The sequence below is a fragment of the Odontesthes bonariensis genome, chromosome 10, assembly GCF_027942865.1.
Source record: "Odontesthes bonariensis isolate fOdoBon6 chromosome 10, fOdoBon6.hap1, whole genome shotgun sequence".
NCBI lineage: Eukaryota > Metazoa > Chordata > Actinopteri > Atheriniformes > Atherinopsidae > Odontesthes > Odontesthes bonariensis.
This window is the reverse complement of record NC_134515.1, coordinates 2,608,073-2,725,595: the sequence shown is the minus strand read 5'-3', so window position 1 is coordinate 2,725,595 and position 117,523 is coordinate 2,608,073. Positions and strand designations below refer to the sequence as shown.

The 117,523-nt window shown below is 43.6% G+C and overlaps 3 protein-coding genes across 6 annotated transcripts; all 3 read left to right on the top strand.

The window, feature by feature from the left end:
- The first annotated feature begins 5,597 nt into the window (after window positions 1–5,597).
- Window positions 5,598–31,558, top strand: LOC142390476 (deoxyribonuclease gamma-like). 2 transcript variants are annotated; one of them, XM_075475936.1, is made up of 10 exons: window positions 5,598–5,716; window positions 14,774–14,937; window positions 15,249–15,337; window positions 18,001–18,012; window positions 23,385–23,471; window positions 24,709–24,806; window positions 24,889–25,001; window positions 27,655–27,812; window positions 27,893–27,989; window positions 31,021–31,558. In XM_075475936.1, exons 2-10 carry the CDS (start codon window positions 14,782–14,784, stop codon window positions 31,150–31,152), a joined length of 942 nt encoding a protein of 313 aa, XP_075332051.1. In that variant the 5' UTR covers window positions 5,598–5,716; window positions 14,774–14,781; the 3' UTR covers window positions 31,153–31,558. The 2 variants fall into 2 exon arrangements, with proteins under 2 accessions (XP_075332051.1, XP_075332052.1); XM_075475937.1 differs by lacking the exon at window positions 18,001–18,012.
- A 1,878-nt stretch (window positions 31,559–33,436) lies between these two features.
- hm13 (histocompatibility (minor) 13) lies at window positions 33,437–58,051 on the top strand. Of its 3 annotated transcripts, XM_075475933.1 has the most exons (12): window positions 33,437–33,823; window positions 36,824–36,859; window positions 44,047–44,145; window positions 46,809–46,891; window positions 46,962–47,050; window positions 49,033–49,118; window positions 49,578–49,703; window positions 49,919–49,976; window positions 51,102–51,222; window positions 51,310–51,412; window positions 51,528–51,613; window positions 56,439–58,051. In XM_075475933.1, the coding sequence occupies exons 1-12, from the start codon at window positions 33,605–33,607 to the stop codon at window positions 56,506–56,508; spliced, it is 1,176 nt and encodes a 391-aa protein (XP_075332048.1). In that variant the 5' UTR covers window positions 33,437–33,604; the 3' UTR covers window positions 56,509–58,051. The 3 variants fall into 3 exon arrangements, with proteins under 3 accessions (XP_075332048.1, XP_075332050.1, XP_075332049.1); XM_075475935.1 differs by lacking the exons at window positions 36,824–36,859; window positions 56,439–58,051 and adding an exon at window positions 54,277–54,521; XM_075475934.1 differs by lacking the exon at window positions 36,824–36,859 and having other exon boundaries at window positions 33,438–33,823.
- Window positions 58,052–58,577: 526 nt separating this feature from the next.
- mrgbp (MRG/MORF4L binding protein) lies at window positions 58,578–70,662 on the top strand. The gene is made up of 5 exons (XM_075475932.1): window positions 58,578–58,797; window positions 64,143–64,264; window positions 64,351–64,432; window positions 64,530–64,604; window positions 68,436–70,662. Exons 1-5 carry the CDS (start codon window positions 58,656–58,658, stop codon window positions 68,675–68,677), a joined length of 663 nt encoding a protein of 220 aa, XP_075332047.1. The 5' UTR covers window positions 58,578–58,655; the 3' UTR covers window positions 68,678–70,662.
- Window positions 70,663–117,523: the final 46,861 nt, after the last annotated feature.

Genomic DNA, 117,523 nt, shown 5'->3' with positions numbered 1-117,523 from the left:
CTGAGTTAACTAAGAGCTGAGTTAGCAGAGAGCAGAGCTAACTAAGAGCTGAGTTAGCTTAGAGCTAAGTTAAATAAGAGCTGAGTTAACTAAGAGCTGAGTTAGCAGAGAGCAGAGCTAACTAAGAGCTGAGTTAGCAGAGAGCAGAGTTAACTGAGAGCTGAGTTAACTAAGAGCTGAGTTAACTAAGAGCTGAGTTAGCTGAGAGCTGAGTTAAATAAGAGCTGAGTTAACTAAGAGCTGAGTTAACTAAGAGCTGAGTTAGCAGAGAGCAGAGTTAACTGAGAGCTGAGTTAGCAGAGAGCTGAGTTAGCTGAGAGCTAAGTTAACTAAGAGCTGAGTAAGCTGAGAGCTGAGTTAAATAAGAGCTGAGTTAACTAAGAGCTGAGTTAACTAAGAGCTGAGTTAGCTGAGAGCTGAGTTAGCTGAGAGCTGAGTTAGGTGAGAGCTGAGTTAGCTAAGAGCTAAGTTAGCTGAGAGCTGAGTTAGCTGAGAGCTGAGTTAGCTAAGAGCTAAGTTAACTAAGAGCTGAGTTAGCTGAGAGCTGAGTTAGCTGAGAGCTAAGTTAACTAAGAGCTGAGTTAGCTGAGAGCTGAGTTAGGTGAGAGCTGAGTTAGCTAAGAGCTGAGTTAGCTGAGAGCTGAGTTAGCTAAGAGCTGAGTTAGCTGAGAGCTGAGTTAGCTGAGAGCTGAGTTAGCTAAGAGCTAAGTTAACTAAGAGCTGAGTTAGCTGAGAGCTGAGTTAGCTAAGAGCTAAGTTAACTAAGAGCTGAGTTAGCTGAGAGCTGAGTTAGCTGAGAGCTGAGTTAGCTAAGAGCTAAGTTAACTAAGAGCTGAGTTAGCTGAGAGCTGAGTTAGCTGAGAGCTGAGTTAACTGAGAACTGAGTTAGCTGAGAGCTGAGTTAGGTGAGAGCTGAGTTAGCTGAGAGCTGAGTTAGCTCAGAGCTAAGTTAGCTGAGAGCTGAGTTAGCTGAGAGTTGAGTTAGCTAAGAGCTAAGTTAACTAAGAGCTGAGTTAGCTGAGAGCTGTTAACTGAGAACTGAGTTAGCTGAGAGCTGAGTTAGGTGAGAGCTGAGTTAGCTAAGAGCTGATTTATCTAAGAGCTGAGTTAACTAAGAGCTGAGTTAACCAGGAGCTGAGTTAGCTGAGAGCTAAGTTAACTAAGAGCTGAGTAAGCTGAGTTAGCTGAGTTAAATAAGAGCTGAGTTAACTAAGAGCTGAGTTAACTAAGAGCTGAGTTAACTGAGAGCTGAGTTAGCTGAGAGCTGAGTTAGCTAAGAGCTGAGTTAACTAATAGCTGAGTTAGCTGAGAGCTGAGTTAGCTGATAGCTGAGTTAGGTGAGAGCTGAGTTAGCTAAGAGCTGAGTTAGCTGAGAGCTGAGTTAGCTAAGAGCTGAGTTAGCTGACTCAGCTGAGTAAGCTGAGAGCTGAGTTAGCTGAGAGCTGAGTTAGCTAAGAGCTAAGTTAACTAAGAGCTGAGTTAGCTGAGAGCTGAGTTAGGTGAGAGCTGAGTTAGCTGAGAGCTGAGTTAGCTAAGAGCTAAGTTAACTAAGAGCTGAGTTAGCTGAGAAATGAGTTAGCTAAGAGCTAAGTTAACTAAGAGCTGTGTTAGTTGAGAGCTGAGTTAGCTCCGAGCTTAGTTAACTAAGAGCTGAGTTAGCTGAGAGCTGAGTTAGCTGAGAGATGAGTTAGCTAAGAGCTAAGTTAACTAAGAGCTAAGTTAGCTGAGAGCTGATTTATCTAAGAGCTGAGTTAGCTAAGAGCTGAGTTAACTAAGAGCTGAGTTAACCAAGAGCTGAGTTAGCTAAGAGCTACGTTAACTGAGAGCTGAGTTAACTGAGAGCTGAGTTAGCTGAGAGCTGAGTTAGCTAAGAGCTAAGTTAACTAAGAGCTGAGTTAGCTGAGAGCTGAGTTAGCTGAGAGTTGAGTTAACTGAGAGCTGAGTTAGCTGAGAGCTGAGTTAGGTGAGAGCTGAGTTAGCTGAGAGCTGAGTTAGCTCAGAGCTAAGTTAGCTGAGAGCTGAGTTAGCTGAGAGCTGAGTTAGCTAAGAGCTAAGTTAACTAAGAGCTGAGTTAGCTGAGAGCTGAGTTAACTGAGAACTGAGTTAGCTGAGAGCTGAGTTAGGTGAGAGCTGAGTTAGCTAAGAGCTGATTTATCTAAGAGCTGAGTTAACTAAGAGCTGAGTTAACTAAGAGCTGAATTAACCAAGAGCTGAGTTAGCTAAGAGCTAAGTTAACTGAGAGCTGAGTTAGCTAAGAGCTGAGTTAGCTAAGAGCTAAGTTAACTAAGAGCTGAGTTAGCTAAGAGCTGAGTTAACTAAGAGCTGAGTTAACTAAGAGCTGAGTTAGCTAAGAGCTGAGTTAACTAAGAGCTGAGTTAACTAAGAGCTAAGTTAGCTGAGAGCTGAGTTAGGTGAGAGCTAAATTAACTAAGAGCTGAGTTAGTTGAGAGCTAAGTTAGCTGAGAGCTTAGTTAGCTGAGAGCTAAGTTAGCTAAGAGCTGAGTTAACTGAGAGCTGAGTTAACTGAGAGCTGAGTTAGCTAAGAGCTAAGTAACTGCAAGACATTTAGGAGTAGAAGATACATGAGTGAGATATTAGATGCGTCAGAAATACAGAGTTGTATAGACTGAACACAACAGATGGGCAGACGAAAGGTTTCACTTCCCTCACAGTCCCAGAGCGACACGGAAACAAAACTGCATTTCTTATGAAATGTGGCTGAGCAGCACTTAGTGAAGTCTCAGGGTTAAAGAAAGCAGCCAGATGTGTGGAGGCCTTACAAAGCGGGTCTGAATCTCTGGTTTTAGAGCCAGGACCAGAACTCACGGCTCCTGCAGCTTCTGTTCATGGCGGAGTCTCTTTCTGTGGAACATCTGCAGGAAGAAGAGAAACCTGTGAGAGGAGGAGTTAAAGAATAGAAAATATAACGAGAAGGCAGTGGCTTCGGCGACCAAAAAGAGGAACAACAGGAGGAGAAAGAAGAATAATTGATGTGAGAAAAGGAAGAATCAGCATGAAGAGGGTAACCAGAAGAATCATCTTTAGCTTCAGTTCCTTTCATAGCTGTCCTCATCTTTTCTACAGGGCTGGGCGAGTTAACTCGTTAATTATCTAACCCCGATAAGTAGTTTATCGCGCAGTAACGCAAAAATACTAAATAAAAAATTTTTGGGGGCTTTTGTGACTTTAATAGATAGGAAAGTTCAGAGAGACAGGAAGCAGGGGGCAGAGAGAGGGGGAACAACACGCAGCACAGGGCTGTCCGATGCGGGACTCGAACCAGGGCCAGCTGCAGCGAGGAATTTTTATTTTGTAAAAGTCTGTTGCTCACAGGCTTTTATTTTGTAAAAGTCTGTTGGTCACAGGCTTTTATTTTGTAAAAGTCTGCTGCTCACAGGCTTCTATTTTGTAAAAGTCTGTTGCTCACAGGCTTTTATTTTGTTAAAGTATGTTGCTCACAGGCTTTTATTTTGTAAAAGTCTGTTGCTCACAGGCTTTTATTTTGTAAAAGTCTATTGCTCACATGCTTTTATTATTGTAAAAGTCTGTTGCTCACAGGCTTTTATTTTGTAAAAGTCTGTCGCTCAGAGGCTTTTATTTTGTAAAAGTCTGTCGCTCACAGGCTTTTATTTTGTAAAAGTCTGTCGCTCAGAGGCTTTTATTTTGTAAAAGTCTGTCGCTCACAGGCTTTTATTTTGTAAAAGTCTGTCACTCAGAGGCTTTTATTTTGTAAAAGTCTGCTGTTCACAGGCTTTTATTTTGTAAAAGTCTGTTGGTCACAGGCTTTTATTTTGTAAAAGTCTGTTGCTGTCTGCTGTGGAACAGGAAAAGAAAGTAATCGGCGGATCCACCAAACATGGAGAAGGGTACGGAACTTTTACTCGGCCATTTTCATTTTAAAGTTCTTCCAGACGGCGGAGTCGACAGAACCAAAGTCATCTGTAAACACTGCCAAGTTGAATTGTCTTCTCAGCGTAGTAGTTCCAGTCTAAAATATCACTTAAAGGCAAAACACACAACTGATAGCAGCAAGTCATTCAAGGAAACAGACAGTGGAGCGAGGCTTCTACATAAAAACTACAGAAAGATGCTGATGTTAAAAGTGTGTTTGCACAACAAATGTTATGGCACTTTCATTCATATGGCAGCACATTTAAAATAAAGCTAAATGCTAAAAGCTATACACTACTTTTGGATTCATTTTTGGATTCTGCGTACAAATGCGATTAATCAGGGAAATCATGCGATTAATTAGATTAAACATTTTAATCGTTGCTCGGCCCTGGTTTCCTACATTCCCTCTTTGTCCTTCTTTCTGTCCTGTTGTAGTTGCTGCATTTCTTTCACTGCAGCCGGCCTGAGGGAAGGTTGTCGTGGTCTCCAGAGGCCGACGCTGCCTCGGTTCACTCAGTCCCCGGCAGCGGGGGTCTCTCTCTCTGGCTGGAGTCACTGCAGGACACCAAAATGGCCACATTTCAAAGTGAGATACATTCTTTAAAGTTCACACAGAACAGACAACTTAGCAAAGAAGCCATTTTAAACTGGATCTTTAGGGTCTTTGTTCCCAGCAGCCTGTCACAGAGACACATCATTTGTTCCCATTTCTTTAGCTGCATCTGTGAAGAACAGCAAAGATAACAGGTTTTTTTTTTAAGACATATATTTATTGTTTTTCATTTTAATATAACAACATCCAACAATTTAAACATCCAAAACATATGGCAGTAAAGAAAATAATAATTAAATGATTAAAAAGATTCAATAAACCGCAGTAATTAGTCAGCAAATTACTGTACAATCAATATGAAATAATGAAAATAAGAAAATAAACACATATATAAATAATAACAATAATAATAATAATGATGATAAATAAGAAAATAAACACATATTAAATAATAATAATAATAATAATAATGATGATGATAAATAAGAAAATAAACACATATATAAAATAATAATAATAATAATAATGATGATGATAAATAAGAAAATAAACACATATATAAAATAATAATAATAATAATAATAATGATGATAAATAAGAAAATAAACACATATAAAATAATAATAATAATAATAATAATGATGATGATAAATAAGAAAATAAACACATATATAAAATAATAATAATAATAATAATAATGATGATAAATAAGAAAATAAACACATATATAAATAATAACAATAATAATGATGTTAAATAAGAAAATAAACACATATATAAAATAATAATACATTTAAAAAAGTATTCAAAATATAGGTTACACCTTGCACTCCCAACAACAAATTAAATCATTTTCATTTTCTCATTCTCCCTCCCTCAACAGTTCCAGAAATATCCTCCAAATATCATAAAATTCAGAAGCCCTCTTTCTAACAATATTGGTCAGTTTCTCAAGAGCCAAACTCGAGCAGCATTATGGGATGTATTTACCTCTTTGTGCTTAACGCCTGCTTCCATCCAAGCTTCACCGAATGTGTTCGTCTCCACCTGAGAGGTTAAAGAGGCGAACTGTCCCTTTAACCTGTCAGGAATCTGTGCCATTACTCCCATGGGCCCTGAATGCACCTTTCCAGGAGGGTGTGGTCAAAGTGACACAACCAGGAAGAAGAAGAGACACTGTAAGGTTGGGAGCCTCCACCCAGCAGGTGAAACTTTTCAGCAGCAGAGACGACACACGGTTACGGTTCGACCCCCAGCTCACCTGAACAGGTAAGATATAAATATATATATATAAATATATATATATATATAAGCCTTCTTCCTTCTGTGGTGTGAGTTAGTGTGAGTTAGTGTGAGTTAGTGTGAGTGTTTTACAGACTTCTTCTTTCTGTGGTGCGTTTGCAGAGTTTGGGAATCATCCTTTAATTTCACAGGGACTTTTATTCTGATTTGTGTGGCTCAGACTGGTGGAAATAAATTTAAACAGTGAGTTAGTTGTTGGTTGACTCCTGCAGAAAGGCTTTAATAAGCCCCCCCCTACAGGGTATTATATCCGTTAGAGGGTCCGGCCTCTGTTCCTGGGGAAGGAATCAAACCAAATGTCCTCACAAAGCAGCCAGAAGCACCACTCTGTGGCCTCTGAAGGCTTTTTAGACCAAACATTTCTGCTGGTGTCGCCTGCACAGATGTGTTTTCAGCAGCTTTCTGCACCAAAGACGCATCTAAACACTTTGATTTAAAGGAGGTTAAACCCATGAGTGATGAATCAGAACCAAACGGGCTCCACTAATGGGTTTGAAGTGAATGAACCAGGCTGCAGCCTTTGCTTTGGGTGGCGATCCTCAGACCGTTTCACTGCTTTTGGACCGAAAACAAAGTTTCAGTGCAATCTGTTGGTGTCCTGAGCTAGGAAATAGTTTTTGAATTGGCTCTATATGAACAAATTGGATTATTTTATGAATAATTATGATTACAATGAATTGAATTCCAACTGGCTTGAATTGGACTTTATTATTTAAGTGCCTTGAGATGACATTTGTTGTATTTATTGGGACCTTTTCTGCTTTGAGGCGTTTTACAGCTGGAAATAAAAGAGGAAACTGCCTCAGTGTGACATGTATTTACATCAGAAGTATGGGGGGGGGGTCACACCCCCTCCACCCCCTGCGTTAGTGTTGGGACCTCCCTTATGAGAGAAAACAGTCGGTTAGTCCCCAGGACTTCCTGGTTAAATGAGTAAATGACACAAATCTCAGAGTTACACAACCTGTCAAACATTAATCGTCCTAAAAAAAGACTTAATTTAACTATAAAGAGTAAACTATGAACCAAAATGAGCTCCTCAGAGAACCTCGTGTTACAGCTTTGCATGAAACGGTCCCATATTTAGAGTTTGGGGATCTGAGGGTGACCCGAATCATCGAGCCCGTCCTGACCGCTGCTTCATCCTTACAGTTAGAAACCTGGTTAAGTGATAAAAATCAGGTGGTTAACTGCATGAAGAGGCCTCTCCCGGTTCACTGGCTGCAGAGTTCCCATGATGGGACTTTTCTTTGCCTGAGACGGGGCTGACATCAGCAAACAGGACCAAAGAATGGATTAAAGAATGCTAAATAAAAGCGTGACGACAGGTTGATTCATCAGCCGATGTTCAGGGTTAAAGCCTGAATAACCATCTGGGATTAAAAAAGCACTCAGACTCTGGCTGAACAGTAATATCTGAAATCAGCTGGATACTTTCTAACTGCTCTGGGGCCCAAACGGCTCGTTTTTATTCATTTTTTTTACACTTATTCATCCAATAATTTCAGTTTTCAGGTTTTAGTCCCGATTTACTTAGAATTTGGATGTTTTTGTGATGGAAGGAGAGGGAAACGGCCCTTTTGTTCTGATCCTTGTGACTCACGTCAGTTGGATGGTTACACGTTTCAGAGAGCAGGTAAACATGTCTTCAGGGGGCGTGGCTTCAGCGAACAGGTTCTGCGTCCTTGCTGTCTTTCTGCCTGCGGCCTGTTCAGGTCTGGGCACGCTCAGATCCGTCAAACCGGTCAGCTCTGCTGTCACATGATCTCGCCTCGCTCACACTGAAGTCGGTTTGCCTTTTTAACAAAAAGACAAAGTTAATGTTTGCCTTCACACGTTTCTTATAAACAAAAAGACCAGGTCTGAACCTCTGGTTTTAGAGCCAGGACCAGGTCTGAACCTCTGGTTTTAGAGCCAGGACCAGGTCTGAACCTCTGGTTTTAGAGCCAGGACCAGGTCTGAATCTCTGGTTTTAGAGCCAGGACCAGGTCTGAATCTCTGGTTTTAGAGCCAGGACCAGGTCTGAATCTCTGGTTTTAGAGCCAGGACCAGGTCTGAATCTCTGGTTTTAGAGCCAGGACCAGGTCTGAATCTCTGGTTTTAGAGCCAGGACCAGGTCTGAACCTCTGGTTTTAGAGCCAGGACCAGGTCTGAACCTCTGGTTTTAGAGCCAGGACCAGGTCTGAACCTCTGGTTTTAGAGCCAGGACCAGGTCTGAATCTCTGGTTTTAGAGCCAGGACCAGGTCTGAATCTCTGGTTTTAGAGCCAGGACCAGGTCTGAACCTCTGGTTTTAGAGCCAGGACCAGGTCTGAACCTCTGGTTTTAGAGCCAGGACCAGGTCTGAACCTCTGGTTTTAGAGCCAGGACCAGGTCTGAACCTCTGGTTTTAGAGCCAGGACCAGGTCTGAGAACCTCTGGTTTTAGAACCAGGACCAGGTCTGAACCTCTGGTTTTAGAGCCAGGACCAGTTCTGAACCTCTGGTTTTAGAGCCAGGACCAGGTCTGAACATCTGGTTTTAGAGCCAGGACCAGGTCTGAACCTCTGGTTTTAGAGCCAGGACCAGGTCTGAACCTCTGGTTTTAGAGCCAGGACCAGGTCTTAACTTCTGGTTTTAGAGCCAGGACCAGGTCTGAACCTCTGGTTTTAGAGCCAGGACCAGGTCTGAGAACCTCTGGTTTTAGAGCCAGGACCAGGTCTGAGAACCTCTGGTTTTAGAGCCAGGACCAGGTCTGAGAACCTCTGGTTTTAGAGCCAGGACCAGGTCTGAATCTCTGGTTTTAGAGCCAGGACCAGGTCTGAACCTCTGGTTTTAGAGCCAGGACCAGGTCTGAATCTCTGGTTTTAGAGCCAGGACCAGGTCTGAACCTCTGGTTTTAGAGCCAGGACCAGGTCTGAACCTCTGGTTTTAGAGCCAGGACCAGGTCTGAGAACCTCTGGTTTTAGAGCCAGGACCAGGTCTGAACCTCTGGTTTTAGAGCCAGGACCAGGTCTGAACCTCTGGTTTTAGAGCCAGGACCAGGTCTGAATCTCTGGTTTTAGAGCCAGGACCAGGTCTGAATCTCTGGTTTTAGAGCCAGGACCAGGTCTGAACCTCTGGTTTTAGAGCCAGGACCAGGTCTGAACCTCTGGTTTTAGAGCCAGGACCAGGTCTGAACCTCTGGTTTTAGAGCCAGGACCAGGTCTGAACCTCTGGTTTTAGAGCCAGGACCAGGTCTGAGAACCTCTGGTTTTAGAACCAGGACCAGGTCTGAACCTCTGGTTTTAGAGCCAGGACCAGTTCTGAACCTCTGGTTTTAGAGCCAGGACCAGGTCTGAACATCTGGTTTTAGAGCCAGGACCAGGTCTGAACCTCTGGTTTTAGAGCCAGGACCAGGTCTGAACCTCTGGTTTTAGAGCCAGGACCAGGTCTTAACTTCTGGTTTTAGAGCCAGGACCAGGTCTGAACCTCTGGTTTTAGAGCCAGGACCAGGTCTGAGAACCTCTGGTTTTAGAGCCAGGACCAGGTCTGAGAACCTCTGGTTTTAGAGCCAGGACCAGGTCTGAGAACCTCTGGTTTTAGAGCCAGGACCAGGTCTGAATCTCTGGTTTTAGAGCCAGGACCAGGTCTGAACCTCTGGTTTTAGAGCCAGGACCAGGTCTGAATCTCTGGTTTTAGAGCCAGGACCAGGTCTGAACCTCTGGTTTTAGAGCCAGGACCAGGTCTGAACCTCTGGTTTTAGAGCCAGGACCAGGTCTGAGAACCTCTGGTTTTAGAGCCAGGACCAGGTCTGAATCTCTGGTTTTAGAGCCAGGACCAGGTCTGAACCTCTGGTTTTAGAGCCAGGACCAGGTCTGAACCTCTGGTTTTAGAGCCAGGACCAGGTCTGAATCTCTGGTTTTAGAGCCAGGACCAGGTCTGAACCTCTGGTTTTAGAGCCAGGACCAGGTCTGAACCTCTGGTTTTAGAGCCAGGACCAGGTCTGAACCTCTGGTTTTAGAGCCAGGACCAGGTCTGAGAACCTCTGGTTTTAGAGCCAGGACCAGGTCTGAACCTCTGGTTTTAGAGCCAGGACCAGGTCTGAACCTCTGGTTTTAGAGCCAGGACCAGGTCTGAACCTCTGGTTTTAGAGCCAGGACCAGGTCTGACCCTCTGGTTTTAGAGCCAGGACCAGGTCTGAACCTCTGGTTTTAGAGCCAGGACCAGGTCTGAATCTCTGGTTTTAGAGCCAGGACCAGGTCTGAACCTCTGGTTTTAGAGCCAGGACCAGGTCTGAACCTCTGGTTTTAGAGCCAGGACCAGTTCTGAACCTCTGGTTTTAGAGCCAGGACCAGGTCTGAACCTCTGGTTTTAGAGCCAGGACCAGGTCTTAACTTCTGGTTTTAGAGCCAGGACCAGGTCTGAATCTCTGGTTTTAGAGCCAGGACCAGGTCTGAACCTCTGGTTTTAGAGCCAGGACCAGGTCTGAGAACCTCTGGTTTTAGAGCCAGGACCAGGTCTGAGAACCTCTGGTTTTAGAGCCAGGACCAGGTCTGAGAACCTCTGGTTTTAGAGCCAGGACCAGGTCTGAGAACCTCTGGTTTTAGAGCCAGGACCAGGTCTGAATCTCTGGTTTTAGAGCCAGGACCAGGTCTGAACCTCTGGTTTTAGAGCCAGGACCAGGTCTGAACCTCTGGTTTTAGAGCCAGGACCAGGTCTGAACCTCTGGTTTTAGAGCCAGGACCAGGTCTGAACCTCTGGTTTTAGAGCCAGGACCAGGTCTGAGAACCTCTGGTTTTAGAGCCAGGACCAGGTCTGAATCTCTGGTTTTAGAGCCAGGACCAGGTCTGAACCTCTGGTTTTAGAGCCAGGACCAGGTCTGAGAACCTCTGGTTTTAGAGCCAGGACCAGGTCTGAACCTCTGGTTTTAGAGCCAGGACCAGGTCTGAACCTCTGGTTTTAGAGCCAGGACCAGGTCTGAACCTCTGGTTTTAGAGCCAGGACCAGGTCTGAACCTCTGGTTTTAGAGCCAGGACCAGTTCTGAACCTCTGGTTTTAGAGCCAGGACCAGGTCTGAACCTCTGGTTTTAGAGCCAGGACCAGGTCTGAACCTCTGGTTTTAGAGCCAGGACCAGTTCTGAACCTCTGGTTTTAGAGCCAGGACCAGTTCTGAACCTCTGGTTTTAGAGCCAGGACCAGGTCTGAACCTCTGGTTTTAGAGCCAGGACCAGGTCTTAACTTCTGGTTTTAGAGCCAGGACCAGGTCTGAATCTCTGGTTTTAGAGCCAGGACCAGGTCTGAACCTCTGGTTTTAGAGCCAGGACCAGGTCTGAGAACCTCTGGTTTTAGAGCCAGGACCAGGTCTGAGAACCTCTGGTTTTAGAGCCAGGACCAGGTCTGAGAACCTCTGGTTTTAGAGCCAGGACCAGGTCTGAATCTCTGGTTTTAGAGCCAGGACCAGGTCTGAACCTCTGGTTTTAGAGCCAGGACCAGGTCTGAACCTCTGGTTTTAGAGCCAGGACCAGGTCTGAACCTCTGGTTTTAGAGCCAGGACCAGGTCTGAGAACCTCTGGTTTTAGAGCCAGGACCAGGTCTGAGAACCTCTGGTTTTAGAGCCAGGACCAGGTCTGAGAACCTCTGGTTTTAGAGCCAGGACCAGGTCTGAGAACCTCTGGTTTTAGAGCCAGGACCAGGTCTGAATCTCTGGTTTTAGAGCCAGGACCAGGTCTGAACCTCTGGTTTTAGAGCCAGGACCAGGTCTGAATCTCTGGTTTTAGAGCCAGGACCAGGTCTGAACCTCTGGTTTTAGAGCCAGGACCAGGTCTGAACCTCTGGTTTTAGAGCCAGGACCAGGTCTGAACCTCTGGTTTTAGAGCCAGGACCAGGTCTGAACCTCTGGTTTTAGAGCCAGGACCAGGTCTGAACCTCTGGTTTTAGAGCCAGGACCAGGTCTGAATCTCTGGTTTTAGAGCCAGGACCAGGTCTGAACCTCTGGTTTTAGAGCCAGGACCAGGTCTGAACCTCTGGTTTTAGAGCCAGGACCAGGTCTGAACCTCTGGTTTTAGAGCCAGGACCAGGTCTGAACCTCTGGTTTTAGAGCCAGGACCAGGTCTGAATCTCTGGTTTTAGAGCCAGGACCAGGTCTGAACCTCTGGTTTTAGAGCCAGGACCAGGTCTGAATCTCTGGTTTTAGAGCCAGGACCAGGTCTGAATCTCTGGTTTTAGAGCCAGGACCAGGTCTGAACCTCTGGTTTTAGAGCCAGGACCAGGTCTGAACCTCTGGTTTTAGAGCCAGGACCAGGTCTGAACCTCTGGTTTTAGAGCCAGGACCAGGTCTGAACCTCTGGTTTTAGAGCCAGGACCAGGTCTGAACCTCTGGTTTTAGAGCCAGGACCAGAACTCACGGCTCCTGCAGCTTCTGTTCATGGTGGAGTCTCTTTCTGTGGAACATCTGCAGGAAGAAGAGAAACCTGTCAGAGGAGGAGTTAAAGAATAGAAAATATAACGAGAAGGAAGTGAAGCGGCGACCAAAAAGAGGAACAACAGGAGGAGAAAGAAGAATAATTGATGTGAGAAAAGGAAGAATCAGCATGAAGAGGGTAACCAGAAGGCCAGGCATCTTTATTTCTACAGCACATTTCATACCACAGGCAACTCAATGTGCTTTACATAAAGACAAGGCTTTTAAAAGAACAGCATAAAGCAGCATGAAAACAAGCAATTTAAAGAAAAAAATTAAAAATAGAATTAAAACTCAACCATACACCGCACACCGAAAGAGAAATGTTTTTAACCTGGATTTAAAAGTGCTCACAGTTGGGGCTGATTTCAGTTCTGCTGGTAGTTTGTTCCAGTTGTGTGCAGCAGAACAGCTAAAAGCTGCTTCACCGGGTCCAGTTTGAACTCTGGGCTCCACTATCTGACCTGAGTCAGCAGATCTCAGAGCTCTGCTGGGTTTATACTAACAGCATGTCATTCATGTATTCTGGACCTAAACCGTTCCAGAACTTCAAAATCTATTCTGTATCTGACCGGGAGCCGATGTAAAGACTTGAGAACTGGGGTGATGTGATGTGATCTCTCTGTTCTGGTTAAAACTCGGGCTGCAGCGTTCTGAATGAGCTGCAGCTGTTTGAGACTCTTTTGGGGGAGTCCAGTCAGAAGACCGTTAGCATTAGCATGTAGCATGAATCAGCTTCCCCTGATCTGTTTGGGACATGAAACCCTTCATTCTGGATATGTTCTTAAGTTGATAAAAGGCTGATTTGGTGACTGATTTGATATGATTGTTGAAGGTCAGGTCTGAGTCTATCAGCACGCCGAGGTTCCGGACTTGGTCTTTAGTTTCTAGAGACAGTGACTCAAGATGTTTACTGACAGCAAACCTCTTCTCTCTGTTGCCAAACACAATGACCTCAGTTTCTTCTTGATTTAACTGAAGGAAATTTTGGTTCATCCACTTTTTGACTTGCTCTAAGCAGTCGCACAATGACTCTATAGGACTGCAGTCATCTGGAGACAGTGCCAGATATATCTGTGTGTCATCTGCATAGCTGTGGTAGTTGACTTTAGAGTTCTTCAGAATTTGACCCAGAGGCAGCATGTATAGGGTGAACAGAAGGGGTCCAAGAACTGACCCCTGAGGAACTCCACATGTCATAGCCACTCGATCAGATTGATTACTTCCAATAGTCACAAAATAACGCCGCTCCTCCAAGTAGGACCTGAACCATTCTAGGACTGTCCCGCTGAGTCCTGCCCAGGTTTCCAACCTGTTCTGCAGTATACTGTGATCCACAGTGTCAAATGCAGCGCTGAGATCCAACAGGACCAGAACTGACACCTTGCCTGAGTCAGTGTTCAACCTTATGTCATTTAACACTTTAATAAGAGCCTTTTCTGTACTGTGGTGAAGTCGGAAGCCTGACTGAAATTTGTCAAGGAGTCCACTGGAGTTCAAGAAGTTACGGAGTTGATTAAAAAACACTTTCTCAACAATCTTGGCTATAAAAGGAAGATTTGAGATGGGTCTGTAGTTGGTTAAAATGGAAGCATCCAATGTTGTCTTTTTTAGGAGTGGCTTGATGGCAGCTACTTTTAAGGGTTTAGGAAACGTGCCTGATTGAAGTGAGCAGTTAAGAATTTCACAGCTGTCCTCATCTTTTCTACAGGGCTGGGGAGTTAACTTGTTAATCATTTAACGCAGATAAATAGTTTATCGAACATTAATGCAGTTTTTTTTTATTAATTAGAAGAAAGAATAATGCTAAATTTTTTGGGGGGGGCTTTTGTTCCTTTAATGGAAAGTTCAGAGAAACAGGAAGCAGGGGCAGAGAGAGGGGGAACAACACGCAGCACAGGGCCGTCCGATGCGGGACTTGAAATGGGGCCAGCTGTCTGTTGCTCACAGGCTTTTATTTTGTAAAAGTCTGTTGCTCACAGGGTTTTATTTTGTAAAAGTCTGTCGCTCACAGGCTTTTATTTTGTAAAAGTCTGTTGCTCTCAGGCTTTTATTTTGTAAAAGTCTGCTGCTCTCAGGCTTTTATTTTGTAAAAGTCTGCTGCTCTCAGGCTTTTATTTTGTAAAAGTCTGTCGCTCACAGGCTTTTATTTTGTAAAAGTCTGTCGCTCACAGGCTTTTATTTTGTAAAAGTCTGTCGCTCACAGGCTTTTATTTTGTGAAAGTCTGTTGGTCACAAGTTTTTATTTTGTAAAAGTCTTTTATTTTGCAGTTTAACCAGCAGCTTAATCTGCAGCTTAACCAGCAGCTTAACCAGCAGTTTAACCAGCAGTTTAACCAGCAGCTTAACCAGCAGCTTAACCAGCAGCTTAACCAGCAGCTTAACCAGCAGCTTAACCAGCAGCACAACCTGGTCTGATGAAATGAGCGTTTTTTGTTCCGGTTGGACTCTGATGGGACTCAGAATATTAGTTCAACATAATAAAAGTTAGATTTACTTTCAGGCTTTTTTTAAGGACTGTAAGCTGAAATATCTGATGTTTTAGCTGTTTTAGCTGTTTTAGCTTCACCTGAATGACTCTGTGTGCTTCTTGTTGCCTCCTCAGATCCAGCCATGAGGTGGCGCCCTTCTCTCCTCCTCCTCCTCTCGGCCTTCAGCCTTTTCCTCGTCGGAGCTAAAGTGACAGATTTCAGGATCTGTGCCTACAATGTGCCGAACTTTAACCTGAAGAAGGCATCGAACCACAGAGCGTTGCACACTCTGACGAAGGTGGGACGCACACACGCGTTGTTGTTGTGATTAAATTCCTCCTTAAATATTAAGCTGTACCTGCATCTGCTTTGTGGGCATTTTTGTTCATCTTCCGTTAAGTTTTTCATTGTCCAAAGTTGCTCAAGAGAAAATTCTTTGACCTAAACTGTAGTCGGTACATAACGCGAACAGTGCGAGCATTAACATTATTATTATATTATATATATATACATATTTTTTCATTAATAAATGAGGGAGAAAAGGCTCTTTTTAAAACATAGAAACTATGATTATGCCTTTGACTGACGGCCTGTTTCCATCCTGTGCAGGTCGTGTCTCGCTGTGACATCTGTCTCCTGCAACACGTGGTGGATTCAGACGGTAAAGCCATCAAAGCTTTGCTGACCAAACTCAACAGGTACAGTCTGAGTGAAGAAATAAATCTGTGTGTGGGGAAACTTAACCACTAACTACTACGAATCATAACTACCCCGCTGCAGGTCACTGTCCGATGGTCTGAACGTATGAGTCAAAAGATTACAGATGTAATCCAGTATTCTGTAGATTATTCCATCCATTAACACAGCAATCATAGCATGAACCATCTGTTGGTTTAATTTTCAGAAAAAGTATTTAACTGAGTGTCAAGAGAACAAAAGCAAGTATTTCATTTAAATGCCATATTGAAATAGTTTTTAAAAGAGCGGGGTAGTTCTGGGGACATTTCAACAGCTCCGCTAGCTTCCTTCTGTTCTCTGCTAGCAACCTTCCGCTCACTACTAGCTTCCTTCTGTTCTCTGCTAGCTTCCTTCTGTTCTCTGCTAGTTTCCTTCTGTTCTCTGCTAGCTTCCTTCTGTTCTCTGCTAGCTTCCTTCTGTTCTCCGCTAGCTACCTTCTGTTCTCTGCTAGCTTCCTTCTGTTCTCTGCTAGTTTCCTTCTGTTCTCCGCTAGCTTCCTTCTGTTCTCTGCTAGCTTCCTTCTGTTCTCCGCTAGCTTCCTTCTGTTCTCTGCTAGCTTCCTTCTGTTCTCCGCTAGCAACCTTCCGCTCACTACTAGCTTCCTTCTGTTCTCTGCTAGTTTCCTTCTGTTCTCTGCTAGCTTCCTTCTGTTCTCTGCTAGCAACCTTCTGCTCACTACTAGCTTCCTTCTGTTCTCTGCTAACTTCTTTCTGTTCTCTGCTAGCTTCCTTCTGTTCTCTGCTAGCTTCCTTCTGTTCTCCGCTAGCTTCCTTCTGTTCTCTGCTAGCTTCCTTCTGTTCTCTGCTAGTTTCCTTCTGTTCTCCGCTAGCTTCCTTCTGTTCTCTGCTAGCTTCCTTCAGTTCTCTGCTAGCTTCCTTCTGTTCTCTGCTAGCTTCCTTCTGTTCTCTGCTAGTTTCCTTCAGTTCTCCGCTAGCTTCCTTCTGTTCTCTGCTAGTTTCCTTCTGTTCTCCGCTAGCTTCCTTCTGTTCTCTGCTAGCTTCCTTCTGTTCTCTGCTAGCAACCTTCCGCTCACTACTAGCTTCCTTCTGTTCTCTGCTAACTTCCTTCTATTCTCTGCTAACTTCCTTCTGTTCTTCGCTAGCTTCCTTCTGTTCTCTGCTAGCTTCCTTCTGTTCTCTGCTAGCTTCCTTCTGGTCTCTGCTAGCAACCTTCCGCTCACTGCTAGCTTCCTTCTGTTCTCTGCTAGTTTCCTTCTGTTCTCCGCTAGCTTCCTTCTGTTCTCTGCTAGCTTCCTTCAGTTCTCCGCTAGCTTCCTTCTGTTCTCTGCTAGTTTCCTTCAGTTCTCCGCTAGCTTCCTTCTGTTCTCTGCTAGCTTCCTTCTGTTCTCTGCTAGCTTCCTTCTGTTCTCTGCTAGCAACCTTCCGCTCACTACTAGCTTCCTTCTGTTCTCTGCTAACTTCCTTCTGTTCTCTGCTAACTTCCTTCTGTTCTTCGCTAGCTTCCTGCTGTTCTCTGCTAGCTTCCTTCTGTTCTCTGCTAGCTTCCTTCTGTTCTCTGCTAGCTTCCTTCTGGTCTCTGCTAGCAACCTTCCGCTCACTACTAGCTTCCTTCTGTTCTCTGCTAGTTTCCTTTCGTTCTCTGCTAACTTCCTTCTGTTCTTTGCTAGCTTCCTGCTGTTCTCTGCTAGTTTCCTTCTGGTCTCTGCAAGCAACCTTCCGCTCACTACTAGCTTCCTTCTGTTCTCTGCTAGTTTCCTTCTGTTCTCTGCTAGTTTCCTTCTGTTCTCTGCTAGTTTCCTTCTGTTCTCTGCTAGCTTCCTTCTGTTCTCTGCTAGCTTCCTTCCGTTCTTTGCTAGCTTCCTTCTGGTCTCTGCTAGCAACCTTCCGCTCACTACTAGCTTCCTTCTGTTCTCTGCTAGTTTCCTTTCGTTCTCTGCTAACTTCCTTCTGTTCTTTGCTAGCTTCCTGCTGTTCTCTGCTAGTTTCCTTCTGGTCTCTGCAAGCAACCTTCCGCTCACTACTAGCTTCCTTCCGCTCTCTGCTAGCTTCCTTCTGTTCTCTGCTAGTTTCCTTCTATTCTCTGCTAGCTTCCTTCCGTTCTTCGCTAGCTTCCTGCTGTTCTCTGCTAGCTTCCTTCTGTTCTCTGCTAGCAACCTTCCGCTCACTACTAGCTTCCTTCTGTTCTCTGCTAGCTTCCTTCTGTTCTCTGCTAGCTTTCTCTTGTTCTCTGCTAGCGTCCTGCTGTTCTCCGCTAGCTTCCTTCTGTTCTCCGCTAGCGTCCTTTCCATTAAAAAGCTAACATGAAATGTTACCATGCGTTTGTAGCAGTAATTTATGGTATTTATCGCTTTCACTTCCAATCGGGGTTGATGGGAACATAACACTTGGGCTGACGCTTCGGTTTTCACCAAAAGGCTACAAAAGAGTGAACTTTTACTCTAGCTGCTAACTTTGCTCTAAAATGGCGCCTGCTGCAGTAGCTCTGGACATGTTGCGTAATTTCTTTGCATCTTCTTGATCTTCTCGAGACTTATTTGACGTGTAAAAACTGAACAATTTTACCGATAGGATGTTCTTTAACAATAGTACAATCTCTGTAACTGCTTCATGTATATTTGATACTAAAGTGGTGATTTGTTGTGTCTGCTGTCGTCCTCCTGCAGGAAAACCTACAGGTACAGTGAATTTTATGAGCATGTTAAATAATCTAATCATAATTAATCACCTTTATTCATCTGACTAATCTTAATGTCTATCTGAGCTGAGCTGAATCACACAGCTGGCCTTTTGGTTACAGTTCACCCGCAAATCTGATGTGGGGTCAATGCAGGAGGGGCTTATCTTTGCTGACAAAGCTGCTGGATAAGATTTGTGTTAAAGGGACAGTTCACCTCTTTTGACAGCTGTGTAACATCCCATATCAGTAACATCATTTATGAACATCTTCTTACCCCCTGCTGCGTCCTGTGAGCAGAGTTCCAGCCTCGTTTTGGTGTTGATGAAGGTAGTCCGGCTAGTTGGCTGGGGTTTAAAAAATAAAGCGTTTTGCTTCTCAGAACAATATGCGTTCAAAAGAGTAATACATTTGCATCACAAAATGGTTCTCCAGGAAAAAGTGAGACCTCACAATCTCTTGGCCCTCTTAAGGAAGCTAGGAGAGAACAGAAGGAAGCTAGGAGAGAACAAAAGGAAGATAGGAGAGAACAGAAGGAAGCTAGGAGAGAACAGAAGGAAGCTAGGAGAGAACAGAGGGAAGCTAGCAGAGAACAGAAGGAAGCTAGGAGAGACCAGAAGGAAGCTAGGAGAGAACAGAAGGAAGCTAGGAGAGACCAGAAGGAAGCTAGCGGAGAACAGAAGGAAGCTAGCAGAGAACAGAAGGAAGCTAGGAGAGTACAGAGGGAAACTAGCGGAGAACAGAAGGAAGCTAGGAGAGACCAGAAGGAAGCTAGGAAAGACCAGAAGGAAGCTAGCGGAGAACAGAAGGAAGCTAGCAGAGAACAGAAGGAAGCTAGGAGAGAACAGAAGGAAGCTAGCAGAGAACAGAAGGAAGCTAGGAGAGAACAGAGGGAAGCTAGCGGAGAACAGAAGGAAGCTAGCAGAGAACAGAAGGAAGCTAGGAGAGAACAGAGGGAAGCTAGCGGAGAACAGAAGGAAGCTAGCGGAGAACAGAAGGAAGCTAGGAGAGAACAGAAGGAAGCTAGCGAAGAACAGAAGGAAGCTAGCAGAGAACAGAAGGAAGCTAGCGAAGAACAGAGGGAAACTAGCAAAGAACAGAAGGAAGCTAGCAGAGAACAGAAGGAAGCTAGGAGAGAACAGAGGAAGCTAGGAGAGAACAGAAGGACGCTAGGAGAGAACAGAAGGAAGCTAGGAGAGAACAGAAGGAAGCTAGCAGAGAACAGAAGGAAGCTAGGAGAGAACAGAGGGAAGCTAGCTGAGAACAGAAGGAAGCTAGCAGAGAACAGAAGGAAGCTAGGAGAGAACAGAGGGAAGCTAGCGGAGAACAGAAGGAAGCTAGCGGAGAACAGAAGGAAGCTAGGAGAGAACAGAAGGAAGCTAGCGAAGAACAGAAGGAAGCTAGCAGAGAACAGAAGGAAGCTAGCAAAGAACAGAAGGAAGCTAGCAGAGAACAGAAGGAAGCTAGGAGAGAACAGAAGGAAGCTAGGAGAGAACAGAAGGAAGCTAGGAGAGAACAGAAGGAAGCTAGCGAAGAACAGAGGGAAACTAGCGAAGAACAGAAGGAAGCTAGCAGAGAACAGAAAGAAGCATTTTCAAATTATAGCTCAGACTTAGCACTTTAATATTCATCATCTCTTTCAGCTGGTGGTCTGATAGCGAGCCTGAGAAACGGAGCGTTAGCTTCTGAATGCTCACAGAGCTTAAACCAGCCGAAGCGCTTCAGTGAGGGTTTACTTTTCCCAGCAGTCAGCTGCTTCCTCCTGGGGATGTTTGATGGGTAACAGCCTGCTTATGATTTGGGATTCATTTACAAATTCCTGGTGATGGGTTGGACTGATCACTTCGGGTGTTGGCTCTTCTGGAATAACAGAAACCTGAGATTTGTGCCTGTTCAGTATGTTCACTCTGAGGTTATAAACCATTGAACTTCATCTCTGCGGGATGGAAGTTATTAGTGATTCGGCTCTTTTGACTCCCGAACGGCTCTTAATTTGGGATCTTTTGTAGCTTATGTTTTACCTTAACATTGCAAAAAAAAAAAAAAATCATGGTTTATGTGTTGAACACTACGGAAGCCCAGAGCGGATGTGGTGCGTATAAACTTTTTTTTTTGATAGTTTTCTCGAGATAACGAGTTAATTTACCGATGGTTTTCGAGGCCATTTTTTTTCTCCACAGTCTATTTATATGTGTTTATATTAGGGCTGGGCAAGTTAACTCGTTATTATCGCGTTAACGCATTAATTATTTAACGCCGATAAATATTTTATTGCACATTAACGCAGGTTTTATTTTATTTACTGTAATTTTTTGTTTGTTTTCTTATTAAAAAAAAAAAAAAAACTTTTTGAGGGCTTTTGCGCCTTTAATAGAAAGTTCAGAGAGACAGGAAGCAGGGGGAAAGACATGCAGCAAAAGGCCGCTCGGTGCGGGAGTCGAACCGGGGCCACCTGCAGCGAGGACTGTAGCCTGTACATGGGGCGCCAGTTCAACCCATTTATTATTTTATTATTTATTTTATTTTGTAAGTCTGTTGCTCACAGGCTTTTATTTTGTAAAAGTCTGTCGCTCACAGGCTTTTATTTTGTAAAAGTCTGTCGCTCACAGGCTTTTTTTCCACCATGCTGGTACTCGCGCATGGCGACCAGCATGGGGGCGGACTGGGGAGAAAAAGTGACCTCCAAAACCATTAAAAATGAACTAAATTAACTCGTTATCTCGAGAAAACCATCAGAAAAAAGTTCTTGGAACTTTATGATTATTTACAGCCAGAGTTTGGCACAAAGTGGTGAGCTCGTCTATGCCTACTTGTTCAGACTAAGCCTGTGGTGGATGTTCGTTTCTATGCCGATCTTGCAGACTCTTACTGTAGATTCTGTCAACTTGTTTGTCTTTCTTTGCAACCAATAACAACCTTTTTGAGTGGGTTGCTGAACAGTGTTGTTTTTGACAACCATCTTAGATTTAGTCTTAGTCTTTTGGACTAAAATGCTTATTAGTTTTAGTCACATTTTAGTCACTTCTATATGTGATAGTTTTAGTCAACGAAAAGTCAAAAAGGTTTTAGTCTAGTTTTAGTAAAAAATAAAAAGAAAAAATTAGTATAGTCTACCGTGTTAAGAAAATAGTATGGTCTTAACTATCAAACAAGCAGAACAAAAATACATCGCTTATTAACTGACCCTGTACTAAAGCTTTCTGATTTTTCATTCTGTACTGTGCGTGTGTCCCAACTTTACTGTAAGGGCACTAAACGCACAGGTCCTGGTTAGGGCTGCACAACGTCACTTGTGGCTTTTAGGCTAAAGCTAGCAGACTCTACGTATAACAGTAACTCGACCTGTTTAACATATCAAGTTACGTGCTGACAGAACGTACACACAAAGAGATAACCACACCGTCACTGAATGTAAACATGGCTAAACATGCTGCTAAAGTAACACACACATAATGAATTGACGTTAGCGTAACAAAAGCTAACTTTAGCCTGAAGTTAGCAGCCCATTTGCGCCAGGAGTATGTGGAAAACGTACTAATGTATTAGCTTACTATGAAATTTATCGATTATGTTAACAGCATTTGTAACTTACCTTCGAAAAAATATCCCTGTGACGAGCCTTAAGGTGCCGCAGCAGATACTTTTTAGGTTTTAATTGACACACACAATAATCAGAAATGTCATGCATTTTAAACGTCTGACAGATCACCCACTAACATTTTCGTCCATTCTCGTCTCGTCAACAAAAACTCACACACGTCTCGTCATGTTTTCGTCATCAGAGAGCTATGTTTATCTCGTCACCGTCTCGTTATCGTCATGAAAAAAAGTGGCGTCAACGAAATGATTTCGTCATCATTGACAAAAACAACACTGTTGCTGAATCAAATCCTAGAGTTGTTGCACATTTTCTCCAATAAAGTTGCTCAGGAAAGACTTTTGGGGATCGCCATTTCCTTTGAATTTGTGTCCCTTAAAGGTTCTTTAACAGGAGACTTTAACCACTCAGAAATGGTTTCCTGCTGTTTTCTAGATTTCTGCCCGCTCCAGATTTAAGTTAAATAAAATGCAACAAAAGAAAAGTCTTGAAGAATTGATATTAAACTAAATCAAAGTGCTATACAAAGTGGGTTAACAGTAGGAGTACTACTAGTGTAAGCTAGCTAACACAACAGCTACTTTAGCCTAATTGTTGTTAGCGTGTTTCTTTTGCATTTAAATTCAGTTAACCTTTAACTGTTATTTACACATTATAATATAGTTACATGAAAGTTATAGTTTCTTCCTTCTGTTCTCTGCTAGCTTCCTTCTAACTCTCGTGGCAGCCTGAAAAGTCTTGAAAAATTGATATTAAACTAAATCAAAGTGCTACACAAAAAACATTTCCAACCATAAACGGGAGCAATAAAATAACTTGAAGCTATATTTTCTTGAAGACGGTTTCAAGTATTAATTTAATGTGAAAATAAAAATCCACACAACAGGTTGAAACAGACCTATGGTGTTTTAGTTTTTACTTTGTTTTCTTAAATTAGCATCTTTAGCATCTAGATATTTAGGCAAAAAAAAAAACAACCAAAGTGTCTCATATAAATGTAGTGGGGCAAAAATATCCAAGTTACAAATACTTCAGCATTGCGCTTTAGTCGAGTGTTTAGTCAGATTTACATGGTGGTAGCTAAGCTAGCTAACACAACAGCTACTTTAGCCTAATTTTTGTTAGCATGTTTCTTTTGCATTTAAATTCAGTTAACCTTTAACTTATATTTACACATTATAATATAGTTACAAGCAGATATGCGAACCCTTTATTTATGTGCAGAATATGTCTTTGTGTTTAGTTTTTGGTTCTTATGAGGATGGTTTGTTTTAAATAGCTGAGGTCAGGGTTAGCATAGGGCGTCTTATTAAAAAACATATATATTTCCAAAAACATTATTTTGTGTTAATGTGAAATGTTAGCTGCCTATCAAATGATTGATGCAAATTATTATTGATTCGTTAGCCTTACCTTCAATCGTGTTAGCTACAAACATTGCTGATAAATACAGGAAGTAGAATTATTGCAGGTTGATGTAAACTAATTGTGTGGTTGAAGAGTCCAAGATGTGAAAGAACTGGTAGAAAACTTTGAGGATTTTCACTCTGTCCACACAAACAAAACACAATAATGAGTCTTAAGGAATGACTCGCACACAACTAAAAATGTTAGATAAATGGTATAAAATTTGAGATTTATGCAGAAGGTCTTATTTCTTACTGCAGGTGTCATTTGAACTGTGAGCTGACTGGAAAAAGAGAGCTTAAACTCTATAATTATGTAAGTTTCCACGCTACGTGTTAGTAATCGTAATCTCTTTGTGTTGTGTTGAGGTATGACGGGCATCGCTACAACTCGGTGTCCAGTAAGAGTCTGGGAAACTCTCCCAGCGACATGCAGCAGTACGTCTTCATCTACAGGTAAGATGGCTTTTTGCTGCGATTTTCAACATCTCAGAACGACCCCCATGAGGAATAAAAGCTGCCGAAGCAAAGCAAAGATGCTGCACTGTGCAGTTGTTCATAGGAGGGACTTTCATTCAGAACGCTCATAATTAGGGCTGGGCCAGTTAACTCGTTATTATCGCGTTAACTTGTTAAATATTTAAGTCTATCGTTCACAGGCTTTTATTTTTGTAAGTCTGTTGCTCACAGGCTTTTATTTTGTAAAAGTCTGTTACTCACAGGCTTTTATTCTGTAAAAGTCTGTTGCTCACAGGCTTTTATTTTGTAAAAGTCTGTTACTCACAGGCTTTTATTCTGTAAAAGTCTGTTGCTCACAGGCTTTTATTTTGTAAAAGTCTGTTACTCACAGGCTTTTATTCTGTAAAAGTCTGTTGCTCACAGGCTTTTATTTTGTAAAAGTCTGTTACTCACAGGCTTTTATTCTGTAAAAGTCTGTTGCTCACAGGCTTTTATTTTGTAAAAGTCTGTTGCTCACAGGCTTTTATTTTGTAAAAGTCTGCTGCTGTGGAACAGGAAAAGAAAGTAATCTGCGGATCCACCAAACATGGAGAAGGGTACGGAACTTTTACTCGGCCATTTTCATGTTAAAGTTCTTCCAGACGGCGGAGTCGACAGAACCAAAGTCATCTGTAAACACTGCCAAGTTGAATTGTCTTCTCAGCGTAGTAGTTCCAGTCTAAAATATCACTTAAAGGCAAAACACACAACTGATAGCAGCAAGTCATTCAAGGAAACAGACAGTGGAGCGAGGCTTCTACATAAAAACTACAGAAAGATGCTGATGTTAAAAGTGTGTTTGCACAACAAATGTTATGGCACTTTCATTCATATGGCAGCACATTTAAAATTAAGCTAAATGCTAAAGGCTATACACTACTTTTGGATTCATTTTTGGATTCTGCGTACAAATGCGATTAATCGTGGTTAATGAGGGAAATCATGTGATTAATTAGATTAAAGATTTTAATCGTTGCCCAGCCCTAATTATAATTAAAGCTGGAAGGATTCTATTCTAAGGCCTTCTCCCCCTGATTTTAGGTTCTGTTGTAACTCCGAGGGTGTTCTCTGAACGAACGCTTCTCAGCTAAAGGATGTATTTGTCAGCCATGAATCTGTGTGTTTGCTGTTGATCTAGTTTAGATTGAACTTGCTTTAAAACCTAAAACGAGACCAAACCTCCTCCTCTGAACAGGGAGGACAGAGTGAACCTGACGGGTCAGCATCAGTATGAGAGAAAACAGTCCTTCGTCAGAGAGCCGTTTGTAGTGCGCTTCCAGAGCAACAAAACCGGTCAGTGGACACCAGGAAAGACGTGTCTCTGCTTTGTGTCCTCGCTCTTCTGTCTTCACCGTCCTTCTTTCTGCCCCCGCAGAGATCAACGAGTTCATTTTGGTTCCGCTGCACTCTGAACCGGCTCAGGCTGTCGAGGAGATCGACCGACTCTACGACGTCTTTGAGGAAGTCAGCGCGATGTGGGAAAACCAAGTGAGTTTACTGTGCATGGCATGTCTTTAAAGGGACAGTTCACCTCTTCAGACATGAAGCTGTGTAACATCCCATATCAGCAACATCATTTCTGAACATCTTCTTACCCCCTGCTGCGTCCTGTGAGCAGAGTTCCAGCCTCGTTTTGGTGTTGATGAAGGTAGTCCGGCTAGTTGGCTGGGGTTTAAAAAATAAAGCGTTTTGCTTCTCAGAACAATATGCGTTCAACAGAGTAATACATTTGCATCACAAAATGGTTCTCCAGGAAAAAGTCAGAGCTCACAATCTCTTGGCCCTATTTTCTCTCCCTTCGTATCACTACAGGCTGTGTAAACTGTGCAGACCGAGCAGTCTTCGTTTCTTTTCCTTTCCTTTCCTTTTCTTTTGTTTCTTTTCCTTTCCTTTCCTTTTCTTTTGTTTCTTTTCCTTTCCTTTCCTTTCCTTTCCTTTCCTTACCTTTCCTTTTCTTTTGTTTCTTTTCCTTTCCTTTCCTTTCCTTACCTTTCCTTTTCTTTTGTTTCTTTTCCTTTCCTTTCCTTTCCTTACCTTTCCTTTTCTTTTGTTTCTTTTCCTTTCCTTTCCTTTCCTTACCTTTCCTTTTCTTTTGTTTCTTTTCCTTTCCTTTCCTTTCCTTACCTTTCCTTTTCTTTTGTTTCTTTTCCTTTCCTTTCCTTTCCTTACCTTTCCTTTTCTTTTGTTTCTTTTCCTTTCCTTTCCTTTCCTTACCTTTCCTTTCCTTACCTTTCCTTTCCTTTCCTTTCTTTTGTTTCCTTTCCTTACCTTTCCTTTCTTTTGTTTCCTTTCCTTCTCTTTCCTTTCCTTTCCTTTCCTTTTGTTTCCTTTCCTTTCCTTACCTTTCCTTTCGTTTCCTTTCCTTTCGTTTCGTTTCCTTTCCTTCTCTTTCCTTTCCTTTCCTTTCCTTTCGTTTCCTTTTGTTTCTTTTCCTTGTCTTTCCTTTCCTTTTGTTTCCTTTCCTTTCCTTTCCTTACCTTTCCTTTCGTTTCCTTTCCTTTCGTTTCCTTTCCTTTCCTTCTCTTTCCTTTCCTTTCCTTTCTTTTCCTTTACTTGTCTTTCCTTTCCTTTTGTTGCTGCGTGCTGTGCAGACCGAGCAGCAAACAGCGTAACAGGTGCGGCTGTCGGCAGGCGGCAGCAGGCAGTGATACGAAGGGAGAGAAAATAGGGCCAAGCGATTGTGAGGTCTGACTTTTTCCTGGAGAACCATTTTGTGATGCAAATGTATTACTCTGTTGAACGCATATTGTTTTGAGAAGCAAAACGCTTTATTTTTTAAACCCCAGCCAACTAGCCGGACTACCTTCATCAACACCAAAACGAGGCTGGAACTCTGCTCACAGGACGCAGCAGGGGGTAAGAAGATGTTCAGAAATGATGCTGCTGATATGGGATGTTACACAGCTTCATGTCAGAAGAGGCGAACTGTCCCTTTAAGTCTGTAAAGTGAAGGTCGTTCAGAGAGTAACGAGCCCTGTTTAAAATATAAGGCAGAGAAAGTACTGATGTGTGTGCTGAAATCGGGTGGGTAAAGGAATCTGAGTCCTTGTTCGGCTCGGGAAGCCAGAACAGAGCCGTTTACAGCCTTCTCTCTACACCAAATAAATGAAGAAGAAGAGAGAAGAGCGCTGATTGGTCCACAGTCTGTGGTTGGTAGACAAACTTGGCACAAAGCATCGTGGCCGGCTGACAACACCACAGTATTGAAGACACCATGTCTGTTTCTACTTGCCCTAAGACAGAGACGGCAGCCATTTTTGTTGAGTTAAAAGCTGCTGCATTGGTCTTCTTCTACAGATGAGACTCACTCAGCGGGGTCACATGGCCCTGAAAGGATCAGATTATTGGCTAAATTACAATCAGACTGAGTTATTAAGGGTGATTCTCCTTGGATAATGAATGGGATCAGAGGCACAAAGCGTGTCATACCCCGGTATGATAGGTGGCGCTGTACCCATTCCAGCTGTTGCTAATAGAGCCACTTCCTGTTGACCTCTTCACCACCAACAACAACAACAAACTCAGGCATTGGAGAAAGATGGAGAACGCAGAGCCAGATGAAGCTACGTCCCTCTACATTTGGGCTGTGATGAGCTGCTTGTTGCACAAACTCGATGCCCAACGGAGCATTCTCCATCGCGTTGTTTGTTTCTTTCTGACGGCGACAACAACAGGAATATCGTCTCCTTTGACTTCCGGGTCACGACCCCGGGAAAACATCTGGAGCATGCGCAGAACGCAAAGTCTGATTCACCACGTGCTTCAGGGTCTACAGGCAGGTTTAGAGTGACTTTCAGCCCAGTTATCTCGGGGTCTGAATCCCATCCGATCCAGTTCTTAGTCAGATTAAGGTGTCTACATGCACTTAATAACTCAGTCTGATTGGAATTTAGCCAATAATCCGATCCTTTCAGAGCCATGTGACCCCACTGAGTGTGTTCCCCCAATCTGTTGGGAACTTATAATATGAAGTTGTTTTCCTGGATCAGATGCATGAATAACTGGGCCTGGAAAGGTGGGGCGGGCCCTTTAAGGGTCCGGGATGCCCCCAAAAATTCAACGCAGAGCAGGTTCTTCACTTGTTGGGACCCGAGCAGATGAGCAGGAACTGAGCTCCATGGCTCTGTGTGTTTGTGTGCAGAATGTGATGTTCCTGGGCGACTTCCACGCCGGCTGCGCCTACGTGACCCGAAATGACCGGAAAAGGATCCGACTGTACACCAACACCAGCTTCTCCTGGCTGATCAGAGACCGAGAGGACACCACCGTCACAGACTCCACCAACTGTGCCTACGACAGGTGTGTGTGGGTGGCTGGTCGGGTGGATGCTTCATGCTTTCAGTGTGGCGTCAGCTGGAACTCTTCTCTTTGTGTGTTAGGATCGTGGTGCACGGACAATCCTTCCTCAAGACCATCGAGCCGCTCTCTGGAAAAGTCTTCAACATCGCCGAAGAGTTTAAATTTAGAAAGAGAACGGTAAGACCGCTGGGCCCACCAAAGAGTTTGAACTTAGAAAGAGAACGGTAGGACCGCCAGGCCGGGCCCGCCAAAGAGTTTAAACTGGTAAAGAGAACGGTAAGACCACCGGGCCCGCCAAAGAGTTTGAACTTAGAAAGAGAACGGTAAGACCACCGGGCTGGGCCTACCAAAGAGTTTAAACTGGTAAAGAGAACGATAAGACCGCCGGGCCCGCCAAAGAGTTTAAATTTAGAAAGAGAACGGTAAGACCACCAGGCTGGGCCTACCAAAGAGTTTAAATTTCGAAAGAGAATGGTAAGACTGCCGGGCCCGCCAAAGAGTTTAAATTTCGAAAGAGAATGGTAAGACTGCCGGGCCCGCCAAAGAGTTTAAACTTAGAAAGAGAACGGTAAGACCGCCAGGGCGGGCCCACCAAAGAGTTTAAACTGGTAAAGAGAACGGTAAGACCGCCAGGCTGGGCCCGCCAAAGAGTTTGAACTTAGAAAGAGAATGGTAAGACCACTGGGCCGGGCCCGCCAAAGAGTTTGAACTTAGAAAGAGAACGGTAAGACCACCGGGCTGGGCCTACCAAAGAGTTTAAACTGGTAAAGAGAACGGTAAGACCACCGGGCTGGGCCTACCAAAGAGTTTAAACTGGTAAAGAGAACGATAAGACCGCCGGGCCCGCCAAAGAGTTTAAATTTAGAAAGAGAACGGTAAGACCACCAGGCTGGGCCTACCAAAGAGTTTAAATTTCGAAAGAGAATGGTAAGACTGCCGGGCCCGCCAAAGAGTTTAAATTTCGAAAGAGAATGGTAAGACTGCCGGGCCCGCCAAAGAGTTTAAACTTAGAAAGAGAACGGTAAGACCGCCAGGGCGGGCCCACCAAAGAGTTTAAACTGGTAAAGAGAACGGTAAGACCGCCAGGCTGGGCCCGCCAAAGAGTTTGAACTTAGAAAGAGAATGGTAAGACCACTGGGCCGGGCCCGCCAAAGAGTTTGAACTTAGAAAGAGAACGGTAAGACCACCGGGCTGGGCCTACCAAAGAGTTTAAACTGGTAAAGAGAACGGTAAGACCACCGGGCTGGGCCTACCAAAGAGTTTAAACTGGTAAAGAGAACGATAAGACCGCCGGGCCCGCCAAAGAGTTTAAATTTAGAAAGAGAACGGTAAGACCACCAGGCTGGGCCTACCAAAGAGTTTAAATTTCGAAAGAGAATGGTAAGACTGCCGGGCCCGCCAAAGAGTTTAAATTTCGAAAGGGAATGGTAAGACTGCCGGGCCCGCCAAAGAGTTTAAACTTAGAAAGAGAACGGTAAGACCGCCAGGGCGGGCCCACCAAAGAGTTTAAACTGGTAAAGAGAACGGTAAGACCGCCAGGCTGGGCCCGCCAAAGAGTTTGAACTTAGAAAGAGAATGGTAAGACCACTGGGCCGGGCCCGCCAAAGAGTTTGAACTTAGAAAGAGAACGGTAAGACCACCGGGCTGGGCCTACCAAAGAGTTTAAACTGGTAAAGAGAACGGTAAGACCACCGGGCTGGGCCTACCAAAGAGTTTAAACTGGTAAAGAGAACGATAAGACCGCCGGGCCCGCCAAAGAGTTTAAATTTAGAAAGAGAACGGTAAGACCACCAGGCTGGGCCTACCAAAGAGTTTAAATTTCGAAAGAGAATGGTAAGACTGCCGGGCCCGCCAAAGAGTTTAAATTTCGAAAGGGAATGGTAAGACTGCCGGGCCCGCCAAAGAGTTTAAACTTAGAAAGAGAACGGTAAGACCGCCAGGGCGGGCCCACCAAAGAGTTTAAACTGGTAAAGAGAACGGTAAGACCGCCAGGCTGGGCCCGCCAAAGAGTTTGAACTTAGAAAGAGAATGGTAAGACCACTGGGCCGGGCCCGCCAAAGAGTTTGAACTTAGAAAGAGAACGGTAAGACCACCGGGCTGGGCCTACCAAAGAGTTTAAACTGGTAAAGAGAACGGTAAGACCACCGGGCTGGGCCTACCAAAGAGTTTAAACTGGTAAAGAGAATGGTAAGACCGCCAGGCTGGGCCCGCCAAAGAGTTTGAACTTAGAAAGAGAATGGTAAGACCACTGGGCCGGGCCCGCCAAAGAGTTTGAACTTAGAAAGAGAACGGTAAGACCGCCAGGCTGGGCCCGCCAAAGAGTTTGAACTTAGAAAGAGAACGGTAAGACCACCGGGCTGGGCCTACCAAAGAGTTTAAACTGGTAAAGAGAACGGAAAGACCGCCAGGCTGGGCCCGCCAAAGAGTTTGAACTTAGAAAGAGAACGGTAAGACCACCGGGCTGGGCCTACCAAAGAGTTTAAACTGGTAAAGAGAACGGAAAGACCGCCAGGCTGGGCCCGCCAAAGAGTTTGAACTTAGAAAGAGAACGGTAAAACCACCGGGCCGGGCCCGCCAAAGAGTTTAAACTGGTAAAGAGAACGGTAAAACCACCGGGCCGGGCCCACCAAAGAGTTTGAACTTAGAAAGAGAACGGTAAGACCGCCAGGCCGGGCCTACCAAAGAGTTTAAACTGGGGAAGAGAACGATAAGACCGCCGGGCCGGGCCCGCCAAAGAGTTTAAACTGGGGAAGAGAACGATAAGACCGCCGGGCCCGCCAAAGAGTTTAAATTTAGAAAGAGAATGGTAAGACCGCCGGGCCCGCCAAAGAGTTTAAACTTAGAAAGAGAACGGTGAGACGGCCGGGCCCGCCAAAGAGTTTAAACTTAGAAAGAGAACGGTAAGACCGCCGGGCCCGCCAAAGAGTTTAAATTTAGAAAGAGAACGGTAAGACCACCAGGCTGGGCCCGCCAAAGAGTTTGAACTTAGAAAGAGAACGGTAAGACCGCCAGGCTGGGCCCACCAAGGCTTCCTTCTGCATGTTAAAGGGATAGTTCGCCTGTTGGTGTCCAGCAAAAGTTAGTGATGGATGAATCCGTTCAGTATCAAGGTCACATTTCAGAGGTTGAACTGTTGGAAGTCGGTTTGACCTGAAGCACCGAGGTCTGTCTCTAACGTTTCCTTCTCTCCATTGCTTCTGTCTGCCAGGTGCTGGCCGTGAGCGACCACTTCCCGGTGGAGGTGATTCTGAAGAGCTCCTCCCTCCTGCTTCAGGCCACGCCCCTCCTGCTCCTCCTCTCCGTCCCTGCCGCGGTCCAGTTCTTCCTGCCCGCTCTGTGATCGCCTGGTTGATCGTCTGCCCATCAGCTCACCTTTTGGTTTTATATTGTTTTTAAGATTCAGTCTGCTCTGATAGCAGGAATCGGCTTTTTTTTTTCTCGAGCCGACGCGTTTAGCTCGCAGTTCGCCATAAACACACGGTTAAAGTGCCTCAGGATCTATTCCAACTCGTGTTGAAACGTTGCAGTTATCGCTTGTAATGATGCTAAAATCACATGTCAGCAGTGCTTTGTTGTTGTTTTCTCTTTATCTGGGTAACTTTTCCCATTTTTTTTTTTTGTCTCTTCCACCCTTAGGTATCGTTGTTTTGTAGAGAAACTCGTGTTAATAGTTAAAACTTGGGGAAATTTTTAAAACATTCATTGATCCTGTGTTTTAAATAGTCAATAAAGTTGTTTATGATGAACTTTTAAAGCTCAAGACGGTGTCGTTTTTAAAACGGTGTGAGTTTTAGTCGCGTCTGGGTGGTGGATGCAGACTGAGATGGGTGAAAACAAAGTGGCCACAAAGAGATGAAAAATGATCAAATGGGGGCTCAAAATGACGAGGAAATGCAAAGGAAGCGAAATGGGTCCACATGGGGACATGAGATGAGCAGAGAGGAAAGCAAGTTCACGGATTGTTTCAGTCCTCCAGCTCATCTGGCGGCGCTGCAGCTGGAATCTGCCGGAACAAACAAGATATGTGACGTCACGCAGCAAAGATCGTCTATGCTATGTTTTTGTTGAGATGCATCACACGGAAAGGAAAATCCTCAGCCTGTTTCTGGGGCTCAAACTGAGATTTTTCTTTGCTTCCGCTTGATTTCCAGCATAGACATTTGAACCCTTTTAACGATAAATTACATAAACTTCTCAGAAGTTAGATGTGTTTTTATAGCATGATGCTCCTCGGTTAGATGAGAGGTGTGGATGTGTTGGATCCTGACTCCTAGACCAAAAACAACTGAGATCAGGATCATCTTTTGGAGGAAAAGGTACAAAAATCAAGAGTACATGCACTGAAATGTACAGCGAACAGATAGAAGTTAGAACATTTACCTTCTGGCCTGTGTCAAAATGTTCTTTTAAAACGTATTTTTATGTGGAGAAGCTGAATAAAGCTGTTTTACCACCAGCTAACACCTCATGTGGGTGTTTTTACTTTATATTAACCCAATTATTATTATTTTAAAAGGAAAAACAGGCCGAAAGGAAAAGAAAGAACGAGTCTTAAATATTAAGATAATAATAATTCACCATATTTTGTATTTATTTATAAATATCTCTGAATTGGAGTTACGGTAACTCTGTTTTAACGTTTCTTATTGACTTCAAAGTCTACTAATATCTGTCCAATCAGTTTTTACTAATAATAACCCTCTGTAACAGGTGACTTTATTGTTGACACACCACATGAGATAAAATATCATTAATTGCACTCAGGGGGCGCATAGGGGCTGTGTATTGTTGTACACACCTTGTATATTTTATATTCATATATTTTTATCATTATATTCCTCTGTTACATGTTTGCACCTTACGCCGCTGCAAATTCCTAGTCAGTGAACACTGTTCACTAACAATGGCAATAAAACTGATTCTGATAAAAAAAAAAGTGAATAAAAGCTGTGTTTTTCATTTAAAAAAAAAATCCAGATGTGGTGTTTCAAAGATAATAACCATGTTTATTTGTTTATATATTTCTATTTTTGTTATTATTTATTTGTTGATCATTTTAGGTCATGGAAAATACAGAATGTCTAAGAACAAAGCCAATTTTAACAGTTTAGTCAATTATTATTATTATTATTATTAGTTAGTAGTAGTATTTTTTATTAGAATTGGTATTATTATTGTCGTTAATATACACTCATTGTAAATAATTTTTTGAGCTACTTGACTAATTTGAATTTCCCCCATTGGGGATGAATAAAGTATTTTTCTATTTCTATTCTATTCTGTATTTAGTGTTTATATTATGTATATAATTTATATTTATATGAATAATTATTAAATAAATATTTATGTTTTTCAGTTTAATTTATTATTATTATTATTAGTTAGTTGTAGTATTTTTTTACTAGAATTGGTATTATTATTGTTGTTTTATTGTTGTTAATACAATCTTTGTAAATTAAAAAAAAAATGTTGAGCTACTTGACTAATTTGAATTTCCCCCCTTAGGGAGATGAATAAAGTATTTTTCTTTTCTATTCTATATATCCAACATTCCCCACCTGTAATATTCCCTACATTCCCTACCTGGGTCATATACCCAGAAAGCCCGCGGAGTGAGACCTCCTCCCACAGCCGCCTCTCTGTTCGCTGCTTTAGGAAACGTGGCCTTATCGTGACTCCAGCTGCACCCGGTAGATGAATGAGCACCAGACGGCTCCAGCTTCCTCTTTCACCCGCCCGTCAGTCTCCACCGCAGCCTCCGCAAGTCCCCTGAAGCCCCGCTCTGAAGAACCATGTCTGAGGCCGAGCAAGCCCCGGCCCCCGAGGTGGCCGCCGCTATCCTGGACGCCCTGAACAACACGGACTCCAACGGGACCGAGGCGCTCAACGCCACGGCCAAATTCGTGGCCACTCCGGAGGGCACGGCGCTGGCTTACGGCAGCCTGGTGTTCATGGCGCTGCTGCCCATCTTCTTCGGAGCCCTGCGGTCCGTCACCTGCTCTAAATCCAAGGTAAACTTTTAGCGGCTGACCCCCTGTTAGCCGTTAGCCTCCGCCGGCTACTTAGCTCAGCTAAACGGCTCGGAACCGTTAAAATAACGGCTCGGAACCGTTAAAAATAACAACGTAAAATAGCATTTTGTCCCAAAAAGGAAATAAAAAGACAGAAAACAGAAAAAGAAAAGCCAGGATTAGAGTTAAACGGAGCTCTCTGGATGTTAAAACCCTAAAAAAGGGGTGAGGATGAGCGACCGTTGGCGGCTCCAGCTGTCCGAACGTTGACGCTTATTTTCAGTTGACGTTCGGCCTTTTAAACTGTTTTAAACCACTTGTTGCACACTGCGGGCTCTGGTTTGCTGGAAAACGGTCGGAAAACAAGTTTTTGTGTTGTTTTTTTTCCCTGTGGTGGTCACTGTCTGTGGGTGTTTGTTTACCTCTCTGTCCGCGGAGTTTACTTTTACCTGGACAGAAGGGGTGAAAAACAGCACCGTGTGTGAGGCTGAGGAAGGCGGACGTGTACTTCCAGCTCTTTTTTTGGGGGGGTTTTCTTCGCACATGCGCAGTTGGATTTTAGATGACAGGAAGTTAGAAGCGATGGTTCAGGTGTGTTGTTAAAGGAGACATATTTTACCTCTCTTTAAACAAGTTATAATTGGTCTATGGGCTATACAAAACATGTTCATGAAGTTCTTTGCACAAAATCACTCTCACATGAAGAGATTTCACCAGCTCTATTCTTGCCAGTTTCAGTCTCTCCCAAATTGAGCCGTTTAAAGGGCTCTGTCACTTTTATGCAAATAAGCTGTTGCTGGCCACGCCCCGCCCCGCTCATGAGAAGCCTCCGGCTGCGTGTACTGTTTACCCTGCGCGTTTCACGCGTGAAAATGACTGCAAACAAAGCTAACCACATATGTTTGACTCTGAGTCGGATCCCGAACAAGAGGAAGAGGATCCACCTGCACAAACAGCAAGAATGCAGCAAGCGGTTTCTGAATGTAAAGTCAACTTTTTAAATAAACTTATGTGTTACCATCGCATCTCTCCTTAGTTGTCAGCCTACCATGTTTAGTCTGCCACAACTATGTAGCCTAATAAGGTTATTTTTAGAAACATAATGCCATCTCTTTACAACATTTAGTATTTGCTAGCATTGCTTTACAAAGCTCACAACAATCAAATAGCTTTATTTAGCTTTGGCTAAATAGAAACTGCAATAGAAGCATGAAACTCATTATTTGAAAGTACTTACGTCTCCTTCATCTGCTGACTTGCCACGGATAGTTGGCCCAGAGACACCCGTCAGCCGAAGTTTGCTAGCTAGTCCTGCCGTGTACTGTCCGAGGTTTTCGAAGCAGTCTGCTGAAAAGTGGTTCGCACACACCACAAGATTCTTGCCAATTGTAGCAGGGACATGGCCATCAGAAATGAACTGGAGCCACGCAGTTCTTCTAGGTTCTTTGCTCGGGAGAAAATGCAAAGATTTGTGTTGCTCCGTGCAACCAACAACACAACACTTCATGTGTGATTTTTCCTTTAGTAGCCATTGCGCTCGTATGCTCGATACAAGATGGCGGATCTTCAACTAATTTACTGGGTGGGGACTCGACAGGTCTATGCAAATTCCCTTAGTGACGTCAGGATAAGGGATCCATCTAAATGGCTCACAGCAGCATTATTCTTAACACCAAAAGTCTTTCTACTAACCTACAGAAAATGGATGGATGTGTTTTTTTTGCGCTTGGAGTGTTTAAAAGAACAGTAGAGGCCAAAATATGAACACAAAGACCCGCAAAAAGTGAGTTTTCCATAATATGTCCCCTTTAACACAACGCCAAGTAGGAAATATCTGGAAGTTTTTCTGTGCCATCAGAGATTGAATACGAATTTGTAATATTGAATTTTTACAGCATCAAAATCAGACTTTGAATTTGAAAAACCAACAATGTAAAAAAAAAAAAAAATTTCTAAAAAAAAAATGAAGTGGAAAAAAATTCAACTTAAAAAAATTGGGCCATGTCCACCAATGCGGGTGATGCTGCTTCGGTGAATAAGTTTACTTTATTTGCCATTTGTGTTAGTAAAATTGAGTAATAACCATTTAGTCATTTATTGTTATTTAGTTAGTAGTAGTATTATTATTGTTGTTTTATTGTTGTTAATTCAATCATTGTAAATATTTAAAAAAAAATGTTGAGCTACTTGACGAATTTGAATTTCCCCCATTGGGGGATAAATAAAGTATTTTTCTATACTATTTCTATTCTATTCTAATAGATATTACTAATATCTATTGAGCTGATCTGTCCAATGGAGCGTAACCTGATTGGCTGCCGTTGGATGAATTGAGACAGGGATCGATTGCTTCTCCCTGTTTACCCGGATGTTGAGTCTGGTTCTTTTGCCACAGTGTTTCCCGCAGCGCATTATAGCTAAGGCGGCCGCCTTAGCAAACTCGCACTGCCGCCTTGCCAACGTTCCCAAAAAAAAAATATTTTTTTTTCTTTTTACACTGTTCAAAGTCTGATTTTGATGCTGTAAAAATTCAATATTACAAATTTATTTTCAAACTCTGATGGCACAGAAAAACTTCCATAGAAAGAAATCAGCAGCTGTTGCTGCCCATCAACCTGGGAAGAGTTATAAGGGTTATAAGGGTTATAAGGGTTATATTGGTTATAAGGGTTATATGGGTTATATGGGTTATGAGGCCATTTCCAAACTATCTGGAGTCCAAAGATTATTCACAGGTGGGAAACATTCAGGACAGCTGTCAATCTGCCCAGGAGTGGACGTCCCAGCAAGGTCAGAAACCCAAGAGCTGCATCTCAGACTCTGCAGGCCTCAGTTCGCAGGCTAAAGGTCAAAGGTCACAGTTAGAAACAGGCTGAGCGGGTTGACTGTTGATTCTGGGTTCCTGTGGTCCTCTTGGCGGCCGATCTGATCCTCTCTTTCCTGTCTGTGTGTGCACATCTGTCTGTCCACCCATCTGTCCGTCCGTCCGTCTGTCTGTAGGAGCTCGGAGAGAATGAGTTCGATTCTGGGTTCAGAGTGAGTATCTGAGAGCGCACGCTGCCTGTTCAGCACCAAACACTAACCAACACCACAGGGGGCCGACTGCAGCATGTGCACGTATGTTTGTGTGGTTCTGCACATGTTGACAAGTTAATCAACAGCCTGCTGATGGAATCCAGGATGCAGATTACTTACATGATGATAAAAATGATTATTTTCCCCGTTTCAGTCCTGATCAGCTTCATTTCTTTATGTTTTATATAAAAACAGGAAGCAGCTGATTCACTGAAACATGTTCCAACATGAACATAAACCCAGAATCTGAGGCAGAACCAGAGTTAGTTCAGTTCTGAGCAGCTTTAAGGTGAATATCTGCAGATGTTTCCATGGTAACAGCTGCAGAGATTCACTGAAACATGTTCCAACATGAACATAAACCCAGAATCTGAGGCAGAACCAGAGTTAGTTCAGTTCTGAGCAGCTTTAAAGTGAATATCTGCAGATGTTTCCATGGTAACAGCTGCAGAGACTCACTGAAACATGTTCCAACATGAACATAAACCCAGAATCTGAGGCAGAACCAGAGTTAGTTCAGTTCTGAGCAGCTTTAAAGTGAATATCTGCAGATGTTTCCATGGTAACAGCTGCAGAGATTGACTGAAACATGTTCCAACATGAACATAAACCCAGAATCTGAGGCAGAACCAGAGTTAGTTCAGTTCTGAGCAGCTTTAAAGTGAATATCTGCAGATGTTTCCATGGTAATAGCTGCAGAGATTCACTGAAACATGTTCCAACATGAACATAAACCCAGAATCTGAGGCAGAACCAGAGTTAGTTCAGCTCTGAGCAGCTTTAAAGTGAGTATCTGCAGATGTTTCCATGGTAACAGCTGGCTTCCTGACAGCCACCCTTCCATGGAGCCCATTTCTGATGAGGCTTGGGCCAACAGCAGATGGATCAGCTGAAGGTCCAGATGCATCTCTCAGCTCCTGTGTCAGGTCTTTGCTGGATGTTTTCCTCTTTCTTAAGGACATCACCTTCAGATCCTGTTCATCTGCTGCAGATAGTTCTTTAGGCCTGACTCTTCTTCTTCTGTCCTCCACTTGTCCAGTTTCCTCCTAAAAATTAAGTGGAATTCAGACTCTTCGGCATCTGACCAACATTCATCTAAACATTATTGTTTTCTTATGAAGAATCAATAAAAATGCACCCATTCCGTCCCTAATCTCACTGAGAACATAGAGGCTGAAGTGGTTGACGCCTAAAGAGGTAAACACAACCAGAAGTAACTTCTTACACGTCAAAAACACTGAATTTATGAAGTAAACAGGAACAAAAGAGGCTGCTGTTGTTCTGTTCTTCTGGTTCAAGAACCCAAACCACCTGGTTAGGTTTAGGCATTAAAAGTACCTGTTGAGGGCGAGGGAAAGATCACTGTGAGCCCCTTTCACAGTATCCACCGGATGTTTGGAATATATTTCCTCCATCGTGACCTCATCACCTTGTTGCTGCAGAAATCCTGTTTTCTGTCTGTCACACTGTGTTATCTTTGCTGTTTTTCACACATGCAGCTAAAGAAATGGGAACAAATCTTAATTCCAATCTAAAACCCACAAAGAGCTTCTAGATTATTAATTTCTGCTGGCATAAAACAGTTTAATCAGTTTATTTATATTAATTGTTCCATAATTAGTCATTAGATTATATCTTATATTCCTTTTTTAAGCTTTAAATTGAATCTTATTTACTTTTTCTTGATGTTAAATAACATATAATTCTTGTTATTGTCTGTTTTTTTCCTACTTTTCTACTTTTAGACGTGATAACATTCATTATTTTTGGGATTAGGATTTTTTTTAAACTGAATTTCTTATATTAATTTGACTCTTTTGGTAACTGAAAGCAGTTTTAACGTAAATGTACAAAAAAGTTGAAACTATGAAGCTGTTTTTCACAGACAACACTGGTTCGTCCCTTTAGTTAGGAGCCTTTTTCCTGCCTGAATGGTTCACAGCTCAGAGTTAAGTGGCTTAACAGAGAAAAAACTGGACTGAAGATGAAGAAAAAAGCAGAAAATGTCCAAATAAAAACGATGAAAGACCTTCAGAAAGTGTTGAAACTATTGCTGAAGATCACTTAAGCTGCTTGGATGCAAAAATATAAAGAAATAAGAGGTATCTCATGACCAAAATGCTTCAAAAAACACATAAAATACTTAAATGGCTGTCACAATCATACAAATGTAGTTGGAAATTAATTGCTATACAAGAAATTATAATTAAATGTCTATTTCTGTTAATTTTAGGCCACTATTTGAGTAAATTAATGTAAAAAAATAAAAAAAAAATTTGTTGCTCGTCTGACTCCAAATCTGAGGGAATTTTATTCCTGTTTGGTGATATAAAGTCCTGTTTTTCACTTTCACTGGAGGAGAATGTGTGACAGGCTGCTGAGAACAAAGTGCCTAAAGATCCAGTTTAAAACGGCTTCTTTGCTAAGTTGGACACAACACTGGTTCATCCCTTGAGTTAGGAGCCTTTTTCCTGCCTGAATGGTTCACAGCTCAGAGTTAAAGGGATAATCCGGAGTAAAATGCACTTTAGATCAATTTACGGGATGTCGGGAGTACATACGTTGTCATTCGGATGTGTTTTGAGAATTTCGATTTGACCGTTTTTAGCCAAACGTCGTTAGCCTGGAGGTGAATGGGGCATATCATGTCACCGCTACAAAACGCTATTTTTATACCTCTTCTACAGCTCCAAACAACATAACACTTACGTGGTAGTGAGTAGAGGGTCCCTAAAGCCAAACCGAAGTGTCCCGAGGTCTTCATGTGGTCGGATATAGAGTCCAGATTGAATTTAATCAAGCCAGTACCTGCTCTCAATCAGAGCTCTTCCGTCAACAGGAGGCTATCCCACGCGAGACATCACGTCACGTGAGTCCGTAGTTGATTGCCGAGTGTGCAGTAACTCGCTCTGGAGAGTCACAATTTCGTTGCCGTTCTTTTTACAAACATAGTCCAGTATTTCTTTCGAAAGTGAAATGAAGTTGTATGCAACAGCAAAGCCTAGCTTACTAACAGGTTGGAATTTTGAAATGTCACGTGACGTGATGTCTCGCGTGAGATAGCCTCCTGTTGATGGAAGAGGCTCTGATTGAGAGCAGGTACTGGCTTGATTAAATTCATTCTGGACTCTATCCGACCACATGAAGACCTCGGGACACTTCGGTTTGGCTTTAGGGACCCTCTACTCACTACCACGTAAGTGTTATGTTGTTTGGAGCTGTAGAAGAGGTATAAAAATAGCGTTTTGTAGCGGTGACATGATATGCCCTTCTGACTTCCAGGCTAACGACGTTTGGCTAAAAACGGTCAAATCGAAATTCTCAAAACACATCCGAATGACATGATTTTGATGTCAACTCAACGTATGTACTCCCAACATCCCGTAAATTGATCTAAAGTGCATTTTACTCCGGATTATCCCTTTAAGAGGCTTAACAAAGAAAAACTGGACTGAAAATGAGGAAAAACAAAGGAGATATTTTATAGAAGGAAGCAGAAAACTGTTGAAGATTCAGCAGATTTGTCACATCAGATGTTAAATCATCAGATTTCTGAGTGTTTTTTCCAGCTGACTCACTAACAGGTGTGAGGTTTTCTGTGTTTAACCCACTAACAGATCAGCTCAGCTCCAGTCAAACCTCTGATTCCTGCTCCGAACGTGGACTCAGACTGATGGAAACAGATGTTTTCACAGTTTACTCGATGAATGATAAATGTTCAGACTGAACAATCGGAGCAGCTTCTCCTCCTCTGTCCCAGTTTGAGTCTCGGGGGGGGAGGAGACGGAGGAGAATATAGATGGAGGTGACTCTCTGACTCTCTGTTGGCTGACAGCAGGTCACGTGTTGCTGTCCAAGGACGAGCCTGAGCACACACGGGCTGAACCGGGTGAACTCCGGCCAGATGTTTGCTGATTGGGACACAGCTGCTGGAACCCAGAATGTGTTCTCAGTGATATTAACTGGGTTTAGTTATTGATCTTTCAGATTCAGCAGCTCGTCTCAGGCCGAGTGCTTCCCTGACTTCTTCCTCAGACGTGAACACGCATCTGTTTCCTGTGAGGACGCCTCAGAGGTCCGTTTCACGTAGCAGGTTTAGTGAAAACTCTGAGTAGGTTAACCCTGAAATGAGGGAAACCCTGAGTTTTCCGTTTCACAAAGGGAGGTAACTTAACCTCTCGGTCAGTTACCGTAGTAACAGACTCTCTGAACCTAACCTGGTCGGGACCAGGTTTTACTCAAGAAACCTTGAGTTTCTTTCTGTCTCCGCCCTCTTTCAGCCACACATGACATTTGATTTCCTCATTCGTTCAGTCAGCAGAGCGAGTTCTTCTATAAGTCCATCAGGCACAGTAGGAGGCGACTTTTTTCACGAACATGTCCTTTTGACAACGATCCCGTGGATGAAGGTGCAGCATTATTGCGCAGAGAAATAAATATTCGTCGGAGATGGTTATCAGACCGCATAGATTTTTGCATTTACAGACAATTATCTTTTTGAGCGGCACCATCAGAATGTGTTGGGACAAAAGAAAAAAAAGACATAAAAGACAAATAAATATTTGTATGAATAGGCTTAAAAAAGACATATATAGGCCTATCATATTTTATAAAGGCACTCGTGTCTTGGGGGTGGATTCCCTCAGCCACTGCCCTCCCGTTAGAGGTGGTGGCCACCACCCGTTTTACGGGCATCTGCCTTCTTTCTGTTGGCTCAGTAGAAGTCTGTGTTAGTTTAAATAGGCTTAATTATTTAACAGAACATGATATAGGTGGTGACTCTAAATTGTCCTTAGGAGTGACTGTGAGTGTGTATGGTTGTTTGTCTGGTTTGTCTCTATGTGGCCCTGTGATGGACTGGCGGCCTGTCCAGGGTGTACCCCGCCTCTTGCCCATTGACCGCTGGGATAGGCTCCAGCCCCCCCGCGACCCGACTGACGGATTCAGCGGTATAGACAATGGATGGATGGATGATATAGATGGGAAGACATAGTTTATGTGTGTGAAAACAGCTTTATGTTGGGAATAAAATAACTGCAGTCAAATAGCCACTTAATATTTATTTTACAGTGTAAAACATGATGAAAATGAGGTACCTCCATGCCGAGGTCTCACCTGTTTGAACAATGTTTTTATATTTCATCTTAAACTGCTGCCAAGAGCGCTTCTCCCCCGCGGGATTGCACCTAAATGAAATAAATGAATGGGCTACCATTCAAGCAGTTTCCCTGTAATATTATTGTGATTGCAAAGGACTACATTTAAACTTACACTTTTGCTGCTGCAGCTGTGTTGCACTTATTTCTAAAAACGTATTGAAACTCGCCGTATGAGCGCATTAAGATTTCCAATTCGAGGTTGGTGAAAAACGTAGCCCCTCCTCTTCCCCGTTGCCATGGTGACTCGTGGAATCGGGGCTCCATTGATGCTGGCTTTTTGAAGTTGTGGTGCACACGCTAAACTCAAGGTGAACCTACTCAGAGTTGATTAAACTCACTCAAATCAGCGTTTCTGGAACCGAAAACTCAGAGTTTTCTATCTCAGAGTAGATCAACTCAGAGATCAGGAATAGACTCAGAGTTGGTTGAACCTGCTACGTGAAACGGACCCCAGATCTGGTCCCGAAACAGATGTGAAGAGAACCGTCTGAGTTCTGCTTTAATGGCTGTTCTGTCTGCAGAACAATAAAGTTTCTGTTGAACACCAAAGAAGAGGAAGTGACAAAGTTTAGCTGTGTTCAAAACCCCATACTACATACTACATACTACATATTGCATACTACATACTGCATACTGCATACTGCATAGTGATCGATCAGACAGTATGCAAAGCGTTTACCCACAATGCATTTCGCTCCTGCCCGAGCCGAAATCAGCCGGCCTGAAGCTGATTTCCCTTAAGCTCTAAACTCTGTAAACTTTAGCAACATTTGAAACATTTTCAGGAGAGAAAGTAGTCGTTTAGATCCCCAACGTGTTGAAAACCTGACAAAATACCGGCTGTTTACAATTTTGTTCCCACGAATTCGGCGCTACTAAAGCTAGCCGCAGTGAGCAACGCACTTCCTGTTATTTTCACAAAATAAAATACCCGTTGCCTTTTATCACAGGGAAAGCCATTACCATACAATTGGTGCTTTTGTTTTGAAAACAGGAAGTGAACCTACCCTCGTTGTAGCTAGCTTGAAACTGCCGTTTTGACAGGAAATGACGATCGGCGACGTCATGTTACGTTGCATCTTGGGTAGTTTGAGTATGAGTAGTAACCTCATGATGCATACCCAACATTTCGGAGAATCTAGTATGCATCCAGGAACTTCTGCTTACTCAAACTCGCATACTAACTCAGAAAGTTAGTATGAGTAGTAGGAGAAGTATGCGGTTTGGAACACAGCCACTGCCTGTAAGCGGGTTGTGTCACACTAAAAAGAATCCGTGCGAAACGTGAGCTGTAAGGGGAATCAAACGAGGCTCCGAGGCGTCGGATCAGATATTTTTCATCACAGAGTCCATTGTTTTCGGTTCTGATTTGGTTCTCATCAGTACGTGGTCATTGATCGGATACAGATTGGATCGGCGCCTCCACAGGTCTGGAGTTAATGAGCGTTTGGGGGATAATTCCTGGATCTGGTGGAGTCTGTGTTCTCTGAGTTAGGTTGGTTCAGTACGGTGACCCGTTCACACTGAAATCTGATACGGGGCCATCGGTTCTGATTATGGAGGAAAGTTGGAGCCTTCCCAGAACTGGATCCAGAACCAGAACCGGAGCTGCTCTGGATGATGAGGGAGGATCAGCTGAGATTGAAGCTGAAGCGGCTTCTTTAAAGCGGACACATGGTGGAAACATCCCGTATCTGAGCGTCTGAAGTCACCAGCGGGAAACACTTGGTGTCATCAAGCTGTTTTCTGTCAGAACGCCGATTACAGACCGAATGATGTCACAGAAGAAGTCGTGTTGTTTCTGTGTTTTAAAGGTGAACACTCGTGGGTTCAGACCTATTACCCACTGAACAGATTCTTAAAACATAAATGATCTCCGAGTTTATTATCAGAGTCGCAACATAAACTCGGGTTTGGTTCAGTTTCTTCTTCAGTGTTTTTAATCATCTCCCCTCCTCATCCTCTCTCTGCTCTTCTTCTTCCTCTCAGAACTCCGCCGACATGCCGGAGACCATCACCAGCCGGGACGCCGCCCGCTTCCCCATCATCGCCAGCTGCACCCTGTTTGGGCTCTACCTCTTCTTCAAGGTGAGTTGGGATCTCCTGGGCCTCGCTGCAGGGGTCTCCTGGGCTGTGTTCGAAACTGCATACTACATACTGCATACTACATACTACATACTGCATACTACATACTACATACTGCATACTGCATACTGCATACTACATACTGCATACTACATACTGCATACTACATACTGCATACTGCATACTACATACTGCATACTGCATACTACATACTACATACTACATACTACATACTGCATACTGCATACTGCATACTACATACTACATACTACATACTGCATACTGCATACTACATACTGCATACTACATACTGCATACTGCATACTGCATACTACATACTACATACTGCATACTACATACTGCATACTACATACTGCATACTGCATACTGCATACTACATACTGCATACTACATTCTACATACTGCATACTACATACTACATACTGCATACTACATACTACATACTGCATACTGCATACTACATACTGCATACTGCATACTACATACTGCATACTACATACTGCATACTGCATACTGCATACTACATACTGCATACTACATACTACATACTGCATACTACATACTGCATACTGCATACTACATACTGCATACTACATACTGCATACTACATACTACATACTGCATACTGCATACTACATACTACATACTGCATACTACATACTGCATACTACATACTACATACTGCATACTGCATACTACATACTGCATACTACATACTACATACTGCATACTACATACTGCATACTACATACTGCATACTACATACTACATACTTGCATACTGCATACTACATACTACATACTGCATACTACATACTACATACTACATACTGCATACTACATACTGCATACTACATACTACTTACTGCATACTACATACTTACATATTGCATACTACATACTACATACTTACATACTTGCATACTGCATACTACATACTGCATACTTACATATTGCATACTACATACTACATACTTGCATACTACATACTTACATACTTACATACTTGCATACTACATACTTGCATACTACATACTTGCATACTACATACTGCATACTGCATACTGCATACTACATACTACTTACTGCATACTACATACTTACATACTACATACTTGCATACTGCATACTGCATACTGCATACTACATACTGCATACTACATACTACTTACTGCATACTACATACTTACATACTACATACTGCATACTGCATACTACATACTACATACTTACATACTTGCATACTACATACTACATACTTACATACTTGCATACTACATACTACATACTTACATACTTGCATACTACATACTTGCATACTACATACTACATACTACGTACTGCATACTGCATACTACATGCTGCATACTGCATACTACATATTACATATTACATACTGCATACTGCATACTACATACTGCATACTCATCGATCAGACTGTATGCAGAGCGTTTACCCACAATGCATTTCGCTCCTGCCCGAGCTGAAATCAGCCGGCCTGAAGCTGATTTCCCTTAAAGCTGCAGGATTTGTTGTTGTCATACGTAAAGTCCTAATTTTTGGCATTTTAAGAGTTTACATGATCTATCAGAACGCTTGAAGTTGAAAACGGTGACCTCCGTAGTCGCAAAATGCAAGAAATGCTTATTTTTTAACCGAAAAATAAAAAGTTATTCAACTTCCTGTCCCACCCCATCAAAACACATGAGAACTCGTGCACGCCAGATGCGCGTACGCGACTCCTCATTCATCAACTCACCTGTCATTTGCGATCATGGAAGACACAGTAAGTAGACTAGCCCGTAATGAAGTTCAATAGTCCAGATAAATAAGCGTGGGGACGAGCCTACCTTGTATCGCGCGTGCACAATCGGTGATTGACAGGCAGCAGAGCCCAGCTCGTAACCTGATTGGTTACCTTTTACCGGTCCGGTCTGCAATTTTGTAAACAAACCTGCTGGCTTTGGAGGGACCTAGCGGGACATATAGGGGACCTAGAGAACTCATTTTCTTTTGTATTGGGGTATTTAATGTACTACTTTCAGAATCCCCGGACAGTTCCAGGCATTATGCTTGAAAAAGAGTTGCAGACTGCAACTTTAAGCTCTAAACTCTGTAAACTTTAGCAACATTTGAAACATTTTCAGGCGAGAAAGTAGTCTTTTAGATCCCCAACGTGTTGAAAACCTGACAAAATACCGGCTGTTTACGATTTTGTTCCCACGAATTCGGCGCTACTAAAGCTAGCCGCAGTGAGCTAACGCACTTCCTGTTATTTTCACAAAATAAAATACCCGTTGCCTTTTATCATAGGGAAAGCCATTACCATACAATTGGTGCTTTTGTTTTGAAAACAGGAAGTGAACCTACCCTCATTGTAGCTAGCTTGAAACTGCCGTTTTGACAGGAAATGACGATCGGCGACGTCACGTTACGTTGCATCTTGGGTAGTTTGAGTATTTGTAGTAACCTCATGATGCATACCCAACATTTAGGAGAATCTAGTATGCATCCGGGAACTTCTCGCTTACTCAAACTCACATACTAACTCAGAAAGTTTGTAGGAGTAGTAGGAGAAGTATGCGGTTTCGAACACAGCCCTGGGCCCCGTGCTCAGCTTCTCACTGACTGTTTGTTGAATCGCAGGTTTTTTCCCAAGAGTACATCAACCTGCTGCTGTCGGTCTACTTCTTCGCGCTGGGCGTCCTGGCTCTGTCTCACACCATGAGGTGAGCCGACACACACTCTGAGTTCTGACCCGTCACATTCATCAGTCTGACCAGTTGTTTTCTGTCTCAGTCCTCTGATGTCCGCAGTCTTTCCGGCCTCCATACCAAACAAGCAGTACCAGCTGCTCTTCACTCAGGGCTCCGGAGAGTCCAAAGAAGGTGAGTTGAATTTCTTTGTGGAGCTTCTCGGGGGGTTTAAACTTTTCCTCTGGAAACACTGAACATACAGGGCGTCTGAGGTGTAAAACTCCTTCTTCCTGTTCCTGGGAGCATATATCGGGGCGTCTGAAGTGTAAAACTCCTTCTTCCTGTTCCTGGGAGCATATATCAGGGCGTGTGAGGTGTAAAACTCCTTCTTCCTGTTCCTGGGAGCATATATCAGGGCGTGTGAGGTGTAAAACTCCTTCTTCCTGTTCCTGGGAGCATATATCAGGGCGTCTGAGGTGTAAAACTCCTTCTTCCTGTTCCTGGGAGCATATATCAGGGCGTCTTAGGCGTAAAACTCCTTCTTCCTGTTCCTGGGAGCATATATCAGGGCGTCTGAGCTGTAAAGCTCCTTCTTCCTGTTCCTGGGAGCATATATCAGGGCGTCTTAGGCGTAAAACTCCTTCTTCCTGTTCCTGGGAGCATATATCAGGGCGTCTGAGGCGTAAAACTCCTTCTTCCTGTTCCTGGGAGCATATATCGGGGCGTCTGAGGCGTAAAACTCCTTCTTCCTGTTCCTGGGAGCATATATCGGGGCGTCTGAGGTGTTAAACTCCTTCTTCCTGTTCCTGGGAGCATATATCAGGGCGTCTGAGGTGTTAAACTCCTTCTTCCTGTTCCTGGGAGCATATATCAGGGCGTCTGAGGTGTAAAACTCCTTCTTCCTGTTCCTGGGAGCATATATCAGGGCGTCTGAGGCGTAAAACTCCTTCTTCCTGTTCCTGGGAGCATATATCAGGGCGTCTGAGGTGTTAAACTCCTTCTTCCTGTTCCTGGGAGCATATATCAGGGCGTCTGAGGCGTAAAACTCCTTCTTCCTGTTCCTGGGAGCATATATCAGGGCGTCTGAGGTGTAAAACTCCTTCTTCCTGTTCCTGGGAGCATATATCAGGGCGTCTGAGGTGTAAAACTCCTTCTTCCTGTTCCTGGGAGCATATATAAGGGCGTCTGAGGTGTAAAACTCCTTCTTCCTGTTCCTGGGAGCATATATCAGGGCGTCTGAAGTGTAAAACTCCTTCTTCCTGTTCCTGGGAGCATATATCGGGGCATCTGAGGTGTAAAACTCCTTCTTCCTGTTCCTGGGAGCATATATCAGGGCGTCTGAGGTATAAAACTCCTTCTTCCTGTTCCTGGGAGCATATATCGGGGCGTCTGAGGTGTAAAACTCCTTCTTCCTGGGAGCATATATCAGGGCGTCTGAGGTGTAAAACTCCTTCTTCCTGTTCCTGGGAGCATATATCAGGGCGTGTGAGGTGTAAAACTCCTTCTTCCTGTTCCTGGGAGCATATATCAGGGCGTCTGAGGTGTAAAACTCCTTCTTCCTGTTCCTGGGAGCATATATCGGGGCGTCTGAGGTGTAAAACTCCTTCTTCCTGTTCCTGGGAGCATATATCGGGGCGTCTGAAGTGTAAAACTCCTTCTTCCTGTTCCTGGGAGCATAAATCAGGGCGTCTGAGGTGTTAAACTCCTTCTTCCTGTTCCTGGGAGCATATATAAGGGCGTCTGAGGTGTAAAACTCCTTCTTCCTGTTCCTGGGAGCATATATAAGGGCGTCTGAGGTGTTAAACTCCTTCCTGTTCCTGGGAGCATATATCAGGGCGTCTGAGGTGTAAAACTCCTTCTTCCTGTTCCTGGGAGCATATATCAGGGCGTCTGAGGTGTAAAACTCCTTCTTCCTGTTCCTGGGAGCATATATCAGGGCGTCTGAGGTGTAAAACTCCTTCTTCCTGTTCCTGGGAGCATATATCAGGGCGTCTGAGGCGTAAAACTCCTTCTTCCTGTTCCTGGGAGCATATATCAGGGCGTCTGAGGCGTAAAACTCCTTCTTCCTGTTCCTGGGAGCATATATCAGGGCGTCTGAGGCGTAAAACTCCTTCTTCCTGTTCCTGGGAGCATATATCATTTAAAATGTAACCCAATCTCTCATCTCTCCACAGAAATAGTGAATTATGAGTTTGACACCAAGAACCTGGTGTGTCTGGTCATCAGCAGCGTGGTGGGGGTCTGGTACCTGCTCAAAAAGGTAAAGTCTGACTGGGAAGAAACAACGACGTCATCACCTGTGTGGGAGATGATGTCGTTGGTATGGAGGGCCGACACTGCCAAAACAAATGCAGAAAAAGCTGTATTTATGATATCTTTGTGATATTTATGATTCTTATGTTTCTGCTTTAATTTAACTTTGTGTTGACAACCCTGTTTACTGAATAAAAAAAAAAAAAATATATATATATATATATATATATATATATATATGTATATATATATATACTGATAAATTACATCATTAGTATTAAATGTCATTGAAATAAAAAATGAAAACTGTTTAAATTAAATCAGAAATATTAATTTATAATGTTTATCTTCCTGTTTATTGTCTCATTAAGTTATTCATTGAGCCATTTTATTTAAATAAAATAAACGAGTTTAATTCACCTGTTCGGACGGAACAGCCACTAACCTGTCTGCTGTGACATCACAGCACTGGATAGCCAATAACCTGTTCGGCCTGGCGTTCGCCCTGAACGGGGTGGAGCTGCTCCACCTGAACAACGTCAGCACCGGCTGCATCCTGCTGGGGGGGCTCTTCGTCTACGACGTGTTCTGGGTGAGTCGAGACGAGCTTCATCCTCCTCATCATCATCAGTCTGTTGCTAAGTGACAACAAACCGAATCTCTGATCAGCAACACTTTAATCAATGTTTTAATGAATTGATCCGTAGATAAACACGGCCGTGAAATAAATCCTGAGAAGTAAACGCAAACATTGATGATGAATGAGTCACATGACTGCATAATCACACCTGTTCTGTCACTCCTCAGGTGTTCGGGACCAACGTCATGGTAACGGTTGCAAAGTCGTTCGAGGCACCAATCAAATGTGAGTACGTGAGACTGGTGACGTGTCTGTGCATGTGAGCGGCTCCACGCCCATAAGCGCCGTTCAGCCCAGCTCTGATGGCATGTGGCCATAGCCCGTTGAAATATCGGTATATGAAGAAGCCCACCGCGATTCATGATGGGCAATGGCTGTGTTCGAAACCGCATACTTCTCCTACTACTCCTACTGACTTTCTGAGTTAGTATGCGAGTTTGAGTTAGGAGAAGTTCCCGGATGCATACTAGATTCTCTGAAATGTTGGGTATGCATCATGACGTTACTACTCATACTCAAACTACCCAAGATGCAACGTAACGTGACGTCGCCGATCGTCATTTCCTGTCAAAACGGCAGTTTCAAGCTAGCTACAACGAGGGTAGGTTCACTTCCTGTTTTCAAAACAAAAGCACCAATTGTATGGTAATGGCTTTCCCTATGATTAAAGGCAACGGGTATTTTATTTTGTGAAAATAACCAGAAGTGCGTTAGCTCACTGCGGCTAGCTTTAGTAGCGCCGAATTCGTGGGAACAAAATTGTAAACAGCCGGTATTTTGTCAGGTTTTCAACACGTTGGGGATCTAAACGACTACTTTCTCACCTGAAAATGTTTCAAATGTTGCTAAAGTTTACAGAGTTTAGAGCTTAAAGGAAATCAGCTTCAGGCCGGCTGATTTCGGCTCGGGCAGGAGCGAAATGCATTGTGGGTAAACACTCCTTATACTGTCTGATCGATGAGTATGCAGCATGTAGTATGCGGTTTCGAACACAGCCAATGGCAGTTGCACTGGTATCAAAACTAAATGCTACTTCGCCCCTTTGCTAACATTTTGGCTTTCAGCCAAATGAAAAGGGGGAACCAGACAATTTAAATGAGGCGATCTGTAAAATCTGTGGCAAAACGATTAAAGTAAAACAAGGAAACGCAAATTATTTTAGGGCTCACCTAGCAAGCTACCATCCAGCTATTGAGGCGCGGTTGCCGCGGCCTCCTGCCACACAGATTCCTCATGTCGGGGCTCGCCGACAGCTTTGACTCGACGAAGCCTTTGCTCGAGAGGCGCCGTTACACAGTATCTGGTTGACCTGCACCACCCACTCTGACGGTGTTCCTCTCTGTCCTGCAGTGGTGTTCCCTCAGGACCTGCTGGAGAGAGGACTGGAAGCCAGTAACTTTGCCATGCTGGGGCTGGGAGACATCGTCATCCCCGGCATCTTCATCGCCCTGCTGCTGCGCTTCGACGTCAGGTACCGTCCCGCCCAGAGACGGCTTCTCTCTGAAGCTCTGGTGATCTAAAGCTCTGTTTTCACCCGGATCCGTGTCTGTGTCTGCAGCTTGAACAAGAACAGCAGGACGTATTTCTACTCCAGCTTCCTGGCCTACATCTTCGGACTGGGCCTTACCATCTTCGTCATGCACACCTTCAAACACGCACAGGTACGAGGCGCCGGGTCGGACGCCGTGAGGCCGTCAAGTCGACTGATTTGTTGTTAAATGATGTCTGACTCCCTAAAGAAGTAAAAGCATTGATCAGTCGGTCGTCTCTCCGCAGCCCGCTCTGCTTTACCTGGTCCCCGCCTGCGTCGGCTTCCCCGTCATAGTCGCGCTGCTCAAAGGAGAGCTCACGGAGATGTTCAGGTGAGTTGCCGTGGTAACCACTCTCCTGCTTATCACGTCCTGTGGGCGGGGCACCGATTCTCATCAGTGGGGTCCGTATGTACCACTAAGTGGTCCGTATGTACCACTAAATGGTCCATATTTACCACTAAGTGGTCCGTATTTACCACTAAATGGTCCGTATGTACCACTGTGTGCTCCGTATGTACCACTAAATGGTCCGTATGTACCACTGTGTGCTCCGTATGTACCACTAAATGGTCCGTATGTACCACTCAATGGTCCATATTTACCACTAAGTGGTCCGTATTTACCACTAAATGGTCCGTATGTACCACTAAATGGTCCGTATGTACCACTGAATGGTCCGTATGTACCACTGTGTGCTCCGTATGTACCACTCAATGGTCCGTATGTACCACTCAATGGTCCATATTTACCACTAAGTGGTCCGTATTTACCACTAAATGGTCCGTATGTACCACTAAATGGTCCGTATTTACCACTAAATGGTCCGTATGTACCACTGTGTGCTCCGTATGTACCACTAAATGGTCCGTATGTACCACTAAATGGTCCGTATGTACCACTGTGGGGTCCGTATGTACCACTGTGTGCTCCGTATATACCACTAAATGGTCCGTATGTACCACTGTGGGGTCCGTATGTACCACTAAATGGTCCGTATGTACCACTAAATGGTCCGTATGTACCACTGTGGGGTCCGTATGTACCACTAAATGGTCCGTATGTACCACTGTGTGCTCCGTATATACCACTAAATGGTCCGTATGTACCACTGTGGGGTCCGTATGTACCACTAAATGGTCCGTATGTACCACTAAATGGTCCGTATGTACCACTAAATGGTCCGTATGTACCACTGTGGGGTCCGTATGTACCACTGTGTGCTCCGTATATTCCACTCAATGGTCCGTATGTACCACTAAATGCTCCGTATGTACCACTGTATGGTCCGTATGTACCACTGTGTGCTCCGTATATTCCACTCAATGGTCCGTATGTACCACTAAATGCTCCGTATGTACCACTAAATGCTCCGTATGTACCACTAAATGCTCCGTATGTACCACTAAATGCTCCGTATGTGCCGGTCAGGCTGACTACATGGAAACAAGCAGCTTCTTCAGCCCTGAGGATTGGAAGCTGCTATCTGTGCAACATTTGAAAAAGCACAACAAACCATCTCATTACACCACCTAACAGCTCCATCACTGTGCACCCGGTGTTCGTTCTTCCTCACCCCTCCACCTTCACTTCTGTTGCTGTGATGCTGAAAGTTGGGGTCGAGGCCCGTTAAAAGGCCCGACAGGAACCTCGGGTTGGGTCGGCGGTCCATCTCTGGAGCCCTGGACAGACTTTTGTGACTTTCATGACGGGATCGGGAACTGTTTCAGTTTGCATTCCCACACGAGTCGGACCTTGGTAGGGACTGCTACCAACCACCAAGGGGCGGAGCCATGGGCGTCGCACCCGTGGGGGATGGGGGTGTTTCGACACCCCCACTTTTACAGCAAGATGATTTCATCTTTTGAATTTTCAATGACCAAATAAAGTTTTAACAAATCATAAAATGTGTTTTAAAGACTCTGTACCCTCTTTAGAATAATTCCATCCAGATTTGAGCAGTGTAACTTTTGTAGTTTCCATACAGGACCTTGTTTAGGGCGATCAAAATGCAGTGAAATGGCCCTGTTCTGCATTTTTACAAATCAGATAAAGGTTTCACAAATCCCAAACAAGGTTTTAATGAATCTACAGCCTCTTTAGAATAATTCCATCCAGATTTGAGCAGTGTGACTATTGTAGTTTCCATACAGGACCTTGTTTAGGGCGATCAAAATGCAAAAAAATGCAGTGAAATGGCCCTTTATGCCCATCCATTTAATTCGCGAATCGGATGCCAACTTCAGCGTCGTGTCTTTGGGCTTGATGTGGCGCTCATGTGCCCCCCTGTAACACCCCCACATTTAAAATCACTGCTCCACCCCTGGGCGGAGCTACCAAACACATCCGTCAGATGTGTTCCTATGGAACCCAGAACAGACCCAGCTGAGGAGAAGGAGCTGAAATGGTCCCTAGATCCCCAGGGCCGTGGTCCCTAGATCCCCAGGGCCGTGGTCCCTAGATCCCCAGGGCCGCGGTCCCTAGATCCCCAGGGCCGCGGTCCCTAGATCCCCAGGGCCGCGGTCCCTAGATCCCCAGGGCCGCGGTCCCTAGTTCCTGAGGGCCGCGGTCCCTGGTTCCCCAGGGCCGCGGTCCCTAGTTCCCCAGGGCCTAGTTCCCCAGGGCCGTGGTCCCTAGTTCCAGGGCCGTGGTCCCTAGATCACCCGGGCCGCGGTCCCTAGATCACCCGGGCCGCGGTCCCTAGTTCCCCAGGGCCGCGGTCCCTGTATGTCCGAATGAGGGGAAAAAACACCCTGTTCCTGAAAAGGTTCTAGGAACTGCAGAAGGTTCCTACAGTGGGGATGCGGCTTATGACTCCTCGTTCAGTTCTTCCTCTGCTCTCTCAGCCTATGTAGATTCTGCAGTAACTGAACTTTAGAGTGTAAGATTTAAATATTCACCACCTTCCTCCTCTCTCTTTTCCTCTCATCTTTATCCTCCTCATTTAATTTCTCCTCCTCATCTCTTCTCCTCCTCCCGTCTCTTCGCGGCCGAAGCTACGAGTCATCAGAGGAAGTACTTCCTGGTTCTCCCAGGCTCACTTCCTTCCCGACCGTCAGTGGCTCCCCAGCAAGCTTGGCCAGCTCCATGGACACCGTCTCTATGGCGACAGGCTCCTCCCCGCGCCACCGTCGGTTACAGCCCACCTCCATGTAGAAGCCCCGCCCCCTCCTCCGCCTTAACTCCCACCTCCTCCCTGTCTCACCTGGGCAGGTAAAAAGCCCTTTTTAGAGTACCACCCTCCATCCACCGCTCAGCTGATCAGCTGTTTCAGACCTGAGAAATTTAAAGTCACAGTCCCTCACTCCTAGGGATGGGAATCGAAAACCGGTTCTTGTTGAGAACCGGTTCCCAGTGTTTCAATTCCTTGGAATCGTTCGGCGATTTTGCAAACGATTCCCTTATCAATTCCAGTGGGCGCGAATGACGTCACCACGCAACATTGTGTGGCGAGTCCAGCGCAGCCAGCAGCCAACAGTAAACATGGCGCCCAAGCGGTACAAACGCTCGAAAGTTTGATTACACATCCCTAAAAAAGACGACAACAGGGCAACTTTCAAAGTGAATATTTCACCAAAGGGAGGAAATACTACCAACATGCAATAACTATGAATGGATGTCGCGTTTTCGATCCGCTCCGGACTAACGTTGGTGAATCTGAACCCAGCAACGTTAGCAACGTTAGCATGTCCTCGGCTAACACTGCAGGTAAATAACTAACTAACAAACATGTTAGTGCCATTTGCCTGATTGTAAAAGCTGCTGTTAGTAACGGTTAAGGTTAAATGAATGCCTTCTCAGGCATTACATTTAGATGAAATCATGAGAGGCAGAGCCTGACTGGCTCAGAGCCAGAGGCTGGTGGTACTACCCCCAGTTCACCTCTACCTCCAGCTTCTCCTTTCACCAGAGCAGGAAGAGTTAAATTACCCAGGCCAGGATAGACCAATGTGGACCTCACCGTTGTTGGGTTTGTAAGGTCACGACTCGTGTTACTTCTAAACTAAACAAAGTTGATGCTGATCGACCGGTTTGTTGTCCTTTTTCTCCAAATGAGAATCGATAAGGGAACCGACAAAGAACCGAATCGTTAAGCAGAATCGAAAATGGAATTGGAATCGTAAAAATCTTATCAATTCCCATCCCTACTCACTCCTCATTGGCTGCGTCCCACCTGGTGCCACCACGACCGATCCGATCGCAGCCGGAAACGCCTTCAGGATCGCTCAGACCAAAATGACCACTTGGTGAAAAGAATTGTCGGCCATCTTGAAAGCCGACTTGTGCAGATCTGTTTCATGAAACTGGAGTTTTCAAGTTGCCAACAGCTGTTCATTTGATTGTTTATTGTTTGTTTGCACTTTAATAAAACACATTACAAACAAGAGTATATCATATAAAAGAAAAAAATAGAATAAAAAATATATATATATATATATATACACACACACAATAGATAATAAATGATGATCTGCAATGAATCAGTGCTGGAGAGGTTAGAAACCCTGGGAGGGCTAATCTGGAACCTCACCATTAAGATAAATAAACAAAATTAAATGTATCTTATCAGGATAAAACAACAAATGGATTAATGAGAGAGGGAAAAAAAAACATCACAAAAATCAATAATCAAGCAATGAATCAAGAAATAAATTACAATAAATCAAAAGGCTAAATTGCAATGGCAACTATAAACAAAAAAAAGAGAAGAAAAAGTATTAAGACAGTCCCACAGAGTACAGCTGATCTTTTAATTTCCTTTTATAAACAGTAGGGAGGGAGAGCTGTTTGTTCCATAAAGTTCCACCTTTATATTTGATGGAAAACTGCTCCGGTGGTACAACAGAGCGGGATATGAGTTATTCTGGAGTGAATGTTTGAGTTTTTTTTTTTAAAGTATTGTTGGAAATGAGATGGAAGTGTGTGTAATTTAAAACAAAAATGGAAACGGGTCCCAAACCCGTTATTTTTCTGTTTGTTTATTATTATGTTATTATTTATTTTAAATGCTAGTTTTAAAATGTAGCACTCTGAGATCATTAAGTCGATGTAAAGTGCTTTATAAATAAAATATATTATTATTATTATTAAACCGTTTATTCTCTTGGCTGGGAGCAGGTGGTGGTCTGACGCTTTCTGTCCCGTTGGTCCTCTGCAGGTACGAGGAGACGTCTCCTGAGGACGAGGCGGCTAAAGGGGACTCTGAGTCGGAGAAGAAGGACCAATAGCATCCATCGCTGTCCTCCTCCTCCCCCCCCCCCCCTCATCCCACCTGCTGCCGCCACATTTCACTGAAGCCCCGCCTCTTCACGCCTCGCCAGCTTCCTGTTTGTCACCGGGGGGGGGAGGGGGCTTGTGGCGCCAACCTGTTTTGTCTCCGGTAACCATGGCAACCGTCGCACCGCGGGTGGTGGCGTTTCTAATCGAAGGTCATCTCGTCGTCCACAGCTGAGACTCCCGCGGGGGGGAGGGGTCACATTTAGAACCCGCCGCTCCGCCGTCACAGCTGATCCCGCCGGGCCAGGACGCCGTCTGAGGGAGCGCTCGGTTCAGCCTCCGCGGTGAAACGAGCGCTCCCGACCTTCTTCTGCTCTCCTTTTTTTATTTTTTAACGAGCTTCATCTTCCCGATGGCTCGGCCGTCTCTGCCTCCCGGTTTATTCGCCGCCGCTCACTCTGCCTTCTGCTTCATCATGTCACGGTTTTCTGTTGGCTTGGTTTTATTTTATTTTGTTGGTTTTATTTGTTTTATTTTGTTTTATTTGTTTTATTTTACCATGTTTTATTTGTTTTATTTTGTTTTATTTGTTTAATTTTGTTTTGCGTTTTATTTTGTTTGTTTTATTTTGTTTTATTTTGCTGCAGAAGTTTCAGGATTTAAACGTGTACGGTTCCCCGTTGACGTCTGAAAACGCTCGGTGTGACTCGGCAGAGTCGCACCAGACGTGTTCGGCTGTTTGAGGTTCAGAGCAGAAACTATCGGGACCAATAACTTTTCCTTGAATTCGGCTCTTCTTCAGGTGAGCGTTTTACCTGCTGGAACAAGTCGAATAAAGAAAAAAACTTTCATTTTTCAGCCTTAAATTTGTGTCCGGTTTACGAGAAAGAGGAAAGTCGGACTGAACCTCAAAGAAAAAGCTTTTACAGAAGCCTCCCGAAGCTGCTGGATCGGGTGAAACGAGCTCGTCCTGATCGGTTCCAGAAGTTTCCCCAATGATTGATTAACCTTTTGTGATCATGTGACCAAGAAACCGCAGAAGCAGCCCCAGAATTATCCAGAACGTGCTGTTAAACGGCTTCACAGGTGAAGTTTCAAACCGCTGCTGGAACCACATTTCCCATCATGCAACTCTCCCAGCCTGAGCTGGATTAATGGCGTCGTGTAAATCTGTTAAAAGTTAACAAAAAAGTGAGAGTTTCTCATTCAGATTAAAGTTGACGGACATTTCTATTATTTTATTTGGACGCTCCGGGAAGCTCGACTGAACCGGACGCGTTCGGCCTCACGTTTATGATTTACCGCGTTGTTGAAGATGCTTTAAAAGATGCACAGTTTTTGTATTTTGATGTAAACACAAAAGGACGGTACTCGTGTTCAGCTCCGTGGAGTTCAGTCGCCCCCCGTCACTTTGGATATGATGTATGTTTTCTTTCTCTTCTTCTCCTCTCTGGTTGTATTTGTGAAGGTGGTTGTTTCACAGCCACGACTGTAACTATTTTATTTGCAATAAACCTTTTTTGGTGTTTTGATCACCATGTTAGAGAAGCATAACTGAGCCGGTCTGTGTGTGTTTTTTTTTTTTTTTTTGCTGATCAGCGGTTTTAGGTATTTTTTCTTATTTGGTTAACAGAAGATTGAGTTTTCCAGATTTTTCTGCTCGTTTGGAGTCGTCCAACATTGAATAAAGAAGTTTAAAAAGAACGACTTGCTGTGTTTATCAGCAGGACACGTCCCATTTAGTAAGGGTTTATGGGTACTGGGTTTAAACCCTTTATGGTTAACAGTTTCATACAGAATAAGAAGTATTTTATTAATGAGAACAAATCTATTCAGAAGTTTTTCTGTTGTATTTTCATTTTTAACAAAATACTTTTTTGTATCTTAGCAATGTTTTTTATTGTTATTAATTATATCTTGAACATTTTCTTAATTATTAAGTGGATATAAGAAAAAAATAATTCGATTTTTAATTTAAAATGTATTTAAAAAGCGCAGCAATATTTATTCATTTATTTATTTCGATTTTTTGTTTGTTTGAATAGCCGGAAGTGTTTGCGCACTTCCGGTTTCTAGTGCAGAGGGTGGGGGTCATCTCGGCCTGGAAGCCTCCTGTTTTTAGCCCTGTTTTTAGCCTGATTTTAAATCGTAGTTGAAGATGGGGGAAGCAGATGTAACGCTGAGCCAGACCGACGAGAAGCCTCCAGACTCGGGTCTGGCATCCGGGGAGGACTCGGTGGTCTGGAGCCACGAAGTGGAGGTGTGCTTGTTCCACGCGATGATCGGACACAAACCCGTCGGTAAGACTGCAGCTAACGTTAGCATGCTAATGTTAGCTTGTTATCATGTTAGCTTTAGCGGCTAACGGCTCTCAGTTGTCCGTGTTTCACAAACTGAGGACCACCCAGAAGCCCCTGAAAGGCCTCTGAGACTTTAAGAAAAACTTTAAAAATCACTTATTACTAAAGTTAATGTTCTTTAGGGATAATTAATCAAATACGCGTTAAAGTAATTAAAGGTTCGTCCGTCGTTACGTTAGCTCAGCTCCATATTTGAATATTCATCATAATCCTTTCATTTCAGACACAAAAAATAACGTTGAAATAAAAATAAAAACACAGTATTTTATGTCATTAAACCTCCAGATATAAAAACCTTGTCTTAAATGTTTAGAAACCAACAATAAGACCCTTCAGTTTTTATACATAAAGTTCCTCCATATGGAAACATAACGTGTGGCTTTCATTTCAAAAGCTTTACTTTATCATTTTTGTTTCATTATAATTTCATCTTAAATGGATTATATATATATATATATATATATATATATATATATAAAAAAAAAAGAAGGACTGGCGACCTGTCCAGGGTGAACCCCGCATCCCGCCTGATGACAGCTGTTCTAACATCTGTACAGGAATGCATTGAAACTTGTCACATATATATATATCAGTCCTACATTCATTGGTTTCTTAGAAAGTTTGTCTGTTTGTTTCAAATCTGTATCCAGAATAGAGTTTCACAATTAGCTACAACACTAGGATTTGAAAAGGGGATGGAGGAAGCTTTGTTTTAATATTTTAATACCCCTCACTCAACCGCTCACAACAAAACAATCACAAAATTCACAACAAAACAAACATAAAAACACAATTCACTACAATAACTCTCAACACAAACACAGGACAGAGACAGAGACAGGCCCAGACAAACTCCAACCCTACACCCCTCTACCCACAGAATATACATGTGCATTTACATATACATATATACACATATACACACATAACATACACAAAATCTGTATATTAAGGGGGAAAACAAAACAATAATAACAATAAATAAAAAAAGAAATACATTTTTTAGTTCATCCATACAAACTGAAAAGGGTGCAAACATGGAGCCTTAACTCTGTCAGAGAAGCTTCCAGAAAACACTTTTAGTCTGAAACGCAGGTCACGTCGTGCTTTATTGTTGTTGTAGATTTCATTTTAAATAGTTAAAGCTGCTGTTTCTGCATCAGCGTTTTCTAAACTAACAAAGTTAACCTAGTTACAATGTTACAGGGAAGAGTTTACAGGATCTGCACAGCTGGATCAGATATAAAGTCTCACAGTTAAAGTCTGGAGGGATGGTTTTATATTTTATAACATTTAGTTTGTCCTGCGGGCTGAAACTGAGCGAGGTTAATGTCTGGGTCACAGGTTTCAGTGTCACGGAGGCGGCTCGTTTTTAACCTGTTAAATCACCATTTAAACTGTTAATCACCATTTTAACCTGTTAAATCACCATTTAAACTGTTAATCATCATTTTAACCTGTTAAATCACAATTTTAACTGTTAAATCACCATTTAAACCTGTTAAATCACCATTTAAACTGTTAATCATCATTTTAACCTGTTAAATCACAATTTTAACTGTTAAATCACCATTTTAACCTGTTAAATCACCATTTAAACTGTTAAATCATCATTTTAACCTGTTAAATCACCATTTAAACAGTTAAATCACCGTTTTTACCCGTTAAATCACCATTTTAAACCTGTTAAATCACCATTTAAACTGTTAAATCATCATGTTAACCTGTTAAATCACCATTTTAAACCTGTTAAATCACCATTTTAACGGTTAAATCACCATTTAAACTGTTAGATCATCATTTTAACCTGTTAAATCACCATTTAAACTGTTAAATCACAATTTTAACCTGCTAAATCATCATTTTAAACCTGCTAAATCACCATTTAAACCTGTTAAATCACCATTTAAACCTGTTAAATCACCATTTAAACCTGTTAAATCATCATGTTAACCTGTTAAATCACCATTTAAACTGTTAAATCACCATTTTAACCTGTTAAATCATCATTTAACCTGTTAAATCACCATTTTAACTGTTAAATCACCATTTTAATCTGTGAAGTCATCATTTTAACCTGTTAAATCACCATTTTAACCTGTTAAATCACCATTTTAATCTGTGAAGTCATCATTTTAACCTGTTAAATTATCATTTAACCTGTTAAATCATCATTTTAACCTGTTAAATCACCATTTAAACCTGTTAAATCACCATTTAAACCTGTTAAATCATCATTTAAACCTGTTAAATCACCATTTAAACCTGTTAAATCATCATTTTAACCTGTTAAATCATCATTTAAACCTGTTAAATCATCATTTTAACTGTTAAATCACCATTTTAATCTGTGAAGTCATCATTTTAACCTGTTAAATCACCATTTTAACCTGTTAAATCATCATTTAAACCTGTTAAATCACCATTTAAACCTGTTAAATCATCATTTTAACCTGTTAAATCATCATTTAAACCTGTTAAATCATCATTTTAACTGTTAAATCACCATTTAAACAGTTAAATCACCGTTTTTACCCGTTAAATCATCATTTAAACCTGTTAAATCATCATTTAAACCTGTTAAATTATCATTTAACCTGTTAAATCACCATTTTAACCTGTTAAATTATCATTTAACCTGTTAAATCACCATTTTAACCTGTTAAATTATCATTTAACCTGTTAAATCACCATTTTAACCTGTTAAATTATCATTTAACCTGTTAAATCATCATTTTAACCTGTTAAATCACCATTTAAACCTGTTAAATCATCATTTTAACCTGTTAAATCACCATTTAAACCTGTTAAATCATCATTTAACCTGTTAAATCACCATTTTAACCCACCGCCAGAGAAGCTGATCGGGGTCCCAGCAGGTTTTACACGTTTCTGATATCTGATCTAACAGGTGAGGTCGTTGATCAGTTTGAGCTTATTAATCAGAGAATATAAAGTTATTAAGATTTCACTTTGATTCGGTCTATGACTTCAATGGTTTCCACGTTATTGTGGGACGAAAGAAGTTTAGGATGAGTAAAGTACACAGTACACACTTTTAACATCAGCATCTTTCTGTAGTTTTTATGTAGAAGCCTCGCTCCACTGTCTGTTTCCTTGAATGACTTGCTGCTATCAGTTGTGTGTTTTGCCTTTAAGTGATATTTTAGACTGGAACTACTACGCTGAGAAGACAATTCAACTTGGCAGAGTTTACAGATGACTTTGGTTCTGTCGACTCCGCCGTCTGGAAGAACTTTAACATGAAAATGGCCGAGTAAAAGTTCCGTACCCTTCTCCATGTTTGGTGGATCCGCCGATTACTTTCTTTTCCTGTTCCACAGCAGACAGCAGCAGACTTTTACAAAATAAAAGCCTGTGAGCAACAGACTTTTACAGAATAAAAGCCTGTGAGCAACAGACTTTTACAGAATAAAAGCCTGTGAACAACAGACTTTTACAGAATAAAAGCCTGTGAGCAGCAGACTTTTACAGAATAAAAGCCTGTGAGCAACAGACTTTTACAAAATAAAAGCCTGTGAGCAGCAGACTTTTACAAAATAAAAGCCTGTGAGCAACAGACTTTTACAAAATAAAAGCCTGTGAGCAACAGACTTTTACAAAATAAAAGCCTGTGAGCAACAGACTTTTACAAAATAAAAGCCTGTGAGCAACAGACTTTTACAAAATAAAAGCCTTTGAGCAGCAGAGTTTTACAAAATAAAAGCCCGTGAGCAACAGACTTTTACAAAATAAAAGCCTGTGAGCAACAGACTTTTACAAAATAAAAGCCTTTGAGCAGCAGAGTTTTACAAAATAAAAGCCCGTGAGCAACAGACTTTTACAAAATAAAAGCCTGTGAGCAACACTTTTACAAAATAAAAGCCTGCGAGCAACAGACTTTTACAAAATAAAAGCCTATGAGCAACAGACTTTTACAGAATAAAAGCCTGTGAGCGACAGACTTTTACAAAATAAAAGCCTGTGAGCAACAGACTTTTACAAAATAAAAGCCTGTGAGCAACAGACTTTTACAAAATAAAAGCCTTTGAGCAGCAGAGTTTTACAAAATAAAAGCCTGTGAGTGACAGACTTTTACAAAATAAAAGCCTGTGAGCAACAGACTTTTACAGAATAAAAGCCCGTGAGCAACAGACTTTTACAAAATAAAAGCCTGTGAGCAACAGACTTTTACAAAATCAAAGCCTGTGAGCAACAGACTTTTACAAAATAAAAGCCTGTGAGCAACAGACTTTTACAAAATAAAACCCTTTGAGCAGCAGACTTTTACAAAATAAAAGCCTGTGAGCAACAGACTTTTACAAAATAAAAGCCTGTGAGCAACAGACTTTTACAAAATAAAAGCCTGTGAGCAAAAGACTTTTACAAAATAAAAGCCTGTGAGTGACAGACTTTTAAAAAATAAAAGCCTGTGAGCAACAGACTTTTACAATAATAAAAGCCCGTGAGCAACAGACTTTTAAAAAATAAAAGCCTGTGAGCAACAGACTTTTACAAAATAAAAGCCTGTGAACAACAGACTTTTACAAAATAAAAGCCTGTGAGCAGCAGACTTTTACAAAATAAAAGCCTGTGAGTGACAGACTTTTACAAAATAAAAGCCTGTGAGCAGCAGACTTTTACAAAATAAAATCCTGTGAGCAGCAGACTTTTACAATAATAAAAGCCCGTGAGCAACAGACTTTTACAAAATAAAAGCCTGTGAGTGACAGACTTTTACAATAATAAAAGCCCGTGAGCAACAGACTTTTAAAAAATAAAAGCCTGTGAGCAACAGACTTTTACAAAATAAAAGCCTGTGAACAACAGACTTTTACAAAATAAAAGCCTGTGAGCAGCAGACTTTTACAAAATAAAAGCCTGTGAGTGACAGACTTTTACAAAATAAAAGCCTGTGAGCAGCAGACTTTTACAAAATAAAAGCCTGTGAGCAGCAGACTTTTACAAAATAAAAACCTGTGAGCAACAGACTTTTACAAAATAAAAGCCTGTGAGCAGCAGACTTTTACAAAATAAAAGCCTGTGAGCAACAGACTTTTACAAAATAAAAGCCTGTGAGCAACAGACTTTTACAAAATAAAAGCCTGTGAGCATCCAGCTGTAGTTCTGCTCCGAGGCCACCAGGTGGCAGCGCGGCGTGCCTTTGCCTCGGCCCGTTGTGCTGTTGCACGTGACTTGCGCTCTCTCACAGCGCTGCTGCTCTGTCCGTTGTGCTGTTGCACGTGACGTGCACACCTCTCACAGCGCTGCTGCTCTGTCTGCAGGGGTTAACCGTCACTTCCACATGATCTGCATCAGAGACAAGTTCAGCCAGAACATCGGCCGGCAGGTGTCCTCCTCCGTCATCTGGGACCACCTGGGGACCATGTACGACATGCAGGCCCTGGTGAGGACACGTGCACGCTCTCACACACACACACACATGCACAGTGCACGTTTTGCTGCTTCTGAAGCTGTTTGTGTGACACGCAGCACGAGTCGGAGATCCTGCCGTTCCCCAACACGGAGAAGAGCTTCTCTCTGCCGGTGGACATCATCCAGGAAGTCAAAGAAGGTGATGGGACCGTGAGTCTGTGACCACGCCGCTGCGCCGCCACGGCAACGAGAAACATCTGAGTTCTGATTGGCTGCGACTCTTGTTGTGTGTGCAGGGAAGCTGGGCTCAGAGGAGGAGACCAAAGAGGAGTTCAGGATGGAGAGAGATCCCCCGGCGACGCATGAAGAAGGTACCGCCGGCCCCGCCTCCGCTGGCAGCTGATTGGCTGACACACGTGGCTTCACTAAGGCCTTTAAAGGGATAGTTCGCCTCTTTTGACATGAAGCTGTATGACATCCCAAATTAGCAATATCATTTATGAATATTGGCTGTGTTCAAAACTGCATACTACATACTGCATACTGCATACTACATACTACATACTGCATACTGCATACTACATACTGCATACTTCCATACTGCATACTTCCATACTGCATACTATATACTACATACTGCATACTACATACTGCATACTGCATACTTCCATACTGCATACTGCATACTATATACTACATACTGCATACTACATACTTCCATACTGCATACTGCATACTACATACTGCATACTACATACTGCATACTGCATACTGCATACTACATACTGCATACTACATACTACATACTGCATACTACATACTTCCATACTGCATACTACATACTACATACTTCCATACTGCATACTACATACTGCATACTACATACTGCATACTGCATACTACATACTGCATACTACATACTTCCATACTGCATACTATATACTACATACTACATACTTCCATACTGCATACTATATACTACATACTACATACTTCCATACTGCATACTACATACTTCCATACTGTATACTTCCATACTGCATACTATATACTGCATACTACATACTTCCATACTGCATACTACATACTGCATACTACATACTTCCATACTGCATACTGCATACTACATACTGCATACTACATACAACATACTTCCATACTGCATACTACATACTGCATACTACATACTGCATACTACATACTGCATACTGTATACTACATACTGCATACTACATACTGCATACTACATACTGCATACTACATACTTCCATACTGCATACTACATACTGCACACTACATACTACATACTTCCATACTGCATACTACATACTGCATACTACATACTGCATACTGTATACTGCATACTACATACTACATACTTCCATACTGCATACTATATACTACATACTACATACTTCCATACTGCATACTACATACTTCCATACTGTATACTTCCATACTGCATACTATATACTGCATACTACATACTTCCATACTGCATACTACATACTGCATACTACATACTTCCATACTGCATACTACATACTGCATACTACATACTGCATACTACATACTGCATACTGCATACTACATACTTCCATACTGTATACTTCCATACTGCATACTATATACTGCATACTACATACTTCCATACTGCATACTACATACTGCATACTACATACTGCATACTGCATACTACATACTTCCATACTGTATACTTCCATACTGCATACTATATACTGCATACTACATACTACATACTTCGATACTACATACTATATACTGCATACTAAATACTTCCATACTGCATACTACATACTACATACTATATACTACATACTGCATACTAAATACTTCCATACTGCATACTAAATACTTCCATACTGCATACTACATACTATATACTACATACTACATACTGCATACTACATACTTCCATACTACATAATACATACTGCATACTACATACTGCATACTATATACTGCATACTACATACTTCCATACTGCATACTACATACTGCATACTACATACTGCATACTGCATACTACATACTTCCATACTGTATACTTCCATACTGCATACTATATACTGCATACTACATACTTCCATACTGCATACTACATACTGCATACTACATACTGCATACTGCATACTACATACTTCCATACTGTATACTTCCATACTGCATACTATATACTGCATACTACATACTACATACTTCGATACTACATACTATATACTGCATACTAAATACTTCCATACTGCATACTACATACTACATACTATATACTACATACTGCATACTAAATACTTCCATACTGCATACTAAATACTTCCATACTGCATACTACATACTATATACTACATACTACATACTGCATACTACATACTTCCATACTACATAATACATACTGCATACTACATACTGCATACTATATACTGCATACTACATACTTGCATACTACATACTTCCATACTACATACTACATACTTCCATACTATATACTGCATACTGCATACTGCATACTCCATACTACATACTACATACTACATACTATATACTGCATACTTCCATACTGCATACTACATACTATATACTACATACTGCATACTACATACTATATACTGCATACTTCCATACTGCATACTACATACTATATACTGCATACTACATACTGCATACTACATACTTCCATACTGCATACTATATACTACATACTGCATACTACATACTTCCATACTGCATACTACATACTTCCACACTGCATGCTGCATACTATATACTACATGCTACATAATGCATACTACATACTTCCATACTATATACTGCATACTACATAATACATACTACATACTGCATACTTCCACACTATAAACTGCACACTACATACTACATACTGCATACTACATACTATATACTTCATACTACATACTATATACTACATACTTCCATACTGCATACTACATACTTCCATACTGCATACTACGTACTGCATACTACATACTGCATACTACATACTGCATACTACATACTTCCATACTGCATACTACGTACTGCATACTACATACTGCATACTACATACTACATACTGCATACTACATACTACATACTGCATACTGCATACTACATACTATATACTACATACTATATACTGCATACTACGTACTATATACTGCATACTACATACTGCATACTCCGTACTGCATACTACATACTATATACTGCATACTACATACTTCCACACTGCATGCTGCATACTATATACTACATAATGCATACTACATACTGCATACTTCCATACTACATACTATATACTGCATACTACATACTACATACTGCATACTGCATACTTCCATACTACATACTGCATACTGCATACTACATACTGCATACTTCCATACTACATACTGCATACTACATACTATATACTGCATACTACATACTATATACTGCATACTACATACTTCCACACCGCATATTGCATACTACATACTACATACTAACTAATGCATACTACATACTGCATACTTCCATACTACATACTGCATACTACATAATGCATACTACATACTGCATACTTCCATACTACATACTGCATACTGCATACTGCATACTACATACTACATACTGCATACTTCCATACTACATACTGCATACTACATAATGCATACTACATACTGCATACTTCCATACTACATACTGCATACTGCATACTGCATACTGCATACTACATACTACATACTGCATACTACATACTGCATACTACATAATGCATACTACATCCTGCATACTTCCATACTACATACTGCATACTACATACTGCATACTACATAATGCATACTACATCCTGCATACTTCCATACTGCATACTGCATACTACATACTGCATACTACATACTATATACTATATACTACATACTTCCATACTGCATATGGTAGTATGTAGTTTCGAACACAGCCCATGTTCATAAATGATGTTGCTGATATTTGATGTCATACAGCTTCATGTCAAAAGAGGCGAACTATCCCTTTAAGGTTTAGGGAGCGATAACATCACACATTATTTGGAGCTGCATGCTTTGGATGTGAAGTCCATAAATTGTTTCTTTGTGGTAGAAACATTCGGTTTCTGTAGCTTAGAAACGCCTGATGATGTCACAGCAGGTGAACTGAACGCTTGTGTGTCGCCTTCTCTTCAGGGAGTAACTCCTCCGTGAAGATGTCGGAGCGAACCAGCAGCAGTCGGGACAAGGAGAGGGATCGAGACAAGGAGAAGGGGGCGAGCGAAGGAGGAGCGGCGGGCGGCGGCGTTGTTGGAGGAGGAGGCGGCGGCGGCGGCGGGAAGGAGGCGGAGAAGAGGAAGAGGAGCCGAGCGGCGGAGAAGCTGCTGTCGTCCTCCAACCCGGCGAGTCCCGGAGGAGCCAAGAGGAGGCGCACATGAGGGCCGGCCGCTGCGTCACATGACCGCGACGTGCTCCTTCCCTCTGCGGCCCCTCTGATTGGCCGCCTCGCACCTGCCACTCGTGGTGTGACGGCGGCAGGAAGTGACACCTGGCTGATTGTTGTGAAGCTGCAGCCGCCGACCACAGAATGTGTGTGTTGTTGTTTTTGTGTTTAGTTGGACAGCGGGTGTGTGTGCCCTGAGTTTTGCCCGTCAGGCTGATCGAACCGTCCCGAACGCGCCGACCACGTCTTCGTTCCTCACGCAGACCATCTCCCGTGGTCGTACTCCACGTGCGAGGCGGCGCCGCTTTCAACCTGCCGCTGAAGCTGGTCGGGAACCGAGGGAGAGCGCGGTGACTTCCTTCATCCTGCTGCGTCGGGTTCTGGAGCAGCTTCAGAACCGCCCCGGTTCAGTTTTTCTGCATCTGATTCTCTGAAACATCTCAAGTTTACTACATCTCCCAGAATGCATCCTGGCAACAAACATCCAATCACAGCTTTAGGTTCAGTCATGTGAGCTGCTGAGGGCGGACGAGTGTTTCTGATGTCTCAGCAGGTCCTCAGGGGTCTGCTTTACCACCCAGAACCAGACCAGAACCGGACCCAGAACCAGACCAGAACCAGACCAGAACCAGACCAGAACCAGACCAGAACCGGACCCAGTACCAGACCAGAACCGGACCAGAACCGGACCAGAACCGGACCCAGACCCTGCTGGAAAACACACTCACAGACCCGAACAGCACCGCTGTCACAGACCAGAGCTGCTAACGGGTCTGCTAACGGGCCTGCTAACGGGTCTGCTAACAGTTCTGCTAACGGGTCTGCTAACACGTATGCTAACGGGTCTGCTAACGGGTCTGCTAACAGGTCTGCTAACGGATCTGCTAACACGTCTGCTAACGGCCCTGCTAACGGTTCTGCTGACGGATCTGCTAACACGTCTGCTAACGGGACTGCTAATGGCTCTGCTAATGGGACTGCTAACGGGTCAGCTAACAGTTCTGCTAACGGGCCTGCTAACGGGCCTGCTAACAGTTCTGCTAACGGGCCTGCTAACACGTCTGCTAACGGGTCTGCTAACGGGCCTGCTAACGGGTCTGCTAACAGTTCTGCTAACGGGCCTGCTAACGGGTCTGCTAACGGCTCTGCTAACAGTTCTGCTAACGGGTCTGCTAACGGGTTAACGGCTGCTAGCCGCCCCGCCCACACAGGTCAGCGGGGTCAGATCCCAGCCCAGGTTTTTAATATGTTAACCAGACCCGAGGACCCGCTGTCTCCGAACCGGACCCATCCTTCCACTCTTCCGCAGCTGCAGCAAAGGCTCATGGGTATTGTAGTCGTTAAGACATGTCAGGCAAAATAAAGGGCAAAACATGGGAAGAAGTTCAAACCCTTAAAGATGGTGTTTGCTCATGAGTCCGGCCGACTTTTCGTCTTTGACGGAAGTCGTGCAGAGCAGTGCATTGTGGGTCAGCGGCGGCAGAATGCGGGCTGTGCGTACGCTCTGTTTTTAAACGGAGGAGCCATCTTTCCAGCCTCTGGTTTCACTGGTCCGGCCATCGATCGCTCGTATCAGTATTTACTCATCGCCCCTCTTTCCGCGGCCTGCAGGTTGGATGATGAACATCACCGCGTGTTTTAAACTCGTTTTAAACCTCCGGCCCCGTCTGCTTTAAACGTTTAAATCTGTGATTTCACCACAAGCTGCCACCCGGCTGAAGGTGGCCGGGCGACCGGAGCCCGACGTGAGTCTTTCCTTAAAGAAACCGTTTGATAAACCGTCTGTTTCTGTTTCTCTGGATTCATGTGAGTCTGATGGACTTTGGTAAATTCTTTGGGGGGGCAGATTGGATTTCACCATGAAGTTAAAATCTTACGTTTGTTTTTATTTCTGGGTATTTTCTTTTAGCAGGGTCTTAATTTATTGATGAGTACGATGTGAGGATGTTTGTGACATTAAAGATGAACTTTGATCTGAAATGTTTCCTTTTGTTCTTTAACAAACTGCATATAAGTTTATTTTTTTTTACTTTTGGCAAATTAACTCGAGGATGAGTTCTGACATTTTAATGTTTATCGGGTGTGGGCAAACAGCTCAAATTTAAAGGTGACATATTGTGTAAAACTCCTTCATGTTCCTGGGAGCATATATCAGGGCGTCTGAGGTGTATAACTCCTTCTTCCTGTTCCTGGGAGCATATATCAGGGCGTCTGAGGTGTAAAACTCCTTCTTCCTGTTCCTGGGAGCATATATCAGGGCGTCTGAGGTGTAAAACTCCTTCTTCCTGTTCCTGGGAGCATATATCAGGGCGTCTGAGGTGTAAAACTCCTGCTTCCTGTTCCTGGGAGCATATATCAGGGCGTCTGAGGTGTAAAACTCCTGCTTCCTGTTCCTGGGAGCATATATCAGGGCGTCTGAGGTGTAAAACTCCTTCTTCCTGTTCCTGGGAGCGTATATCAGGGCGTCTGAGGTGTAAAACTCCTTCTTCCTGTTCCTGGGAGCATATATCAGGGCGTCTGAGGTGTAAAACTCCTTCTTCCTGTTCCTGGGAGCATATATCAGGGCGTCTGAGGTGTAAAACTCCTTCTTCCTGTTCCTGGGAGCATATATCAGGGCGTCTGAGGTGTAAAACTCCTTCTTCCTGTTCCTGGGAGCATATATCAGAAATATAATATAATCATATATAGAAACATTTCATTTTACCTTGATTGATTCTGTTAAAGAAACGTTTGTTTTATTAGAAATTTAACATCAAGTGAACTTTTCTGCACTTTTAACTCGTAGAAAACTCCTTCACCATCAAGAAAAGGTTCTTTACACACTCATTATAAAAATGAGGTGCCACTAAAAGTGAGTAAAAAGCTGTTTTCCTAACTTTAACTTCACTCTGACCTGGTTGCTTTCCAGCTTTCGCCTTAAAGCTGAAGCTGCAGTGCGTTTTATTGGCCACCAGAGGGCGGCATCCTCCTGCAGTGTTACTATAGTAACAGTACAGAGGCGGTACCTGTTTAAATGTGCTTAAAATAATGTTTCACCTGATATTGGACCCTTAATTCTGCAGCATTTTCTACTTTTTTACTACTTTTAGAAATATTCTCACAGCGATGTCACCGGTTCAGGCCAGAATACGTTGTTTATGTGCGACGAGCATCATCAGTGACCTGGATGCTGGGATTTATCTGGAGTTATTGATCACAAATAACACCCTGATGTCAAAAGATGTCGGTCAGGAAACAAAGAGAATATCAAATATCCAAAAAGGAAACATAAATGCAGCCTCAGAGTCTGAATTATCTGGATTTTAGTGTTTTTTTTAAACAGTTTTCAGGTTTTAGAGCTTAGGTCCTGCGAGTGTCTCGGTGTGTATCTGGAATGTTCTGAGTCTGGGGTTTATAAGGGTTTCATAAGTCCAGCCAGGTCTGTCAGGTTCACAGAAATGAAGCAACAGGAAACAAAATGGCGGGTTTGAAATGTTATGGGTGTCTGTCAGACGAGCAAAGGTCAGAAAAAGGTCTCCGGCTGTGAACAAACACTTTGGAAAGGTCTGGAGGCGGCAGGAGTTCAGCTTTCATCATCCCAGCTTCTTCATTTCACTGCAGAAAAGCTGCTTTTTACTGACTTTTACCGTAAAATTATTCATTTTATTCATTTAAATGAGAAAATGTTGTTTATGTGTCTCTAAGTCTGTGTTCGAAAACCGCGTACTTCCATACTGCATACTACATACTGCATACTACATACTACATACTGCATACTTCCATACTGCATACTACATACTACATACTGCATACTACATACTACATACTACATAATACATACTACATACTGCATACTTCCATACGGCATACTACATACTACATACTGCATACTACATACTACATAATACATACTACATACTACATACTGCATACTTCCATACTGCATACTACATACTACATACTGCATACTACATACTGCATACTTCCATACTGCATACTACATACTACATACTGCATACTACATACTACATAATACATACTGCATACTACATACTGCATACTGCATACTACATACTACATACTGCATACTACATACTACATAATACATACTACATACTACATACTGCATACTTCCATACTGCATACTACATACTACATACTGCATACTGCATACTGCATACTACATACTACATACTGCATACTACATACTACATACTACATACTGCATACTACATACTGCATACTGCATACTACATACTACATACTACATACTGCATACTTCCATACTACATACTACATACTACATACTGCATACTACATACTACATAATACATACTACATACTACATACTGCATACTTCCATACTGCATACTACATACTGCATACTACATACTACATACTACATACTGCATACTACATACTGCATACTACATACTACATACTACATACTGCATACTTCCATACTGCATACTACATACTACATACTGCATACTACATACTACATAATACATACTACATACTACATACTGCATACTTCCATACTGCATACTACATACTACATACTGCATACTACATACTACATAATACTTACTACATACTACATACTGCATACTTCCATACTACATACTACATACTGCATACTACATACTACATAATACATACTACATACTACATACTGCATACTTCCATACTCCATACTACATACTACATACTGCATACTACATACTACATAATACTTACTACATACTACATACTGCATACTTCCATACTACATACTACATACTGCATACTACATACTACATAATACATACTACATACTGCATGCTACATACTGCATACTACATACTGCATACTACATACTACATACTGCATACTGCATACTACATACTACATACTACATACTGCATACTACATACTACATACTGCTTACTGCATACTACATACTGCATACTGCATACTACATACTACATACTACATACTGCATACTACATACTACATACTGCTTACTGCATACTACATACTACATACTACTTACTACATACTACATACTTACATACTGCATACTACATACTGCATACTGCATACTACATACTACATACTTACATACTGCATACTGCATACTACATACTGCATACTACATACTACATACTTACATTCTGCATACTGCATACTACATACTGCATACTACATACTTACATACTGCATACTACATACTGCATACTGCATACTACATACTACATACTTACATACTGCATACTGCATACTACATACTGCATACTGCATACTTACATACTGCATACTGCATACTACATACTGCATACTGCATACTGCATACTACATACTGCATACTACATGCTACATACTGCATACTATATACTACATACTACATAGTTACATACTGCATACTACATACTGCATACTGCATACTGCATACTACATACATACTGCATACTACATAGTTACATACTGCATACTACATACTGCATACTGCATACTGCATACTACATACTGCATACTACATACATACTACATACTACATAGTTACATACTGCATACTACATACTGCATACTGCATACTGCATACTACATACTGCATACTACATACTGCATACTACATACATACTACATACTACATAGTTACATACTGCATACTACATACTGCATACTACATACATACTACATACTACATACTGCATACTACATACTGCATACTACATACTACATACTACATACTGCATACTGATCGATCAGACAGTATGCAGAGCGTTTACCCACAATGCATTTCGCTCCTGCCCGAGCCGAAATCAGCCGGCCTGAAGCTGATTTCCCTTAAGCTCTAAACTCTGTAAACTTTAGCAACATTTGAAACATTTTCAGGCGAGAAAGTAGTCCTTGAGATCCCCAACGTGTTGAAAACCTGACAAAATACCGGCTGTTTACAATTTTGTTCCCATGAATTCGGCGCTACTAAAGCTAGCCGCAGTGAGCAACGCACTTCCGGTTATTTTCACAAAATAAAATACCCGTTGCCTTTAATCATAGGGAAAGCCATTACCATACAATTGGTGCTTTTGTTTTGAAAACAGGAAGTGAACCTACCCTCGTTGTAGCTAGCTTGAAACTGCCGTTTTGACAGGAAATGACGATCGGCGACGTCACGTTACGTTGCATCTTGGGTAGTTTGAGTATGAGTAGTAACCTCATGATGCATACCCAACATTTAGGAGAATCTAGTATGCATCCGGGAACTTAAAAAAAGTTAAAGTTAGTAGGAGTAGTGGGAGAAGTATGCGGTTTGGAACACATCCTCAGTGTTGTCTGAATGTTCTGTTTATGTTACAGAATATTTACATTTTCTAACAGGCAACAAAATCTAAAATCTATTTAACAGAAGAAAGTCCAAAGAAACGATTTTCAGCAAAAGATCAGGAAAAGTTCAGGAACAGATCAGGAAAAAAAAAAGAAGGAGAGGAAGAAGGACGCTCTGCAGAATGAGCGTCCTGAGAGAAAAACCCAGCGAACGAGTGTGAGAACGAACGGCGGCATGAATATTTATGTGTGTGTGTGTGTGTGTGTGTGTGTGTGTGTGTGTGTGTGTGAGTCAGACATGTTTATTCATAAATCATCTCATGTTTATTCATCCTGGATTATGTAAACAAGGCGCATTCACACACAGTCCTGCTGGTCAGCGGTTAAACACACACACGCACACATGTGTACACACACGTGCACACACACACACACACACACACACTCGCCGGTCTGAACCGGTAACTGTGGAGCGCAGACTCCTGAGTTCTGGGTCCGGCTGTTCGGCTCGACTCTTCCACAGATTCTCAGTTTTCCTGGAACTCGTTCCCACTTTCCCCCATTTATCAGAACCGTGAACACTGGTTCTGGTTCTGGTTCTGGTTCTGATCCGATCTGTTGTCTGGACCCAGAGACCCAAACATCTCATGTTTCAGTGTCGGCACAGCAGATGGAGTTCCTGAAAGGTGAATCCCTGCAGGTTTACCTGTTGTTGTCTCTGTCCAGGCATCCTTTATTATCCTTTATTACTTTATCCTTTTATATTTATTATCCTTCTCCCAGCCTTCCAAACTCACCTGCTCTCCTTGTTCTGCAGAAACGATGCCGCTCTGGTCTTTGAAGTGGACCTTTAACTCTGCCATCCGATTCTTTGTAAAAGACCCCAAGGAGAAGCTGAAAGAGAGGAAGAAAGTCAGAGGCTGTGTTCGAAACCGCATACTTCTCCCACTACTCCTACTAACTTTAAGTCATGAAAAGAGTAGAAGAAGAAGAAGAGATGCTGCATCCACTAAAGAGCCGAGGAGGGAAGGCTGGGATTGATCCGGTGAAGTGATAAATTATTCTGCTTGTAAGTTTCCTCTGGGACATCAAACACACTCCGGCTCCACCTGCACCATGCAGCCGATGCATCTCAGAGTAAGAACCCACAAATCCAGACCGCAGAAAGTTAAAGAAGTGACTGAAAGGCCTTAAAGTCTGTCGCTGCCTCATAGATGCACCTCAATGTGTGGGTAAAAGTACTGTTACTTCAGAATAATATGACTCAAGTAAAAGTAAAAAGTATTCATCCAAATAATTACTTGAGTAAGAGTAAAAAAGTGCTCGGTGAAAAAACTACTGAAGTACTGAGTAACTGTTGAGTAACGTCTGATTTATTTGTTAACACAAGCATTCAATCAGACAGACAAAAATACTAAATAATCATCTTTAGGCAAATTAGAGTTCATCCAATTGATCAAATAAATTAAAATGAATTAATTAATTACAAAATAGCTTAAATTAAAATAATCCAGGTAAATTCAAGAACTTCAATAAAAGATAAAAGAGACTTAGGAAATGTTTAAAACATATGTAACCCATATGTAACCTAAAAAACAAACATTCACCTATCCATGGGGGAAAAACGGGTTTAGGAAACTTAGCGCTACATGTTTCCTCAAGTTAGATGTTGAGTTTCTGCTGAAATGTGCGTTTGTTTTGGTTGCCACAGAAGACACATAATGTAGCTGCTGTTTCTCCCTCTTTGTAAGGTAAACATGCTTTCAGTGTGAGGCCTCGTCTGCGTCTTCATTTCCCACCGTTGGTTCTGACATTTTTCATCTGTTTCTTTGTTTGTTTGCTACGACTGCTAATGCTAAAGCTAACCGGTCCCGCCGCTGAGATCGAGTACGGTCACGTGACCAGACTGCACGGCTGCGTCTGATTGGTGGAACACAGTCAGGTGGTAGAGCCTTTGGTGGAAGTCTCTCTCTCTGTCAGAATAAAACATTAAAATGAGGCGTACGCGGGGGGATAAAAATAATGAGGCGTAGAATACCAAAGAGGTAAGAAGAAAAGTAACCAGCTCATTGTAGCCTAATGTAGCGGAGTAAGAGGACAGTTTCTGCTGCACACATCTACTCAAGGAAAAGTAAAAAGTATAGAGATTTAAAACTACTCCTGGAAGTATAATGTTTTCAGAAACTTACTCGTGTAAATGTAACTCGTTACTACCCACCTCTGCCACTTGTGTGAGTCTCATGAACATCTGGAACAATCTGAGCAGTTTGCTGCTCTTCGTCGTATCGCTGCTGTTGTTGGTTCTTCAGCTTTGCTCTGCCATGGAAAAGTGGACAAAGATCCGCTTTGTGATGCAGTGAAACTTGAATGATGAGCTTTTCTATGTTATTTATAGTTTTTGGAATTCATCGTCTGTCCGTCAGCGTTGAAAATATTACAGAATGCTGCAGACGGATCCCTCCACGAAGCTATAAAACGGCTTTGAAGCTTTTAATTGGACATGAATCGAAATGAGTCGGGTTCAGAAATGTGGTGTGAATGCGACACGCTGAGCACGCTGTGCACGCTGTGCACGCTGTGCACGCTGTGCACGCTGTGCACGTACCGCTCTGCAGTTCATCTGCAGGCTGCTGTTTGAGTGACAAAAAGCAGAAGTTCGAGGGCAGAGTCGGACTTCTGAAGGTTCAGGACCAGGAAGCTGAAACATCTCACAGTTTAGACCGACGGGCCTTTTCATTTCTCTGCTTATACACAGAAAGTTTTGCTCCATAATCCGGACCTTTAACGAATGTTTATAGGTTTAATGAAGGCGTGCAGAAAGGAAGCCGATAACCTCCCACGCCACAGATGAGAGTACAACTCTTATTTTCTCCTTCTACACAACCATCTGTCGTATTTCCATCATTCTCATCACTGAATAACTTTGATATATTTTCACTTCATCTGCATTTCTTAGTCTTAAAGGGACAGTTCGCCTCTTTAGACATGAAGCTGTGTAACATCCCATATCAGCAGCATCATTTCTGAACATCTTCTTACCCCCTGCTGCGTCCTGTGAGCAGAGTTCCAGCCTCGTTTTGGTGTTGATGAAGGTAGTCCGGCTAGTTGGCTGGGGTTTAAAAAATAAAGCGTTTTGCTTCTCAGAACAATATGCGTTCAACAGAGTAATACATTTGCATCACAAAATGGTTCTCCAGGAAAAAGTCAGACCTCACAATCGCTTGGCCCTATTTTCTCTCCAGTCGTATCACTGCCTGCTGCCGACAGCCGCGCCTGTTACGCTGTTTGCTGCTCGCTCTGCACAGCAGGCAGTGAAGCATAGCCAACTAGCCGGACTACCAGAGATGGCAGGTAAAGGACCGGGGGGGGTGGCAGCCATTAGCTCTGCAGGAGGTGTTCAGGCAGACTCTGACATTCCAACCATCACTGATGATGTTTTTCAGGAGGATGATGCATCTCCACAGAGCAAAGAGGGTTTAAACTCTTCAGTCCGGATCTGAACCTGAGTTCAGATTCGTGTCAGAAACTAAAGAGAGTTCAGATAATAAATGAAATGATTTCGCTTCATATCTGTGATTTCTACACGATAAAACAGCTGAATGAGAGCTGTGACTTCATCTTTTCTTCTTTTGGTCTCCACAGGGGTCGAGTCCCGGACCAGAACCCGGTGAGATGGAGAATAACTCGGCTGTCAGTCACTCAGAAAGCTCTCCGGGTCGGTCCTGGACGCGAGCCGGCCTTTCAGCTCGCGCGGTGACATCACCGCTGGCCTCCGCGTGTAAGCTGACATGAGAAGTGATGTCATGAATGCTTCCCGTCGCCGCCGCGATGGGATTTCTCTCCGGAGCGTTGTGTTTGCGAGCAGAGGGAGATTTAGACGTTCCTCCGTGGGCCTGAGCCGGCGCACACAAAGCGCTCATTAGCCATGTATGGTGTGTGTGAGCCAGAAGTCATTTGTTTGTCTGTAAGCAGCTAAACTCCCTTTTATCCGGCTGATAATACAAAGATTAGCATCTGAAAACCCCAGAAAAGCTTTTTAATCAAACTCTCACGCACACACACACATCCTCCGGGGGGTCCCGGGCCTCCCGTTGTGCGCCGGTTATTACTCAGATGACGGTGTGTGTGCGTTCGCTGGCTGGAGGTTAACGCGGTAATGAGGCGAGCTGCACGCTCGGTGTGTGCGTTAGCTCCGAAGCTAATGAGCAGATCAGCTTTCCGCGCTGAGAACTCAATCTTCTCCACTTTGACTCTGAACTTTTGATGAGTTCATTCTGCCTCTCTGGCATTTCTGGAGTCCAAAGTTTTCACAGAGTCGGCTTCTGACTCGTTTCAAATCGTTCGCACCGTGTGTTCTGAGGACGGGCGTCCCGGGGAGCCCGGCGAGCCCGGCACCGGGACGCAAGGGCGTAATAATAGTGTTGACATTGGTGGGGGCATAATTTGCCACTCCACCACCACCTAAGGTTGAGGGACACCTCATTTGTGTGGGGGGTCTGGGGGTCCTCCCCCCGAAAATTCTGTATTTCTTAGATGCAATTTCCTGCATTTGAACCAATTCTGGGGTGAATAATGGCAAATCCCATCTGATTCACAGCCCTCTGATTTTTTTTAATGTAAACCATAATGGCAAGATTGAGAATTGATTTTTTTTTTTATGCAAGTCACTCAAGTTTCTGGTGACTTCAACATCATCACAGGCCCAGGCAGACATTGCCACAGTAAGATGTTTTATTATTACATGTGTTTCTGAAATTTCAGCATCTGTAAGTTGATGAGTTTGGGTGCATTTTGTATAAAATATTAACTGATGAAGTTTTGAAAGTGCACACTGCAAAGATAAGTGTGAAAAGTGTGAACAATAAAAGTGGAAATGTACTATTTTCGAAAAATGTAGCCGGATGACTACTTAGCATTAGCAACAAGCATTTATTAGCTCTACACAGTTCCCACAGGAATAAAACACCAGCAGTCAAAAGATTAAGGTCCAGCAAACATTTATTAAGATAAAGACATAAACTGTCACATGAAAAACACTTTTCCACGGCTCGCTTTTTCCTGAAAAACTATTAAGTTTGTAGCTTTCAGCCTATTAACTAGCCAAATCTTGTGTGAATGAGCCAAATGCACGGCGCCGCCGGTCATTGACGCAGACAAACTGCTGGCATATTTGTTTTATGTTAATGCTATCCAACCTGTCCTGGTGGTTTTCTGTTCCTGCCCGAGTCGGACATGATGACACCGAGCCAGCGAACAAAAGACCGGTCACCTCGTCAGCTGTTTTCCCGCCATCACCGCTTAGCAACCAACCTAGCAACAACAAGCCAGGCATAGCGCTACAGAAGGTGAGCCAATCACAGATAGCAAGACTGTCCCACCAATGACACGCCGTCTTTGAGAGAAGGAACTGCGGAAGGGGAAAATTAACCCTTTGTTTCCCCAACGCTGTGCAGTTTCCCATTCAAAATTGCGTATGGACACGACGAGCGACGAGGCGACGGTGTTCCACCAGGAAGACTTCTCCTGTAGCAGCCCTGCAGTTTCACGCCTCAGACCCACTTTAAATATCAACCTATTATTAAAACCATGTAATTATAACCTTACATTTTATATGGAAAACACATTTTGACTTAACCTGTTAAGATATTTTCAATGGCAAAATATGCAGATTTATTTCATATTTTATCCTATTCCCTTTCAGCTGTGGGCTTTGTGTATTTACTATCTTACTTTTAATGATAAAAAATTAGGGCTGGGTGAGTCAACTCGTTATTATCGCGTTAACTTGTTAAATATTTAACGTCGATAAATATTTTATCGCGCATTAACGCAGACTTTATTTTTGTAAAAGTTTGTCGCTCACAGGCTTTTATTTTGTAAGAGTCTGTTGCTCACAGGCTTTTATTTTGTAAAAGTCTGTTGCTCACAGGCTTTTATTTTGTAAAAGTCTGTTGCTCACAGGCTTTTATTCTGTAAAAGTCTGTCGCTCCTAGGCTTTTATTTTGTAAAAGTCTGTCGCTCCCAGGCTTTTATTTTGTAAAAGTCTGTCGCTCCCAGGCTTTTATTTTGTAAAAGTCTGTTGCTCACAGGCTTTTATTTTGTAAAAGTCTGTTGCTGTCTGCTGTGGAACAGGAAAAGAAAGTAATCGGCAGATCCACCAAACATGGAGAAGGGTACGGAACTTTTACTCGGCCATTTTCATGTTAAAGTTCTTCCAGACGGCGGAGTCGACAGAACCAAAGTCATCTGTAAACACTGCCAAGTTGAATTGTCTTCTCAGCGTAGTAGTTCCAGTCTAAAATATCACTTAAAGGCAAAACACACAACTGATAGCAGCAAGTCATTCAAGGAAACAGACAGTGGAGCGAGGCTTCTACATAAAAACTACAGAAAGATGCTGATGTTAAAAGTGTGTTTGCACAACAAATGTTATGGCACTTTCATTCATATGGCAGCACATTTAAAATAAAGCTAAATGCTAAAAGCTATACACTACTTTTGGATTCATTTTTGGATTCTGCGTACAAATGCGATTAATCGTGATTAATCAGGAAAATCATGTGATTAATTAGATTAAACATTTTAATCGTTGCCCAGCCCTAGAAATAAACGAAAGAAATAAAACCAGAGCTGCCAGCGGAGGCGGCCCAGTAACAAACCCACTGCCATGCCTGAAAACTGGCCCAACATCAGACCGGCCCACCGGGAATTGTCCCGATTAGCCACTCCGGGCCTGTTCTGTAGGCTAAGATCGCCCAGAAACAGTCAGAGATGGGGACTCGAGTCGCTGTGAGTTGGACTCAAGTCGACTCGAGTCGCTGTTTTGATGACTTGTGACTTGACTTGACAAAAAATAAAAGACTTGAGACTCGACTCGGACTCGGACTTGGAAGTTAAAGACTCGGCACTTGACTTGAGACACGATGACTTGAATGACTTGAGTGTTAAGCATCTAGCATAACTTCCAACTTTGTTTGTCATCTGAAGATCCATTCTGACCAGTAAGTGCTCGTCGAATTAGCTAATATTATCCTGTTAGCCTAGTCGGTAGTTAGCTAACGTTAGCTTGATATGATACGGGGTGGACAGGTAGGACACAATGGCCAATGATGTTTACTGACAGTTACTTATATCTTTGTGTTTTCACTTTATTAAGATCAGATTCTGCAGGTAAAACTGCAATAATAAGGGGACTTGACGAAAAAAAATTACTTGAGACTTGAAAGCTAAGACTTGAGACTTACTTGAGACTTGAAAGCTAAGACTTGAGACTTACTTGAGACTTGAAAGCTAAGACCTGAGACTTACTTGAGACTTGAAAGCTAAGACTTGAGACTTACTTGAGACTTGAAAGCTAAGACTTGAGACTTACTTGAGACTTGAAAGCTAAGACTTGAGACTTACTTGAGACTTGAAAGCTAAGACCTGAGACTTACTTGAGACTTGAAAGCTAAGACTTGAGACTTACTTGAGACTTGAAAGCTAAGACTTGAGACTTACTTGAGACTTGAAAGCTAAGACTTGGGACTTACTTGAGACTTGAAAGCTAAGACTTGAGACTTACTTGAGACTTGAAAGCTAAGACTTGAGACTTACTTGGGACTTGAAAGCTAAGACTTGGGACTAACTTGAGACTTGAAAGCTAAGACTTGAGACTTACTTGAGACTTGAAAGCTAAGACTTGGGACTTACTTGAGACTTGAAAGCTAAGACTTGAGACTTACTTGAGACTTGAAAGCTAAGACTTGGGACTTACTTGAGACTTGAAAGCTAAGACTTGGGACTTACTTGAGACTTGAAAGCTAAGACTTGAGACTTACTTGAGACTTGAAAGCTAAGACTTGGGACTTACTTGAGACTTGAAAGCTAAGACTTGAGACCTACTTGAGACTTGAAAGCTAAGACTTGAGACTTACTTGGGACTTGAAAGCTAAGACTTGAGACTTGCACATGTGTGACTTGGTCCCATCTCTGGAAACAGGCCAGCAGCGTTTGCACATCCTCCGTTAACCTTTGCTGCTGGACTGCAGGGACTACACATCGTGCTGAAATGAGCACAGAGGAGGTCGCTGTAACGACTGTTCTGGCCTCTGCTGCCGCCGCTGCTCCCCAGTGAGCGGTCCTCACTTCCTGCTCCTCAGCGTCTGTGTTTGATATAAGAAAAGGAGATAAGTGCGTCTGGCACCAGCTGTTTCTCATCACCCACAGTTAGAAAGCCTGGTTCAGCCACATCTTCCCAACAGATCGCAGTCATGTGATGCTGTCAGTCCCGTTCCAGCCTCTGTTCATTTTTATAAACTAGTTTTGGCTTCAGCTGACCTTCCAGAAGCTCTGGTTCCCCCTCCTTCATTCCCATCCCGACCAAGTTCTGCATCCTGGTAGTCTGCTCCCCGTCCAGAGGTGGGTAGTGACCACTTACATTTACTTTAGTAAGTTTTTGAAAACATTATACTTCTAGGAGTAGTTTTAAATCTCTATACTTTTTACTTTTCCTTGAGTAGATGTGTGCAGCAGAAGCTGTCCTCTTACTCCGCTACATTAGGCTACAATGAGCTGGTTACTTTTCTTCTTACCTCTTTGGTATTCTACGCCTCATTATTTTTATCCCCCCGCGTACGCCTCATTTTAATGTTTTATTCTGACAGAGAGAGAGACTTCCGCCAAAGGCTCTACCACCTGACTGTGTTCCACCAATCAGACGCAGCCGTGCAGTCTGGTCACGTGACCGTACTCGATCTCAGCGGCGGGACGGGTTAGCTTTAGCATTAGCAGTCGTAGCAAACAAACAAAGAAACAGATGAAAAATGTCAGAACCAACGGTGGGAAATGAAGACGCAGACGAGGCCTCATACTGAAAGCATGTTTACCTTACAAAGAGTGAGAAACAGCAGCTACATTATGTGTCTTCTGTGGCAACCAAAACAAACGCACATTTCAGCAGAAACTCAACATCTAACTTGAGGAAACATGTAGCGCTAAGTTTCCTAAACTCGTTTTTTCCCCCCATGGATAGGTGAATGTTTGTTTTTTAGGTTACATATGGGTTACATATGTTTTAAACATTCCCTAAGTCTCTTTTATTGTTTATTGAAGTTCTTGAATTTACCTGGATTATTTTAATTTAAGCTATTTTGTAATTAATTAATTCATTTTAATGTATTTTATTAATTGGATGAACTCTAATTTGCCTAAAGATGATTATTTAGTATGTTTGTCTGTCTGATTGAATGCTTGTGTTAACAAATAAATCAGACGTTACTCAGCAGTTACTCAGTACTTGAGGAGTTTTTTCACCGAGCACTTTTTTACTCTGACTCAAGTAATTATTTGGATGAATACTTTTTACTTTTACTTTAGTCATATTATTCTGAGGTAACAGTACTTTTACATGAGTACATTTTTTGGCTGCTCTACCCACCTCTGAGCATGAAGCAGACTTTACTGGAATAAATCCTCTTTGAGCTGCTGTGGAGGTCATTTCTTCCAGGTCATGCAAAACATTTGATTTCTATCCGTTTTCTCCTCCAAATATGAGACACACAACACACTAAAACGGAAAAACTTCCCCCAGCTGTGCCAAATGCATAAAACAATCATATTTCTGCCGTTTGCAACAAATTGGATTTCCCTCTCAGCTCCAATAAAGTGCTGAGAAACAGACAAGCTAATTATCTCAGGCGCCGCTAACAATTCAGAGAAAGGATGAGTGTTGCATCCTTTAGAGGATTATCTTCCCATTTTCATTCTGCTCCCATTAAAAAAAAGACGGAGGATGATTTCAGTGAATTAAAAGCCAGAAGAAGCAGCCTCGCAGGCCGCCCGGTTGACTGAGAGGTCATGCTGAGGAACATATGAGTGAGTGTGTTCGGGACTAATTGAGACAACTGGTGGCCTCCATGTTTTTGTCTCCTCTGACAGACGTGACGAACCCCGGAGGTCTTTGTGTGATCCTGAACCGCGTCGGTGACTAATGGCTGTCAGAGAAAACACACAAACTACTGCTTTTTTCAGATGGAGTGAAGCTCTGAACCACCATTTAGAGGAAAAAACAAAGCCTGTGTGTGTGTTTGGTGTGTGTTTGGTGGTCCGGACCTTTCAGACAGCAAACAACTCGTTAATTATTCAGAACGAGCTCCCTTTCTCCCGGCTAACCTTCCCTCTCCTCCGCCTCTTTGCTTGTTTATCGGCTCTGTAAGTTGTCAAAACTCTTCAGAAAAAGGGATAAATCCATTCTTCATAACTTTATTGATCTGGTGAAAAGGTCGCCCAGGATGCGTCCTGTGTGCGTTGGTGTCTGTTCTCCCCTCTGAAGTGTTTCCTCCGCTGGCTCCGGCCCACGCTGCTGCCTCTGTTCTGCAGACACTGACTCACTTCACAGTAAATTGGATTTCCTGAACTCGGGTTAGTTCGTGCCGTAATTGAGTTTGCAGATGAGACGTCTGTCCCTCAACCTCGTTTCATCTGATTCAATTTTCAGGACTTTGGGAACAATGGTCCACACAACACGGAGGTCTGATGTACAAAGTAAAGATGAACTGGAGTGCTGAGTAGTTTCCTTTTTGCTACTTTAAATGACGTCGTGACACCGGTGATTCTCTCATTTTAAAGACTTTCACATCACAGAACACCATGTTGAGGAACATTTCAGATCATTTTGATAGGATTTCTTACTCTTGCTAGCTCTTCTGCTCGTGACCTTTGGCTGCCCACTTGTTAACTTTATAGTTCACTATGTAGTGACTGATTTTGTAGTTAATTTACTATATACTGTACTACAAACTCATCATGTTTTTACTAAACGTTGTGTACAGAAATGGTGTACTACATCAGAAGACACGGACAGCCTGGAGTTGCACCCTCCCAAGCATTAGCTGTAGCTTAGCAGTACCTGAGGTTAGTGGTAGCTTAGTGATCAGTAATGTTAGTGGTAGCTTACTTATAGCTAATGTTAGTAGTACCTAAAGTTAGTGGTAGCTTACTTATAGCTAATGTTAGTGGTACCTAAAGTTAGTGGTAGCGTACTTGTAGCTAATGTTAGTGGTACCTAAAGTTAGTGGTAGCTTACTTATAGCTAATGTTAGAGGTACCTAAAGTTAGTGGTAGCTTACTTATAGCTAATGTTAGAGGTACCTAAAGTTAGTGGTAGCGTACTTGTAGCTAATGTTAGTGGTACCTAAAGTTAGTGGTAGCGTACTTGTAGCTAATGTTAGTAGTACCTAAAGTTAGCGGTAGCTTACTTGTAGCTAATGTTAGTGGTACCCAGGGCTCTCAAGTTTTCAAGTTTGCTTTGAGTGAGATTCGGGCGGGGCAGGGGCCGGGCCGTGTGCGTGGGGGGGTTTCTTTCGGGGTTTTTTTGGGGGGGGGGGTCCCTTGCAGTATCCCATCGCCATAAACTAGCTACTTAAAGAACAAAGAAATTGTTTTATTTATACCAAAATCACAAATCTTCACTTTTACACTAAATTCTGCTATATTTTAAAATAAATTGTTTTAGGTATGCAAAGTCTTAACAAACAAAAAAACAGACAAATTAAATTAAGAAAAACAAACATAACCCCAAATGGGCCCCTTGAGCAGTCCCTCTGTGTGTGTGTTTGTTTATGAGTGTTGTAAGTGTTTGTGGCAGATTTTGATGCTTGATGACTGATATTGGGGGCTCCCATTTAAAGCACTGAGGCTCAATGTCAGCCATTTTCACAGTCATGATGGATGACAGAGTTCCATTCAGAAACAAAGTGTTCCTGGTCTTGGTTTTATTGAGCCCCACCATGGAAAAAACCCTCTCTGCATCAGCATTTCAGTGTGGCAGAACTAATACCAGTTTGGCAATTGTAGATAGCCTTATTGGGAATCTGTTCATACCGGTCACCTTTGAAAAGAATTAACCACGGAAGCCTAATTACACTCCTACATATTTTTCATTTTTCATTAAGTTGCTCATGTCAAAGGGTGTGTGCTGAATATTTAGGCCTACTACTCCAACGAACACTTTAACCGGCAGGTATTGGTCTTTTACAAAGAGTAGGAAAACTATAGTAACTAATAAAAGATTCAAATAAATGAAGATATGACCTGCTGATGATCCTGACGGTTCTCTTCCACCTCCAGCTCGTCTACAACTAGTGATGATGAGTTCAAACAACAGGAGCAGACAGGTGGCAGATAAAGAGTTTAAAAAAAAAAGCTAAATCCAGAAACCAGGAACAGGCACGATAGGAATGATAAACAAACACTTGGATCATGATGCACAAGGAAAACATTTATTCAGGGCGAAACTGGCAGTGCTGTAAAGAGCATTTCATGATTAAAGAGCAAATGGTTGAATGGCAGCCAGAAACCATGGCTGGATGCAGAGAGAGAAACATTTTTTCAGAGAGATTTCCTTCTCCGTTCCCAAACCACCTCTTTTGTTAAGTTACCTTTGTAACAATCGGGTGGATGTCCAGGTTACAGCGTCTCATCCAAAGCCAAATCAAAGGCTAATTATACAGTGTTGGATGCTCGGGTCACATGAGTAAAACTGCCAATAGAAGTATATAAAATTACTGCATCATAAGTAAAATGTTTGTATTTAATATAAAGATTTTAGGAGGATTTTCACAGATTGTCAAATTATGTCACAACAAGGGTAAAATTCCCTGTCGTCCATTTGAGTTTTCCTTAATTTTATGTTATTCTCACTGTTTTTGGCATTTGGAAGTCCATTGGTTTGTGCACCTGCCTGTGTTGGTTAATTACCCCACACCTGCTATAAGCTGACAAGCTCCCTGGTTTTCTTTGTTCATTGTCAGATCTTCTCTTTGCTCCAGCAGTTCTTTGGATTTCTGGCCTCAGCACCATATTCTCGGGTCAGTTAATCTTCACCATCTTCTTGGGTATTTTAATCTTCACCATCTTCTCGGGTATTTTGATCTTCACCATCTTCTTGGGTCAGTTCATCTTCACCATCTTCTCGGGTCAGTTCATCTTCACCATCTTCTCGGGTCAGTTCATCTTCACCATCTTCTTGGGTATTTTGATCTTCACCATCTTCTTGGGTCAGTTCATCTTCACCATCTTCTTGGGTCAGTTCATCTTCACCATCTTCTCGGGTCAGTTCATCTTCACCATCTTCTTGGGTCAGTTCATCTTCACCATCTTCTCGGGTATTTTGATCTTCACCATCTTCTTGGGTCAGTTCATCTTCACCATCTTCTTGGGTCAGTTCATCTTCACCATCTTCTCGGGTCAGTTCATCTTCACCATCTTCTCGGGTCAGTTCATCTTCACCATCTTCTCGGGTCAGTTCATCTTCACCATCTTCTTGGGTATTTTGATCTTCACCATCTTCTTGGGTCAGTTCATCTTCACCATCTTCTTGGGTCAGTTCATCTTCACCATCTTCTCGGGTCAGTTCATCTTCACCATCTTCTTGGGTCAGTTCATCTTCACCATCTTCTCGGGTATTTTGATCTTCACCATCTTCTCGGGTCAGTTCATCTTCACCATCTTCTCGGGTATTTTGATCTTCACCATCTTCTCGGGTCAGTTCATCTTCACCATCTTCTCGGGTATTTTGATCTTCACCATCTTCTTGGGTCAGTTCATCTTCACCATCTTCTTGGGTCAGTTCATCTTCACCATCTTCTCGGGTCAGTTCATCTTCACCATCTTCTCGGGTCAGTTCATCTTCACCATCTTCTCGGGTCAGTTCATCTTCACCATCTTCTCGGGTCAGTTCATCTTCACCATCTTCTCGGGTCAGTTAATCTTCACCATCTTCTCTGGTCAGTTAATCTTCACCATCTTCTTGGGTCAGTTCATCTTCACCATCTTCTCTGGTCAGTTAATCTTCACCATCTTCTTGGGTCAGTTCATCTTCACCATCTTCTCGGGTCAGTTCATCTTCACCATCTTCTCGGGTCAGTTCATCTTCACCATCTTCTTGGGTCAGTTCATCTTCACCATCTTCTCGGGTCAGTTCATCTTCACCATCTTCTTGGGTCAGTTCATCTTCACCGTCTTCTCGGGTCAGTTCATCTTCACCGTCTTCTCGGGTCAGTTCATCTTCACCATCTTCTTGGGTCAGTTCATCTTCACCATCTTCTCGGGTATTTTGATCTTCACCATCTTCTTGGGTCAGTTCATCTTCACCATCTTCTCGGGTCAGTTCATCTTCACCATCTTCTTGGGTCAGTTCATCTTCACCATCTTCTCGGGTATTTTGATCTTCACCATCTTCTCGGGTCAGTTCATCTTCACCATCTTCTCGGGTATTTTGATCTTCACCATCTTCTTGGGTCAGTTCATCTTCACCATCTTCTTGGGTCAGTTCATCTTCACCATCTTCTCGGGTCAGTTCATCTTCACCATCTTCTCGGGTCAGTTCATCTTCACCATCTTCTCGGGTCAGTTAATCTTCACCATCTTCTCTGGTCAGTTAATCTTCACCATCTTCTCTGGTCAGTTAATTTTCACCATCTTCTCGGGTCAGTTAATCTTCACCATCTTCTCGGGTCAGTTAATCTTCACCATCTTCTTGGGTATTTTAATCTTCACCATCTTCTCGGGTATTTTGATCTTCACCATCTTCTTGGGTCAGTTCATCTTCACCATCTTCTCGGGTATTTTGATCTTCACCATCTTCTCGGGTCAGTTCATCTTCACCATCTTCTCGGGTCAGTTCATCTTCACCATCTTCTCGGGTCAGTTCATCTTCACCATCTTCTCGGGTCAGTTCATCTTCACCATCTTCTCGGGTCAGTTCATCTTCACCATCTTCTCGGGTCAGTTCATCTTCACCATCTTCTCGGGTCAGTTAATCTTCACCATCTTCTCGGGTCAGTTCATCTTCACCATCTTCTCGGGTCAGTTAATCTTCACCATCTTCTTGGGTATTTTAATCTTCACCATCTTCTCGGGTATTTTGATCTTCACCATCTTCTTGGGTCAGTTCATCTTCACCATCTTCTTGGGTCAGTTCATCTTCACCATCTTCTCGGGTATTTTGATCTTCACCATCTTCTCGGGTCAGTTCATCTTCACCATCTTCTTGGGTCAGTTCATCTTCACCATCTTCTCGGGTCAGTTCATCTTCACCATCTTCTCGGGTCAGTTCATCTTCACCATCTTCTCGGGTCAGTTCATCTTCACCATCTTCTCGGGTCAGTTCATCTTCACCATCTTCTCTGGTCAGTTAATCTTCACCATCTTCTCTGGTCAGTTCATCTTCACCATCTTCTCTGGTCAGTTCATCTTCACCATCTTCTCTGGTCAGTTCATCTTCACCATCTTCTCTGGTCAGTTAATCTTCACCATCTTCTCTGGTCAGTTAATCTTCACCATCTTCTCGGGTCAGTTCATCTTCACCATCTTCTCGGGTCAGTTAATTTTCACCATCTTCTCGGGTATTTTAATCTTCACCATCTTCTCGGGTCAGTTCATCTTCACCATATTCTCGGGTCAGTTAATCTTCACCATCTTCTTGGGTATTTTAATCTTCACCATCTTCTCGGGTATTTTGATCTTCACCATCTTCTTGGGTCAGTTCATCTTCACCATCTTCTCGGGTCAGTTCATCTTCACCATCTTCTCGGGTCAGTTCATCTTCACCATCTTCTTGGGTCAGTTCATCTTCACCATCTTCTCGGGTATTTTGATCTTCACCATCTTCTCGGGTCAGTTCATCTTCACCATCTTCTCGGGTATTTTGATCTTCACCATCTTCTTGGGTCAGTTCATCTTCACCATCTTCTTGGGTCAGTTCATCTTCACCATCTTCTCGGGTCAGTTCATCTTCACCATCTTCTCGGGTCAGTTCATCTTCACCATCTTCTCGGGTCAGTTCATCTTCACCATCTTCTCGGGTCAGTTCATCTTCACCATCTTCTCGGGTCAGTTAATCTTCACCATCTTCTCTGGTCAGTTAATCTTCACCATCTTCTTGGGTCAGTTCATCTTCACCATCTTCTCTGGTCAGTTAATCTTCACCATCTTCTTGGGTCAGTTCATCTTCACCATCTTCTCGGGTCAGTTCATCTTCACCATCTTCTCGGGTCAGTTCATCTTCACCATCTTCTTGGGTCAGTTCATCTTCACCATCTTCTCGGGTCAGTTCATCTTCACCATCTTCTTGGGTCAGTTCATCTTCACCGTCTTCTCGGGTCAGTTCATCTTCACCATCTTCTCGGGTCAGTTCATCTTCACCATCTTCTTGGGTCAGTTCATCTTCACCATCTTCTCGGGTATTTTGATCTTCACCATCTTCTTGGGTCAGTTCATCTTCACCATCTTCTCGGGTCAGTTCATCTTCACCATCTTCTTGGGTCAGTTCATCTTCACCATCTTCTCGGGTATTTTGATCTTCACCATCTTCTCGGGTCAGTTCATCTTCACCATCTTCTCGGGTATTTTGATCTTCACCATCTTCTTGGGTCAGTTCATCTTCACCATCTTCTTGGGTCAGTTCATCTTCACCATCTTCTCGGGTCAGTTCATCTTCACCATCTTCTCGGGTCAGTTCATCTTCACCATCTTCTCGGGTCAGTTCATCTTCACCATCTTCTCGGGTCAGTTAATCTTCACCATCTTCTCTGGTCAGTTAATCTTCACCATCTTCTCTGGTCAGTTAATTTTCACCATCTTCTCGGGTCAGTTAATCTTCACCATCTTCTCGGGTCAGTTAATCTTCACCATCTTCTTGGGTATTTTAATCTTCACCATCTTCTCGGGTATTTTGATCTTCACCATCTTCTTGGGTCAGTTCATCTTCACCATCTTCTTGGGTCAGTTCATCTTCACCATCTTCTCGGGTATTTTGATCTTCACCATCTTCTCGGGTCAGTTCATCTTCACCATCTTCTTGGGTCAGTTCATCTTCACCATCTTCTCGGGTCAGTTCATCTTCACCATCTTCTCGGGTATTTTGATCTTCACCATCTTCTTGGGTCAGTTCATCTTCACCATCTTCTTGGGTCAGTTCATCTTCACCATCTTCTCGGGTCAGTTCATCTTCACCATCTTCTCGGGTCAGTTCATCTTCACCATCTTCTCGGGTCAGTTCATCTTCACCATCTTCTCGGGTCAGTTCATCTTCACCATCTTCTCGGGTCAGTTAATCTTCACCATCTTCTCTGGTCAGTTAATCTTCACCATCTTCTTGGGTCAGTTCATCTTCACCATCTTCTCTGGTCAGTTAATCTTCACCATCTTCTTGGGTCAGTTCATCTTCACCATCTTCTCGGGTCAGTTCATCTTCACCATCTTCTCGGGTCAGTTCATCTTCACCATCTTCTTGGGTCAGTTCATCTTCACCATCTTCTCGGGTCAGTTCATCTTCACCATCTTCTTGGGTCAGTTCATCTTCACCGTCTTCTCGGGTCAGTTCATCTTCACCATCTTCTCGGGTCAGTTCATCTTCACCATCTTCTTGGGTCAGTTCATCTTCACCATCTTCTCGGGTATTTTGATCTTCACCATCTTCTTGGGTCAGTTCATCTTCACCATCTTCTCGGGTCAGTTCATCTTCACCATCTTCTTGGGTCAGTTCATCTTCACCATCTTCTCGGGTATTTTGATCTTCACCATCTTCTCGGGTCAGTTCATCTTCACCATCTTCTCGGGTATTTTGATCTTCACCATCTTCTTGGGTCAGTTCATCTTCACCATCTTCTTGGGTCAGTTCATCTTCACCATCTTCTCGGGTCAGTTCATCTTCACCATCTTCTCGGGTCAGTTCATCTTCACCATCTTCTCGGGTCAGTTCATCTTCACCATCTTCTCGGGTCAGTTAATCTTCACCATCTTCTCTGGTCAGTTAATCTTCACCATCTTCTCTGGTCAGTTAATTTTCACCATCTTCTCGGGTCAGTTAATCTTCACCATCTTCTCGGGTCAGTTAATCTTCACCATCTTCTTGGGTATTTTAATCTTCACCATCTTCTCGGGTATTTTGATCTTCACCATCTTCTTGGGTCAGTTCATCTTCACCATCTTCTTGGGTCAGTTCATCTTCACCATCTTCTCGGGTATTTTGATCTTCACCATCTTCTCGGGTCAGTTCATCTTCACCATCTTCTTGGGTCAGTTCATCTTCACCATCTTCTCGGGTCAGTTCATCTTCACCATCTTCTCGGGTCAGTTCATCTTCACCATCTTCTCGGGTCAGTTCATCTTCACCATCTTCTCGGGTCAGTTCATCTTCACCATCTTCTCGGGTCAGTTAATCTTCACCATCTTCTCGGGTCAGTTCATCTTCACCATCTTCTCGGGTCAGTTAATCTTCACCATCTTCTTGGGTATTTTAATCTTCACCATCTTCTCGGGTATTTTGATCTTCACCATCTTCTTGGGTCAGTTCATCTTCACCATCTTCTTGGGTCAGTTCATCTTCACCATCTTCTCGGGTATTTTGATCTTCACCATCTTCTCGGGTCAGTTCATCTTCACCATCTTCTTGGGTCAGTTCATCTTCACCATCTTCTCGGGTCAGTTCATCTTCACCATCTTCTCGGGTCAGTTCATCTTCACCATCTTCTCGGGTCAGTTCATCTTCACCATCTTCTCGGGTCAGTTCATCTTCACCATCTTCTCGGGTCAGTTCATCTTCACCATCTTCTCGGGTCAGTTAATCTTCACCATCTTCTCTGGTCAGTTAATCTTCACCATCTTCTCTGGTCAGTTCATCTTCACCATCTTCTCTGGTCAGTTAATCTTCACCATCTTCTCTGGTCAGTTCATCTTCACCATCTTCTCTGGTCAGTTAATTTTCACCATCTTCTCGGGTATTTTAATCTTCACCATCTTCTCGGGTCAGTTCATCTTCACCATCTTCTCGGGTCAGTTCATCTTCACCATCTTCTCGGGTATTTTAATCTTCACCATCTTCTCGGGTCAGTTCATCTTCACCATCTTCTCGGGTCAGTTCATCTTCACCATCTTCTCGGGTCAGTTCATCTTCACCATCTTCTCTGGTCAGTTCATCTTCACCATCTTCTCGGGTCAGTTCATCTTCACCATCTTCTCGGGTCAGTTCATCTTCACCATCTTCTCGGGTCAGTTAATCTTCACCATCTTCTCGGGTCAGTTCATCTTCACCATCTTCTATGGTCAGTTCATCTTCACCATCTTCTCGGGTCAGTTCATCTTCACCATCTTCTATGGTCAGTTAATCTTCACCATCTTCTCGGGTCAGTTAATCTTCACCATCTTCTTGGGTCAGTTCATCTTCACCATCTTCTATGGTCAGTTCATCTTCACCATCTTCTCGGGTCAGTTCATCTTCACCATCTTCTATGGTCAGTTAATCTTCACCATCTTCTATGGTCAGTTCATCTTCACCATCTTCTCGGGTCAGTTCATCTTCACCATCTTCTCGGGTCAGTTAATCTTCACCATCTTCTCGGGTCAGTTCATCTTCACCATCTTCTTGGGTATTTTAATCTTCACCATATTCTCGGGTCAGTTCATCTTCACCATCTTCTCGGGTCAGTTAATCTTCACCATCTTCTCGGGTATTTTAATCTTCACCATCTTCTTGGGTCAGTTCATCTTCACCATCTTCTCGGGTCAGTTCATCTTCACCATCTTCTCGGGTCAGTTAATCTTCACCATCTTCTCGGGTCAGTTCATCTTCACCATCTTCTCGGGTCAGTTCATCTTCACCATCTTCTCGGGTCAGTTCATCTTCACCATCTTCTCGGGTCAGTTAATCTTCACCATCTTCTTGGGTCAGTTCATCTTCACCATCTTCTCGGGTCAGTTCATCTTCACCATCTTCTATGGTCAGTTAATCTTCACCATCTTCTCGGGTCAGTTCATCTTCACCATCTTCTCGGGTCAGTTAATCTTCACCATCTTCTCGGGTCAGTTCATCTTCACCATCTTCTTGGGTATTTTAATCTTCACCATCTTCTCGGGTCAGTTCATCTTCACCATCTTCTCGGGTCAGTTAATCTTCACCATCTTCTTGGGTCAGTTCATCTTCACCATCTTCTCGGGTATTTTAATCTTCACCATCTTCTTGGGTCAGTTCATCTTCACCATCTTCTCGGGTCAGTTCATCTTCACCATCTTCTCGGGTCAGTTAATCTTCACCATCTTCTCGGGTCAGTTAATCTTCACCATCTTCTCGGGTTAGTTCATCTTCACCATCTTCTTGGGTATTTTAATCTTCACCATCTTCTCGGGTCAGTTCATCTTCACCATCTTCTCGGGTCAGTTAATCTTCACCATCTTCTTGGGTCAGTTCATCTTCACCATCTTCTCGGGTATTTTAATCTTCACCATCTTCTTGGGTCAGTTCATCTTCACCATCTTCTTGGGTCAGTTCATCTTCACCATCTTCTCGGGTATTTTAATCTTCACCATCTTCTTGGGTCAGTTCATCTTCACCATCTTCTCGGGTCAGTTCATCTTCACCATCTTCTCGGGTCAGTTCATCTTGATCATCTTCTCGGGTCAGTTCATCTTCATCCACCTGCTTCCCACATGTGTGAATTTGACTCACGTATTCGTTTCAAAAATGCACTTGAAATGCAAATGATCGGGTCTCCTTCAATCAAATGGGCATTTCTAGTTGTTTTCAGTCTGTAAATCAAAGATATGAGCAAACACAGGTGGGGCCACCGTGGAAACTGCGGACAAACCCACTTGGGACCCTTATCTGCAGCCCAAATTTAAACCTTATGGGCCCCACATGGACATGCTGGCTGGGTACTGGTCATCAAACCCCGCTTCGCAGACAAAAACTTTTGAAATTTGCGGCATCTGGGGAGCAAGCAGCAGAGAGGAACAAAGAGTAAAGCTGGAGTTACAGTTGACGCGTCTGTCACGGCGGTGGCGGACCGTGATGTCAAAATGGCGTATCAGGCCTGGCGCTTCCCTTGAAAAGACGGCGCAGCGCGTTGTCGTGCACCAGTCGATTTTTGTAACTTGGCTGCGCCGAGAACGACAGACCGGATGGACCGATGTGAGACCGGCTCAGTCAGGAGGTGCGTTTGTACAGGCACCTGTACGAAACTGCAGTGAAACAGCACAGGGAGCACGTAAACTCCCAAAACTGGTGCACAGAGATGGGCAGAACTTTGGGGAAAGAGGGAGAGTTCTGTAAGAATGTGTGGAAGAAGCTACGGGACAGATACGTGAAGGCAAAGAAGAGGGCAGAAACTCCAAGTGGTGATGCCGGGGGCTTCAGACCTTCACCTCTACTGACTGAATTAAAAAATTTTAATTATCCAGATACTGCAGCAGCATCATTAATGACGGTGTTCCTGCTCTTCATTGTTTTCTTTTCCACTTTTGTGGTTGTAGAGCAGCGGTAACCTTCACGTAGCAGCGCCACCTCTGTGACGGAGAAGATTGCAACTACTGGCGCATCGACTTGCGCCGCTATATATTACCGGCACGAAATAGTGACGTCATCAACACCGCTCGCGCTAGCAGACGCGGCAACCATGCTAGAGCCTTTACCTTTTCAATGTAAACATGTCAAAAAGACAGTTGAATTTTTTCAAAAAGAAGGAGGAGTTGCATGACGCTTCGAAACGAGTCAGAAAAGCCTCGACAAGCGGCGACACGGGCAGTTGCAGCGGTCATGCTGACTAGCAAAACCGGCTGCAGCACCGCAGCAGCTAGCCAACTTCAGCGACAGCTAGCCAAGCCGGGGCAGGAGGCCCCTAAAATAATTGTAAATTGTTGTCAAAACATTTATACCATGGATATTATTTGAAATTAGGGCTTGTACGTTGTTTTCAGCACCGTTTTCTGTATGCGTTCCGGGATCTGTGCCGGTCTCGTCATCCCCACGCTGTCATATGTACTTTGCCCTCCGGCACCTCGTGATTTACAAATTAAGCTCTGGCTATGACTAACCGAAGAAACCTGCCTATCAGCAGATTAAGCTATGAAATAAATCTGCCTCTGAGGTCTTCCTCATTCTTCATCTCTTTCAACGCTCTCGTTTGGTCCAATTAGCCTCATTAGCAGCCGCTGAAAGAGCTGATGATCCTCTTAAAACATAAAGGCAGCGAGGGCCCGGACCTGCAGGGGATCAGGCCGCTCCTGCACGCCGTCTCGCCCCGCATTGAGTCATCAGCGGGTCTTTGTGTTGTCATGGTGACCCCGTCCGTCAGCCCGCCAAACGCGGCATTGTTTCTGCCGTGGTGATTGACAGGATGTGACGGTAACCCGTGGCAACAGGTTGTCAGAGCGGAGGATGATGTATTTTGGGGGGGAGGGGAGGTGTGCTGCTGGTATTGTGGGATTTCTAATACATGCAGAGTTTTGTTCTCCATCCTTTTGACTTGTGACCGGGACAAGAAAGTGCTAATCTGTTCTCTGCTGGCTCGTCACACGGGTTCTCATGGTCATTAACTCCACTTTGTCCTGCAGACGACAACAATTCTCTGATTTCGCCTTTTTTTTCACAACATGATTGTTAAACTGCTGAACTTTGGTTGGATGATGTGACGAAACCAAACAGAATTAATTCGTTAACTATTTAAAGCTGATACACATTTTATCGCGCATTAACGCAGGTTTTTTTTTTTTAATCTATTTTTTTTGGGGAGGCTTTTGTGCCTTTAATGGATAGGAAAGTTCAGAGAGACAGGAAGCAGGGGGCAGAGAGAGGGGGAACAACACAAAATATCACTTAAAGGCAAAACACACAACTGATAGCAGCAAGTCATTCAAGGAAACAGACAGTGGAGCGAGGCTTCTACATAAAAACTACAGAAAGATGCTGATGTTAAAAGTGTGTATGCACAACAAATGTTATGGAACTTTCATTCATATGGCAGCACATTTAAAATAAAGCTAAATGCTAAAAGCTATACGCTACTTTTGGATTAATTTTTGGATTCTACGTACAAATGCGATTAATCGTGATTAATCAGGGAAATCATGTGATTAATTAGATTAAACATTTTAATCGTTGCCCTAATTAATAATATTTGCTTAATTATGACGGAAATAAAAAGCGGCACTTCTTGCTCCTTTTCAGAATGACGTGGAAAGACTCGATTTAAGTTTGTTTTTCAAGAAACACCGAAGCGAAGAACATGAGGAAAAAGCCACAGAGCAGGACACACTCGGTGAGATTCCTATGACGGCGTCGTGGAAAATCAAATGTTTTGAAACTGTTTGTGGGTCGTGTTTTGGTAGGAAAACCGTGCATGTTTTCTATGTTCCTGTAGTGACTGCAGGATGGTTGCTCACATGAATGAAACCATCACACCAGGAACCAGCATCTGCAAATCCTTTCTGAAACCAGTAGCAACAGATGGACCCAAGTGGGGACACGTTCCCTCCAAGTTGGCTTCAGTGAGTCTGAGAAAAAATCTCAGCTTTAACACAGATTCCAGCTGTTGTTACCAACCTAAAATGCAGGAAACACGGTGAAATTGCACTATGACACTTGTATTGAGTTAAAACCGTGCCAAACTGTTGTAGCATTATGCTAACTGTGCCAAACTGTTGTAGCATTATGCTAACAGTGCCAAACTGTTGTAGCATTATGCTAATGGTGCCAAATTGTTGTAGCATTATGCTAACGGTGCCAAACTGTTGCAGCATTAGCCTAACAGGGCAGAAGCAGCATTGTAACGTCCTACCAACATGACCTGTGGCTATTTTTAGGGGGTTTCCCTCAAAGGAAACAAGTTATTCCTTTTTTAATAAGTTGATGCAATTTCTTGAGGTTATTGCATGTCAGGAGAGCATGTGACCCGGTGAAAATAGCTCAGACTGACGGCACAACAGCTCCTTGTTCCACCATGAAGTCTGACTTCTGTTAAACCAAGCGGTTCCCAAACAAAGTGCCCGGATGGATGAGTTCGCAGTAGCTTCAGACGCCCAAATCCATCCCAAAGTGTTGATTAGTTCGTCTCCTGTTCTGCCGCAGATCGTCTGCAGTTAATCTGAATTTAGCCGTAATAATCTGACACTAATCTGCGTCTTCATCCCTTCATTGGTGCTAATTCATCATCTTTTTTTATAATTGCGTTTCAAAGAGCTGTGGCAGCTGCATGCCTTTAATAGATTTGCTCCTAAATGATCCTCATTGATTTCTGTCCATCTGCAGCGTGTCAACAGCGCCATGCTTTCAGGGTCCGGCTTTACGGCCCGAAAACACAGCAGACTGAGCCGTGCACGTATTGATTTTTCTCCCCAGAGCTCCTCGTGCGTTAACCCTCCTGTCGCCTCGTTCAATACAGACATAATGTTTACAGTTTACAGACTCGGCCGTTACCAGCTGATCGTGTGACCATTGATTGGGATCCAGTGTCTGATATTTCTCAAAGTGAGGCAACAAAACTGTCTCAGTTCCTCAGATTATAAAAGCTGACTCTGGTTTTTACTGCAGAGCTTCAAATGGTGCAAATTTATCTGCATTTGATTTTATTTCTTGGAGTCGGTCAACATCACTAATCTGACTCAGTTAATCCAAACTAACTTAAATCGGGTTTAAATATTCTTTATTGCACATTCTTTGCTTTTATTAGCAGCGGTTGAACCCCTTAATGTGCTACTTTTATCTTTTATCCCATGAGAAATGGAGCCGTGACCCCCAGAGATGGCTCCGATGTTGCCCGTATCTTTGAATAAATCAAATCAAACCAAATGTATTTGTAGCACATTTCATGTACAAAACGGTTCAAAGTGCTTCAGATAAAATAAAAGCATTGCAGCAGGGAGTGCAAGAAGCATTAAAAATACATAAAAGAATATAAAGAGAAACAAATAAAAAAATTAAAAATACATAAAAGAATAAAAGAGAAACAAATAAAATCATTTAAATGAATTTAAAAACAAGCAACAGTCCAGATAAGTTGAAAGATATCGTGCAGATTTCATGCAAAAACACATGAGAAAAGAAATGTCTTTAACCTGGATTTAAAAATGTCTCCATTTGGTGAAAGTTTAATCTCCACTGGCAGTTTGTTCCACTTGTTTGCAGCATAACAGCTAAATGCTGCTTCTCCATGTTTAGTCTGGACTCTGGACTGGACCAGCTGACCTGAGTCCTTGGATCTAAGAGCTCTGCTGGCTTTATATTCTCTGAACAGATCACAGATTGTAAACCATCAGCAGGCTTTTAAAATCTATTCTGTGACTGACTGGAAGCCAGAGTAAAGATTTTAAAGCTGCTGTGATGTGTTCAGATCTCTTAGTCCGGGTTAAAACTCCAGCAGCAGCGTTCTGGATGAGCTGCAGATGTTTAATGCTCTTTGTGGGAAGTCCAGTTAAAAGAGCGTTACAGTAATGGAGTCTGCTGGAGATGAATGCATGGATGAGTTTCTCCTGGTTGAATACTGATTCTGGTAATGTTTCAGTCCTGGTTCTGTTGGACCTCAGCGCTGCGTTTGATACTGTAGATCACAGAATCCTGTTGCACAGGCTGGAAAACTGGGTTGGACTTTCTGGAGCGGTCCTTAACTGGTTCAGGTCCTACTTAGAAGGCCGGAGTTATTCTGTTACAGTTGGCAGCTATGAATCTGAGCGAGTGGCCATGACTTGTGGAGTCCCCCAGGGGTCAATTCTTGGACCTCTTCTGTTTAACTTGTATATGCTCCCTTTGGGTCAGATATTGCAGAACTTTAACATCAATTATCACAGTTATGCAGACGATACACAACTTTATGTGTCTCTGTCACCGGACGACTGCAGCCCAGCAGACGTACTGTGTCAGTGTCTGGAGGAAGTAAACACCTGGATGAGAGAGAATTTTCTACAATTAAATGAAGACAAAACTGAGATCATTCTGTTTGGGAGCAAAGAGAAGAGGGTCAGCGTTGGTAAATATCTTGAGACTCGGGACCTTACAATCACTGACCAGGTTGGTAATTTGATTTTGGTCTTTTTGGGAGAGGAAACCTTTAATTCTGTTGATGTTTCTGAGGTGGTAAAAAGCTGCCTTGGTGACAGCTTTGATGTGGCTGCTGAAAGTCAGATCTGAGTCTATCAACACTCTGAGTCTATATTAGCACTGGTTGAACCCCCTAACGTGCTACACTGGAAAAAAATCTAAATCTTACCAAGTATATTTGTCTCATTGAGTATCTCATTACACTTGATATAAGACACAACTGCCTAACAAGCACAATTTCAGCCAGATATAGGGACTTGTTTTAATACAATACATCTTGAATATCTTGTTAAATGAAAAAGTCTTGAAAACAAATTGTTTTGGGTCATTTTTCACGTGAAACAAGCTTTTTTTCATTTGAAGAGGTTTTTAAGCTAATTTCAAGATCACTTTAATCTCAAAAGTCCTAAATATCACATCTTATTTCAAGAAATCTGGACAAGCCGATTTTCACTAGTTCCATTGGCAGATTTTTTTTCCCTTATTTCAAGCAAAAACGTCTTTTATTTGTTGTTTTTTTACTTATTTTTGGAGGGGCATTTTTTCCAGTGTACTTTTATCTTTTATCCCAGGATAAACGGAGCCGTGACACCCTGAGGTGGCTCCGATGTCACCCGTATCTTTGAATAAGCAACATTAGCTGCTGAAACTCTGACTGCAGGCGACCAGAGGAGACGCACTCTGAGCAACATGCTGCTTCATGCTGAAACAGGTTTTTGAAATGCAGGTTCACCTGTAACCGGTTTCTCGTGACCAGCTCTCGTGGTTACCCTCACTTGGCTGAGGGCTACAACGTGCTCAGAAAGTCGGGTTACGCCCTGTTGGCGGCGTGAACGGACGGCATTCCACTGCATCCTGCAGGCTGTTTTAGGCTTTTTATTCATACAGGTCGTCTCTCTCAGAAATGTTTCAAACATGGAGTTTAAGAAATTAATATAAACATCAACACAGTACCTTCAACGTTTAAATAAAAAGTTTCCTTAAAATAAATGTAAAATTCCTTAATAGGATCAAACTACACACATCAGAGTTAGTTTCTTGCTTAACATAATGATCCAACAAATTGATCCATTTGGTCTCGTTTTGTCTCACGAGTGCGTTGCTAAAGTGTCAAATATGGTTTGTTATGGGGGGAAACGCATGTTTCTGCTGCCCAGAGTTCAGCACTCCTTTCACAAAGCAGGTTCAACAAACTCTGAGTCTGTTCCTGAACAGAGTTGATCTACTCTGAGATAGAAAACTATGTACATACTTCATAAGCTGTGTTCGAAACCGCCTACTTCTCCTACTACTCCTACTAACTTTAACTTTTTTTAAGTTCCCGGATGCATACTAGATTCTCCGAAATGTTGGGTATGCATCATGAGGTTACTACTCATACTCAAACTACCCAAGATGCAACGTAACGTGACGTCGCCGATCGTCATTTCCTGTCAAAACGGCAGTTTCAAGCTAGCTACAACGAGGGTAGGTTCACTTCCTGTTTTCAAAACAAAAGCACCAATTGTATGGTAATGGCTTTCCCTATGATAAAAGGCAACGGGTATTTTATTTTGTGAAAATAACAGGAAGTGCGTTGCTCACTGCGGCTAGCTTTAGTAGCGCCGAATTCGTGGGAACAAAATTGTAAACAGCCGGTATTTTGTCAGGTTTTCAACACGTTGGGGATCTAAACGACTACTTTCTCTCCTGAAAATGTTTCAAATGTTGCTAAAGTTTACAGAGTTTAGAGGTTAAGAGAAATCAGCTTGGAAGTAGAATGGAAGTATGTAGTTTGTAGTATGCGTTTTCGAACACAGCCATCCTCATCGATCAGACAGTATGCAGAGCGTTTACCCACAATGCATTTCGCTCCTGCCCGAGCCGAAATCAGCCGGCCTGAAGCTGATTTCACTTAAGCTCTAAACTCTGTAAACTTTAGCAACATTTGAAACATTTTCAGGTGAGAAAGTAGTCGTTTGAAACTGCCGTTTTGACAGGAAATGACGATCGGCGACGTCACGTTACGTTGCATCTTGGGTAGTTTGAGTATGAGTAGTAACCTCATGATGCATACCCAACATTTCAGAGAATCTAGTATGAATCTGGGAACTTCTGCTTACTCAAACTCAGAAAGTTAGTATGAGTGAAACAGCTTCCACCTCAGTGAGCCTGACATGAACCTGTGATGCGGACCCCTGATGGCGTGCTCGTGCAGATGTGAACACGCTTAAAGTTCTGACCAACACAGCAGAGTCTAAACTCTTTTTTTACCTAAATCCTTTTATTAAAAGCTGTTTTCTGCGGCTCTGAGAGTGTCGGCTGCAGAGCTTGCGGTCCCTGAGCGTTCCTGAGCACATCATGAACCTGCAGCAGCTGCTCCGGCGTTTGATCAGACCTCCTGAATGTGCCGACGCCCCCAGACCTGCTCGTTTTACTGCGTCAGGACTGAGCGAGGCAGAGTTTAAGCTTCATTAACATTCATGAAAACACCGTCCCTGACACCAGCTCGCTGACATCAAACTTCAGCCTCGGAGAAGCTCGGGGGAGAGACGGCGTCCCGAGGATGGTTAATTACCCGCAGTCCCTGGCTGCATTTCTTCTGTCAGAGTCGGGATGCTGATTTATTTCTTTTCACGTGTTCCTGCTTGTGTAGCCGCCCTGCAGCCTTTGATATCCTCACAGTTAAAGCACATTCATTAGTCAGCTGGCACTTCCATGACTTCACACCTGTCTGCGTCCTCAGTGATGCTGGAGAGACGCAGACTTTAACGCTCAGATGTGGAGAATCAGACTCCAGCGAAGCAGCAGACCTCATCTGTGATTTCAGGAGCATCTGTGGGTCCATTTTAATCCTTAAACAGTCGGCCATGAGAAAAGTAAGTTTTACATTACAAGACATTGTTCAAGTTCAATCCAACCTCAGGTAAGGAGCTGCTGATCAATGCAGGGGTTCACTTAGTTTCTCACTCACTGCTGCTACCAGCTGCTGGATCAGGGGTTCACTTAGTTTCTCACTCACTGCTGCTACCAGCTGCTGGATCAGGGGTTCACTTAGTTTCTCACACACTGCTGCTACCAGCTGCTGGATCAGGGGTTCACTTAGTTTCTCACTCACTGCTGCTACCAGCTGCTGGATCAGGGGTTCACTTAGTTTCTCACTCACTGCTGCTACCAGCTGCTGGATCAGGGGTTCACTTAGTTTCTCACTGCTGCTACCAGCTGCTGGATCAGGGGTTCACTTAGTTTCTCACACACTGCTGCTACCAGCTGCTGGATCAGGGGTTCACTTAGTTTCTCACTCACTGCTGCTACCAGCTGCTGGATCAGGGGTTCACTTAGTTTCTCACTCACTGCTGCTACCAGCTGCTGGATCAGGGGTTCACTTAGTTTCTCACACACTGCTGCTACCAGCTGCTGGATCAGGGGTTCACTTAGTTTCTCACTCACTGCTGCTACCAGCTGCTGGATCAGGGGTTCACTTAGTTTCTCACACACTGCTGCTACCAGCTGCTGGATCAGGGGTTCACTTAGTTTCTCACTCACTGCTGCTACCAGCTGCTGGATCAGGGGTTCACTTAGTTTCTCACACACTGCTGCTACCAGCTGCTGGATCAGGGGTTCACTTAGTTTCTCACTCACTGCTGCTACCAGCTGCTGGATCAGGGGTTCACTTAGTTTCTCACTCACTGCTGCTACCAGCTGCTGGATCAGGGGTTCACTTAGTTTCTCACTCACTGCTGCTACCAGCTGCTGGATCAGGGGTTCACTTAGTTTCTCACTCACTGCTGCTACCAGCTGTTGGATCAGGGGTTCACTTAGTTTCTCACTCACTGCTGCTACCAGCTGCTGGATCAGGGGTTCACTTAGTTTCTCACTCACTGCTGCTACCAGCTGCTGGATCAGGGGTTCACTTAGTTTCTCACACACTGCTGCTACCAGCTGCTGGATCAGGGGTTCACTTAGTTTCTCACTCACTGCTGCTACCAGCTGCTGGATCAGGGGTTCACTTAGTTTCTCACTCACTGCTGCTACAGCTGCTGGATCAGGGGTTCACTTAGTTTCTCACTCACTGCTGCTACCAGCTGCTGGATCAGGGGTTCACTTAGTTTCTCACTCACTGCTGCTACCAGCTGCAGGATCAGGGGTTCACTTAGTTTCTCACACACTGCTGCTACCAGCTGCTGGATCAGGGGTTCACTTAGTTTCTCACTCACTGCTGCTACCAGCTGCTGGATCAGGGGTTCACTTAGTTTCTCACTCACTGCTGCTACCAGCTGCTGGATCAGGGGTTCACTTAGTTTCTCACTCACTGCTGCTACCAGCTGCAGGATCAGGGGTTCACTTAGTTTCTCACACACTGCTGCTACCAGCTGCTGGATCAGGGGTTCACTTAGTTTCTCACTCACTGCTGCTACCAGCTGCTGGATCAGGGGTTCACTTAGTTTCTCACTCACTGCTGCTACCAGCTGCTGGATCAGGGGTTCACTTAGTTTCTCACTCACTGCTGCTACCAGCTGCTGGATCAGGGGTTCACTTAGTTTCTGACTGCTGCTACCAGCTGCTGGATCAGGGGTTCACTTAGTTTCTCACTGCTGCTACCAGCTGCTGGATCAGGGGTTCACTTAGTTTCTCACTCACTGCTGCTGCTACCAGCTGCTGGATCAGGGGTTCACTTAGTTTCTCACTGCTGCTACCAGCTGCTGGATCAGGGGTTCACTTAGTTTCTCACACACTGCTGCTACCAGCTGCTGGATCAGGGGTTCACTTAGTTTCTAACACACTGTCTTTCTGTTCCCGGGACTCTTTCTGCTCCCAGGACTCTTTCTGTTCCCAGGACTCTTTCTGTTCCCAGGACTCTTTCTGTTCCCGGGACTCTTTCTGTTCCCAGGACTCTTTCTGTTCCCGGGACACTTTCTGCTCCGAGAACTCTTTCTGTTCCCAGGACTCTTTCTGTTCCCAGGACTCTTTCTGTTCCCGGGACTCTTTCTGCTCCGAGGACTCTTTCTGCTCCCAGGACTCTTTCTGTTCCCAGGACTCTTTCTGTTCCCAGGACTCTTTCTGTTCCCAGGACTCTTTCTGTTCCCAGGACTCTTTCTGCTCCCGGGACACTTTCTGTTCCCGGGACACTTTCTGCTCCCAGAACTCTTTCTGTTCCCAGGACTCTTTCTGTTCCCAGGACTCTTTCTGCTCCCAGGACTCTTTCTGTTCCCAGGACTCTTTCTGCTCCCGGGACACTTTCTGTTCCCGGGACTCTTTCTGCTCCCGGGACTCTTTCTGTTCCCGGGACTCTTTCTGTTCCCGGGACTCTTTCTGTTCCCGGGACACTTTCTGTTCCCGGGACACTTTCTGTTCCCGGGACACTTTCTGTTCCCGGGACACTTTCTGCTCCCGGGACTCTTTCTGCTCCCGGGACTCTTTCTGTTCCCAGGACTCTTTCTGTTCCCAGGACTCTTTCTGTTCCCAGGACTCTTTCTGTTCCCGGGACACTTTGGACTCTTTCTGTTCCCAGGACTCTTTCTGTTCCCGGGACTCTTTCTGTTCCCGGGACTCTTTCTGTTCCCGGGACTCTTTCTGTTCCCGGGACTCTTTCTGTTCCCGGGACTCTTTCTGCTCCCGGGACTCTTTCTGTTCCCGGGACTCTTTCTGCTCCCGGGACACTTTCTGCTCCCGGGACTCTTTCTGTTCCCGGGACTCTTTCTGCTCCCAGGACTCTTTCTGTTCCCAGGACTCTTTCTGTTCCCGGGACTCTTTCTGCTCCCAGGACTCTTTCTGTTCCCAGGACACTTTCTGCTCCCAGAACTCTTTCTTCTCCCAGAACTCTTTCTGTTCCCAGAACTCTTTCTGTTCCCAGGACTCTTTCTGCTCCCGGGACTCTTTCTGTTCCCGGGACACTTTGGACTCTTTCTGTTCCCAGGACTCTTTTTGTTCCCAGGACTCTTTTTGTTCCCAGGACTCTTTTTGTTCCCAGGACTCTTTCTGCTCCCAGGACTCTTTCTGTTCCCAGGACTCTTTCTGTTCCCAGGACTCTTTCTGTTCCCGGGACACTTTGGACTCTTTCTGTTCCCAGGACTCTTTCTGTTCCCGGGACTCTTTCTGTTCCCGGGACTCTTTCTGTTCCCGGGACTCTTTCTGTTCCCGGGACTCTTTCTGCTCCCGGGACTCTTTCTGTTCCCGGGACTCTTTCTGCTCCCGGGACACTTTCTGCTCCCGGGACTCTTTCTGCTCCCGGGACTCTTTCTGTTCCCGGGACTCTTTCTGTTCCCAGGACTCTTTCTGCTCCCAGGACTCTTTCTGCTCCCAGAACTCTTTCTGTTCCCAGGACTCTTTCTGTTCCCAGGACTCTTTCTGTTCCCAGGACTCTTTCTGCTCCCGGGACACTTTCTGTTCCCGGGACTCTTTCTGCTCCCGGGACTCTTTCTGTTCCCGGGACTCTTTCTGTTCCCGGGACTCTTTCTGTTCCCGGGACACTTTCTGTTCCCGGGACACTTTCTGTTCCCGGGACACTTTCTGTTCCCGGGACACTTTCTGCTCCCGGGACTCTTTCTGCTCCCGGGACTCTTTCTGTTCCCAGGACTCTTTCTGTTCCCAGGACTCTTTCTGTTCCCAGGACTCTTTCTGTTCCCGGGACACTTTGGACTCTTTCTGTTCCCAGGACTCTTTCTGTTCCCGGGACTCTTTCTGTTCCCGGGACTCTTTCTGTTCCCGGGACTCTTTCTGTTCCCGGGACTCTTTCTGTTCCCGGGACTCTTTCTGCTCCCGGGACTCTTTCTGTTCCCGGGACTCTTTCTGCTCCCGGGACACTTTCTGCTCCCGGGACTCTTTCTGTTCCCGGGACTCTTTCTGCTCCCAGGACTCTTTCTGCTCCCAGAACTCTTTCTTCTCCCAGAACTCTTTCTGTTCCCAGAACTCTTTCTGTTCCCAGGACTCTTTCTGCTCCCGGGACTCTTTCTGTTCCCAGGACTCTTTCTGTTCCCAGGACACTTTCTGTTCCCGGGACACTTTCTGTTCCCGGGACACTTTCTGTTCCCGGGACACTTTCTGCTCCCGGGACTCTTTCTGCTCCCGGGACTCTTTCTGTTCCCAGGACTCTTTCTGTTCCCAGGACTCTTTCTGTTCCCAGGACTCTTTCTGTTCCCGGGACACTTTGGACTCTTTCTGTTCCCAGGACTCTTTCTGTTCCCGGGACTCTTTCTGTTCCCGGGACTCTTTCTGTTCCCGGGACTCTTTCTGTTCCCGGGACTCTTTCTGTTCCCGGGACTCTTTCTGCTCCCGGGACTCTTTCTGTTCCCGGGACTCTTTCTGCTCCCGGGACACTTTCTGCTCCCGGGACTCTTTCTGTTCCCGGGACTCTTTCTGCTCCCAGGACTCTTTCTGCTCCCAGAACTCTTTCTTCTCCCAGAACTCTTTCTGTTCCCAGAACTCTTTCTGTTCCCAGGACTCTTTCTGCTCCCGGGACTCTTTCTGTTCCCGGGACACTTTGGACTCTTTCTGTTCCCAGGACTCTTTTTGTTCCCAGGACTCTTTTTGTTCCCAGGACTCTTTTTGTTCCCAGGACTCTTTCTGCTCCCAGGACTCTTTCTGTTCCCAGGACTCTTTCTGTTCCCAGGACTCTTTCTGTTCCCAGGACTCTTTCTGTTCCCAGGACTCTTTCTGTTCCCGGGACACTTTGGACTCTTTCTGTTCCCAGGACTCTTTCTGTTCCCGGGACTCTTTCTGTTCCCGGGACTCTTTCTGTTCCCGGGACTCTTTCTGTTCCCGGGACTCTTTCTGCTCCCGGGACTCTTTCTGTTCCCGGGACTCTTTCTGCTCCCGGGACACTTTCTGCTCCCGGGACTCTTTCTGCTCCCGGGACTCTTTCTGTTCCCGGGACTCTTTCTGTTCCCAGGACTCTTTCTGCTCCCAGGACTCTTTCTGCTCCCAGAACTCTTTCTGTTCCCAGGACTCTTTCTGTTCCCAGGACTCTTTCTGTTCCCAGGACTCTTTCTGCTCCCGGGACACTTTCTGTTCCCGGGACTCTTTCTGCTCCCGGGACTCTTTCTGTTCCCGGGACTCTTTCTGTTCCCGGGACTCTTTCTGTTCCCGGGACACTTTCTGTTCCCGGGACACTTTCTGTTCCCGGGACACTTTCTGTTCCCGGGACACTTTCTGCTCCCGGGACTCTTTCTGTTCCCAGGACTCTTTCTGTTCCCAGGACTCTTTCTGTTCCCAGGACTCTTTCTGTTCCCGGGACACTTTGGACTCTTTCTGTTCCCAGGACTCTTTCTGTTCCCGGGACTCTTTCTGTTCCCGGGACTCTTTCTGTTCCCGGGACTCTTTCTGTTCCCGGGACTCTTTCTGTTCCCGGGACTCTTTCTGCTCCCGGGACTCTTTCTGTTCCCGGGACTCTTTCTGCTCCCGGGACACTTTCTGCTCCCGGGACTCTTTCTGTTCCCGGGACTCTTTCTGCTCCCAGGACTCTTTCTGCTCCCAGAACTCTTTCTTCTCCCAGAACTCTTTCTGTTCCCAGAACTCTTTCTGTTCCCAGGACTCTTTCTGCTCCCGGGACTCTTTCTGTTCCCGGGACACTTTGGACTCTTTCTGTTCCCAGGACTCTTTTTGTTCCCAGGACTCTTTTTGTTCCCAGGACTCTTTTTGTTCCCAGGACTCTTTCTGTTCCCAGGACTCTTTCTGTTCCCGGGACTCTTTCTGCTCCCAGGACTCTTTCTGTTCCCAGGACTCTTTCTGTTCCCAGGACTCTTTCTGTTCCCGGGACACTTTGGACTCTTTCTGTTCCCAGGACTCTTTCTGTTCCCAGGACTCTTTCTGTTCCCAGGACTCTTTCTGTTCCCGGGACTCTTTCTGTTCCCGGGACTCTTTCTGTTCCCGGGACTCTTTCTGTTCCCGGGACTCTTTCTGCTCCCGGGACTCTTTCTGTTCCCGGGACTCTTTCTGCTCCCGGGACACTTTCTGCTCCCGGGACTCTTTCTGCTCCCGGGACTCTTTCTGTTCCCGGGACTCTTTCTGTTCCCAGGACTCTTTCTGCTCCCAGGACTCTTTCTGCTCCCAGAACTCTTTCTTCTCCCGGGACTCTTTCTGTTCCCGGGACACTTTGGACTCTTTTTGTTCCCAGGACTCTTTTTGTTCCCAGGACACTTTCTGCTCCCAGGACACTTTCTGTTCCCAGGACTCTTTCTGCTCCCAGGACTCTTTCTGCTCGCTACTGTAGGAGCAGAAAGCAGATAAATGCTGACTCAGAGCCGGTTTGTCCCGCTCTGTGCAGGATTTCAGCTGCTGCGGTGTGTTTGGAGCAGGTCAAACTGTGGCTGTTCGCATGTTGCTGTGCTTGCAGTCAGAGGTATTGATTAAAAAGCGAGCTGGCTGGCTGCAGTTATTAATATTTGAAGACCACTTCTGATGGAGGGCTTTGAAGCTGAACAGTTTGTGCTTCGACTGAAATATTACCCGGAGCCCGAAACGAATACAAATCTTTGACCTGCGTCTGTTTTCTGTGTGAATAAATATCCCATAAATCTACGTTTGGAGTAAGATATTTTTCCACCTCTGAGGAAAACGCTGCTTTTACTGTGAAGCTTCACCAGCTCTAAGCTGCATTCCTTCCCCTCCTGCTGCAGGATTCTCTGCTCTGGGTTCTCGGTTCTGTGTTTTCGGTCCTCACTGTTAGATTCTGTTCATCCCCCAGATGTGCTCAGTCACACCTGGAGGATCACCTCCACTCACCAAACCTCCCAGTGTTTACGTCCAACCGTCCTGTGTTCCAGATGTTTGCTAGCCTAGCAAGCCAGACCCGTACAGCAAAAAGCTGTACAGGGGTCTAGTGACGCTGGATAGCAGTGTGGGCGGGATAAACGGTTGCCTGTTAAGTTGAATCTGCACTCAACGCCACGCAATTGGATGGAGCAACAACCAATCAGTGCGATGAAGAAGGATTACGTAGTCAGCGCGACGGAAAGTACATGGTGCAGTGTAGTGGGCAAAACTCTGAAAACGTCCTTTTTTTTTTCAAGAAAAACTTAAATGCAGTTATCTGTTCGTCTCACAGAGAAAGATGTCAATTTAAATCTTCTAGAGTCGCTGCCAAAGCCAAATGGAAAGACTGTTGGCTGGGCGCAGCCATAGTTTACCTCTCTCTGGAACTACACACTGAAACGTCGCACTTCTGTCGTCACTAGGTAGCCCGGCCTCCGACCCCGCTCCTCACGATTTGATTGGCCCGATTAAGTTTCAATTTTCAGCCTCGCAAAACGACCACAACTGACTAGACTCACCCGGGAGCAAATTCAATTTGCGGTCGCTAGGGGCGTCTAGATTTCTAGGCTAGATGTTTGCTGCTACTGTCACTCATTCTGTTGGTGTCTGCTCTTCTTCTTCTCTTTTTATTCTCTTAGTTCTGTCACTTTGTTCAGTCTCTTTTCAGTTGCACTCATCCCACTTCGTGACATTTCTGTTCATTTCCGGAGCAGAAAATGCAGTTTTAACTGTTTCCAGCTGGGCTCCACACTGCTTTGCTTTGCCACCTGATTGATAGAGGTCTCCAGATTGGGTCGTCTAACGTAGCACCGCCTACTGATCGGGAGGTGAACTGCGTGACCACGGAGTCGGATTGACGGATAGCGATGGAGAAGCATACCGAGACCTTAAGGTATCTGGTTAAACTCACCCTAACGATGGAGATCCTGCTGGTCATCAACCCCATGAGTCGGCCCAGGTTTTTCCAACTCCAGATGTTTGATTTCATGTCAAATCTATGATTCCATCAGAGGTGAAAGCTGCTGCAGACAAAGCACTGATCAACCTGATCAATATCCTGAAAGCACAAGTGGATCCGATTGATTTCTGATAAATTAACACGATACAGGTGTTTTTTATTCTGTCAGAACCAATACTGGCTGTTTATAAAGAGTTAAAACTAACTCAGTGGGGTCACAAGGCCCTGAAAGGATCGGATTATTGGCTAAATTACAATCAGACTGAGTTATTAAGTTCATGTAAACACCTTAATTTGACTAAGAACTGGATCGGATGGGATTCAGACCCCGAGATAACTGGGTTGAAAGTCACTCTAAACCTGCTTGTAGACGCTGAAGCACGTGGTGAATCAGACTTTGCGTTCTGCGCATGCTCCAGATGTTTTCCCGGGGTCGTGACCCGGAAGTCAAAGGAGACGATATTCCTGTTGTTGTCGCCGTCAGAAAGAAACAAACAACGCGATGGAGAATGCTCCGTTGGGCATCGAGTTTATGCAACAAGCAGCTCATCACAGACCAAATGTAGAGGGACGTAGCTTCATCTTGCTCTGCGAAAAAAATGCAAAAATCAAAAAATAGAATTCAATTTTTTTTAAACATCATTATAAAAAATAGTCACATTTTTTAATCAGTATTGTAAAATACAATTTATAATAATATATCATTTGGAAATGTTATTTGCCATGCTTGTCTTTCTGATTGGCTGCCAGTTAAAACATCGTAGACCTGACGGTTTGCGCCTGTTCTGAAGCTGCTCTGCTCCTCAAGCTAGCGTGTAGCTAGCTTAGCCAAAATGGACAGATTTTTGACTTGGAAGAGACCGAAAGAACTGGCCGACTAAAATCAGAAAGTATGAGGCAGCAGACATTAAGTTTGGCTTTACAGCCATACAGAAAAATGGCGTCCTCTGTCTGGAGACCGTCTCAAATGAGTGTTCAAAACCTTCGAAACTTCAGCGTCACTCGATACAAAAACATCCGTCAGAGTCCGAAAAAACGGTCGACTTCTTCAGACGTAAAGAAGAGCATTTAGTCAGGCTGCATTCACACAGGGAGCTGCTGTCCGTGAATAAAAGAAAGAAAATACGTTCTAAAAGTTGATGTTTCTTTACATATTTTGTAGCATTGTCTGTGGTTTGCAAAGGGGGCCAGAAGTGTTGTTTTCGTCAACGATGACGATGACGAAATCATTTCGTTGACGCCACTTTTTTTCATGACGATAACGAGACGGTGACGAGATAAACATAGCTCTCTGATGACGAAAACATGACGAGACGTGTGTGAGTTTTCGTTGACGAGACGAGAATGGACGAAAATGTTAGTGGGTGATCTGTCAGACGTTTAAAATGCATGACATTTCTGCTTATTGTGTGTGTCAATTAAAACCTAAAAAGTATCTGCTGCGGCACCTTAAGGCTCGTCACAGGGATATTTTTTCGAAGGTAAGTTACAAATGCTGTTAACATAATCGATAAATTTCGTAGTAAGCTAATACATTAGTACGTTTTCCACATACTCCTGGCGCAAATGGGCTGCTAACTTCAGGCTAAAGTTAGCTTTTGTTACGCTAACGTCAATTCATTATGTGTGTGTTACTTTAGCAGCATGTTTATCCATGTTTACATTCAGTGACGGTGTGGTTATCTCTTTGTGTGTACGTTCTGTCAGCACGTAACTTGATATGTTAAACAGGTCGAGTTACTGTTATACGTAGAGTAGCTTTAGCCTAAAAGCCACAAGTGACGTTGTGCAGCCCTAACGAGGACCTGTGCGTTTAGTGCGCTTACAGTAAAGTTGGGACACACGCACAGTACAGAATGAAAAATCAGAAAGCTTTAGTACAGGGTCAGTTAATAAGCTATGTATTTTTGTTCTGCTTGTCTGATAGTTAAGACCATACTATTTTCTTAACACGGTAGACTGTACTTATTTTTTCTTTTTTTTGACTAAAACTCGACTAAAAACTTTTTGACTTTTCGTCGACTAAAACTATCACATATAGAAGTGACTAAAATGTGACTAAAACTAATAAGCATTTTAGTCCAAAAGACTAAGACTAAATCTAAGATGGTTGTCAAAAACAACACTGGGGGCCAGAAGCTAACACTGTTTGGGGGGCCTTGGCATGGAAAAGTTTGGGAACCCCTGGTCTAGCGTAGCGCCGCCTGCTGATCGGGAGGGGAACTGCCGTGAGTATCCGACATCCTGACGGAGAACTTCGGAAGGACGGAGAGCCTCTCCGTTACCACGGAGACGGATTGACGGATAGAGACTGAGAAGCATACCGAGGCCTTAAGTTAAAGGGGAACAAAGGTAGCTTCCTTTAACTCCTGTTTTTCACAGTGTATCTTCTCTCAAATGTCCGTCTGCTTTGTTTCCTCGACTCCTGACACTTTGCAGCGTGCTTCATGTCTTCGTGTCTCACGAGCACCAAACAACGTATTTCCCACCTGCTTTATATCAGCTTTTGGCGCTGAAGGGTCCAAACTCTCCCAAACTGAAACTCTGAAAGGGCTCCTGGCTCCAGTCTGAGGGGCTGTTGGAATCATACTTTTAATTGTTCCTCCTTTGATGCTCTCTGCTCTCTGCTGCATCCAGCGGGATATTGATGAAGCTGTTCCCTGAGGACGCCATTACTGCTGACTCTGCGGAGCGAGTGCATGTGTAGCGCTCTCTCCTGCAGCGTCGGGCCGATGCTGCCTTTAAGCTTCTGGCCTCCGAGAAGAGCCGCATCTATTATTGAAAAAGGGATCAGCCAGGTAGGCGAGCTGTGGGGAAGAAGGTGAGGAACCGTGAAGAAGAAGCTCGTTTTCCACCGTTTGTTTGCAGGTTGTGAGCGTGAGCGGCTTCAGGAGCGGTTCAGGCCTCAGAGCCGGAGCCCGTCAGCCTAAAGTCTGATCACTTCAGGAACTCAGAAACCCTCGAGCTTCGTCTCTGTTCAGTGGCGCTGATTTGTTTTGGCGTCTCGTGTTTTTGTTCCTCGTTTTGAAGCTCCGCCTCCTCCCTCAGATCAGCGAGGCGCCTTTAACGAGGAGCCTCCTCGCTGCCGCATTAATGTCCGCCATCTTTAAATCATCTCGTTTATTAGACTCTGGTGGGTGTGTCCTCAGTCGGCTTAATGTCCAGGTTTTACTGGTTTTACTGGTTTTACTGGTTTTAGGTGCTAAAATGAGACTTTTTCATGTGTTCCACAATGAAAACTGGACTCTGTGACTCTGTTACCTTTACATCATATCATCCATGTAGTGATGGAGAAAGAGGTGGAGCTCACTGGCTTTACCATGATTAGAAGTCTGGGCTGAGAGTGGTGGTTTCACACAAATAAAACTGATCAAAGGCATCAGGTCCAATAAAACAATAAAACCTTCATATATCTTTATGCTGCCGTCAGATGAATGAAGGTAAAGACTACAATATAATGCTGAAGTGGAGGTGTTTCTGTTTCATTTCCCTTTGAATTCTAATCAATCAGCATGTTATTAACAAGGTTTACGATTGATTGATCGATTTATTGATCTATTTATTTATTTTAATGAGACATTTTCTCACGTCTGCACAGATTTTCAGGCGTCTGTTCGTCTCTTTGGCAAATCCAGAGTCTGCTGCAGCGTCAGGTCTTAACAGGTGTGCTGCACACACACGTGCACGTGCACGCTCACACGCACATGCACACAGTGTTGCTGGGCAGGGTGTGTGCATGTGTGGGCTTCAGCTGAGTCAGCAGACGCTCTCTTGTGTATCAGGGAGTGTTGAGAAGCTGGACTTAACCGCCCACCTTCTCACGTGCACACACATGCACACACACCACACGTGCACACACACACACGTGCACACATATTCTGCGACCTGTGGAGACCTGTTGCAGTCACATAAATCCCGACACTCAGATTTCAAACCTGTTTGCACCGATGGAAACTTGATAAAAAGCAGGTTGCTGTGAGCCGGATTCATTTATTATTTATTTATTATGCTCCTCATTACATTCAGTGATTAAAAAAAACTAATTTCTTTAAATTCTGTTTGAAAAAGTGAAATTAGATCAAACCAGGAATCCTATTTCAGACTGAAATGTGACTGTTTCCTGTTTCTTTTCTAAAAGGACGTTGATGCTCATCAAAGAAGGGAGAATCTAAACTTTAAATAAACATGAAAATCAATAAAAGCTGCTGATTGATCAAGAATCTTTGTCACTATGCAGGCATAATGACATTTAGTTCAGGAGCTCTTGGCTTTGGATACACAAAAGATAAAAAAAGATATCTAAATAATATACAAGAGAATAAAAATAGTAAAAGATAAAGTAAAAAGTTACAGTGCAATCCGGTTATTGTATGACTGTATTGCACACATTGCAGCATAAATAAGTCAAATAAAAGTGCAGTGCGAGTCTCTGTCTCTGAGGTTTATAATAATCAGTCTATGTGTGGGGGTGTGATGGATTTTACAGCTCTGGGGAAGAAGCTGTCTCTCAGGATCATTTGATTGATTGATTATTTGCATTTCAACATCAACAAACTCCAACAACAGTCTTTCTCTGTCGGTCGCCATCGTTCACTGTGAGGAGGAACGGAGCCGGAAGGTGAACAACCAATCAGCCACTTTCACCATAGACGTGAGAGATTGGGTCGTCTAGCGTAGCGCCGCCTGCTGATCGGGAGGTGAACTGCCTTGGGTATCTGACAGCCCGACGGAGAACTTAGAAAGGTTTAACAGCCTCTGCATGACCAGAGAGACGGATTGATGGAGAAGCTGCTGTAAGAATGCTGAGGGAGATCCAGGTGTGGCGCTCAGCAGCTGGGAACCTGCAGAGAGGAAGCCCGACAGAAGACACATCGAACGTCAACTAAAACAGAACGTGAGACGGAGCCGAGAGGATCAGAACTGAACACGAATCCTAAAGTTAAACAGAAAAAACAAGCAGAATAAACTCATCCAGCAGCTGTGAATCTTTAATAAAAAAAAAAGAAAATTATCTTTTAGATGTGGCAGAATATGAAATATGTGGGCCCCTCTCTGTGGAACCAGCTGCCACATTACCATACAATTGGTGCTTTTGTTTTGAAAACAGGAAGTGAACCTACCCTCGTTGTAGCTAGCTTGAAACTGCCGTTTTGACAGGAAATGACGATCGGCGACGTCACGTTACGTTGCATCTTGGGTAGTTTGAGTATAAGTAGTAACCTCATGATGCATACCCAACATTTAGGAGAATCTAGTATGCATCCGGGAACTTCTGCTTACTCAAACTCGCATACTAACTCAAAAAGTTAGTAGGAGTAGTAGGAGAAGTGTGCGATTTGGAACACAGACTCAGGCATTGGAGAAAGATGGAGCCTTTAAACATAACACGAGTTTCATTTCCAGAGATCATCTAACTGGAGCTGTTTTAACTGTTTTAACTATTTAACAGTCAGACTGACGGTAAAATGTGTTTGTCAGCACCGACGAGGAGAAGCTGTCAAACAGAAACTGTTTCTGGTTGGGATGTGTGAAGGCTGTGGCCTCCAGCCTGGTTCCACTCGGTCCTCCATCTCTCTTCCCTCCTCTGCTCACCATGTGCTGGTCATTAAGTTGTTAGCGGCTGTGGTCACTGAACCCTCGACTCTCCCCGTCTAATGACCGCAGCCGCTGGACCACAGACCACCAGAGCGGTCCTGAGGTCTAAGTTTCAGGGAGGAAGTCTCGGTTTCACCATGAGTAAAAAGTGTTAAACTGTTTTTTAGCTTGTAGCACAAACTGCAGCTTCAGCTGTGAATCAACCAGATTAAACCCACCAAACTGCAGTTAAAAAGGAAATAAAAGCGCTTTTTAGCTCGAAGCTTCAGCATCGGGGTCGAGCCGAGGCCGGCTGGAGGGGAAACGAGTCGGCTGTCAATCAACAGCCGACATCAAAGAGCTCTGAGAGCCCTCAGATCTCATTAATGAGCAAGGAGACCTACCTTTGTATCACTCTTGTTCTCACTCAGTGGGGTCACATGGCA

Excerpts from the sequence above, each read along its gene's own strand:
- LOC142390476 (XM_075475936.1), top strand. The coding sequence starts at position 14,782 with ATGAGGTGGCGCCCTTCTCTCCTCCTCCTCCTCTCGGCCTTCAGCCTT. Across the intron at positions 24,807-24,888 it reads CTTCCAGAGCAACAAAACCG|AGATCAACGAGTTCATTTTG; the intron begins GTCAGTGGACAC and ends CTGCCCCCGCAG. Across the intron at positions 27,990-31,020 it reads TTAAATTTAGAAAGAGAACG|GTGCTGGCCGTGAGCGACCA; the intron begins GTAAGACCGCTG and ends TCTGTCTGCCAG.
- hm13 (XM_075475935.1), top strand. The coding sequence starts at position 33,605 with ATGTCTGAGGCCGAGCAAGCCCCGGCCCCCGAGGTGGCCGCCGCTATC. Across the intron at positions 44,146-46,808 it reads GGCTCTACCTCTTCTTCAAG|GTTTTTTCCCAAGAGTACAT; the intron begins GTGAGTTGGGAT and ends GTTGAATCGCAG. Across the intron at positions 46,892-46,961 it reads GCTCTGTCTCACACCATGAG|TCCTCTGATGTCCGCAGTCT; the intron begins GTGAGCCGACAC and ends TTTCTGTCTCAG.
- mrgbp (XM_075475932.1), top strand. The coding sequence starts at position 58,656 with ATGGGGGAAGCAGATGTAACGCTGAGCCAGACCGACGAGAAGCCTCCA. Across the intron at positions 58,798-64,142 it reads GATCGGACACAAACCCGTCG|GGGTTAACCGTCACTTCCAC; the intron begins GTAAGACTGCAG and ends CTCTGTCTGCAG. Across the intron at positions 64,605-68,435 it reads CCCGGCGACGCATGAAGAAG|GGAGTAACTCCTCCGTGAAG; the intron begins GTACCGCCGGCC and ends CCTTCTCTTCAG.